We start from the raw sequence: 103,073 nt of genomic DNA, 5'->3' as shown, positions 1-103,073 counted from the left end.
ATCGTTCAGGCAGAACAGAGAACATAGGCGATGCAAATGCTCTAGGGTATATCAGGAAATTCAAAAAGGAAACAGGCATGCATTCTATTTAGGCAATTTAGAAATTGTCAACAGTGATTCAACAGCAGGGTAAACAAATTTTTATGTAAATACAATCCACCACAGCAATGTTTACAAATCGGCTCCACGCAGTTCACACAAATGGACGATCAAGTGTTGCAAGCACCTAGGGAACCTTTATCACTAACTTAATCTCACAACTCTGGGGGGGGGGGGGGGCAGGGAGGACAGAGAGTTTGGACAATCCCAAGGGGCCCTGACTGAAAGGGGCCCTTCAAAAATTGTGGTATAATCATGCAGAGATGGGGTGATGTGGCCCAGTGTGAGATATTTTCATGAGGCCCCCAAAAAGAATATAATAGCAATAATATATTAATAATGTTTAATTGTTTTATTTACCAGCAAAGTACGGAATCCCATCAGACACCTATAAAACAGGTTACTAGCCTCCTTATAGGTGTTTGCTAGCTGTACACAAGCGAGGAGATCTGACGTAACCTGAGTAAAACACAACATTGCCTGTATTAAAACCCCACAAAATTCCGTAGCAGCGTCTGAGTCAATGCATGCTTCTTTTCCTGCATTGCACACACAGGCGCACCGGCGGTCGTCGGATGATCCACTCTGGCTCAGTCAGTACCGCAAGTCCGGGATGTCACAACTGCTGTTTATGGTCGGCAGTGTAGTCCTACGCTTTCCCGCTGGAGCGGCTGGACGGACTACATTCCAGCGAAATAATCTCGCGGGATTCTTCCACGGAAATATCGCGCGGTTTCCTGCTGTTTTGTATATGTGTGGCAGTCAGAGTTAAGGCAAGTCTGGGAAGGTGGAGACTTCGGGATAACTTCCACAGTTATTTTCATATTTAAAAAGAAATAGTTGTACCTCGCGTACGCCTGTGAGGCTCAACGTAAGGTGACGACGAATGGGTCCACGTTGCGATTAACAAGTTTGTAACGGAAATAACTCCTTTAGAAATCACACAGGAGCGCACAAGTAGCTAGCTAGCTTGGAAGCTATATTGGACATAGCTAGCTAGCTGGCTAGCTAACAGGCATCAGAAAGCAAGAAGGTCCTGCAGTGAAGGACAGTATGGGTAAGTAACAGCTGTGCCCTTGTTGTTTCCTACGTTACTAGCACACTGGAAAGATATACTACACAAAACGAATGGAACGGCAAGTTGGGAGGCAATATCTAGCGAGCATCTCACAAACTATCAAGTAATTAGTGCTGTTGCCAAACGTTGGAAGACAACATTGCTACAGTAACATTAGCTTGCGTTCGTTGGTTAACTTGCCAGGAGTACCCGGATTTTGTGTTGGGGAATTGCTCGGACTGGATGAATCAAACCATATCGCTGACTAGCTGACCAACTCCCAGTTTTACTGGGTGGTATAAGGCTCGGTCAATTGAAGTACTTTTATAAATGGGTGGTTAGTTGGTTAGATAGTCAGCTAGCTAAATTGGGAGCGGTTGCTCGCTTTTTATAGTTAAGTTAGCAATCTGTAGCAACGTTAATGTCATTTTCCATGTTATGGATGTCCAACTTGCCCCGCGAGGCACGCCACCTGAACGCACCGTAGTCGCGAGTTTTCTTCTTTTTTCGCTCGTTGCTTACAAAGCTACGTCTAGCCCAATTTGACGTTATTGACGATGCAGGATTTTGAAGTATCTACGTTGATGTTAGGTAGCAACCAGATTGCTAACTCTTATGCAACACGCCTCGGAAGTAATGGCATACCTTACCTTCACTGCATCATTGTATTTCCAGACAAATGTGATTTCTAACTGTCACTCTTGCATGACATGTATTGTTTGGGTATTCTTTTGAAACAGAAGCTATTTCTCCTAAATGTTTTTAATTCAGTTTAGTCGGTGTTGACATGAATACTATTGTCAGATATGAGATGTTGCCATTTTCATAATTAGTCTAATTGACATTTTCATGATTAAGATACCTTACTGTACCTTGAATCTTAGTCCTGATGAGAGTGAAGTATGACAAATTTCAGAAATGTGTTTGTTTTGAATCTTGATCGGTGTGGCATTGTACTTCAGAGCACATTTATGGCTGATGTTTTGATTTTTGGTCTGGAACGAACCATTCGTTTTGGTTGTTGATTTTCTTTGGTTTATGCATGGTTTCGAAACATTTAGCCATGCTAACAGATTTGAAATATTTCATGTTTAAGTGTTCATGTTTATTTACGGATATTCCCTGCTTTTAGTGGTGTTTTTTCAACACGGCAGCCCATGAAACTGCCGCGGGTGAGGACTGTTCTTGAATGACCTGCAACTACATTTGTTGTAGAAGAAACTGAATTTCCATGGTAGCCTGTCAGTAACCGCACAGTACGCACAGCTGCAGTATGGTTTCAGTTCTTGCACTTGAATACCAAGTGGAATGTTTAGTGAAGCAAATATGTTTCACTTCTGCTGACTTCTAGCTCTTATCGTGTTGCATCCACGCGTTATCCTCGAGAGTGCTCAGAGTCGGTCGGTCTATTAACTTCAGTTGAGCAAATTTCACCTGACAAGTACAAGCACATCTAGGTTTGGAATAACCTTTATTTCTTTTTCAAAACGTTTTCGGACCACAACAGGCACAGCCTGTATTTTAGAGAAATACGGTTGGAATATTAAACGGACTGTACTTGAGTGCAGTGCATTGCATGTCTGCTATTGGACGCTATAGCTTGTACGGTAGTGAGAAACGGGTTCGCGCGCGCTGGGGAGCTCTGCTCTGCAGATTGCGCATTGGCGGCGGCAGGCAGACGGCCGCTGCTGGAACAGGCAGCTGGCAGCCAGCTTGCCTGCGTGGCCCTGACGGCTTCCCCTTCTCAGCGGTATTGCACCGCCGTTGCCTCTCCCGTCACATAACGATTAGACCCAAAGCCCAGCCCACCAGTAAGCCTGGGGAGGGACTCCTTAAAATGAGAACAACCCTCGTTGCCCTTTTCTATGCCACCCCCTTCCCCCCTCCAAAATCCCAGGCTGAGGTTTGACAGTGTCTCTATTGCCCATTACCTCATTTGTCCAGTACTTTTCGTAAGGGTGGGGTGGGGTGGGGTGGGGGGGGGGGGGGGGGGCAGGGGTTATGCACAATCCCTTTGTGCTGTCAGGAAGCAGCAGTGAAGTCAGTCTCCCAAAAGGAAGGTGAGAACAGCGGCGGTGACACAATCCGGCAGGAAGCGAGGCCGGTCCGGGCAATGGTCGCGGGCGTTTGGTCACGGGTCCGCCCGTCGCAGCTGCTGACGCGGTTCGGTAAACCTGTTGATTCTTAAAGCCCCGTGTGCACACTGTGCCTGTTCCCACCCCCCACCCCCCCCGGTCCCTTTCCCTGACACTGGCAGGCAGGGGTTTTCTGTGTCTGCGGTCTCCTTACGACCTAAAACACGCTCCCTTCACTAGGCTGCATATTGTTCCAGCTCCGATTCTCACCTTTCTCACTAACGGTGTTCTCAGGCAGGACCGTGCGTCTGTACAGGGCGTACTGACGTGACATCATTGTTGACTATGAAATGACCACCCTTCTTGCAGGTTTGAACTAATGGGCAGAAAATCTCCCTGGCAACAGGCCCTCTGTTTTTATGCTTTTCCAAAATCTCCTGGCGGGGCTGTCTGCGTTCAGTTGACCGTTAATGTGTGCGTTTTTCTTACCAACTCTCGATGCGTCACCCCGTGTGCAGAATCTCGTAACGTGGAGACTTTCGCCCAGCCATGTAAAAGAGAAGCTGCCTGGGCGCTCGGACTGCAGAACGCAGCCCGTTTCCTGTCACGGTTAAATAGCCTACCCTCAGTTCATATGAGAGGTTTTTTCCCCCCTGTGCTTGCAAAGGTACTGCAGTTTTTAAATGTCAGCCCAAGAAGGGGGGGGGGGGGGGGTTTCCAGCTGCCATTGCTGCTGTTTTTTTTTGTTGGTGAAATCAGACTTAGTTTTTTGCCGCTGCCACTGGGGAATGACAGCGAGGTTTGTTTGTTTTTTAGCCGTTTTTGTTTGGTTGTGATGACGCTCCCTGACAGTGTTCCGAAGCCGGAATTCCGCAGCTCTGCGTCTCTGGCATTTCACAGGAATGCTTCACACTGAGGCTGAGGCTTCTCATTTGGGATTGAGGAATGGGTCGGAATTGGATTTGGCCTGGAGGTAAATGAGGTTACTGGCAGCCCGTTAGGGAGTGCATTGCTTTCTGTCTCATCTGTTTGCTCATAGCCCACAGGAATTGCTAGGCTTGGTCCTTAATCTGTCCTCATCCTCCTTGAATTGTTCTGTTTGACTGGTGAGATTAACCTTTGCTCATTAATGACACCAATCTATACTTTTGTCTATGAGAGTTGATCAATTGTAGGAAACTCCATGCCTGCTTGTTTGTTACTGCATGTCATTGCAGAGTAACACTGTATGAATTAAAACTGATTGTTATTTGAACGTTAAAATGGCAATCAGATGTGTTTTTGACAAGTAAATGGGTCACTACATGAGAGCATACAAAAATGGTGGTTTAAAATGACAGATGTAATATTGCATTTGTAGCTGTAATTTGTAGACGCTTGCCTGTGTAATATTCATAGATTCACATTTCATTTACATATAGTGGAGCGGTTTTTAAACTCATTGGGCCTATATTTTATGCTGCATTACTGTCACAGCCAATGTCGTGATCAATAACGTTTGTTGAAACGGTGTGTTATTGTAACGGTAATTTGAGGCGCTTGTCTCCCGTGTCATGTTACAGAAGTTACACACTTTTGGTTTCGGCTCGTCTGTCAGTTAGTACAGTTAGGTTTGAAAGCTGTTTGGAAAGTGAGGAATGCGCTTTTTGTTTTGAGAAGCCTCGTTATTCGTCTGTAATAAGACCCGTTTCGCTCGGTTTGAGTGATCGTTGCCCCGCTGTTGTGACCACCTCAGGCGTGTCGTTGTTTTGAAGACGGGCACGTGGGGGAATAGGCCCAAACGGCAGGCCCAACGACTCCCCCGGCGCGAAGGCCCCTTTGCGAAACGCGGCGGAGTCCCTGGGGGTTTGAGCGTCTTTCTTTCCCGTAAGTATGCGAGGAATTCGCACGCTGCCTCGCCCCAGAGGTGCAGGGCCACCGGCGCGGCGACTCCTGCGCTAATGCGCTAACGCCGAAGCCCTGCGTTCTTCCTGCTTCTCCAGCCCGAACCGCCTGGCACTGCCCCTGGCCGCTCGTTGCCGAGCGCCCAATCGCCCGACCTGGCTATTAATAGCTTTTGAGTTGACTTGGAATGCTCTGGGCCTATGTGAGTTTTGGACTTCCTGTCTCCGGCGAGGAAAACAAAGACTGGTGCTATGGGAAGTGCTATGGTCACGCTGAGGAGTCGCCTGCAAACACGCCCTCCCGCACCTCTTTCACTAGTTCCATTTTGAGAAAGAGTTCTACTCAGAATTTCCTTTTGCAAATCTCTGATTACATCTTCACTCACTGTCCACGTCACTGATGTAGACCTATACCCATAAAACCAGGGCTAAATGTAGGGTAAGGCACTGTTTGGATATGCAGTGCAACCTGCTTGTAAGCTTATCAGATGCAGGAAGAAACTGGCACTGGGGATGAGACCATCCTTGTCGCTAATGATCGCCTGGTGGCTGATGAAATTTCAGATGCAGAGGCAGAATCACATTGTGCTTCATAGACTAGAAGTTGGTATTCATTAAAAAAGAACTGTTAAAGGCTTGGTTTTGCTCACTGAGGTTGTTAGTAAAATGTGCCTGTAATTTACAGACGGTGCCTTCTCACAAATGTGCTCTTTCCATTCATTTGAAGGTGCTGTACCACTCATAAAATACTGCTCATAAGAATATAATCATTCAGGATGGAAGCTGCGCTTGCTAGCGGGTTGCGGGGTTGCCGTTTCTGCTTGTCTTCTTTATTAAGCGGTTACTGCTGGGTGTTCAGTGTCCCCTGAACATGCACTGGCAACGAATAAGATTGTTGTCGTAGGGAAGTTCAGTCCGTCTCTCCAGGGTTCACTAGCGGGCAGACCCATCCTTAATTCATGGTTGGATTTGGTGCTCTTGTGGCACCTCCCCTTCCCTCAGAAGCGAGTGCATTATGGGTATATGCTTTTTGGAAAGTTTGGGAAAGCTCCACAGAAAACACCCTGCAGGACTTCGACTACGGTCAAACAAGAGGACTCCCCCCCCCCACACTTCCAAGTGGATCCCCAGTGACAAATCCCAGCTAATTGCATACTTGTGCGGGCAGCCTTAATGCTTTATGACAGAGTAGGAAATGTGATTTTCTGGCACGGATTGGCGGGCCCCATTAGTTAAGTTAGCTGCGCGCTTAGCTGACATCCTTATTCAGGGTGACGTGCAAGTCGTCATTTTTCCCCACATAATCTGTCCATGCAGTTGGACCGTTAACAAAAGCAATTGGGGTTGAGCGCTTTGCCCCAGGGTACAGCTTTACTGTTCCACATGCAACAATTCAACCTTTCTTACCGTGAGCTGGTTTTCTAACGGGTAAGTCGAGCTTTTCAGATTGGTGCGTAGACAGCGCTGATGTTTAGTCTTGATTTTCAGACAGAAAGTTTCAGATAAAGAGCTTTTGACGGTCGTCACCGGCAGTGCCTAACGTGTCTGGACATTGCCCGGCGCGTGCGGTTACCCGTAACCGGAGAGATTTTAGACGGCCTGCTTCGGTGCCCTGAAACACCAGTGTGTCATGGGAGACGGGCGCCAGGTTTACCCAAAACAGGATGTGTTAATGCAAGGACTTTAAAAGACTGTAAAAGGGACATACTCACCCACTAACAGACTCTCTCACTCACTAACAGACTCACCACTGACTGAGCGACTGTTACTGACGGTCTCACCCACAGTAACCAAAGTCTACCACTCAGCCAGCCCAGCACTGGACACCTCTTATTAGCCACCGCCCATCTGCGACGGTCTCGTCCAGTTCTTGGTGTCTTGGAGAAGGGTGAATGAAAAGCCATTGTTGCATGGCGCTTGTCCACAGGGCATGTTTTTGCAGTGTCGGAAGGGCCCACCCCAGCTAACCGAGAATGTTCTCGCACCATTACTGGAGTGTCTTGTCACTGTTATAACATTGCAGCAACATTGTGAGGGTGATTTTTTGGTAGGTGGGCAGCTAACACAGCGTTCTTGATATGTTAGGGGAATGTTTTGGCAATATTCTAACATTGCTACTACATTGCAGCAACGTTAAGAGAATGTTTTTTGTGTTAGGTAGGGCAGCTAACATGCAACGTTGCTGGAATGTTTTGTCACGGTTATAACATTGCCACTGCATTACAGCAGCATTGCGAGAACGTTTTGTGTTGGCTGGGCAGCTCCAGTTTTTGTCCCTGTGCAGCAGTGCAGCACAGCAGCCAAACTGTCACGGGGCTCTATGCTAGCATTTTTCCCAAGGAGCCCGTGTTCCTTAGTTGAAAAATTTAAGAGCGCGCTGATGCTTCCCAATCGGTCGACGTGCTCCTAAAATATTTTTTCCAGTCGGCACACGTCAGATTTCGGGAGCAAGCCGTCCTAAAAAGGGAGCCTCCGTAGAGCCCTGAGTGCGGCTCATGCAAGAGGACAGCCAGTGCCGGGGGCCTGTGCAGTATTGATCACTGCTTCATTTTAACAGCCCCTCTGTGGCACTGCAGTCGACCTGTTTAAGCACAAAAATCGCCGCTGCCGCCACAGACGGGCGGCTCGCTGGTACCAGGGGTGTAGCACAAAATTCTGGGCCCTATACACAAGCGGTCTCTGTGGGCCCCCTTCCTCTCTTGATCCATGTCTCTCACGCATCATTCCAGGCTTTTCTAGGGCCCTCCCCCCCCCCATTCGGGCCCTGGGCAGTCAGTCCCACTTCCCCCCCCCCCCCTACTGCGACGCCCCTGGCTGGTACTCCCAAACACAGAGGGCACGCGCTCTTCGTTTTTTGCCGCCCGTGACCGGTGTCCGCGGTCGGATCCGGGCCTGCGTTCCGTACGTGAAACGCTCACCGCTGCGGCGAAGAGCGATCGGGGAGAACCGCGGAGACTTGGCATTCTGTTACGGTTTGCGCGGTGTCAGCCCAGGTGATGTGTTAAGGGTCTAATGTGTGGTCGTCTCGACTTTCTGTAACGGAAAACCGCAGGGAACAGAAACGGGAAGTTTCACTTATCAGCGGCAAAGCTACCTCAGCTGGCACGGCCTTCAAGTGGCCTGTATGCAAAATGCGGTTTTGGGGTTTGTCTCCAAAAACAGGCGGACTGCTTTCGTTTCAGGAACTGTTGTGAAGATTGTTGAATAATGACGTGTTTGGTTGTGTACGCAGGACTTTCTCTTATCGCCGTGTTGCCATCTAAAAGCCACAGGAAACAAAACATTTATCAAAAAAAGGAACTGCATCAGGGTTTTGGTCCTTTTGTTTTATGTTAAGTTTTTATTGTCACCCAAAACATTTAGACTTTTTTTTTGGCTGCTTTCTTTTGAAGAATATCTACTGGCAATAACATTCTCTTTCATGTAGGCCTTGTTTTTTGTGACGTAGAGACTGTATGTATTTGTTATGGTATGGCAAGCTTCATCCATCCATCCTTTATCTATACCTGCTTCTTCCTGGTCAGGGTAGCAGGGGGTGCTGGAGCCTATCCCAGCATGCATTGGGCAAGAGGCAGGAATACATCATGGACACATACCGCTTATGGCAAGGTCAAATGCAGTGAAATTATATATTTATTTTTTTTATTTTTAGGCTGACTTAGTGGGCCTTGTTTGACTGACTTAGTGAAATATTCTCAATCCAGACAAGAAAAATAAAACCTGCAACCAGACTATGGAGTTCTATGGGAAACTGAGTTCTCATCGCTTACAGTTCAAGTGCTGAGACAAGAATCAAGAGAATGCAAAAGAAGCCTTCGCTAGTTGTACCTTTTCATTTGGATGTATGGCGTTGTTTTTAAGTTTCGAAAGGATGGTGGGGTTTTTTTTAGCTTAGTATGAAACAAACCCATCAAGAAAGGCCTGTCATTGGACCCTGCACATATAGCCTATAGTTTACAAATAAGCCGTTTGTTTGCATTCAATATGACTCCGACCTAGAGGTGTTAACCTCTTAAGGCACAAGCCAAATTTTGCCAATCCTTGCCAATTTAGGGGGTACCCTATTTAAAGCTTTATAACTCCAGACGTGAACACCACAGAGACTTGAAAAATGGCTTAAATGAAGCAAGACATTTGTACAATTTACAATACTAACAGATTAGTTTATATTCATAATTTTGGAAGAAATAAAGTGCCACAAATGCAATTGTTTTGACAAAAAATCCAAAATAAATTTGCACTTTTTAAGTTCGCAATGAAATACTGCGAGATTGAATATATGCAGGAGGTTAAACTATACATGTGCTAGGTCAAAAACTTCTTGACCACAAGTTCATAAAATCTAAGGGTGGATATGTAGAACTACTATAGATGTATGAAGCAAAAACTAAGCAGTGTACCCAGCATCTCCAAATCTATCCAAAATGTCTAAATTATGCATTGCTGTAAATCATAACATATCCATGTATTTCACTACAAATCAACTGTTTTGACTCAAGAAAATCACTGTTGCATAATTTTCAAATGGGAATTACAAGCTTTCAGTCAGTGCAGTGGTCTAAAATAGCTAGGTGTCCAGAAACATATCCAAAATCTCTCCAAAATTGAATAAAATGTTTTTTGTCCATTATAAAGCATATAAATGAGCCCCTTATGAGGGTTTAAGATGAAACATTGCTATCAGATTAAAAAAATAATGCAAAAACATTGTCACACAATGCGGTACAGTACCTAAATGTGTAATAATTAACTCGTGTGTATTTCTATACTCTGTACTCTCGTATGTTTTATTGTATGGGGATGAGACAACATGAAAACAATTTTCACCCGTCCACCACGTTTTGGCAATGTTCCAGCTCTGACGTCATCACTGTTGCATGCTTCACAAAAACTATTACACTTCCGTCTAACGCTTACATTACAGTGTGGAATATTTACATTATATAACACCACTAACCTATTTAAAAATACTCAATTTCAAAAAGAACGTATATAACCGAAATATTTTGAACGATAATACTTACATAGCAATGGTGAAATCTCCTCTATGTTCAGTAGATAGAGACAGAGAGACAGTATCAATTATATTGTTCTATTCGCTTCTGTTTTGCTCCAGAAAACGATGTCAGCTAGGTCTATCAGCAAACATATGGCTTAGCTATGTTCAGAAGTCCTCAATAATAATAGTATTTTCCAAGAAATTACGAAATATCCTTGAACATGTTTCGTTAGGTGCATCGTATTTGTCTGCTAACAGAGTGTGATTGCGTAAGTGAATGCTATGCTAAGAATATTTTCTGTTACGCTGACCTATAAAACGCTATTCCGAAAGCAGAATTAGACATGTTATACATCGTTAGAAAGCTTATACTCTCGCCTACCGAATAAATGAATTATAAATCTAGTCAGACTGTACTAAAAAGGGCGACGACGCCGTAAACAACAGGTGTGGTGTTACGCACAGCTATTTTGGAAGATACCCAGGCGTCACAGATGCGCCTATATTTCCCAAACGGATTGTCCAAGACAATATATGACCACGCAGTCTCAAAAGGGACATCTCTACACGTAAAACCAACAGTAAGGTTTTATATTTATTCAATATTTAGTCCCAGATATTGACTGTAGAATGACATGGTATCATTTTTAAAAACTTTTTCTCGTTTATTTCGTTATTCAGTGAGCAGCGTTTTCACTGCTGTATAGGCATATCTTAGGGCTATTGTCGGGTTTATCTTGTTGCTATGACGGAATACGATTTTTTAGTGGTGAAAGAATATTTTTATGAATGCCAAGATAGACAACATTGTCCATTATGTCAAGGGTGGGGGGTGTTTTTTAGATGAGACTGCAGGGAGGGGGTGTGTGTTAAATGAACGACGGGAGCGACAATGGTGGGGCTGCGAAACTCCGTTTTCGGCATAGTTGTCATGTATCGTCTACTAATGAAACGGAAACAACGCGTTTCTGTTTTCATCTCACACTTTGGTTGCAGTAGCACCGAATGTTTGAGTTTAGTAATTTAGTCACGCGGGCGTGCCCACCACTAGGGGCTGTGCGCTAAGAGGTTAAGGAGCAAAATTGCATGCCTTGGATTGTTGGGATGCATTTGATTGTGTCATGAATGAGTCAGTGCAGTGATATATGGTTTCTAGACCAAGATGCATGAATAGAAGTCAACTCAGAGCCCAGCCCTTGTAGCTGTACCTGGATCTAGATTGTTCTGCTCTGTGTTTGCTCAAATCCACTGCAAGTCACACAGAGCTGATAGCCACTTAATGCCACCGCTACACAGAGGACAAAGTTCAGAAGTGTTTGGGCGTTGGTATTCTTTGCCATTGCTGTTATTCTTGCAGACTATTAGATGTTTTTGCCGTTATGCGCTCCTTGATATTAAAATGTTAGAAAGCTTCCCCACCTTTATATACATAAAGGAACAGAGCTTAAGTCTTTTTCAACTCAATTTTGTAATTGTGTATTTTCAGCCTTAATTTCTTTTTTGTGGAGAGCTGTACGCTGTCTATGGAATGGTTCATAGGCAAGGAGTGACAGTTGGTCCAAGAGGGTCCCTACTGATGTTTGGATGAATGAGAGCAGAGGGGTTGTTTTTACAGCTTTAGATAGCCTACTTTTGTTAAAAGTACGATCTTCTTGAGTGCTTGGAAGGGTATGTCTCATTCACCAGGGAAGCCATAGTAAACAGACCTTTTACTGAGATTACAGTAAGGAGCAAATTGTTTCCTTATCTGTGTTCCTTTATTCAGTGGGAAAATTGGGGAGTGAATTTGGTGGGGACAGACTCAGAGTGTGATTGGCTGATGCCGTGATTGTATCAGCGTGCTTGATAGTTAAACGCTGACCGAGGTGTTTGATACCATTGAGGTCTGATCAAAGGCAGGCGTGTGTGTGTGTGTAGAGAGAGGGGGAGAGGCGGAGGGAGAGAGTGAGAGAGAGAACGAGAGAGTTTGTCTACCTGTGAGCATCAGGTCCACTGTTCTTTTTAACATGGGGATATTGTTGGATATATATTTTCATATGGTATGTACGATGGTTCAAGCTGCCCAGTTGTATGGCAGACAACCGTTGCTTGGTGTATTTGCACCTTGTTGTTAAAGTGCTGCCAGGTACCTTTTCATCCAGTTAACACCAAGTGCCGCCCTGCGTTTTTAGTGTTTGTAATTGCCTTATGTTTTAAATGTTTCTGTAATGTGGGCGGTAACATATGCAGTGCTTGCATGTAGACCCGTGAAAGGTATTGAAACCTTGTTGAGCGTGGATACATCTCTAGCTCTGTCTGTATTTCGGATTGGGCTCATTTTCTTCCCATTTCTCTTCGCTTCCCATGCCAAGACCCCCCCCCCCCCCCCCCCCCCCAAGTGCAGATATAAATCTGTGTGAATCTGCTCAGCCCTTCAGAAGAGCTGCAGAAAGGCAGAGCTGCTGTTATAAACAACTTTTGAAAACAAGTTTGGGATGGGGTAGGATTTTGCTCTTGTGAAATCTATTTGTGGGAGATTCGCGCTCACTGTTGTGTCCCTCACACTAAGAACAAAAAAAGTCAATAGAATTGATTTTTTCCCCACTTTTTTTGTTACATTGTCTAATCACTCCCAAATGTTAATTTGTTCAATATTGTTGTTACATTGTCTAATCACTCCCAAATCTTAATTTGCTAAATGAGAATTCTCCCATCAATGTGCTTTGTGTAACATGTGGCTTCACATCATTTGAGAAGAACCAAACTGGACTTTGAACATTGCCAGCTGCAATGTTATTTTGGTCTTGGAGTTCACTGTCTCACAGCTCATCATGATGTCGCCACCATAATAAAAATTGTTCATTACATGGCCATTTACATTTGGCTTTCATATTTTATTATGTTTCCGTATGAAATAACTAACAAAATGTAAATAAACGGGGAGTGTAAAAACTGAGCCATAAAGAAGCTAAGATTTGTTTTGAACACTTAGGGTTGTATGTCACCAAATCAGAGTATTAAATAGTAGAAAATAATATTTGCACACGCGTAAATCCTGCCAATAAAATATTTATTTAGGCACCAGAGCGACCTTGTGTGGCCTCTGGCTTTCATTCTTTTACTATGTCTAAACGGTTATGTCATCTGCCAAATGTCTCTTGAATTGAGCTCTGCCCTCCTCGGAAAAAATGGCTGCGTTGGAATGTTTGTACATTTTGTCTGAGGAGCAGGTACCGATTAGCACGAGCCGGCGCGAGCGTTTTGCTTTGCCTGCATCGGGCGTGCACGTATAGTGGTTCACCTGTGCACACTGTAATCAGAAGCGGGCGAGCCTGCTCGACGTGACAACGACTCGCACGCGGCAGGGAGAGTAGCAGTCTGCACCGAAGCCAGTAATTAACGCCCCGCCATTGCAGGAAACCGAGGAGTAAATCAATGCCGGTGACAGAATAAGGTCAAGTTGAGTAAAAAGCGAAGCTATGAAGACGCTGCGAAGTATCCGTGATTTACGTATTTCTGCCCAAGACGAGACAGTTTTTGTCTACCTCCTTCGCTGCAACGCTATAGCGCAGGTATGGAGCAGTTTATAAACCGTTATAAACCTCCACGTGATCACGTTTGGATAAAACTAGTGAGGCGTTCCAACGCCCCTGGAATGGGTAGCTTTTAGAGGTTGAATAGCCGCTTCGCCTTCGTTTTCTCCGAGATCACTAAGTAAATGGCATAACCGCGCAGCCGTGATTGCGCGTCTTGGCGTCTGAATGCTGAGATGAAATAATAACCGGAGTGGTCCAGCGCATGCCAGCGGTCTTAAATAGTTAGCAGCGATGAAAGCAGGGGGACGCAAAACGCACTTTGGGTATTGTTTTTTTCCGGTTGATTTTCACGCGATTTGAAGGAGTGAGTTTGTAAAGCATTACTGTTCTGGTCACAGCCAGAGATTCAACTCAAGGATATCAAATATAAAATACCATTTGTGTCAGTTTGGTGGTTTTTGAACATTGATCGGAAATAGCCTGTGTTATGAATTGCCTTCAGTGGCCTAATTTGATGCCAAGTCACATTTCCTGTAAATTAGATTTTTCTTCCAGATGTCTAAAATCAAACTCTTTTTCAGCAGCGTTTAAGCTGTAAAACATATCTTCAGGGTTGCGAGTTCTCTGCCCTGTGGGTAGGTGATAAATGCTCTAACAGCCCACAATTTGGTAGATGGTACAGTTGTGGTAGAAGTTTTCTTGTGTGCTCTTTTGGATATAAAGATTCCCTCCAGAGAAACTGAGATATCTATGCCCCATGACATCTGTGTTTTTGTGTTATTATTAGTATTGAATTCAGCGCATTCTATCACCAACATAAGTGTTATTGAAGTCCAGATAATATGAATTTTCATAATAAGGTGTGCCAGGCCAATGAGAGCACACTATGCGGACACACACACACACACACACACACACACAGACCTGTTTTTCTGTTTGCTGCCCAGAATTCTGAAAGTGGTGACCCAATTCATTAAAAAAAAGAAAAAAATCAGGGACACATCAATATGAACTGATGAGAGAACAAAAGCTCATAGCTCACTGTTCCACCAACCAAAAGAACACTGGTGTGGGCCACGCCCGAGTCTCGGCGTCATGCGCGACCGAAGAGCCCGTCCCGTCAGGCTGGGGCACAGGGCGTTCGCTTCCTGCCTCAAAGGCTGTTCTTATTACCGCTTGAGAGAGAGCGCGAGAGCTGCAGCCCGTCTGCTCTGTGCGTGTGCCGATGCTGCAGACCGAATCTGGTGTAAAACAAGCTGCAGCATGTGACTAGCGATGTTCTCCCTCTCTGCTGTAGCACCTCAGCGCTGTAGAGGCATGTGATGTTCTCCCCCTCTGCTACTTTGGCAGGTTGTTAAATGCTTGAGTTTAGCATTTAGCATTTTTTTTTTTTCTTACAAGCGTGAAAAAGAACATTCTTAGTTGGTGTCGTGAGAGTGCTTTAGGTTTATTTGTTCAGCCATTTTGTTTCCATGGGAACGCTTGCCGCTGCTTTGTCAGCTCGTGTGAAGACCCCCCCCCACTCTCTCTCTCCCTCCTGCAGTGGAAGTCGTTGTGGAGTATGAATACGACGCGCTCCACGAAGACGAGCTCACCCTGCGGCTCGGAGATGTGATCAGGAACGTCAGGCGGATCGAGGAGGAGGGATGGATGGAGGGAGACCTCAACGGCAAGAGAGGCCTTTTCCCCGACAACTTCGTAAAGGTGAGCCTGACTGTACATCCCAAACTTTACGACAACCTCCAATTACTACAGGGCGGCTTTGTAAAGGTGAGCTCGACTGTCTGTACATCCCAAACTTTACTACAACCTCCAGTTACTACAGGGCGGCTTTGTAAAGGTGAGCTCGACTGTCTGTACATCCCAAACTTTACTACAACCTCCAATTACTAGAGGGCTGCTTTGCAAAGGTAAGCCAACTATCTACATCTCAAATGTTAATAATGGTAAATGGACTGCATTTATATAGCGCTTTTATCCAAAGTGCTTTACAATTGATGCCTCTCATTCACCAGAGCAGTTAGGGGTTAGGGGTTAGGTGTCTTGCTCAAGGACACTTCGACATGCCCAGGGCGGGGTTTGAACCGGCAACCCTCCGACTGCCAGACAATCAGTCTTACCTCCTGAGCTATGTCGCCCAGCGTTAATATGAACTACAACTACAGGGCTGCTTTATAATGGTGAGCCACCTGTCTGCACGTCTCAAACTTTACTACACCCTGCGACTGCAGGGCTGTTTTGTAAAGGTGAGCCGACCTTTGACCTCTCAAACGTCACTACAGTGTGTGCTGTGCTGCACGGGGCAGCTTTCTAAAGGCGGAGCTCTTCATGCAAATCCGTCGCCGTTGCGTTTTTTCTGCACCGCATTGCCCAGGAAGGCCTTCGTCAAGTGGGAACGGCCTCATGTAAATGTGACGGCATTGGCGTTGCCACCGCTCGCGGGCAAGCGGAGAGCGCGTTTCGCGCTCCCCAGCCCTGACGGTTATCAGGTTGCACAAAAAGGCGGTCGTAAGGGGCAGCGCAGTGTTGCGCTTCGGAGCGAGCACGTTTACAGTGCTTTGTGGAGCTGAGCCGTGCAGTTTCCTCACACGCCACTGTAATCTGGGAAACTGGCGATCCCTGAGGAGCCTGAGGCCTGCCAGGATATTGCTCTGGACTTTGATCTCAGGCACTACGTCTGGCCTTTTTTTTTTTTTTTTTTTTTTTAAATCCTCCTGCCCCGTCGTGCCGTTCCCAGAACACCATGTCTGAGGAGCTGGTAAGTGATCCGGAACGCGCTGCGCGCGGAGGGGCTCGGAGAGGTGCGGTTTTTTGTGTGGAAATGTCAGCGGGGTGTCATGTGACCCGCGTGGGGGGTTCGAATGCGTCGCGGTGCCTGCGCCTGTGGCGTCTTCGCCCCCCCCCCCTCTCCCCCCGGCAGTCGGCGCGGCTGTGCGAGGCTGTGCGCGGAGGCGATGGCTGCGGCCAGCGCTGGGGAGAAGACGGCGAAGGATCCGCGAAACGAAACGACCGGCAGCGCTGGCCCGCTCTGACTTTGCTTATCACGGGCTGATCACCTGATCTCTAACATCCTGTGTGATTCAGAGTGAAATAGCCTGTTATGCTGTTCTTCCCGTATCTACTAAATTTGATTTCTGACCTTACTAGCTCGGTTCATAATAGCACCGTGTAAGTTATTTTTGTGAAACGTTGTGGATTAAAATTCATTGGGAGGTGCAATTCTTGCAAGGTTTTTGGGAATGTAACATTTAATAAAAAAGGCTAAAACTTTAGGAGCTATTTACCGTTTAAGGAGAAAAGTTGTGTTTTGCAGTCCTGTATAATGTGTATAGCCCTCCATTAGGATCAGTAATAGATAGCTTGTGCGACAGCTTGTTTTTCCTCAGATGTGTCTGGTTTACAGTAAACATGTAAGATTTGGATAGTGTTGAATGTGTGCACCTGCAGCCGTTTTAATGCTGAGCTGTTTAAAGGGCTCGTAGTGCAGTGCAGGAAGGCACGTGGATCTGTGTTGTGGGGAGGGAGCTGGGGGTGTTTGACGGGGCTGGGGGGGGGGGGGTCAACGGTCCTTCCTAAGGTTTAGGGCCGGCCTGTAAGTGCCCAGTCAGCAGGCGAAGCAGGAAAGGGGCGTTTCCCGTGACTCCCCGTTCATCAGTAGGCTCCAGGTTTTATTGGCGCACTTCGCCGTCACCGCAGAAACAGAGATAAAGGCCCCGCCCTAGGGCCCCGCCTGCGTTCGGGCCGGGTCTGTGCGGTTCGTTCATTCGGGTTGCAGCTGAAGACTGATGCAAGCGCGAGTCGACCCCCCCCCCCCCAACCCCCCGCCCCAGGAGCAAGCGGTCGCCGTTCAGCGGTGCTCTGAGCGCGTGCAGACGCTGCGGATGCGGCTAAGCGGCGGCGCTTTGTTTGTTCAGAGCGGTGCCGCGCTACATTCCAGGCTGCGCCGGAGCATTCTTGAGAGATTCCCATCATGTGAAGCAGGTCCTGGCAGCTCTTACCGTCCTAATGCATCAGAGAGAGAGAGAGAGAGTGAGGGGCGGGAGGGAGGGAGAGAGAGAGAGAGGTAGAGGGTGGGAGGGAGGGAGTGGGGGGGGGGGTGGGAGGGAGGGAGTGGGGGGGGGGGGGAGAGGGAGGGAGTGGTGGGAGGGGAGAGAGAGTGGAGAGAGTGGAGGGAGGGAGAGGGAGAGGGAGAGTGGGGGGGACGGATGGAGAGGGGGAGCGAGAAAGCGGGAGAGAGAGGGGGGGGTGGCACAGGGCGAGGAGAGCGAGAGAGGGAGAGAGGGACAGAATGAGAGAGAGAGAGAGAGAAGGCGAGGGAGGGAGGGAGGGAGAGGGGAAGGGGAGGAGAGAGAAGGAGGAAGGAAAGGGTCAGAACGGGTTACTGCATGACACAGCAGAGCCCGTATTCTCTCTCTCTCTCTCTCTCTCTCTCTCTCTCTCTCTCTCTCTCTCTCTCTCTCTCTCTCTCTCTCTCTCTCTCTCTCTCTCTCTCTCTCTCTCTCTCTCTCTCTCTCTCTCTCTCTCTCTCTCTCTCTCTCTCTCTCTCTCTCTCTCTCTCTCTCTCTCTCTCTCTCTCTCTCTCTCTCTCTCTAGTGCACGTGGCCTCGGGGCAGGCAGTGTGCGCTCGGCTCTTAAAGCACCGCAGTGGCTCTGTGCGGGTTTATGAGCAGAGCGGGAGTTTCTCCTGGACTTGCTCCTGCACAGTCAGCCCCGTGGGGCCAGGTCACTGTGCTGACGAGCCAGAGGAAGGAGTCAGGAAGCGTGTGTGTGTACATGTCTGTGTGTGTGTGTGTGTGCGTGCGTGCGTGCATGTGTGTGTGTGTGTGTGCATGTCTGTGTGTGTCTGTGTGTGTCTGTCTGTCTATGAGGTGCCTATGCAGTGTACCATTAACCTTTTCATAAATCATTTCTATTATTAAAAACCTCTCCGCACTGCGGGGCTATGCCGTCCCTGTACAGTTTTTTCTCTGCTGTTAATTTCACATGGCTTGTGAAAGGCTGAAAATAGTTCTGGCTTTTGATGTGTGATCCTGTGTGAAGGCGGCAGGTGAAGGTGCTGCAGCCTGGTGCCTGCTTTCTCGCTCTGAGAGAGGAAAGGTAATTGAAAGAGCGGAGGATGTGGAGTTTGAGGGCGAAACCGAGCAGTAATGGAAAGAGGAAGTGGCCTATCTCTCCGCAGCCCACGTGGATAAACTACTGTACTGTGCCACTGCCCCTCATGCATACCCACCTTGTTGATCATTTTCGGCCGTTCCTGCTCCTGTGAGTGAGTGTGTGTGTGTGAGTGTTTGTGCGTGTGTCTGTTTGTGTCTGTTTGTGTGCGTGTGTGTGCGTGTGTGTGTTTGTGCGTGTGTGTGCGTGTGTCGGTGTGTGTGTGGGTACATGCTTTCTCTTAGACATTCATGCATGCAGATTCACATATGCCACACACAGACACACATAGACACACACACACACACACACACACACACACAAAAACACCAGGCACGTGTATATATCATGTATATATCTTACGTGTACATATATGCGTATATGTATGTGCGTGTATGTTACACATTTTATAAAATAACGCTCTTTGTCGTGTTTCTGCTCCTCTCTGTGCTGCTCAGGAGGTAAAGAAGGAGTCCAAAGAGGAGGTGAAGGACGAGGTGCAGCCGGTGCGGAGGGAGAGGACCGGGGGGAACGTGGCCAGCCTGGTCCAGCGCATGAGCAACTACGGCTTTCCCGCAGGGGGCTTTCAGCCCCCGTCGCACCCCAGGACTTTCAAAAAGAGTGAGCACCCCCTGCCTACTTCCACAAGGACAGCGTGTTAGCGCCAGCACGTTAGCACAAGCACGTTAGCGCCAGCGTGTTAGCACTAGGCTGTTAGTGCCAGTGTGTTAGCAGCAGTGTGTTAGCGATGTGTCCCCAGAGTGGTATCAGCTAGGCTAGCAGCAGTCAGTATGTGTGTGAGCAGTAATTTGTACAGAAGAGTGTGAGCAACACTGAGTGTGCAAGCAGCAGTGTATGAGCATGCGATGGCAGCGTACAGTGTTTGAGTGTGTGAGAGGCAGTATGTGAACGTGCCATCTCATAAATGCATTTTACTCGGGCCTCGTGTCCCACAATGCAATTCTGCGGCCTTGCCCCTGGCTTGGCCTCGCTCTGTAGCGTAGCGCTTGGCTGCCGCGATTGTTTTGGTTCTTCGGTTGCCATGGTAATTACATTAACGGTGGTCTGAAAGGAGCCCGTTGTTGGACTTCCCCCAGCGAGGCCAGGCCTCCGCAGGCGCAGTGTACACAGAAACAGACGCTGACAATTCCCTTTCACCGCCGTGGGAAATGTCCCTTGTGATGGCACTTAGCGTAGGAATGGATAAGACCTCAGTTAGAAATTTGGTGTATTTGTGTTCAGTTCGCAGTGAAGCACCCCTGAATCACTGTGAAATCAGTTCCTGGTATTGAAGGCAAAAGCAGGCTCTGGTGAAGGGCCCTCCGATGTCAAGTTCTCGAGCGCTGAGGAGAGCAGTGAACACTGGAGTGATTGTGTCCTGCCGGTTGATTTCTTATTTTTCGGTTCCTGTTCTGAGGTTGTTTTGGTTTAGAGGGAGGCTTTTTTTTTTTTAACAAAGATGAAGTGAACAGCAAATCGTTTGCGATGTCGGTCGAAAAAAAAACAGCAAGGCAGAACGGGAAATGCCCCCAGGAGGAACCCCAGGCTGCAAGCTCTGATGGATCTCCCCCCACCCCATCCCATCCCACCCCACCCCCTGTATTCCACACGGACAGCGGCGTCAGCACCGTCACGGACGCCGTCGCCATTATGGGTCTGCGGTCCGGCTCAGGCCCGTCACAGTTTCCAGCTGCGCCAGCCTTTTCCGTGCCGGGGCGGAGAAACAGGATGAACCAGCCCTTGGGCGGGCCTGGCTGGGCTGGCTCCTGGCTGTTGCACAGGGGACTAGCAGGCTAATCCGGGAGCCTGGAGGGGTGGATACACGGCCGGTGGATTTGCTTCTGCCCTGTGCCGTCAGGGTCATGTGGCACAGCTGGCTTTCCACTTCCTGTTTTTCTATATATATAAGAGATCTTTTCAGGATTTAAAATTTTATTATTTCTTATTCTTATTCTTATTATTTCTGTCATTAATGTAAACTTTTATTCAACTGAGAACTCGATTCTCTTTTGCACAACGTGTCTGTGTTTGTGCGTGCGTGTGTGTGTGGGCATATGTGTGTGTGTGTGTGTGTCATTGCTTTTAGGTGGAGATGTGATGGTGGGTATGCTGTAGTTTGGCAGTAAACATTTATAGGTGCTGTTACCTGGCTTTGAAGGCCAGGCTGTTCAAAGGTGTTGACTGGCTGGAGTTGGGCTGGTGATGTTGCTGTGAATTCAAAGTTCATATCACAGGCACGTTGCAGCTCTAAAGCATGAATGTTACACAGACTGTTCTCTCAATGGGATATTGCTGGCCAATACAATCTAAGCTCTGATCCTCTTGTGTATTCATCTTTAAATGCACAGTTAATGTTATGCCTCCTAGCCTGTACCACGTAGCACATTTTTTTGAAAATCCCTATGGAACAAAATGAGGAATTCACATTTTAAATTATGCATTATACTGTGTCTATTTTGAGCTTCCTTGGGAGTGTAACATTTTTACCGTGTCCGTTGAGACCGAATGCTTCCCAACCGCCTGAAAAACGAGGGCGTTTTGCCAGCCTCTTCAGCGTGTTCAGTCACGCCCGGACTAGCTCTGATTGTGCACCCCTTGCACTGACTGATCTGAGGCATCGTATCTGTTATGGCGATATCAGCGGCCTATCGCTAATGCTAATTAAATACCGCTTTGAAACCCATATAAATGTGTACCGATTGGGGCTTCTGCGAGCCCTAACTCTCTCTGGTATATGACAGCTTTGTGATACACTGTTGATGTGCGAAGTTTCATAAGCTGTTGACTGAAAGAGCAGCGAAGCCCACCAGGACCCTGTGAAAGTGTAATTTCGGAAACGGCGTTTTTATTTGCTGAATATCTCTGAAATGGGGGAAAAAAAAATGTGTTGAACGCAGTGAGGAGGTGCTTTGAGTGCTTTGTGCGTGAGAGGAGCGACGAGCTGTGGAGAGCAGTGCATTGTGGGCCTTTTCACGCGTGGCCCTGTGCAGCTGTGCTTGTTTAGCGAGGCGTGTCCCCAGTGCAGCCTGGGTACGGGTTGCCGCGGTGGCGTCCTCCGGGTCCCCGTCTGTGGGTGTTGGCGCTGCGCCCCCGGCCTCCAGCAGTGGGGGTCCCCAATCTCTCCGGGCCGCCCCAACACCTCTCCCTCTCTCTCTGTCTCTACGCTGCAGAGGTGAAGAAGCGGCAGTGCAGGGTGCTCTTCGAGTACCTCCCGCAGAACGAGGACGAGCTGGAGCTGAAAGCGGGGGACGTCATCGACATCAACGAGGAGGTGAGTGGCGCCCCGAATCGGGCCCGTCCGCACGCCCCTGGTCTCAACGGCGGGACGGGGCTTCTCGTCAGCGGATTGGCTCTGGCTCCGCGCGTCACTTCTGTGGAACCCTGTCACAGGATTCGCTGTTTGTGTGTACGTTTCCATACGCGGTACGATTTTGGCAAATATTTACCCGCAAAAGGGGTGGGGCTGGGGGTTTCCCCTGTGCCAAGTCTGAGGCAAATGTAACCGGAACTGCAACCAACCCTGAGCCTAGGAGGTTGTAAAGCAGGGCCGCCCAACCCTGTTTCTGAAAACATACCGTCCTGTAGGTTTTCTCTTCAACCCTAACTTGGTGCACCTGATTTACCGATTGGCAGCTCATCGAGATCTCTGGCTGTTGAAAGCGGCGTGCTTTGTTAGGGTTGTAGAGGGAACCTGCAGGACGGTGGAGCTCGTGGAACAGGGCTGGGTGGCCGTGCTGCAGACTGCGAGCTGAACCCGGGAGCCGTAGCGTAGCGTAGCATAGCGTAACGCGAAGCTCACGGAACCGGTTTTTCCCCTGGCAGGTGGAGGAGGGCTGGTGGAGCGGCACCATGAACGGCAAGTCCGGGCTCTTCCCGTCCAACTTCGTCAAGGAGCTGGACGCCAGCGGGGATGACGAGGCCGCCGAAGAAGAAGAAGAAGGTAAGAGGAAGCGTCTGAGGGGGGGGGGGCGGCGTAAGACGGCGCTCTCGGCCGGTGCTCGAGCGCGTTTAGCCCTCCAGCGTTCCGCATCGCTCACTGTAACCCCCTCCGCATTCCTGGCTCCGCGTTAATCAGAAATGGGACAAGTCTGCACACGAAGGCTTGCGAAAGAATAGAGTCTCCGGAGCTGTGAGGCTTTACCCTGCAGTTTGGGGCTGAGGGGGGCACCTCTCGCAGCACAACCGGCTGGATCCGCCTCGGCACCCCCACCCGCCCCCCCCCCGCGATAGGTCGGTGGCGACTGCTGTGGCGGTCGCCGTGGTGACCCCCTTCTTTTTCGCGTCTCCCCTTCTGCAGAGGGCGGCGGCAAAGACGGCGCCCCCACCTCCCCGGGCGCCGGCAACGGAGTCATAGCGCAGCCCAAAAAGGTCCGTGGCGTGGGCTTCGGTGACATCTTCAGAGAAGGGTCCGTCAAGCTAAAGGTCCGGCTGTCCAGCACCGAGGGGGAGGAGAAGAAACCCGACAAAGTGAGTGAACCGGATACGCACCCTCAGTGTGTGCGGAGATGTGCAGGGGCTTGCTTTAGTCTGCCGCTAAGGTCTGGGTTGTTTTCAGTGTACTTTTTGTTTGTTTTTGTTTTCAGTCATGAAGTAGAATGTGGTAGAGCGCGCACAAGTTTTTGTTGTATCAGGTTTCACACTTCACGATAGAGTGCTTTTGGAAGCAGGGCAATGCTGCTCATTGGACGGCTTGTGAAGGTGTACCATTGTGAACGTGTACGTAATAGCGTTTCAAAAGGTCAAGTTTGTGACTGTGTGGGTTTTGGAGGAACTAATTCTCTGTAAAATTGAAGAGGCAGGAGTCCAGGTGAGGATCCTCACTGACGTGTGTTGAATTATTCTCAAAGACGAGGGCGCCAGCCTTCGCCCTGATGTTTGTGTTAATTGCGAATCGCTCGCATGCCTTTAAAAGGTTTGCGTTTTTGGCCTTCGCACCGTCATCGGCTTATCTCGCGTTACGCAATACCACCCGTGTGGCAACCCTTCAGGGCGGCGTCGGGCAGCGGCGCGTGGCGAAATAATTACAGCCCGCAACTGGTCTTTAGAACAGCCGCGCGGCGTTAGCTTCTAGAGCTGGTCTTTAGAACAGCCGCGCGGCGTTAGCTTCTAGAGCTGGTCTTCAGAAAGGCCGCGCGGCGTTAGCTTCTAGAGCTGGTCTTTAGAAAGGCCGCGCGGCGTTAGCTTCTAGAGCTGGTCTTCAGAAAAGCTGCGCGGCGTTAGCTTCTAGAGCTGGTCTTTAAACCAGCCGCGCGGCGTTAGCTTCTAGAGCTGGTCTTCAGAAAGGCTGCGCGGCGTTAGCTTCTAGAGCTGGTCTTTAGAACAGCCGCGCGGCGTTCGCTTCTAGAGCTGGTCTTTAAACCAGCCGCGCGGCGTTAGCTTCTAGAGCTGGTCTTCAGAAAGGCTGCGCGGCGTTAGCTTCTAGAGCTGGTCTTTAGATAGGCCGCGCGCCGTTAGCTTCTAGAGCTGGTCTTTAGAAAGGCTGCACGGCGTTAGCTTCTAGAGCTGGTCTTTAGAAAGGCCGCGCGGCGTTAGCTTCTAGAGCTGGTCTTCAGAAAAGCTGCGCGGCGTTAGCTTCTAGAGCTGGTCTTTAGAACAGCCGCGTGGCGTTAGCTTCTAGAGCTGGTATTTAGAAAGGCCGCGCGGCGTTAGCTTCTAGAGCTGGTCTTTAGAACAGCCGCGCGGCGTTAGCTTCTAGAGCTGGTCTTTAGAAAGGCTGCGCGGCGTTAGCTTCTAGAGCTGGTCTTTAGAAAGGCCGCGCGGCGTTAGCTTCTAGAGCTGGTCTTTAGAACAGCCGCGTGGCGTTAGCTTCTAGAGCTGGTCTTTAGAACAGCCGCGCGGCGTTAGCTTCTAGAGCTGGTCTTTAGAAAGGCTGCGCGGCGTTAGCTTCTAGAGCTGGTCTTTAGAACAGCCGCGCGGCGTTAGCTTCTAGAGCTGGTCTTCAGAAAGGCCGCGCGGCGTTAGCTTCTAGAGCTGGTCTTTAGAAAAGCTGCGCGGCGTTAGCGTTTAGCCTTTACGGCCCGTCGGAGCGCTAGCGGGAAGCGCTGTGAATGCAGCCGGCTGAGACGGCAGCTTTATTTTTGGAAAGCGATTGTTTGCGCGGCCTTTCCTCAGGACGTCTCGGCTTGCCCTGGTTTCCTCGCCCAAATTCTTTGGCCCCGGGACGACGCGCGTGTTTGCGTTTGGAGTAAACGCTCATTAGAGCTCCCCCCACAGGGCCCTTCTGTTTGTTATGGGTATACACACGCTTATTTCATCTGGTGTATTGACAGCTTGCCGCCAAACACCAGGTTTCTTAAATGTCCTCAGATGTTATTGTGGGTCCTCGTAAAGCTGGTGTGTTACTCAGTCCAGTGTGTAACACACTGCTTTTTTTATTTGCGATGACGGCGACGCCCATGCTTTCCAGAACGCAATGGCTTGTTTAAATTGCACCATTGGCCTGCGTAACTAAAAAAACAAGGTGAGCTAATTTTAACTCGGAAAATGTTTCAGAGCGTAAGCTGTAAGTTTGCGACATGCGTGTGCGTTAGGACCAGCTTGTTCGAGTGTTTCTGTTGGTAACTGCTGACAGGGACTGCATGTTTTGTGATCCATTCATCACATCAGGATGTTCATGTGAAACTAACCAAATGCAAAGAACTGTCCACTTATCCTTCACTTTACATTGTCATTTTTCCCAGTGCTGTTTTTCTTCATTGTCAATGTCTGGTTTATCGCTTGGCTTTTTCCTTCCCTGTTCATGGTCACTGTCTCCTAACAATCATCTGTAATGCCCGTGCTATGTACGTTATGGTTTTTCAGAAAATCCACGAGTCTCTGGCAGATTTTCACTCCCTTACGGCTGTGTTTTTTGGCGATTATGATTGAAGGCTGCTATGAAGGCCTGAGCTGTGCTACGACAGTCTGCTAACGACGCCTGCCGCCCTCGTCTGGCCTCAGAATGAGCATTAGCATTAGCTTAGAGAGAAAGCCTGGCTCTTGTGAGTCTCCCAGTCCTCCGCTGTGGCTGTTCGAAGCGATCGATTGGCTGCGTCTGTGCCCGCTGGTAATTTAGCCGTTCGCTGTGTGTGGGCCCACACCCCCCCCGATCCCGGGCACCAGGCACGACTAATAGCCGTCAGTCTCGGTCACGGCCCGAGTAATGGCGGTCCTTCGCCTCCCGCGGTAGCCTTTTTGACAGCGTTCTGTGTGTCGCCGTCCAATCGCATGCCGGTAAATCCATCTGTGGTTTGCTTCATTTTAGCCAATTCCATCACTGCCATCCTCTGCAAAGCCCGCCCATTCCACCATGACAGACTCAGATAAGGTAGAGGGAGAAAGCAAAGCTAAAGGTAAGTACACAGGGTCCCACAGCGTGAGTTTGACCTGTTTTACTCCCCAGTGTCTGTCCACTCTGTGCTTATTTACAAAGCACACTTCACTATGCATTTCAGTCTCTTTCCCTGCTACCCTGCAAGAGTACAAGTACTCAGGCTTTAGTGGTGAACAGGTACGGCAGTGTCAGACCCTAACGAACACGGTATCCATTTTGTGAAATGGTCAAAACCCTACCTACACTCAAATCTAGCTGTCCCACTTCTGTAAATATAATCAATATTGTAGTAATACAAGTATTATAAACCTTTGGCTTTGATAAGGCAAGGTCGCTGTAATGTTTTGAGCAACAATTGAGACACTCCTTAAGTTTAATCAAAGCTGACTCATTAGTGACCTCTTGTGGACTGTTAGTGTTTATGAAAAAGAGTGTCCTGACTACAGCGTTTTATTATGACGTGACCTAAAGGGATGGCTGACACTGCCTCCTGATCAATTCAATTTTAATTCGAGTTCAATTTACTGGAACTACCAGGAAAGTCTATGATCGTGCCTTTCCTTTCAGACGGTGGAATCATATATGTTAATTTAATACAGTTAATGCCTGTTTACAACAACAAATCGATACAAATGTATGGTATCTAAAGCCCTAGATCCACTGCTTTACTAAAGTTGGAAGCATTTGAATTTCACTTTAAATATCAGGATATGTGTCATTGGCTGAAGTCTTGATGGCTAGGGCAAATCTGTAATAGTCTTACATGCAGATATAGTTGTGCTACGGTGGCTGTCTTGGATTAGAAATAGCAGGCAGATTAGATGATTTTTTGGTCTTAAATTTAATTTCTGCAGATTTGTGCAGAATTTTTTTCCCTGACGCCTCAATTTTTGTATTTCTGCTGTCAGTAAGTGTGGAGTTTCTTGGGAAAATTAAACCATGCTCTGTGTAGTGTTTTTTATCTATACTGCATATAAGGGGACTATTAGCCTTGGGTTGCCAGGCAAAGCTGATATCAGTAGATTGATAGAAGAGAATCCATTAGTGGTATAAATTAATTACTTTGCTGAATTTGTGATGTATTTCTTTCTTCTTTTTACAAAGTGAAAGAATACTGCAAGGCCATCTACCCCTTCGATGCATCGAATGAAGATGAATTGAGCCTGAAAGAGGGGGACATTATCTGCGTATTGAATAAGGTAACGTCTTCTCACTTGTGGTCCACTTTTCAGTAAGGTAGCATTGTCTCACCTGTGACCCCCTGTTCAGTAAGGTAACATTGTCTCACCCGTGGCCCCCTGTTCAGTAAGGTAACATTGTTTCACCTGTGTCCCCCTGTTCAGTAAGGTAACATTGTCTCACTTGTGGTTCCATTTTTCATGCAACTACATGAATTTGACCCTTTTTACACATTCAGAATGTGTGAGTCTAGATCCCCTGTCTCGCACACAGGTTGTGAGAGAGCCATTTTTAGAATGCTTAAATGTATTATGAGAGAAAACGCAGGGAGCGGAGTCGAGGGAGGTGAGGGAGTCTTCCGGAACGTGGTGGGCCTGTAATCAGCTGTACTAGGAAAGTCCTCTCTGTCGAAGGGTGGAGCACGGTCTGAAGAACAATGAGCGAGACCAACCAGGAAGTGAAAATGTGCACTTCTTAGCATTGGCTTAAGATCTCCACTCGCTGCTGTTTCTCACGCTGAATTTTTTTTTTTTTTTTTCTGTATCAAATGCTTCTGTGATAACGTGCTGACACCTTCGTAAGAAGTGCAGTGCGCTCTGTAGGAAGCAGCCAGAAGCGCACACCTGTCTTAGCAGTAGGGAAGCCGTAGCAGAAATGGGACACAGGTGTTTGCACAGTGAAATGATGACCTGTGAAGTATGTCCCCCGCCCCCCCCCCCCAAGCTCAGATAATGGAGCTGGAAATGGGTATGTTTGCTCAGTGGCCAAAAAGTAACTCAATGTTTCTTCAATGTTCCCTCAATGTTTGCTCAATGTTTACTCAGTGTTTACACTTGACGCTTGCACGCGAGAGCCTGTGCTGTCGTTTTCCTCTGCGCGCTGTGATGGCTCACGTAATCGGCGTCAGTCGTAGCGGTTGTTATTGGCTTGGCGTCTCTCCAAAACTGGAATGACGAAGCATAAGAACCGGTGTTTGCGCTCCTCGCGAGCCAGCGAGCCAGCGAGTGCGTCAGTTCGGCGAGCGACCTCGCCCACTTCTCCTGGAACCCGTGTGACGTGTGGGCGGGGAGTAGAAAAACAGCGCTCGGGCAGTGGGCGGGGCTTATTCGGTTTTAGGGCAATCAAGTTCACATCATTGCTGCAGATCTATCAAAGGGAAACAGTGCATCTCCTGTGCTGGCTAAACGTGATACTGATTCTAGACCTATTTGGAGATGTTATGCACTTTTTGCACTGAATTTCTGTGACATTAGCCGCAGTGTTTTTACGTTACCACCAGGTGTTACTGATGAATAGTCTTTTGAGCATTTATGGTCTACGTATACATATGTGTTTTTTTTCCCTGACATATAGTCCCAGTGACAGGAGAATGCAGTCTTGCCACGTCGCTGAAGCTAAACTGGTCTTCAGGAAGCCCCGCATTATACATTTTGTGGGCAATAGCGGCTTCTATTCTGGGCTGTTCCGAGCGGTCCTGGAATTACCGTTAGCCGTTTGCGCGTTAGCCTCGCCGGCCGTGAGCCGCTAACAGGCTCTCGAAGCGCACCGATGCAAAACACAACGGGCCGGTTTAATGTAAACACGTCTGCGTGCCAAACCGCCCGGGGGTCCCTGGGAGCCCCCGGCCTCTGGGCCTCCCTGCTCAGCGGGGGGGGTGTAGACAGACCGGGACGCTAGCGCGCTCTTAATCTCAGCTTGTTGACGTCCCGCTCCAGATACAGTAAGTGCTCTGAGCGGGAAGCATTATTACCGTGTGCCAAGGACCAGAGACCACAGACACCCGGTGGAATTCGGCTGTGTGTGCGCACGGTGCCAGGGACTGTGATGACTACAGCTGTCCAATCCTAAACACTTTAAACGGTCATTACTGCCACTCTGCTGGTTTAAGTACTTTATAATGTTTTTTTTACTTTGTGAATGGATGCAGATATCATGCTTGTGTGACAGTGTAATGTGGAATATGTGCATTCTATTTTTTATGAAAATTAGGAACAGTGCAGCAGCTTTTTTAATTGTATTTTTCATGATTGTTTTAAATTAATCCAGTTTTTGTTTTGAATTTATATTTATACAATTTGTTTTATAATCAACGGTGGTGCTCACTTTTCTGTAAATAATTATGTATGTGCTTAAAGACCTTATTTGTATCCAGATTTAAGGTGGCATATTCCTTCCTGAAGAAATAAATCTTTAATTGTCTGCAATGTATCCCAATAAAAACAAGTTGAAAAGTCAGTCAGCCAACATGGATTAACCTGTAGTTTTCATTTCTTGAACTGTAGTTCTCCTGTTTGAGTGATGAGTTTACCAAAGTTTACCGGTTTACCTAGAAATGGCAAAAACAGAGATGGTCCAGATTTACTTAACTAAGAATTGTCTTCTTACTCCATGTGGTAAATAATGGAAACTCAGACCATTGAGTCAGTGTTGAGTGTTTGGCTCCATCTTGTGTCCATGTAGAAGAACTGCTGTCACGTTATGACTGAGAGAATGAAGACTTTCTGATGCTGCGGGGATTCCCGCAGAATATTTTTAATCTTCCAGAATTTTTTTTGAATCAGAAATCACTGTATTCTGAAAAGTAAATGCATTATATCATAAGAACCACAGGGTTAGGGTTGCGTCTCAAACATGGCTTGTGTGTGTGTGTGTGTCTGTGTGTGTGTGTTACAGGAAACAGGAGAGCCTGGTTGGTGGAGAGGAGAGGTCAATGGAAAAGAAGGGGTCTTTCCTGACAACTTTGTGACTGCGATTTCCGAGACAGACAAAGAGGTGAGTCGACAGGAGGAAGCTCTTTTCCAGAAATTCTCTCAAACACACAGCCGTCCTTCCAGAAAGGCCTGCATTCAAGACTGCAGACCCTTTGCTGGCTGTGAAGCGTGAAGTTTGTCTGATTGCGTATATAAATTCAGTGATCACTTTGCTTGATTTAAATCTTCATTTGTATGGCTTCTTCAATGCTTGCTTCTGTTGTTTCATGTTACAGGCAGTAACATCAAGAGGCTCATTTAAATCATCTTCAAAGCTGGACTCTGAAGAGGTAATGTAATGTAATTAAATGATTGTGCATTTTTATCTAGTGTGTTCATTCAGCTTAAAGCAAAGGAGCTTGAGGACGAACAGTTGCATAGCTTCACTCAAAGGTGGATTATTTGTCAGTGGGATTCCCTGTATGTCGTGTGGTAATAAATTTATGTTGTGTTTCTGCCTCGTGGTTTCCTTTAATTATAAAAGAAGGCCCGACTGAGTCATGGTGTGGCTTTGAATTAAAACACTGGCTCAGGCATGGCCTTGGTGTCCTCCCATTGGTTCAGCCGGTTTGTGTCTGTGCTCTCATTGGTCCAGACTGCTTGTGTCTGAACCATATTTCCTTTATCATTGCCATGTCCTTCGATTTCGGTTTTTGATTGGTTGTCAAGGACTTCTGTATGGAAATATAAAGTTTTCCTTATAAAAGGTTGCTAAAATAGTATGTAAATCGCATATCGCTCGCAGTATAAAAGTCGTAAATGTGTAATGGTTCATTAAATTAGCTTTGATGTGATTAAGCAAATTTCTTACTCTTGACCCTTCATGGAACGTGATTGGGCACCCCTGGTTCAGGTGATCAAAGCTTCAATTCCCACTGTGCTCAGTAGAGGGCAGCACTGGCCAGTTGTAGACCTTAGAGAACAGGCGCGTACCACCTCTGAAGTGCCTTGTTTGTCTTACTGTGCATGCAACATGAGATCTTCTTTCTCATGTCTGTTTTTGTGCTCAGGGCTAATGTTTCTCAGTGGTCAGAACTGATTCATTTTCATATGCTGCATGTTATAGAACGTCACAACAACAGGCTCCTTCTCCTTATCTGAAATCAACCAAGTGCATTTTTCAATACTTTGAGTTTTGTCAGACCCTACCATCTACCATTAAATGCTCAGACACGCTCACCTATCTTGGCTTATAAACTTTCAACAATCTCTTGTTTTTTCTGAGGCATAACCGTGATAATGTTCTATAAAGATAGAACTCGGCTCTTCCTTCACGGCAGAATTTCTGAGATTAAAATGCCGGCGTTGCCTTTCTGTTTTGCAGCTGTTTTTCTGTTTGCCATGTTAACCACTTCCCCTCTCTCACAAATGCAGAGTAGAGTAGAGTAGAGTAAAGCTTTAATGTCCCCGAGGTGCAATTTGGCTTGCAAACAGCAGTCAATAATAAGCAAAAATGGAAACCATACAATATATACATACAATATAAACGTACATACGCACATGAACACAAGTGCACAGTTAGCACCAACGTCACTGTTGTCATTGTCACTTGTCACCAGAACCATCAGAAGAAGCAGCAAGAAAGAACCGTATTACCATAGTGGTAATGTAGTGTTCATATTAATTCTTTATGCCCCATGTTATTTTGAATGGAAAATACATTAGGATTGATACAGTGCCACTACAACACAACTCCCTAAGTTGTTTTTGTATTATTTAAAAAATTATATGAATATTTATTTTATTTTACTTTATTTTATTTTTTTAAAGTGTGCGGGGGTCCAATAAAATTTAGTGTGGTCCAGTATGTACCAATAGGTATTTTTAGTTGTGGGTGAAATTGCTTGTTACTGTGCCCTGTTCTAATTGACTTTGCTCTGCTAGGTAGACGCTAGAACCTACGCACATTTTTTGCGGCATCTCTTCAGTTTAGCCGAATGACCTTTTTGCCAGGCTGAAACGGATGAGAATTTTCTTCGGATGATGATTGGAGTGCTGATTTTTTCGGCAGGTTGCTGAGTTTCCCCCTGAGGATTTATTGAATTGCTGCCATAAATTCCACCGACTAACGTTAGACAGAGAGCAGTGTGTGTGCTAGCCTCAGAAGGTGGCATGCTCACGTAATTATAGTTAGCGTTTTTAAGCTTTTGTTGGTGTTGCTGTGAAACTACCCCCACTGCCTACACGCACGCTGACACGCACGCACGCACGCACGCACGCACACACACACACCCACACACACACACACACACACACACACACACACACACACAGACACACACACACACACACACACACACACTCTTAGCCGTGGTGTTAAATTCCAGCGATGATGGAAACTACACTCTGCCTCTTGCTCAGATACAGTGGAACAAGCAACACCGTTTAATGGAAACAGACCGAAATCACTAATAGCATTCTGCAAAGGCAGATTTATCTGTCTGCCCAGAAGGGTTGTGCTTGACAACACCACCAACTCACCCGCTTGCTTTTATTATTTATGCGCTTCCTAGCCCGCAGTCTTTAACTGGGGATGTAGAGGCAGTACGTGCAGAATTTAATGGGCTAAAATCACGCTGCCATAATGGCTGCTTTATTATAATGTTTCTTGACCAATCACAACCTGTTAGTTGCTGCAGCCCTTCGGGTTCTTTCAGTTGATGATCACCGGCGTCCTCGGTGGAAATTATGGAGACCCCCCGTGGCAGAGTAGCACCGTTGCGCACCCTGCTCCTCCGTGCGCCCAGCTGCTAATACTACACCGTGGAGACGGGCTTGCGCGTTTCTCTTTTATGAGTGCCGCTGCTTACCGCTGCTTACCGTAGTGGGAGGGGCCCGCGCAGGCCGGCGGGGGAACGCTGATCAAACCGCGGCGTCCCCCCCCCCCACCGGCGCCCCCCGCACTTCTGGCTCCCCCGCTTTTTCCGTCTCCGTGGACGACCACGCTTGGGTCGCTTTGGGAGCTGTGAAGTTCCAGGCAGTTGGCTCGGGGGCGGAGGTTCAGTGGTAACGCCTTCGTTCCGAACGGTCGGTTCTGCTCGTCTGAGGAGCCGCGCCGTCGCGTCGGGTCACTGATGATGTCACTGTGACTGATGGCGGCTAACTGACTCCAGAAGAGCAGGCGTTCGTCGTAGAAGCTCATTTTCAGCTCGTGTGTTTTCCTGGTGCTCAGGACCGCCGACACTGTTTTGCACAGCAGAGGCCACGCAGTCCTGAAGCAGGGCTTGTGGAAAAGCCATGGCCCTGGGTCTTACCTGTGTCTTACCTGGGCCTTACCTGGGTCTTATCTGGGTCCTACCTGTGTCTTACCTGAGTCCTACTTGGGTCTTACCTGTGTCTTACTGTAGCTCTTACCGGAATCTTACCTGGGTTTTACCTGGGTCTTATTGTAGCCCTTACCTGGGTCTTACCTGCGTCTCACTGTAGCCCTTACCTGGCTCTTACTGTATCCCTTACATGGGTCTTACCTGGGTCATACTGCGTCCCTTACCTGAGTCTTACCTGTCACTTACTGCTCGAGTTTTCCCTCCCTGTTGATCCCTTCCCCGAGTGAGACACGCTGTTCCTTTTAGAATGTTTCCCTGTTCAGAACTCTCACTTCTGTTTTCCGCTGCTCTCTGCAACACTCGATGCAGGCAATCAATGACTGCTGCAATCTTCCACAAAACCAACGGCTCCGTACGTTGAGTGGCTCTGCCTGTGACTTTGCTGGAGGCCTTGACAAGGACGCGGGTTGTTTTTGCAAACCCCGTCCCAAAAAACCGCTACATTTAGGCTTTGTTTCTGTCTCTTTGATCATGCCGTTTTAGTTTGATGCGTTCTTGCGGTCCGTGACCCTTTCACTCACGCCACGGGCGTCGGAGTCCGGTCGTGGAGGGGGGGGCAGTGTCTGCTGCTTTTCAGTGTGTTTCAAAACCACCGATTCATTTCGGCTGTCGACTGGCTGAATCCACACCTTGCTCTCAAGGCCTTAAATGGCTGCTGATTCAAAGGAAGCCTCATATACCTGTGGCCCTCCACAGACTTTAACTCTCTTGGCCTTACATACTGCTACTGCTGTATGTCGTTGCCCTATTCAAGTGGATGACTGGCAGAGGGAGGCGCTGGTCTATGTATCAGGAAGAGCACAAAGCCATGTAGCCATTTCAGTTCGGTAAGGTCAGCTGCCCTGTGCTTTGGGGGTGTGTGTGAGTTGTGTATCCTGCATTTAGTGTGCAGCCAAGCCGGTACGGTAATGTGAAGGACGACAGACCCCGAAGCAACCGGGCTGTGAACCCCGACCGATTCTATATTAGTAGAGAAAAGTATCCCAATCGGGCATTGTGTGGCGCTTCAGGGCCTCTGTTAATGTAGTCATCCTACGCGCTGTACGCAGCATTAGCTGTGGCTGGAATTATGGGCAGGCTTTACTAATTGGGTAAAAAAAAAAAAGCAGCAGTAAGTGTAAGAAGCCTTGTAGAGCCGGCTTTAAATGAAGGCACTGTACCTAGGAGACCTGTGAGATTCAGCAAGCGGATATTGATGGTCTGTATTGAGTGGACATGGCCAGGGGGGAAAGGTGTGAAAGTTAATCACGCGCAGAATTAGGGAAGGCTATTGGGAGTCTAGGAAAGATCACACGGCACTCGTAATTAAGAAAGAAATCCTACCGGGTAGACTGTTCCACGCAAGCAGCACAGACGGGGTTTGGCATTACACGTGCGGGGGGGAGGGGGGGGGCAGCTGTGTGTATCGGTCCCTGTGGGTGGAGCAGGCCATGGTTGTGGATCGCATGGGGAAACTCCCCACACACCTCGTTATTAAAGGTTATAAAACCTTTAATCGTGCTTTTTTAGTCAACAGGGAAAGTAAAAGTGAAGTGAAAAAGTAAATGGAAAGTAAAGGTGCTGTCGAAATTGTCCTGTTTTTCTGATTAGCTGATCATGACTTTGACTTGGGGTAATAATAGGAGCCACAGCCGACGACATAGTTCTACTCTGCTTTAGCTCTGCATAGGCCACCGACTGTGCTCTGCGCTAGCCACCGAGGTCGTCTGCAGTCCTCAGTCGTTTGTGAATTTGCCAGAATGCTAAATAAACCCCCTTACAGCTTTAGCACGCACAAACTTTCTGGAGGTTGTTTTGTCCTCATTCGTGCGGATAGTGTGTATCAACAGCAGACAGAGCCTGGGGCTCTTACTCAAATAAACTTCGTCCTTAACTTTGTCCTTAAGTAAAAAAAAGCCAAAAATGTTGATTGAATCCCTGCTTGTGTCTCAATCAGTAGAAAATGTGAGGCCCATGATGTTTTTTCTTCTTGATGGCTGTGCTCCTGTCTGTGTTAAATGCTCTGATTGAGTGGGAGTGGGTGTCTCTGTGAAAGCTGTCTGATGCCTTTGCTAATGTTCCCTCTTTCTCTTTGTCTTCTCGTTTCAGAAGCCCAAGAAGCCTCCGCCGCCTACGAAAAGCTTAGGTACGGTATTACAGCGACAGTAAGTCTGAACGCTTTGTTGCATGCAGGAGCCGCTCGTTGGTTTCCACGGCACGTCGGTGTCTGCAAAGGGAGACTTTCAGAAGTCCCCCCCCCCCCCCCCCCCCCCCCCGAGCTCGGCGCACGGCGACCGCAGGGAGCGTCCGAAATGCAGAACATCTGAAATGTAGAGCGTCTGAAACATAGAGCGTCTGAAATGTAGAGCGTCTGAAACATAGAACGTCTGAAATGTAGAGCGTCTGAAATGTAGAGCGTCTGAAACATAGAGCGTCTGAAATGTAGACCATCTGAAATGTAGAGCGTCTGAAATGTAGAGCGTCTGAAACGTAGAGCGTCTGAAACGTAGAGCGTCTGAAATGTAGAGCCTGAAACGTAGAGCGTCTGAAATGTAGAGTGTCTGAAACGTGGAGCGTCTGAAACGTAGAGCGTCTGAAACGTAGAGCGTCTGAAACGTAGAGCGTCTGAAACGTAGAGCGTCTGAAACGTGGAGTGTCTGAAACGTAGAGCGTCTAAAATGTAGAGTCGGAAACGTAGAGCCTCTGAAATGTAGAGCTTCTGAAACGCAGTTTTTGGCCCTGGCGCGTGATTGGCCGTCGGGCCTTCGAAGGCGGGGCGGAGCCAGACGGCGCTCCCGTGTCAGGCAGGGCGGCTATCGATCCAATCCGCCGGTTTCCCCCGCATCTGCGGGGGTAGGCTGCCACAAGGCGTCGCAGTTAACGCACGTAATCAGCGTGTGCGCCGCACACGTAGCGCGTGTAATTAACGTGTGCAGCGCGTGTAATTAACATGTGCACTGCATCAAGGCCGCGGCTCCCCGGGTCCATCTCTGCTGGAACTCCCTGTCAGATTGTTGTTTTTCCCCACCTGCGGCGATCATTAAAAACTCGATTCTCGCTCGCTCTGTGTCGGTCGCTTCAGGAACGCGAGCAATTTGAATCTCATTGAACCCGAGGCCGCATACATCAGAACGCCGCGCGTCCCGGACCGACTCCGTTTGAAACGGGATGTAATCACGCGCGTGCTGATGTCTGAAATCATCTCCTGCCCGCAAGGCATCTTCAAGGGTCGCAACTGTAGACGACCCCGGAATAACATACTTCAATAAAATGGCTGATAATTCGCAATCACTAATGAACTTCACCCTCCCCATGAAACGCTTTATACTTTATTTACTCGTCCGCTTCTCTCTCCTGTAGTGTTGACGGAGCGCTGAGTGTTTTTTCTTGCGCGTACGTGTAGCGCATCTTGGCCCGGGATCGTGTGCACCGTCGCATCTTGAGGACCGCAGTGGTTTCGGCTTGCTCGCCGCGCACACAGGAAGTGTGAGAACGCGCGAGCTCTGCCCACTGACGGCTCACAGATTGATGTAAATATGCTCCTGCGGAGGAGTCTGTCGCCACACTGGAGCCCGCGGGTGATAAACGCCACGGGTTTGACTCTGAGGGGAACATGTTTCGCTTTTCAGGGCCCAAGCCGGAGGTCCCCAGCGCTGACAAGAAGCCCACCTACCCCCGGCCGGAGGACAGAGGTAAGGACCAGCTACCCCCCGCCCCCCCCCTCGCCCATCGGAGCAGGCTGGGGGAGTCCAGGCCCCTGTCCCGCTTTCGGGAAAAAGCGGTCCTGCCTGCGTTTTTCCCCCAGATCTGCGATGGTAAAGAGTCGTGCAGCCCGGCTGTCAGATAGCGGATCGATAGCGAACAGAGCAGTGTTACTCTCCCCCCCCCCATGTGCTGGGCAAAAGAACTGCCGGGAGTGGCTATTTGTTGGGATCGAACACACACACAGCATGCTCCTAATGTGATTGTTGCCATGCCGACACTTCAAAAATCACTTCAGCCGCCCTGACGTTGTTCCTGTCGGGCGTAAGCACCGACACGCTTTCAGTCTGCCTGTAACTCTTAATAAAACGGTTATAATTTCACCGTCACAATTCGGCCTCGCCTCCGGCGGGCAGCGTCCGTGCCGGCTAGGGAGATTTCGTGTTTGGCAGATTTTCGGCGCAAATGATGCCCAGGTTGGCACGTAATCGCTGTTTTTAGTGCCCTGGCTTGCTGCTGTTTTTTTACGTGATGCGGTTGAGTTATATTTTTACACTTCCTCTTTACCCAGCTGCCTGGCTGCTATATCGAGGCAGTTTCACAGGCTCTGTTTTTTTTTTCTTTGTTTTGTTTTTTTTGAAAGTGCAGCCCCGTCCTATTTGTCTTTACTCCAGTGGGGGCATTCGTGTACAGCGAGCCCCCTCGGCTTCTGGGGGGTTCTGTTTGGGGGCGGTGCTCATGAGAATGAGAGCAGGTGGGGGCCGGTTCTCGGCAAACGCCAGGTTCGCCTGCGTGAGTTTCAGAAGCAGCCCAGGTTCGCCTGCGTGAGTTTCAGAAGCAGCCCAGGTTCGCCTGCGTGAGTCACGCACAGGAAAAAGCCGTTTGCCTCCGGGCGTTCTGTGCAAAAAGCACGCTGCAGGTTCAGCCGCTGACCTACTTTTCCCTGCCGCGTCTGAAGACGTCTCCGCCGCGGTCTCCGCCCTCCTCTCTGCGGAGAGAGAGAGCGCGCGATTCACACTTGACGTGAGCACGCTGCAGAAACAGCGTTTCTCAGCCCTCCTCTGTCTGCGCTGCGCTGCACTTCACAGATTTACACTCTGCAGCATTCCGCTCTCCAAAGCCAGGGACATACCGGCGTTGCCCTGACGTGTCAGCAGTAGGCCTAAGTGTTCTTTCGGGGGTTTTATTTTATTAAGAGGTTTTAATGACATTTATTTTGGCTTTTGTGAACGGGGTTTGCTCGTTTAAGTTTTTTAAATTCATTTGAACTTTAGCTTTCTTTTTTTTTTTTTTTAAAAAGGATTTTTCATACGGCACACCAGAGTGCCGCACTTGGCTGTGGCCCTGGCTTTACCCCGGTGGGGGGGCGGGGGTTGGGAGGACTGTTGTAATTGAGCTACAGTATCTGGGGGTGGGGGGGGGACCTGCTTTCACCCCGGCCTGTTAGGAAGGGGATTGCCCATGTTTTTCCAAATTAGATAAAGAAAAGTCCCTTTTGTTTGCTGTCTATGGAAAAAGGACAAATCGGCATGTTTTGTCAATAGAACCTTTTTTCCTTGCATATTGCACGTTTTACCCTATGTCGCTTAACATTGATCTTTACTTGCATTCCGTCATTTTAAATTTATTTATATACGAGTAAACACAGTTGTACTCTCTGTCTTACTTGTAGAAGAACGTGGCTGGCTTTGTGCGGTTTCAGGCTCTTGTGTGGTTATTTAGCCTTTCGGCTGCAAGATGTCTGCCATCTTCAGCTGAAGTCATTTAAGTCAAGCGGCAAACACAATTTCCTGGCGGCCCTGGGCTTGCTGGACTTCTGTCTTTTCTGACCTTTTTCGTGTGTGCACCCATGCATTTGCCTCAGAGTGACGGGATGTTCTGAGACGCGTCTCTCTCTCTGTGTGAGAACCGAAGGGGCTTCTGCCTCGGCCTCGATACTATAAAACGCCTGTTTTTGAGTTTCTTCGTTCGCTCGGTCATCGTCTGATGCATCTCCCCGTGTGACTGGCCTGTGCTGGGGTGTCCAGTCTTAATCTGACACCTTAATCTGGCCGGTGTGGGTGCAGGTTTTTTGTTTTTTCCTAGTGCTGAGACACCTGAGTCTACTTAACGAGGTCTTAATTGAAGACCGTGGTGAGTTAATTAGATGAATCAGGTGTCTTAGTGCTGGACTAAAACACATCGACCCTTTTTTGGATAAGGTTGGTGTGCTAGTGTTTATTTATGGTGTGACTTTGCCCACTGCTCTTAAATAACTAGGATGTGGCAAATGCAGAGGACAGATTACCCCACTGGGTTTAATGAAGTATATATTATATTTATTTATTTATTTATTTTCATACTTTAATCTGTACATTATTTTCTTTGGTACTCAAATTCATCTTCTTTCCCTTTTTTTCTTTGTTGCTTCGTTCCTTACCCATGCAGTTGACAAGCCAGCGGTGGATCTCAAACACAACAAGCCCGCCCCCATCGTCCCGCCCAAGAAGCCTGTTCCTCTCCCAGGCAAGGGTGGCCTGCTCCGGCCCGGGATCGTCCCCCCGAAAAGGCCAGACAAGCCGTCCTCAGGAGCCAAGTGAGCGAGCCTATGCGCGAACGCACCGCCTAGCCACCTCCTCAGCCCACTTCAGCTGCATTTATCAGTCGTTAGCTTGTAAAGTTCCCCAGTGTCCTTTAGCTAGTAAATTTCCCAATGTCCTCTAGCTAGTAAAGTTCCTCAATGTGCTTTAGCTAGTACATTTTCCAATGTCCTCTAGCTAGTAAATTTCCCAATGTCCTTTAGCTAGTAAATTTCCCAATTTCCTTTAGCTACTAAAGTTCCCCAATGTCCTTTAGCTAGTAAAGTTCCCCAATGTCCTTTAGCTAGTAAAGTTCCCCAGTCTCCTTTAGCTAGTAAAGTTATCAGAGAGTTCTTCCTTGCCACTGTTGCCTTAGGCCTTAGATTAGGCCAAGGTTGTCTGTGAAGCCTCTTGTGACAATTGTTTGCGAAATGCGCTATATAAATACGTTTTCATTTGATTTGTTAACTTTACCATGTATGAAAATACACACTTAGGGTAGGAATGAGCTTTTTGTTATATACACTTTCGGTTCTCACTGAAGGCAGGGCTCTACGCTGACATGTGCTACTGAGTTGAAAGATTTAGGAGCACACCAGTGCATCCCAATCAGTAGAGTTGCTCCTGAAGTATTTCTCCAGTTGGAGGGGGGGGGGGGGGGGGGGGGGGGGGGGGGGGGGGGGGGGAGGTGGTGGAATCAAAGGGGGGAGGGCTGCGTGCTCAGAACACGGTGATTTGGTGGTGAGTCAGCTTTCCTTTGAGTGGAGAAGTGAGTTATTGATTTGGGAGGACGCGCTGCTCGATGATGGTGATTGCTGTGAACGCGGGGTCCGCGTGGCCCCGTTGCGTGCGAGCGAGCGGGTCCGGCTCACATGTTCGCTTTCCCTCTTTCTCGGCAGGACCAATGGAGAGGTGCCCTTCGCTCGACCAAAGTCGGACTTCGAACCGACGTTACCCAGCAAACCAAAAACGCTGTCCGGTGACTGGGGGGAGAGAGCCAGTGACCTAGGTACGGTCCCGTGTGTAGTGAACCCTAAAAAAAAAAGAAAACGCTTCATGCACCTACCCTCCGATGCCACTGAACATGCGCCCAGCCACCTGCATTTGTGACTGTGGGGGGGTTACGTTCCATAGCCCTTAATTTTCTGTGTGGCGGGTACCTTTGCGGTGCGGGTGGTTTTTCCATTAGAGGCCGTCCCCACCCTTCAGGCCCTCTTCAGGTCTCTTTCACTCATTACCGTTCAGAGCGATGCACGTCACGTTGTTTCCTTCCCCCCTGGAGGTCCCCCCTGCCAAGCTGTGAATTGTGCCGACGTCGCCGCCGCGGCCGCCGCAGGAAGTTCAGAATCACGTAGCGGCAAAGCATCAAAACAGGAAGCTGCCAAAACCGCGTGTATGTGTGGGAAAAATAGATGGTAGGAAAGAAAGAAAGAAAGAAAGGAAGAAGCGTGGGAGGACTAGTGTACACAAGGCACTCAGCGTATTTTCAAGTCCTGCTCTGTCTGCTTAGGCTGAGCTTGACCCTGAGGGCACGACTGTTTTTATTGAATGTGAAAACTCAGCTCCCACACACTGTCAGTTCTTAGCTACTGTCAGTTTTCCGTGGAATATCTGGAGTTAAATAATGAATTTTAAAGTAGTTTGCAATTGATGCACGATTGTTTCGGTATTTTCATGGGTTTGCAGGTACTCTGTCAGACGATATCTAATTTAGAACATTTTGATCGATTTTTGTTGAAAAAGGATTTTTTTTTTAAAGAAGAAGGATAAATTTATACATTTTTTACTTATGGGAAAATAAATGGAAACTTAGTGAGTTTGAATGTGAGTGAATTACGTGGGCTAAAGCAGTAGATTCTCTGTTACGCAGTGTAATTCATTAGAGTTACTGCATGTTTAGGAAGCCTAAATAATCTCTTTCAGAGAGTTTGTGTGTTTGTTTGTTGGTTTTAAAACTGTCCTTAGTAGATAGTTTAACTCTCTAAGCCTTTGGTGGAGAGTTTCTTTTCGTGTTTCTGGAAGAGCAGGAGAAGTAGTTTATCGCTTTTTTTTTTGGTGTTCTGATCTAGGTCAGACAAAGTGTAGAAAATGGAGTTGTGTACTGTGACAAGATGTGTCTGAAACCGCAGTCTACCTCTTCTTTTTTTTTTAAGCTTTTTTTTTTTGTTTTTTGAGAATTAGTGGGTTTCTCTGTTGTTTCCGCTTGGGAGACGCGTTGGCGAGAGACTGCTAAAAGCGATAAAAATCAGGCGCTAAAAAGCTTGGCGTCGCCCAAATGTCAGTGACACGTTACCGCATGGAGAACCCCCTCTGACACGCTACTGGCATTTACCGCCGCGCGGACGGGAGAGGCTCACGGCCCGAAAGCCGCGATTCCAGCGCGAACGTCCGTTTTTATCCCCGCCTCGCCTGGTCTCTAGATCCAGCGCCTGGTTGCTTTACCGCGTCAAATGCCCGCTCTGTGAGAGACAGCTGGGCTAGTTAAAAGCATGTGCAGAATGGCTGCGTAGTTTCATTACATTACATTACATTACATTACATTACATTACAGGCATTTGGCAGACGCTCTTATCCAGAGCGACGTGCGACAAAGTGTATAACCATAACCAGGAACAAGTGTGTCGAAAACCCTGGAGAGAAGTACCGTTCCAAGTGCAGGGAACGACCGCGTAGTTCAACTTGGACCCTATAGGTTAAACTGATTAACACCAACACGAACAAGAACAGCAACAACGCGGTCTATGCAAAAATACAAGCAGTAGTTAAGACACGAGTGCATTAACCAAGTTTCAAAAAGAGGAATTTTTCTCTCTCTGTATAAATCACCCTTTGTTTGCCAGGGCGTGGATGCTCTGAATGCACACGTCCGTCCGTCCGCCCGCCCGCCCGCCCGCCCGAGAACTCTGACGAGCAGGATCCAATCTAATCTAATTAATTGCAGAGTAACAACAAACACCAGCAAGGCTTGTGGCTCTCCAGGGCCAGGGTTGCAGACCCCTGTACTGGGATTTATGACACACAGTCGATAGTTTTTAACGGTTTGGCTGTGGGGTATGCCGGAGTCACTATGGAAACGGGGCCCATGCTTTTGATCCCCTTTAATGGGTTCTTAATAGTAATGCGTTTATTTGTCGTTTTATGTTTTCTTGTGTCAGACGCCGAGGGGACGTCCGAGCAGTGTTACTGATGGAGCGATGCGGTGTTATTACTGAAATGTCACCTTTCCCCGCAGATCTCATGAGCTTCGACGAGCTCTCCTCTACCTCAGAAAAGCTGTCCCACCCGACCACCAGCAGACCAAAGATGCCGGGGAGGAGGCTGCCTGCTCAGTTTGCCACAGGCCAGTCTGTGAGTACCCCTCCCGTAGAGCCAGAGCGAGAGAGCATGTGTGCATAACATACACCTGCACACACGCGCGCACACACACACACACACACATATGCACATACACGCACACACACACACACACACACACACACACACACATGCATACACACACCCACATACATACGCTCACACCCACACACATACACGTGCACACACACACACATACACACAAACATAGATATACGTGCGCACACATGCACATAGGCATACGCCCACACAGGGACACATACACATACAGAAAGGCAAATGTGCACGCACTTACACACACACACAAATACGCATACACACACATGCACATAGGCATACGCCCACACACGGACACACACGTACAGACAGGCGAATGTGCACACACATACACACACACATACACACACACACAAATACACACACGCACACATGTACGCTAGTCTCAGCACGGTTCAGAGGATCATGTGCCCTGCATGGCTCGTGGAGTTATCCTGGCTGGAGAAGCCATCCATTCACCCACCATAGAAAGCAGAAAACCGCAAACGGGAGCGGCCGGGAGGGGGGGGGGGGCGGTGAGGAGGCCCGGACCCCCTCGAGAGCGGACGCGCCTTTAGCGAGAGAGAACGCCCGGGCCAGACCCCGCCCTGACGCGCTCGAGGTCAGCCGTGTGGTCGCAGCGCTTTGAAGTGCGAAACCTGGAAATGTCTGTGTGTGCACATGTGCACGCGGGGGGGGGGGGGGGGGGCGGGGGTGAAACGCAATAAGCACATACATTTCAGCAACAGCCGTCTTCTCCTCTGCGGCTGAACGTGCCACAAATTCTCCACTATTGTATATTTTTCTGTGGAACCCGCAGTCGGTTTCTAGGGAATAATTTGGAGCTGAGTACGTGTCATTCGCCATTGATTACTCAGTGCTGTTGATGATGGAGAAAGCTGCGATGTCCGTGGGACACGCACAGTAGCACTGCTGTCTGGTTTCACACGGGCAGAAGGGCCCGCGGACACGGCTCGCTGTAATTAAATGATAATCGGTCCGGAAAATAACTCGTACCCAGGAGGGGTGAGCGAGGAGGAGGGGCCGCTCGGGCGACCTCGACCATACAGACGACTCGTTTGTTCTCGCCGCTCGCGTCGTCCGTGCGCCGCCTTTAATGGGCCCACGGCTGAGCGGCGCATCGACCGCGCGGGCGGAAGAGCTCGCTCCGCAGCCAATCGGAGCGCGGCCTCCCATTTATAGGCCCGTTTTACATTCACGTGTGACGCATGTTTAACAAAAAGGGTTTTTTTTTTTTTTTTCTTTTTTACCCCCCCCCCCCACCCCCACCCTCACCCCCACCCCCCATTTCAGCCCGTTAAGGAGACCGATGTTGAAAAAAACCAGAGGCCGGAGGAGGAGGACGTTCCCAAGCCAAAGCCGTCAGACGTGAAAAAGGTACGCCCCGGATTAAAAGCTTACCCCGCTCCGTGAACCCTCTTCGCACCGACACCCCTGCCTGTGCCGTCGTCGGGGCGGGTGTGAATCGAGCTGTTTAGGTGAAATAACCTCTTCTCCGTCCTTTACCGGACTCACCTAGGGTCCGGACTGAGGGAAGGGTTTTTAAAGCTTGAGGGCTTCCTCATGTAAGTTTAGTCAGGGCATTAGTCATTGTTTCAGTGGTCAGTTAATTGGTCAGTTGGTTTGGTGACTTGCATGCTGAGTTTTGTGATGAAGTAGTGTATCTGAAAGTTCATGACCTCGCTTAAAAACAAAAAAAAAAAGCGTCCTCACGTTAAGGGTGGAAGGTTTCGTGTTTATCAGTCCATCTTATAACCATATTGAGTTCAGCGTGCTATTTTTGTTTTTTTAATATATTCAAGACTTGCGTTGAGCTTGGCAAAGTCATACCATGGACATAGTCTAGCTCCAGATAAGACAGGTGTTTCTGGTTAACCGGGAGTGGAAGGTAGTATCAGAGTGTAGGGGGGAGTCAGCGCGGATCCCACTTCAGCTTGTGTGCGGCCCTGAGAGGATTTTGGTAATTCCCACTGACTGATAAAGGCTGCCGGCTTTTGGCTGCTGAAATGAAATGGCCCTTACTGCAACCTCCGTGCCTCGAACAGCAGGGCAGTCCCAGAGGTTACTCGTCTTTGCGCGCTGGTTCCAGACCGTGTTCCTGAAGATGTACCGTTCCCGTAGGTTTTCCCTATAGCCCTGACAAAGCCCACCTCATTCCGACAGCTAGAGATCTCCTTGAGCTGCTGATCAGTAGAATCGGGGTGTGCCAAATTAGGGTTGAAATGAACACCTGCAGGACGGTAGATCTCCAGGAACAGGGTGTGCCTGGGAACCTCTGTCTGTATGTATTCCACGTAAACAGCTTCTGAGTTCTGATTTTGGGTCTGGGAGAGAGGGCTCGTGTCTTGGCCTCCTAGCCTGGTGGCAAGGCAGGGGGTAATGGCCGATATTTCTGAGGCTCTGCGGTTTCGCCCCCCTCAGAGGGTGCAGGAAGGACCCGTTTAACTCTTTTGGGGGGGGGGGGGGGGGGGGGTTATTAGCATTTCTGATTTGTTTTGGTCTGCTGTGGTCTTCCCCATTGCTGAGCTCTGTGTCAGTGGTCCCTCCTGTAACGTCCCTGCCATTTGGGGCTTTGGCCCCCTCCGTGAATGGAACCCGAGGGAAGACCTTCTCGGCTCCTTATACGCTCAGTCCTTAGACGCCGTTTCCTGGCGATGGAGCGGAGGGAACGAGATGACCTGGGTGACCTCTGCACGTGTCGCTTTTAGAATGGGGAGGGCTCCGTCACCCCTCTTTTCTGTGTGATCAGGACCACAGCACACAGTTTGAGGTTAGGAGGGTCTGTGGATGTGTCCAGGTGGTTTTAAAATAGACATTTCAGCTTCTTGCGAGTGAACGTAAACATTATATAGAGATGTTGTTTGCAAATATTCCATCGCATATTTTGCAATGTTGCAAAGTAGCAATGGGCTGTATGTTCGCCTGTGTATTGTGAAGGGTCACGATAGCTTGACAGTGTGTTGCAGTATGTCGCAGCTTGTTCTGTATCCACAAGTGAACGCACCGTTGACGCAGACTCCCTGTCTTCCGCCAGCCATCCCTGACCGTCATCTCCTCGACCCCCTTGACCAAACCGAGCGCGGTCAGCGCCCCCGCGGTCGAGCTCAAGCCCAAAGCCAGCGGAGACGAGGACAAGGCGTCTGAGCTGGAGGAACTCAGGACTCAGATGAGGGAGCTGCTGCATACTGTAGAGTTAATGAAGACGCAACAAATGTAAGTCCCCACACAGCGGTGGCTATAATGGCCAGAGATGGCGACCATTGATTCCATATATCGCATTTAACCCCTTTAAGGTGTGACATCACAAATATGTGATCGGAAGGTTCTTAACTGAACATTCTAATGCTGATGTCACAATCACCTCTGATAATTGACAGCAGTGGAGTTCACTAGAACACTGACTTAAAATTTTGAAAAAAAATTCTAAAAATTTTTTAAATTTTTAAAGGGTTAAATTTAAGGGGGAGTGATGCTGTGGTGATATGATCGGATTGTCTATTTGCATAATCGCCTTGCTGTTTCCCGTCTCGGTCTTTGTGAGTCGGAGTGAGTCACTCAGTAGCGTATTTTCTGCACCGCAGGGGACCCTAATGAAGTTATTTGGGTCGCCAGTCTTTTCATTCACGGCGGTGAAGGTTTGCTTTGCAGGATGTCAATCGCTCGCTTCATCTTGCGGTAAAAAACTCCCTCTTTCTCCTTCTCTTGCCTTTTAAGGAGAGAAATCAGTGACCTGAGGCAGGAGTTGGATGAAGAGAGGTTGAAAAGAGTTTCCTTACAGGTAAAATCGATGCGACCGAGTGCCAGACGGAATTGGCTTGACACTTGTGGTGTTGTTTCAGCAGGAGAGGTGGGGATGGTGTAGGGTGTGGAACTACGGGGTGTTGGTCTGTCCTGGTCCTCGTACCCTCGACCCCGCACCACTCTCGCCGGGAGGGGGCAGGAACAGGGCCCTGACCTCAGCCCTGGGGAGAGTCTGGGAATGATCTCGGCTCTACAGACCCTGACCCCCGAGCTGCTGGGCCTCGCAGAGCGCATCCGCGGCGGGATGGCGCCCTCGATGGTCGATGGAACCGCGGCCTCTGCGTTCCTCGCCCGTTAATCCATGCCTCCCCGGCTCCCTTTCCTTCCAGAAGCTTCCGGGCCTTTTAATTCAGCTGAGGCTGCTTTTTTAAGCTTTGGACTTTCACGGATGTTGGAGTCCCGATCTTTCGGTAGGAATGACATGGAGATGAAGTTGGAATACTCGCATAATGCAGGTTCTAGATAAGTTCATAAGTCTGCTTGTTAAACGTGCGCTTTTTTCAACGTGCACGTTTAGTAGCACCTAATCTAGGTGAGATGTTAACAACACGTCAACAAAACAAAGATAATGTAACATGAAAGGAACTCCCAGTGTGAAGATGCTTAACGCAACAACTAAAGACATAGCAGTATGTGGGGATGTTTAACATAGCTTCAGGGTTTGTTTTTCTCATCAAATACATTTGAATCCCTGACAGGTGATTGGCTCGAGGGGGGAATAATCAGAACCAACAGTTAAATTACTCCAGCTAAAAACCCTGACTAATAACCGAAATCCAGCCACATACTCTCTGCAATGCTCAGACCCCCTCTGGCCTCTGCTTAAAACTCTCTGCAATGCTCAGACCCCATCTGGCCTCTGCTTAAAACTCTCTGCTATGTTCAGACCCCCTCTGGCCTCTGCTTAAAACTCTCTGCCATGTTCAGACCCCCTCTGGTCAGCACCTGTGCTGAATCCTTTAAATCCTGCTTGGGCATATTAGTAAAAGACCAAATAAGCCATGCATGGAGTAACAGGGTCTCTAATGTAACTGCGGTCATAGCAACAGGCTGACTAGTCAAACGCAAAAACGACGCAGGTTTTACGCGAGTATTTAACATGTAGAGCAATGTGACCCCGGGTGGGTATAACGGGCACACCATGGCTGTGAGGTACAGCCGGGTTTCTCTACCAGGCCAGAGATTCGCTCGTAACGGGCGCTATGGCAACCCCGGGAGCGTGCGAGGAAGCTCCACGCGGCTGACAGCATGATGTAGAGAACTCAAATTACTATTGATCCCGCCCCCCATCCCCCTCCCCCTCCCCACCCCCCAAGAAGTGTGCGGATGCATCTTTGCTTTTATTTTCCCGCCTTTTTCTTGGCTCTGAAATTTCAGCCCGTCTCTCTCTCTCTCCCGCTCACATACAGAGCAGGGTAAAGGAGTATTGACGGACAGCTCTGTAATTGGAACAGGCAGATCGATAAAGGCGTGGGGGGGGGGGGGGGGGGGGGGGGGGAAGCATCGCGTGCAGGCCGAGCCAGTAAGAATTTGTCTTTGTCTTTGTCTTTTACTTTTTTTCTTTTTCTTTTTCTTTTTCTTTTTCTTTGTTCCCTTTTCAGGTGGAGATAGAGAAACTAAAGAAGGCTGTCCAGGCCACATGAGAGAGTCTGACTTCAAGGACAGCCATGGAAAAACGTCCACCATCGTCCTGCCCCCCCCCCCCCCCCCCCCCAAACCCCCTCCTCGAGCTTTGCAGGAAAAACCGGATGAAAATCTCACTCGTGTAATTCTTTTAGTAATAATCGATCTGTTCCACATTTTGTTAGATTTCGGTTCTTTTGCACATAAGGTTTTCTAGCTATAGAAAGGTGTAATTAAATACAGATGTACATGTTCTTTTTGTTTTCTTTTTCTTTTTTATTGGAATTATAATGTTTTTTTTTTTGCCAATATAAGTCATTTTGAGGCCTTATGTACTACTGTACTGGACCTGCAGTCTCCATTCATTGAAGAATGCTTGAGGACTGCATACAATACTACTGAATCGGTATAAAGGGATTGGGGAATCTTTCTTTTTATGACATGCAGGTAGTTTTATTTTTAAAAATTGCATTTATGGTATAACTGCAGTTAGAACTGTCCATATTAGCCTCTTCAAACCATATTGATAAGATAACCCACCCTTTGCTGTAGCGGTGATATACTCTATTGCTATATCAAAAGGGAGAGATGCTTTTGTTTTCTAACATTCCTATCCAGGGTAACACTATTGTGCCTGTTTAAGTTTGAGAAATGTTAATATTGGGAGATTGTATATCAAAAAAAAAAAAAACTTAGTTACAGCATGGTATATTTTTTACGGTCTACTGTTGTGCTTATTAGTAGGAAAACAATCTTTTGTTTCTGTTTTGTTTTTATTACAGTCATATGAAATGGATCTTTCAGAAAACAGATTTGAATATTGGTATCAGTGTATATTATCTAGGGCGTATATTCAGTTGTAATACAAATATAGCGAGGCAGCCCTACTTGAAATCAATGGTTTATGAAATAAGCCTGTATGTTTATGGTCCACGGGAGAAAAAAGCATAGCTTCTTTGAGGAGTGGGTTTCAGCCTGCACGGTTCCGGCTCATTGGCTGCCGAACGTTCCGGAAGGTAACGCGACGTGACCTCAGCCGCCGTCGCAAAAGGTCACCTTTCCACGAGGTTCTGAGAAACATCGCACCCAGCTGTGTGCTATGGGGGCGGTGCCTGGCAACGGTTGAATAAATCTCAGTCAGGAAACGGTCTTAATATTTGGGTGGGAAAAAATAAGTGCAACTTATTACTATGTAACTAGGAAAATATATTATTTCGCCTTGCGTTAGCATCAGATAGAGCCTCGGGCTTGCTGTCAATTCCATTTCGATTTAGTCGGTTCAGGGGATTCATTGAAACTCTGTTCATGTAGTGGAAAAAAAATGCCCATGGTGTTTTTTTAAAAAAATAAATGAATTGAATTTCAGTTAATTAACTGAATTGGAACGGAAATGACCCAGCCCTGCGGAGCATAGGAGGAAGGATGATGTGCAAGGGAATGACGATGGACGATTTTAGCGATGAGAACTACACAAAAAAACTAAAATAACGTACTGTAAATTATGAACAACCATTATGTCTGTTGAGATACTGTAACCATGTGAGACGTGCGAGGCGATGTGTGAGGGTGAGGAGTGAGTTCTGGGAAATGCCATCTGATGCGTCGGCCTTAGAACATACTTGATTGACAGATGGCTATTTTTTTATAGTTGGTCTAGAGAGAATATATTGCCCATATTCAGTCTCTGCAGAAGATCAGTACTTATGGCCCATATTCAAATATGGCGGTAGATCTGAACATGTGACCCAATGTCACGATCTGGGCGCTTTTTGAAGTTCTCCCACTATTCTGCCATTTCAATAAAAAAAACAAATTTGTTATGTAATTGATGGTATAATAATTCAGGACAGAGCATCATATTGGCTAGGTTGAATCTGAGCCTGCATCTCATGATCAAATTAGCCGCCCCCCCCCCCCCAACACACACACACACACACACACACAAACACACCCAGCCAGTCTGTGATGTAAAAGATGAATTTATGGTTCTGTTTTTTTTTGTTTGGGAGAATTGTGCTTCAAAATCTTTTTTGCATTTCCTACCACCCACTCCAAGCATCTCATACATTTATTGCTTTGACTCATTTATATTTGTAAAATATATGTTCATTTTCCACAAATGTCTTACGCACTTCCAGGAAGTTGAATATTGTTCAGATAGGTACACTAGGAAGTGTACTTTGATCAGGAGCTTTATCTAATCCACGAGAGAATAAATATGTGAGACATTCCTGAGGGACCAATGCGTGTGTTGGTGGAGGGATGAAAAGATTTCGTGAGTGCGTCTTTACTCTTCTGGGGAAAAAAAAATGTTGAGCCCCAAAGCAATAAACAAATTTACCGTTTCTCTTTGGATGGTATATTACCCTGTCCACATAATTAGCCAGTTTTCTGCAGTGTTCACAGTGGTTTTGTATGGATGTATATTAAAAATTCAGCATGACGTCTATGGGGGGGGGGGGGGGGCATTGCAGGTGGGTGGGATCGTTTCTGGAGTTTCTTGGTTTTTGGCTGTGTTTTGGGGGGCCTTCGGTTGAACACATTCCATTTTATAAAACCAAGTTAGGAAATCTACAGTACGCATATTTAACATCTCTTCCCAATGATCTTGTTTACATGTGCTGTAAAATTGCATGAACTGAGGTTTTTTTTTTTTTTTTTCAAAAATGAATAAATATCTGCTTTATTTACACTTTGATCTTTTATTTATATTATTATTATTATTTTTTGTCTTGTGTAATTTCTCCATTTCCGCTGAAGCGCATGAATTCCTCTGGTGCACTCATGCGAGTCAATCAGGGCCTGCAGAAAAGCCTACAGGCCACACGGTACTACAGGAGAGAATGCACTACTGTAGCAGAAGCGTTTCTCACTGATGAGAACTGTTGGGCAGTGGGTGCCGTCTGGTGTGTTAATGTAGCGGGAACCTAGGCGGACGAGGCCAGTTGACTTCCAGCACTGCAAACTTCCTGCCATAGTCGGCTAGTGACACTGTTGAGCAGCGTTGTCAGGTTGGGCTACTGTCATAGAATTGGGCTTCTTTCCCAGAGAATTGGGCTGTCCTCCCGCAGAATTGGGCTGTCCTCTCAGAGAGTTGGGCTGTCCTCTCAGAGAATTGGGCTGTCCTCCCACAGAACTGGGCCGTCCTCCCATAAAATTGGGCGATTTTCCCACAGAATTGGGCTGCTCTCCCCCTGAATTTTGGACTATTTTCAGCTTTCGGGGTTGGGTGTTTCGAGTGCAGTTTTGCGTGAATTGCTCCTGGGCACATCAAAGGTGGCCCGGTTCTGCAGGGGAACGCCGCTGACCTGGCAGCGGTGCTCCCTGAGGCCCAAACCCGCAGCTGGCTACCGGACCCACCCTGCCCTGGTGGTCACATGACCTGTGTGAACCCCGCGGGAGCCTCGGGTCGAGTTTCTCGTTTCCCGCCGTGAGCGCCGAGGTGTGTGCGGGCCGAGCGCCACGCCGTCCGGTCCCCGCCCGGCCTGCTTAATCACCCAGCGACCTTTAAAAGGCCAGCGCGGGGGCTATCGCGCCTGTTTGGCCTCCCCCTCTCACCGTCTCACCGTCTCATCTAAGCGCTCTCCCCCGCAGATGCGTTTCCTTCTTCGCTGTGGAAACCAAAGAAGCTCGATAATGACGACCGCGACCCCCTGCCAAGAGGATGCTGGTCAAGCATGTTATTCATTTTTTATGAATTTGTTATTTATAAAAGAATCATGATTTTTTTCCTCCCCCCTTTCTCAGTCTGTAGGTCTGGAGAAGCATTGAACATGTGAGAGTGGTGATGATGTTCTGATATAAAGGGATAGTTTGTTTGTGGAGTCTGTTTTTTAGTTGACTTTCTCTATTGCCCCAGAGGTGCTGCGTGCGATGAGAGATATATTAGATATGCATTTACATAGGCCTATCTAAAATATCTCTTCCTCACGCAGCGTGTCGGGGCCAATAGGCACGTACATTAAAACTGAAAACCAGAGAAAGTAAACTATTGTTCCAAGGCGAAGGACAGTCTTTTCACTGCAAGGCGTTTTTGAAGTGCTGGTGGTTGGGGCCCCTCGAGCTGATCCTTCTTCCACTCCACAGGGCTTCTTCTCTGTTTGCGAGGTAAATATCCAGCTTTGGTTTGAGATGAGCATCATTTTCCACTCAGTTTACCGATCCACAAATATATGCCTACAAACCCGAAAGCTGTGATTCTTGTACCGCCATGCAAGACGGTGAAAAAGAGGGATGGTTTCTGTCTAGTTCTCAGGTGGGGGAGGAAAAAAAAATTTTGGCAGAGGCTACTCGGAGAAGACGGGTAGGAAATGCAGATGGGTGAGACTGCACCAGAGAGAGCGAGACATCAGTATGAATTTGCTCTCCGCAGGGACGGCAGATGGAGGCTAAAGCAGGGGGGTTAGCGCTGCTTAAACTTGCGATCGAAACCACGAAGAACCGCACGCGCATTCGCAAGGATAATGAAAACATTTGCGGGGGCTATCTGTCGTAATCCATGCTAAGTGATGGCAGAAGGGGGGCTTTGAACGGCCGCCATCAACACCGAGGTCAGGCAGCCTCCTGATAGCAGCCGTTTTCCGTTGCCGGAAGAGATCCTTAGAGCAACACGCATGTTCGTGCATAACATCGCTGATTTGTTTCATAGGCCCCCAAGCTCTGTCACGTAAAATTAGATTTTTGGCTGTTGCATTATTTATTTAGCTGCTCATGATGGTCAAGAGCAAAATTATATGGTAGCCTATCTGGTGGTCAGACACATGGTTCAGTCACAGCGAATGAATCCGACGTGGAACATTATTTTATTTGTGAATAGACAGCTGAAAGAGTGACAATTTACATTCAGGACTCAGGATTCGCGTATTGCGCCTCTTGGACGTCGAGTCGGAATACGCGAACGTTGTTTTGATTCGACTGCGCCCCGGTAGCTCGCTCTTTTGGGGCAACGTGCAGTAGGTGAGTGTGCCCCCCACGGTGCAGGAGGGTTCGGTCGGCTTGGGGGTCCGCATTTCATCATTCTATCGCGATGACCCCCGCTGGGCCGTCGAGCGGCCCGTGGACCGCGTGTTAAAGCTGAGAGCCGGAGGACGTCTGCAATCTCTCGGCAGGGGGGGGGGATCGCACGTACATATTTCCTCTGATTGCGCATTCCAAACACGTTGGACGGCAAAGTTATAAATAAATCAATAAAGTAGTTTAATCTATGGCATCGTTTACTCGCATTACTACTTTTTAAGTTAACGAATAGTTGGCCTAGTTGGGTTTAGGACGCAGCATAGTAACCTGTCTTTAGCTGAGAACTGCTAGTAAATAGTGCCACCAGCCTTGCGTTCTATAATAATAATAATAATACTAATAATAATAAATAGCTGTAAACGGAACTTAATATCGTGAAGAATGTAGCCGGTGTGCAGAGTAAATCTGTGGACATGAAGACGCCTTCACAACGCCTGAATTCCCCGGTTTGCTCTGAACCTTGTCTTCATCGGCCCTTCATTAGGAAGAGGCTTTAGAGCTTTACAATTTCAGCTTTAGAATGTCAGAAAAATATCGGCTTTTCGGCATGTGGTAATCTGCGAGGGAACCCGACGGTCAATCAAAGGGTTATTCCGTTCCGTTGATGCGGAAAGCCAGCGACGGGGCCTTTGCGTTTATCAAACTGAAAAATGAACAGACTGTGTGACTCCTGACCGTGACACAGGGGTAGGGGTGAGGTTGCGCACGTGAGCTGAAAAGTGCACGTGCCACACCAGCACCGCCTAATAATTTACAATTCCGCACTGTTCTCCACGGGAGCAGAGCCCTGCGGAGCGCTCGCCTGCAACGGGCACAGGCAGCGTGGGGTTTTCATAATCGACCTCTCGAGCAGAGAGGCGAGGAAACCGGACCGGTGAAGTTCAGGTGCCAACCTGTCGAGAGTACAAAGCTGCTAATAAGTCAAGTTATCTGATGTTTTGTGGCAGCTGGTGTTAGTTTCACACTTCTTTGCGTGTGTCCGGGGCCTTCCAATTTAAAAGAAGCATTTAAAAACCAAGCTCCAATCACTGTGACTTGCGCAAGAGCAACTCCCCTGAATGACTGGACGTCTGCAAGCCTGCCTGCGTGCACCACCAATATGAGCATTGCGGTGTTATGGCACAGTGGGGCGACGATAAGTGTATTTTAAGTCGTCCAAAAAAAATAAATAGCTTAAACTTTGCGTGAACGACATCGCAGGCTTTGCTTCGTGTTAGCACTGCATGCTAACATCCGTTCACACTCTCGTAAGCCCAAACCCCTGGATTCCTGGGCGTGGCCCAAGCGTTAGCGTCCGTCACAGACCTATAAGCCAAACCCCTGGATTCTTGGGCACAGCTGGAGTGTTGCGCGTGACCAGGGGTACTGCCTTAAGCCATGTGAAAGCTGAAGGCCTTGGCCCAGGTCTTGTGACTCACTGTTCATTTCCTGTGCCAAATGAACTGGGAGAGATAATCTGATGACTACTCCCTGGAGCTGCTGCATCTTTCCGCGGAGTAATTTTCTCTTTCTTCCGGAGTGTTCCGGGGCCCTTCGCTACAAATTTTCACGTGTTCTTCCCATGACACATCTTAATGGTAGCTGTCACAAGACATAAAATGACTGGTTGGTTCAGATGGTCTCACCCCTGTGCTCTGTAGTCATTCTGCTTTTGCAAATAAAGTATACAATGTGAATGCAATGTTACAAAACTACACAGCTTGCCTTTGCTTTTCGAAATATAGATTCTAGAAATGTGTTGAAAATCACCCCTAATGTCGGCAAGTTTCTCAATAATTTATCTAACAGCACTCGACTTTCCATTCTTCCTCTTTCCCCCGTTTTTACATTTATTTATGGTCCCTGGGTTGGCTGGTGAACAATCTCATCCCTTGGACTCTCAGCCAAAGCTGAATTCCATTGAGAGTTGTTTGGAGCTCAGTTAGTTTTGGTGGAAAATTGTTATGGCTGAATGTAATGACCCTTAGGCAAAAAACCTTTAATGATCTCCAGAAATCACATATGTAGCTATGTTAATTAATGACCAATGACTTTCATCCATTATTCTGTATCTCAATTAATTGAGGAGGACAGAGCTTCCACCATGTGTACATGAATTACTAATCCCTGTGGATCTGAAGAGCTAAACATATTCTATAATATATGCATTAAGGCTCATTTACCAAAATCATTTATATTAAATGCATCACTGTGCAACTCATGTCATACAAAATGTAAAAATAACTATGAGTTGAAAATTATAATAATCATAGATATTGGTCATACAGATCATGTTCATAGTTTATACACTTGTGCATTGTGGTACACTGGAATAATAAGTGATCTTGTGAGTAGAATAAGCAGGAAGTCGGTCGCATTAAATCAATCATGATAACAGCAATGGACTGAGCTATAGATTATATTCATGTTATGTTGGAGCTGACGGTGGTGTGCGTGTAAGCGAACTGCATCCAAAAGGCTGTTTAGCTACGTAGCCTTGCCTGTAGTCCATGATGCAAGAGAGGTCTGTCTGAATGGGTGGGAGGGGGAGGGGGGGGACGCGCTCTGTTTGGCTCCAGTGGCACCCAACACGCGTGTCAACTTTTGTTTCGAGACCCTAAAGGGCCACAGAAACCGATTCCACACATAGCTTCCAAGGGGGGCCCACATTGGATGCACAAATGGGATGTGCTGGGAGTGTCCTTGTCTCCTGGCAACCAATGGTCTTGTTCCCGCGACGACTCCTTTTTGGCTAGCTGGTGCTTATACTGTTAACCTCGACAGTAGCGTAGCATATGCGCGGCCAGCTCAAAGGTTCGACTTAAAAGCAGAGACGCGTTGCTTAATCACTGACTCCAGTGTGTTTAATGTGCCACAAAGGGTTAAAATTTAATGCAAACACGTGTACCTTCTGCTATATGCTGAGTGATTGTAAATCAAATTGTGGGTTGGAACCCACGGGTAGAGTGTGAGAGGGTTTGAGATTGAAGGCAATATATTTCACGTGACACCATTTACTGGGTAGAGATTTATCTTTGACATTTGTATGTTAAAAGCATTTTACTTGTGTATAAATAAAATAAAAAAACGTTGGGCCTATGTTTCAATATGGGGTGGAGTCACAGAAAATGTATTTTTTCATTAAATTGATTGTGTACTCTGAAAGTTTTTTTTTTCCGAATAAGAAAAGAGACCAAAACAGGTCTCCACAGAGAACGAAGCTGAATTAAAAGACTAGCTCATTCTGTACTGTAGAATATTGTAGTAATTCCATATTTCCCCCACAAAATGATCATTGATTAAAGACAACAGAATTGTGACTTCACTATGAAGATTTCATATGCCTGAACAAGGCACACTTAAACTGTCAATGTAAATGGCATTGTTTTCACTGACCTTGCCATCAAAGTACCATAAAGCTTGAAGCACAGTAGAGCAACACAACTGACTTGAGTGGTGCTAGTCTTCCAAGCCTGAGGACGTCAAACAGATCTGGATGAACAGATTCACACAGCAATGAGCTTCCGATAGGATGGTAATGGATGAAAAGTCTTACTCTGTGAATGATGCAATTGCAAATAAATGCAACTGTGTGGTCTAAAAGAGAAATACCCCATCCCTTTTTTATAATCAGAACGTAGAATCGGATGATCTGCAGCCGTGTAAAGATTCAAAGGGACTCACAACGTGATGCTAATGGACTTGCATTTAGATGTGATGTACTGGTTTAATTCTCATTTACGCTATAAAACAATCAAATATGTATAAATTATTCATATCTTGGAATGCAAGAACAGCCATTACTTTAAGCTGTGGCAGCAGCTTGTATACTTGAATAATGTTTTTTTATTGTTTGTTTGTGGTTACTAAGCTACCATGACCATGCATTTCTCTCCCTGAATGCTTGTTCAACAGAATGGTAAATGGTAAATGGACTGCATTTATATAGCGCTTTTATCCAAAGCGCTTTACAATTGATGCCTCTCATTCGCCAGAGCAGTTAGGGGTTAGGTGTCTTGCTCAAGGACACTTCCGACATGCCCAGGGCATCCCTCCGACTGGCAGACAATCGGTCTTACCTCCTGAGCTATGTCGCCCCAACAGTTTAGCTAACTTCATATAGTTCCGGTTTGATTTCTCCATACCACACAGTGCTGAATTACAATAACATGTAACGCATATGCACTAAAAACTGAATATTTGTCACATTTCTTAAAGAAAAAAATTGGGGATAGATAGATAACTGCTTGAAATTATCAGCTTTTGTCCAAAATTACCAACACACTGCATGTCTGTTCAACAGTCAACACAAATAGTTATAAGGCTCAGCTCCAGCCAGATGGTAATGTTACCGGTAATACCATCATGACCTCACAATGAGTTTATAATGATTATTAAAGTGTTAAAATGCAAGGCCATTTTACATGAAGAAAACTGATTCATTGCTAATTCTAGACCAGAAACATCCCTTATTTCAGCATTGTTTCAGGTGTAGTAGGATTTGGTTCATCGTTCTACCCACTTTGGAATTGGCAGTTTGTGCTTCTCTAGCCACTGCTGTGAATGCTTCTACTGAGTTGGCTTTGTTTTAATGTACTGAAGACACACACGGCTTTACTGGAGAAGGACCAAGATAAACCTTTTATATCCTTTGGGGGGGGGGGGGGGGGGGGGCTGGTGGTTGGGGGTGGGGCGGTGACACTGCTAATGTTATTTTGTGATTTAGAAGAAAATACATTAGAAAAGCTTTTCACAAACACCCATTAGAAGTGTCGAAGCACAAAGCAACACCTTTGTCACTTTATTCTATTTACGTCTTTGGGGAATAAAGTTTTGTCTCAAACAACATAAATGCCCTCGCTAATGGCCTGCAGTGCCATCAGAATGGACTGCGGCACATCTGCCAAGGTAAGTCTGGCTTTGCAGGCCTCTACGGTGCTGACATATAATCAAGAAAAAACATTATAAATGAAGCTAAACAGCCGAGTTATTTACATTGCAACCACCCCATATGTGCAAGCAGTTCACATATTATCTGAATTTTTAAAAATACTTCTTAAGTCTGAAGTCCTTGGGGCATAGGCACCCTTAACAATGCACAACATTAACTTGCTCAGTGTCACAAAATAATTGAGTAATATAAACACGCGCACACACAATTAGTCCATTAATACAAACCATGGACATTGATCAAAACGTGAAATGCACTGAGAATTGCTAAAAATAATAATAGTCTTTAATGTGTGTGAGTGTGTGTGTGGGGGGGGGGGGGGGGGGGGGGGGGATAAAGTGAGAGCGAGAGAGTTTTGTCACAATATATTAACTTTCCAGAGGCGCCAGAGGAACACAGATTTTCCGTCTGCTTTAAGATCTTAATTTATCTTTGAACTTTCACAACAATTCAGAATAACTTACAACATCTGGCAGGAACACACATTCTGTTCCACTGCATTTTACAGTAGCATCTAGCGGTGACTTCTCCGGTCTGTTAGATAGAAGATGAAAAATGCCCATTACTAGCATCTGCAGAAAGAAAAATCTAATTTAGTTTCTGTTAATACGCACGATTCTTTTCAAGTGTTATGTTTCCACTTCTCAGATACAGGCCAGTTGAAGCCGTTAGGAGTATATAGTGACTTTTTTTCACTTCCTCACCTGGTACATTGAGTTAAAAAAACTAAGTTAAGTTATGCTTGACTGTGTTTTATGATTTAATTTAATCTCCATGCAACCAACTGCTCAGTGTGTTTTGGGGAGTTCACACAAATCAGAAGATCAAAGCAGGGGCCACATTTCTCGGGTTCAATTGCAAGGGGAAAAAATGACGTCAAATTCTGAAACATGCTCAGCATTCGCTAGTCTTAAAATGTGGTTAGCCAGGGCTGCTGCTATTGCTCCAACGAATCAACTGAATGCACTCGATTCCTCGACATTGTAAGTCGCTTTGGGTAAGCGTGTCCACTAAATGTAATGTAATGTAATGTTGTAATGTCCCCTTTCCGTGCTCTGCAGGAGCCGGCTCCATGTCCGACCGCGCACAGTATGCTCGCATCCTCATGGTTCAAATCACGCGTGAGCCATGGGAATGAGAGCTGAACTCTATCCTCTGATGGAAACAACAATAAACCTAAGTCATGCAGCTAACTGCATTAAATCCATATGGGGAGAAGTAATCCTTCAGAGATGTTTTCCCCCCCTGCGCGCAGCGGGGAAGAGTCCACAGATACGCACGGCTTTGACAGCGCACACAAACAGACGCTGCCGTTTGGCTGCTAATCCGAAAGATTGCCCCCGGAGGTTGCGTTAATCCGTTCAGCCCATTTGATGACCTGCAATTTGGTTAAAACTCAAAATAAAAACTTAAACCACCTCCCCTCTTGTTCAGTTTTTCTTTATAAACATTTGGCTGTTGTCGTTTTATATTTAAGGACCATTAGTGTTGCATTAGTGAGATGGAGCTACTTTGAGTGCCTCTTCCACAAAGGAGTCAAGTCTAATTTCCGGGGTGTACGTAGTAACAACTTGAAAATGGCTCAAGAACCGAATGTCATGCACCTTTGTCAAACATTCCATAGGTAGTAATGACGCCTTTATTGGAACAAGGAGAGCCATTCGAACGTGGAGCTCGCTGGTGTGATTACCAGCTGCGCCCCCGTACTGAACACGTTGCGATAACCTTCACAAGTCAGCGAATACCCAGCTGCGTACATAGATAATGCGTAAGCTCCGAGAGTCACCCGGAATGAGTGTTTGGCATGCAAATAAATAAAGCACGGGGTTCATTTCAAAGGCATAACTACATCCGCCTCGCTCTTCAGATTTGCGCTTTGCTCATATTTAACTCACAGTGTGTTTAGTGCTGCATATGAGCGTTGGATTGAGATCACAGAGAAACCTGCGGAGCGTCAGGGATAAAAAGGAAACTCCGGCGTCGAAAGCTGGACCCCTCAATCAGCGCTGCCAGCATCTACAGGGAGAACTCTCCTCAGATGTACTTTCTATTCAGTGGCTGAAGTAGCTGTGTAATTACATTGCAACTACAGAGCGGTCGCCAAAGTGTGACTACCGTGTAATCACAGTGACCCTCAGGTTTCCTGCCAATCACAGAAACTCAACTGAAGTTTTTTCTTGAGGAAGAGCACAGAACAAGCATATATTTTGAAGTCAGTTGTCAGCACAGTTTTCTATAACCATAAGACCAGTTGCAGTATCCATCTCACTTTCTGTCAGTCTCTGACTTCTTACTAAAACTGTTAATATGTACCTCTTAACATGTACTTCTCTTGAGTTTCAAAAGAATATTATGGAAGAAAAGGCATGGGGTATTTAAATATTTTGCATAAAATTTGTTTTTAGAGCCGAGAAGGATTTGAAAAACTTTCAGTAATATACTACATTCGTAATGTAGGCTGTGCATTGTGATACATGTAGGCTCAAGGGCTCACTTGGGCCTCACTCACAAAACTGTTCTTAAATTATTCCAATGAAAACCCCATGTTGGATTAATGACATGTGTGCCGACCTTTGTTTTTGTGCATAACCCAGGTGTATGAGATGATGAATGTTGACTGCTGTTAATTTTACATGCAATCCTGTTCATGTGATTAGCATAAAGAAAGATTAGCATAAAGAAACAGCCACGAACAAATACAGATAAGGAAAAAAAAATATGAATGCCTAAACATTCTTGGAAACGTTCTTACGCACAGTTTATGATCACGTGATTGTATGCATGTTTCGTGAATGAGGCCCAGTGTGACTACTCTGGTTAAATAAAGCTTAAAGAAATGTGATGTAGCGATTCATTAAATAGTTAACAGAGAGCTCCTGCATTTGACCGGGATGAGAGAACATATGGTGGGCAACATCGGGACTAAAATGCCACTCGAAGCCTATTCTTGGAAATGTATGTTCGTTACAGTGTTTTTGTGAATGTGATTCATTTGCACTTGCTTGTTTACCTGGCACGTTAAACCATCTGAGAAATGTACCAGTGATGGCAAATTAAAGCCATTTAGGTGTGCCTCTCCGCCTGTACTGATTCCCATTCTACTGGCCCAGTATGGCAGTGCGTACAGGCCCGTTTTCCTTAAGAGGCTCCTCCACACATTCACGGCGTAGCTGAAATTTTGTGCAACTTGCACATGTAAATTATTCAGTCTCCTTCACAGGCGTTCACATTTGGCCTCCCGAAGACACTGAAGCCTAATGAATTCCCTGGGCTTTAAAGATAAGTTCAAATGAAAACCACAAACTTTGCACCGATACACATTTTTTTCAGCTACTGACAGCCATGGCAGTATCCCAAGGCAGTATCAGCAACTCCATATGATTCCTGATAACAACACCTACAACAACACACACTTTGCCAGGCCTTGTCGCACCAAGTTTGCCGGTTTATTCCCTTGAGAAAGTTGCCTGATTCTTTTTTTTTTTTTAATTAATGTGACCTGTTCCGGATAAGACTATCTGCTTAATGACTTAAAACGTAATGTAATTAGTTTCCACCATCTCGCCCTGTATTGTTTTCGGGCAAGGAAAACGCTCTGTTACAGGCCATGCGGTACAATTTGTGTTTCCCAGTTATCCACATTTGCCACCTTCTTATGTTTACAGTTGGTGAGCCGTGTTCATTTATTTCTAAAGCAGTGATGTCACATTTTTTTTATGTTACTGGAACCTCAGGCCTTAAAAGCCTTAAAGCCCAGCCCTTCTGAATGAATGAGTCATTCCCAGGGAGCCAAGGACTCTAGGATCCATGAGGGTTTGGAGGTTTTCAGGCCCTCAGGGGAAAGTTGCCATGGGCAACTCACATCCGGTAATATGGTGGTGGAAGAGAGTAAGCACTGCAAGTTGGTCAGTGCCTCTTGCCTACAGCCTGATTAATTGAAATCACATGTTTGTAAAGCAGGAGACACTGAGGCTAAAAATCTGAACTGGATCGAAGAACTCTGTCCTTCATGAGTATCAAGGCAAACAAAAAGAGGTACTGTTTGGTTCACTTAAACATTTTATGCCCCTTGGGGATAAATAAAGTTTATTGAATTGAGTACCCAAAAATTCAATAACTTTGTTGATATGTCATATATCGAGAAGTTATTGGGGGTAATGATATGCTATATATATGAAGAAGTTATTGGGGGTGTTGATATATTGTATATCAAGAAGTTATTGGGGGTGTTGATATGTTATATGTATCAAGAAGTTATTGGGGGCGGCTCCAAACCGTGGAGGACCACAGTAACACTTGCAAAGGAGAAGGACATTGGTGCCTGTGCTAGCCGTTATTGGCAAGTGTACAAGGATCCCCGGGGGCTTTAAGAAAACCACATACGCTACATCTATGGGCCTGTATAAATTTATAGGCATGCCATTCAGCTTCTCAAGCTCCCGACAAAGCCTGATTTGGGCTGCCTTACAAGTGAATCCCTGCGGATTCCTGTGGATGGTCATTATCCATTACCAGAGTCCAGGCCTGGTATTCCAAAGGTTTTCTTCACTGAATGAGCAACATGGTCTATGCCGTGGGGGATTCAACAGGGGGTCCTTGAAGGTACTGCAGGAGGCCCCAGGCCAGAGTTGATATGCATTTGATTTATTTATGATTGAGTATGAAACATTTGATATAAATTTTTTTAATAAAAAAAAAATATATATATATATATATATATGTATCCCTTTGGGGGTCCTCTGGATGCCTTTGAGCCTGTGTGGAGGCCCCTGGATCAGAAAAGATTAAAAACCGCTGGTCCACGCCATTAGAACTAAGTGTGGGCTGAGTAAGGTCAACTCCCCAGAAAGCTAAAATATGACTTGAATATCAATGTATTTTCAATGAATTAAGGGCCCAAGTCTTTGGACTTCTACATTGATCTATAGGGACTTGAACAGCTAAGTTTGCACAACAGAGCTTCAGTTTGGGTGCTTGTATAATGCCATCCTCTTTAAACAAGATTTACCATGGAAATTAAAAGTCACTGAATGGAAATGATTCAAATTGAACTTTCCAAAAGAATCTGGGACAACTGGAATTATTCTGTGAAAGAATCTTTATCATGCTTCAGAGATTGTCCAGATAGTTTTTGCAGGGGGGAGGTCAGGCCTAACAATCCTCCATTCTGCGGAAACTGCATAGTTTGATGTGAACCAGACCTGTGATATCACATATACTGTATGATATAGTATAGTGTAATATCAGTAGGAATTACGGGAGTTACTTCACAGTAGCAATTGTAATTGTAATTGGATGCAGAATACAAACTTTTGCTCAAATCCCTGTGGAGAAAACAGCAAGGATTCGTTTTGGAACTTCTGATTTTCTTGTTCACATAATTTATTCTGGGGGATGTTGGACTCACACAGTTGTACTTTAAATGTAACATGGTGTGGCTCTGACATAAAACAGTACATGGCATATGATATGACACATGGAATTAATGAAATACAGTGCATCACTGAGACAGAGGAATTATATAGACCGAGGGTAGATTCTAATCCTGGTGCGACACAGGCATTGTCCCCTCTAGCAATGTAGTTCATATGAATTTATTCACTACAGTATTCACATATGCAAAATATATAACATAAGTTCAGAGGTTCTCACGCTAGCTAGGGATGGATGCGAAACAATTATCTCATTAATAATACAATGAATATTATACTAAATCAATGCAAGCTTTTGCTTGATACATCGCTGTGGAATAGCAAGATGATGTAACTGGCTGATAATTAAATATTTTAAATTTTTGTAAAATTTTGAAAAGATTGTATTGTACAAAACAACAGAGCTTCTCGGCGGCAAATTTGATAAGGAACCGAACAGATTTCATATCACAAATCGGGCCTGGAAAAAGAAGCGCATACTTAACCACGAGAATGCTATTTAATTCTACTGACATATATTGCTTTTTTCCACTCAAAGAAAAGTGCTCTGGGAGAGAATTGGTTTGTTCATGTAATAGACATAAATATAATTACTGAAAATAAATAATGATGCCATTAATAATAATCTACAAAACGTTTGCAATTATTCAGCCGAGAACATGTCACTGGCTTGTAATTAGTCACAAGTATTTACAGTACGTGAAGTATTTCTCTCCATATGTTACTCTTTATGCTGTTCAAATTAATATGCATGGAAGGTATAAATACAAACGTATTGCGCATATAACCATTGGTGAAGTATATCTCAGACTTTATTCTATTAATGCTACCTTAATTCAGCCGTTTAGTTTTCTGATATGTATGTTGCGATGATGTTATAATGTCGTTCGCCGAGCTTAATTGCTGTATTTACGTACACACCTCTGGGCGTCGTAGCGTCGTTTTCTGTGTGCCCAATCAACCAACTCGTTGGGCTATGTTAAGTTCCACAATCGAGAAAGAGACTGAACGTTGGTATTACGAGTCGAAATACGCAGTGTCCGAAAACTCTCCCTCCCCGTGAACAGCTGGTGTGATTATGACGGGGCAGCGCCAGCGACATCTCAGCGCGTTAAGGTACCAATAATACCCACTAGGGAGCTGAAGAAAAACGGCTGTTGCGCAGAGAGTGACTATGAAAACTCGTGCTCAAGAGCTTGGAGCAGAGAAACATCGAGCCCTTTCAAATGGATCAATAGAAGGACTTGATAACTTGGAATCTGGATCCCTTGGAGGAGTGAGCGCACTGAAGAAAACTCCGCGAAGCTCCCGGGATGTTTCCAGACGCATAGAAAGGTAGGCTACGCACCTGCCCATATGGCAGCACACGATTTAGGCGATTGTTTCAAAACGTTTATAGTGCATCGTACGAAGATTTATTTGCGCCTGTACGGTTTGCGTCTGTCACTTCAACATCATGCAAGACGCTGTGCCGCAGCTTTTCCTGTTTCTTTTATCGTACAATGTGTAGTTGTAATGTGTGCCGTTTGTCATAGATTTTACAGTATTTTTGGGTGATATTTACAGCAGTATATAGTATACAGTATTATCTATCTATCTATTTATCTACACACACCCACACACATATATCAAGCTTGTATATATATATATATATATATATATATATATATATAAGCTTGACAGACCTTGGCAGAGGAAAAATACAATTACCACTGCCAAGGTCTATGTCGATATCTTGTCACACTGATGAAAAACAAATCAATTTGTACAGCTACTGCTCACTGCACCTGAGAGACAGAGAGATACAGGTTGACAGCCAGATAGTGCTTAGAATTAGTATGTTGGGATTTGAAATCTTTGGCATTTTATCATGCCGACAAAATGTAGCCTACGTTCTCACCAACCTGATCCTTCAAAGAAGGACTACTGTTGCTCACTGAATTGCTGATTTGCTTGTTTCATAGACCACTATAGGCAAACAAACAGCCAGTATTCTGTTAATAATCCCCCCCCCCCCCCCCCCCCATCCCCCAACCTTCTTTTGAAGTCCAATCACATTGCTACAGTGTGAAACAGATAATAAACAAACCTTATGTTGTGATTATGGAAATTGCAAATTGGCCAGCATCTTTTTCTTTTTTTTCCTCATATATATGACTGCATCCTTATTCATGTGTAAATCAAAGGCTGGAAATTACTGTTATTAACCCTGATTTCCATGACAAAAAAAATATTAATAATCATGTGGCAGAAGTGTTGGTCTAGAGCTGAGACTCTTCTCCATGTTTCCATGTGTTCCCTAACAGGCCTGATGTTTTGTTGTGACAAGTTTATTGCACAGGCTTACACGTGTCCGTAACTTCCATTTTTTTTAAGCTAATTCTATCCTTCCAGTTTTATTTTTCTTGCCATTTGGAATGCCAAGTTGTGTTCCTGTGCTTGTACAGCACATTTCTCTGTGAATTTTGGGAAAGCAGAGGCTATTTTCTGAAGTGTGTTGCGCCCTCTTCTGTGGCCCAGCCCTTACTCCTTTTTGTCATTGCGTGAGAGGTGTGCCCTTCATCTAAAGCTGGCTAAAACAGACTACCTGACCCACCAGAGAGACAGACTACCTAATGTACTACAGAGACAGACTACCGGACCCGCCAGAGAGATAGTGTTCCTAATCTACCACAGAGACAAACTACCTGACCCACAGGAGAGTCAGACTACCTGATCCACCAGAGAGAAAGACTACCTAATCCACCACAGTCAGACTACCTGATTCATCGGAGAGAAAGACTACCAAATCCATCAGAGACAGACTACCTAATCCACCAGAGAGACAGACTGCCTGATCCATCGGACATAGACTACCTGATCCATCAGAGACACGGACTAATTAATCCAACAGAGACAGACTACCTAATCCACCAGAGAGAAAGACTACCTAATCCAACAGAGACAGACTACCTAATCCACCAGAGACACAGACTACCTGATTCATCAGAAACGCAGATTAATTAATCCAACAGAGATAGACTACCTAATCCACCAGAGACACAGACTAATTAATCCAACAGATGCAGACGACCTGATCCATCAGAAAAGGCACGCTTGGACATCAAGATGGCAGTGAGCCTATCTCCATGGGCAAACCTTGGCTTGTGGGGCTGCCGGCTACAGTTGGTATTGGCACGGTCAGAACGCATTATGAGAGAGTAGGGTGCATCTCTGCACCGAAACCCCGTTCTTTAGCAGGTCATGCTACGCGGTGGCCTTATTAGTTCTTCGGTACACTCTCAAAAAAAACAAAACGGTTTGTTGGCTTGTCTCCAGGGGAACCCTTTTTAGTTCTTTATGGAAGCCTCTTCGGTAGGTGTGAAAAGTGTGAAAGCTCGGAGACTGAGCCGTTTTTATTCCTGACAAGGGACAAGGGACAAGGGAAACTTGATACGGCTCCTCTATGGAAACAGTGCGCAGAACTTCTGAGAGTGCATCTTCAACTATCAGCTGGAGGATGTGATCGTCAGATGGAGCAACGGTATTTAATCCACGTTTGTTGACCTCACTGTCTGCTATGATGTCTTTGCGGTCGCAGCATTCATGCCAGTTACACGGAAAGAAAACAAAGATATGTTTGATCCCAGTTGGCTAGAGGGTGCACCACTCAGTTCCCTGGGCCACGTGTTTGTTTTTTTCAGAGGGATCTATTCATTTTTCATTTCTAAATGTGTGTGGGGAACAGTTCTTGTTAAGCCACCCATGCGTAAAAATGAGAGAACAGCACGAAATCAAACCCATTTTAAACACAAAAAAGAAAAAAAACGAAATCGTGAAACGCGACTTTACGGTCCTGAAGCCTAAAGGCTTTGCCGAATTAGCCTTGGCTGGCCGCAGTGCTGGCGTGTTTACATGTCCTGCTCACTGAAGCTGATGTCAGCCATCGATACCCTTACACAACCAGGGCAGGCCCGTCACGCAGGGCAGGGGAATTGGTGCTGTGATCGGCCTCCTTTTTGCACAAACATGTCTATCAGTACGCTACTCATTATTCCCCCGCCAACCTGATTGGTTGACATTCACACTGAGATCAAACACTCCTGGCAGTTACAGTCAGGGTTCGAATTACGGGCAGAATTGGGGGGGTCTGACCCCCATAATTAAGACTTGGACCCCCCCCCCCCCCCCCAAAAAAAAGAGGTAAAAACAACAGGTCGGGTGTGTCGAAACATTTATATATCCTTCTTACCTGTAATCGTAAATATTACAATATATTTCCCATCAGTGGCGTCACTAGGTGTAATTCGAACCCTGGTTACAGCAAGCTGTGGGCAACATCACAGTGCTAATCGCTTAGCCGCTAATTTTCTATCCCTGGGGTTACTCGGTTATCAATCGCTTGGTTACCGCTCATGGGCAGGCCAGCCCCTTGTTGTCCATTTTGTTCATTTTATTTATTTTTGGACACATTTAACAAGTGGCTTGTGTCACACATTTCACATTTAACAAGTGGCTTGTGGTGGATAATTGAAAAGAACATATGGAACACACAGTACACACATGCGGGGAAGAAAGGCACTGTCCGTCTTGATGCTGAACACGTATTAGAGGTTTGTTGAGACAGACACTTCATTTTGGTTGCACAAAATTAAGTGTTAGTTAAATTATTTTGTGTGCAATCAAGACCGCCACCTTTGGCTTAAAGCGTATTGGGGGGGGGGGAAATGCAGTGCTGCGTTAGGTAGCTGCACGAGATCTGGAACAAGCGATCATCGCCGTGTCGATGCCTGGCGAAATGCAACAGGAAGTGGTTAGAATCTGGAGGAAGGTTTTACCATAGACATTACATTTATATTGTGTGGACAGATGGTGACCTGTGTTTGTCTCAATACAACCTCTGTCTGATTAAAGAAAACAGCAGGCATCTCTTATGAGGTATTTAAAAGTATTTAGTTGTGTTTATTATTTTGTAAAATTGTGAAATTAACATATAAGGGAAAATTTTAAATCACTTTTAAGTGGTATTTGCTTATTAATAGTGTTGTTTGTAACTAGCTGTATAAACTATGTGCTAACCAATTTAAAAACAACAATTTGCTGTTCAGTGTTACAGGGTTTTGGTTTTCTCTCAGTTTCGAGATCGATTTCGGTTAGGTGTGGCGTTCCCTGATTGGAGTCCTCTCGTTAGCGAAAATGTGTTTCACCTGTGCTGCCTCAGGTGGTATTTAAGACCTGCGAGAGGCGTGCCTCAGTTTGGGATGAAGTTCTTTGAGAGCCACAACTTATGCTAGAGAGAGAGATTTGAAACAATTAGTTTCTAAATGATTTTCTGAAGTTTTTCTTTAGTTTGGTTGTGATGTTTTGTTTGTTTTGGTTTTTCATTTGGTTTGTCTCTTCTGGGGTAATTTTTTAAAACCGTTTGAAACCCCTTTTGTTTTTAATCGATTGTTTAAAGCTTTTTCTCTTCTCTTTCCTCCCTGTTCAGTCGAGTGGCCACATCTACCTTTGATTTTAGGGAGCATGAGCCTGGCTACTGAGAGTGAAGTTAACTCTAAATTGGCAGCAAATGCGTTTAGAGATAGAAGGTGAAAGATTATGTGAAGTTAATGGGTCCTGCTGGTGGGGGGGGAAAAAAACCAGCACAGAACTAGCAGTATAGATCCGGAGCATTGCTAAACTAAAGGCTCTACAGGCCCCCAGTACTGTCATCCCTGATACTGTCATCCCAGTGGGGCGACATAGCTCAGGCGGTAAGACCGATTGTCTGGCAGTCGGAGGGTTGCCGGTTCAAACCCCGCCCTGGGTGTGTCGAAGTGTCCTTGAGCAAGACACCTAACCCCTAACCTCTAACTGCTCTGGCGAATGAGAGGCATCAATTGTAAAGCGCTTTGGATAAAAGCGCTATATAAATGCAGTCCATTTACCATTACAATCACTTTCCTGCCCTGATACTGTAAAGCTGCCTTGTGTTCACTCGCACCCTTACACTGACAAGCACCTGCGGTTGACAGCTACCCAGTCCCCCCCCCCCCGCCCCCCACCCCCCTTAGTTGTCAAACTGCTTACTTGACGGTGATAATGGCCACTAGATTCATGATCATTTTACAACAGCACAGAGAAAATATTTTACTGGGGAACATGCCCCAGCAATTGTATTTCTGGCAACATCGCTGGTATAGAGGAAGTGTACTGGCAACTTTGTGTTTTGAACAAATTCAAATGGGCTTTACTACCCCCCTACATTTATTAAATTGTCATTTATGTCACGTTCCATTGCTGGAATGGTTTGCATCACGCCCCCACAATCATTGTTTGACTTCCTGTAATTGCATCTCTTGTAGTTCAGTGCATTTTGCATGCAAGAGAGAGGCCTGTTCATTAGTGCTACGATGCGCTAAATTCACATTCTGATGAACCGGGCGTGCTTTGTTGATGTTTGGACGCAGCAGGAAACGTTGTGTTTACCTGTTCCCCGCAATCACTTGCAGAAAAATAAATTAAAAAATCTTTTGTGAATGTGAAACTAGAGATGAGCTGAAATCCTTTGGGTGGCCGGTGCAGATGTGATTTCCTCATTGCACTGAGCTGACAATCCTTCGGCTGTTTTCGAAGATTGTGAAATTCACAATCGTGGAAAATTGTTTTGACACCGATCTTCGCGCTAGCTGTTATTCACCACATTCTCCATCTGCATCATTCCTGTAACCGTTCATCCTTCTCGCTACTGGAAGAATACAAGACGTTACAAACCAATTCAGGACCTACAACTGTACAGTACCTGTGAACTCCAAGCAATGTTTTGGAGTAAATCCATCACTTAGTGGTTTGCAGGAGTGTTTTGTCTATTATTAAACTAGTGTGTTTTGGTTTATGAGTGTCATGCAGAATGTTTTGGAAATCATGGTACCTCGCTGCACCAGAACTATGCACTACTATACCGGGCTTTGCTATGGTCTGGCAGTGTAGCGCAGTGCTATGTTAAAAGCTGTGTAAGTCTTTCTGGTTAAGAGCATGGGTTAAATGCCTGTAATATGCCAGAATTCCCAGTAATTCATCATTTGAAGTCAGTTAGGTTGCATTTTGATTTTAATATGGCAAATGACAATGTTATCATTTAAGGTCTAGATTTGTAGAGATGGTAATGGGTCGATCCTGGGTTTTTAAATTTTATTTATTTATTTATTTATTTTTAATAAACCTTTGGTATCTCCACCTGTTTTATGCATTGATAATTGGCCTCAGTGTGGTTAAAACATTGCAGTTTCACCAAGCTCCAGAGATGGCTTGCATTTCACTTTCTGCTAGGACTGATACAAATTGATGATTTTTCATGAATTGATTAATTCTAAAACTGCTCTGAGTATCTCAGCTAAGTGCCTCATTGTGACTGCTTCATTCTTTATTCCCGAATGGGTAGGACTGTGTGTTTGATTGGAAGTGTTCTCTTGGCTGTAATTTCATGCTGCAGATACTGAAATCAGCTTAACAGGAAGTGTTGTCGTTACATTTTTAGGTGCAAAGCACCTAATGGACCTGGCTTGTAACTCACTCACTTAGTCACTCACACACTCACTCTCACTGACTCGCACTTTCGCACGCACACACACTCACTCCCTCATACTCTCTCACACGCTCGGTCGCTCGCTCATTTACGTTTTGCAGGCTGAAGATTCTCCACAAGAGGGAGCTGTTGGCACTCACGGTGCTTCACAGTAATGACACTGTGTGTGTGTGTCCTCTCTGAGGCATATATGGACCGTAGAAGTAATTTCATTTTTCTCCACAGGTCCCTCATCACACCTAAGTATGGTCCTGACTGAGAATGGAACCTCTGGCTCCGGTTACGTCCCTCACTACCTCCTCCAGGGCGACCCTTTCGCCTCCAAACTGTCGAAAGAGGCAGACATTGTAGCCGCTGTTTACATCTGCATTATAGGTAAGCAGCGTGTAGGTTATCAAATGAGTTAAGGGACTCAAAGATGCCCCCCTCCCCCCACAACTATGCCTGATAGAACAGGAGAGTTTACAGTGGTGGTGTACACCACGGGTGAATTCTATGGTATTTGACAAGTAGAATGCAAAGCAATGTTTCCACGCAATAGGCTTTCATTAAAATTGCAAATGGCCTGCAGACGTAAGTCATTTTCAATGAGAAATTCATATGTTGGTCTGCTGTATTCTGAAGCGTTCACTGCAGCTACTGTGTATTTATGGAGTCTTTAGGCACAGTCAATTTACTGAACGTTCGTTTGATGGCTTATAAGACTGGTAAAATACTGCTTGGCCTTTCTCTGACTTATGGGGTTTATAAAGTGCAAGTGTTAGCATTTTTCTTCGGAACACAGTTTAGCCAATTCATTTTGTTGATTGATTAACTCACCGAATTGTGTTCAGAACAGTAACACTATCTTTAAGTCAATTTCCTGGATTCAGTCAGCATTTGCCCTTAAATTTTGACTCAGTAATGAAATTCAGGTGTTACTTATTTTCTTCACAAGCCCAAGTTGGTGATCGCCAAACTCTCCAAACTGTGTTTGAAGTCAATAACGAGCCAAAGTCGAGGGCAGAAATCGACGAACAACGGAATGGAAATGGCCGACGAGAGACCTGGGGCTGTGCTGGCTTAATGAGTGACTCGCATTTGATCGCAACGTGTCCACAAATGTTTTGCCAGACAGGGTTTCATCAACATCAATGAGACATTCTTTAAATAACTAACACTGATGTGCCTTTGAAGCTGGTCGGTGGAGGATGGACAGCTTTCTGGTTGAGCAGTGGGCGGTGGGCCATTTTCCTACATACAATACCGCACACCATAAGAAGCGACAGGCTGCAGGTTTTTTTTTTTTTGTACGTGGAATTCTCTGATTATGGAAATGATTGCCAGCCATTTTCTCGCTTCTGAAGGTTTCCCATTCTGAAAATTGTGGCCCACCGTGGTTTCAAACCTTCTCATCTCCCAGGCTCGCAGTATGGGGGTTTGGATCAAGGAATGAGAACGGCTTTTGTGGCGTTTGGCTTTGTCAGTTAGCCAATATCCTAATCAACAAAGGAGCAGATGGAATCAATATAGCAAAATGTCATCTGTGTCGGCTCTGCGCCGTTCCTCGAGCAAAGCGATTAATCCCACCTGCACACGTCTTAATTTCACGTCTCACGTGCACTCCTTTTCCCCGCCCTGTGGTGCCTACGCTGGTCATGAATATGAATGTGAAACTTCCCCCTTTCTGTCCCTAAAGTGGAGGGGGGGGGGGGGGTCCAGCCGGTTATGGGACTACCACCCGGCTCAAAGGCTTCCGGGGGACCCCCATTATTAAGTTAAGAGGGGTTTATATTTTACAACCGGGATGAACCAGGATGAAAGCGGGGATTGTTATTGAGAACCAGGGGTTGGGGATTAGTGTAATTGCTGACCCCCTACAGTGCCATTGAGCACCCCCACAGGGGTCAACAGACCCCTGGTTTAAATCCAAGGCCCTAAAGCACCACTTCATACAACATGAAATCCCACAGCCTCCTCAGAATTGGTTCTATTTCCTGCCTTCTTGATGCATAAATTAAATTTTCATCTTGCGAATACATTTCATGTGATTCTGATTTTGTGGAACACACTTGTTGCAGTATATATCCAAAAATGTAGGCCTGATATTACTTGATATACAAGTAATTCAAATTGTTATTGTAAATGAGAAACTCATTCGCAATTTATCTCCCTGGGTAAGTACATGATCTGTATGTTATAATACAATACATATTACTATATTTCATAGTTCAGTCCCCTATATTGCTATATCCATTTCATATGGGATCTCCTTTAGAAATGACATTGTTCACATTGTTTTTGTATGCACCATGCATTTCAAATCAGTAAAGCAATGTGATTTAATAATCTTCTTTTCCATATCTTGAAGTAATATAAAAACAGACCTACACTGTCTGCATAAAACATGCATCTTCCAATTGTGCTGTGGGTCACACACTTCAAAGGCAGTTTTTCATCAGAAAAATCTGAATTATAGTCACAACGTTGACCTGTGGTCGGTGCAGGTTTATTCAAATCTCATTTTTTCTTCTGCTAATGCTTTTCAAAATCTCTTATATTGTGTGTTCTCACTATATTGTATGTTTTTGCTGTCATGCTTTTGGATTGCTTTTAATTTACATAAAGCTGTCAATTTGGAATCTCTTCCTATATTTTCACACTGCTCTGGTGTTGCATAAAGTGTGCTCTTTTTGCTTTGCACGACAAATACTGTGCTCGCCCTTAGACCAGCCATTCTTCTGAAGCCAGCAGGTCAGCAGGGACTTCTGTAAATACGTGAAATATCCTTCACCACTGACAAAAACTGGGCCAATAAAAAAAAAGTGCTCCAAAACTGAAATTATCCGTAAAATCCAGAAAGTAAACAATGGCGTTCGACTCCGGAAGACTTGCAATACAACCAAAAATAAGCTCCCACTCTGAAGCCCCAAAAGCCCTGAAGTGCAATATGGGGAAACTATTTTGAGTGTAATCCGTACAGGTTTATTATTATCAAAGAAAATATGTGGAAAAAAAACAGGATAAGTGTATGTAATTATTTTGAAAACCTTAAATGCATGCTTTTTTAACAAAATTGGCAAGGAGGGAGGAAGCACTGTTGTAGATAGACCAGTGCTTTTAAAAAAAAAAATACTGTAAAACGTCCAATAATGGCATTGATCATTTTTAGTCAAGAGTCAACAAATTGTATACGAGTTGTGCCGTCTGTGGATTTGGGTTATTCAGCTGAAATTGTCAAATGGCTCTTAAAGACATGGCTCTTTGCGCAATTTTCTTTTCGGTATCCTTGTGTTAGGCGTCTTTGCGATGGTGTCCAGAATCGAAGTATAATGCTGCAAATTGTCGGCAGCAAAAAGTCGATGGACGTCAAGCACAAACGTCCACAAACCCTTCCAGAACGGTGTGGAGAAACAAGGACTGTACTGTGACAGAAGTACTTTTGAGCTATAGTTGATGATATTGTATATATATGTTGTTCCATGCCTTTGAAACACAAGTGCGCAAGTCCTTGTGCATCAGTCTGTGCAGCCATTATGCATTTACAAGACCATATCAACGGGAGAAGGGGAAGGGCATTCAAAGCGAATGAGTAGATGGCTTTTAACGTACGGTAAAGATGACATGTCTTTAAGAGCTACTTTTGCACATAGGTGTGAGTGTGAAGAGGATGTATGAAGAATTGTTTTAAAACATTAAAAAAAAACTTTGGAATTAATATGTAATAGTCCACCTCCGCAGAATCAATTATTAGATTATGGTATAATTTGATTTGTTTCTTTTCCATTTGCCTATCTGTTTTCCATTTGCCTATCTGTTCTTTGCTCATTGTATTGTACCTGCAAATCATCAGAAAGAAATAAACATTATTATTAGTTAAATTAGTTTTGACTAATTTAATTAGTTTTGTGACTAATTTAATTAGTTTTGTGACTAATTAAATTAGTCACAGATGCTAAATTAAAACTCCAGATATGGGTAAAGCAGCAGATGACAGTACAGAATTGAATCCATTTATATTTAACACAGTTTAGCATACATTTGTTTAATGTAGATGATTGGCACCTCTATTTGCCTGCCCTGCGATAAGTATTCAGCAAGCATGGACAATTAATACTTCCTATGAAATTTCAAGTTGGAAAGCCAGCTGCACTTCAGAATGAAATGCCTTTGGCGTAAAGAGGTCGCTCCTTTCAATTCCTTTATAATGCAACAGAAAGATTGCAATCAGTTTGCAAAAATGCACACCACTTAGAATGCAGCGTTGCTGGTAAGACGCTTCGCCTCTGATAATTAAATAAAACAAAAAATAAAAAATCCCTTTTGGTAAAATAGACTGGTTTTGAATTTAAAGTGGTTCTTTGGACAAATTGTGATGAATTTTTTGAATAATTTTAAAGTCTTAAAGAAGATTGCAGTTCCACTCAAACAAGTCATGAATAACATTCACATCGCCGGAGTATATCCAAAAGATGTGCTGCGAGAGAACCTTAAATTGTAGGCACTCCGCTTCAGGTGAAATTACCATTTTAATGTTTCTTGTTTGCTGAAAAGATTGAATCCAGAGAGGACTGAATCCACTGAAACTTATTTTCTCTCCATTCCAAAGGAATTTGTTTCTGATCAGTTGATGATAAATACACAGGCCACATTTGCTCTGCTGATGGTATACACGTGCACCAATGCATCTTCGACTCGGGTGTGAAAAGGCGCTCATGTTTCCTGCAAAAAGTCCTCTGGACTCGTAGAAACCGAGTGGGCCAAAAATAGTAATTTTTTTTGTCCCTCTATAATATGTGAATGTAGGCTAGTACATGCCGAACGTTACTCGTGCCCAGCGGGAAGAGAGGATGTGGTACATCGACGACATAGTCACGGCTAGACGGTGCTGTTAGTCACGAGGCGTGTGTGTGTGTGTGTGGGGGGGGGGGGGGCTGGGTGCTGGGGGAGCGTACATTTGTGAACATTTATTTGGTGTCGCGTCAGAAAAAAAGCTTGCGAACCCCTGGTCTGACCCCTTCGGCTGCGGTTTCAGGAAGTGACCTGCACTGACGGAACCCTTCCTTACGGCATTTTTTTATTCATCTCAAGATACGTGGATGAGGTCAAATATCCCCTCCTCAACTTAAACACCCCAAAGGTGCCATGTCGTGCTACAATAGTGATGTCAAACCAAAGATTCACTCGTTGACTGGATTCAGGGATTTTTTTTTATTTTTTTAATTGTATTTATTTATTTATTTATTTTGCTTATTGCTGTTGTGTGTGCATGGGCATGTGGTTAAATATGAAAGCACTGTAAAAACTCTGACGGCATTCAGTCTGCCTCTCCGTGCTGAAACGGTGCTTTGCTGTACGTCCCTCAGCGCTTTACTTGCCTTGTGTCTCGTAGGGGTCATGTCAGCCACTGGGAATGGATATGTCCTCTACATGTCCGTCAGACGGAAGACAAAGTTGAAGCCCCCAGAACTCATGACTGTGAATTTAGCGCTCTTTGACTTTGGCATCACAGGTAAGGCCCTTCTCTAATCTCTCGTTAACCCTTATCTGCTTCTTCACAGTATCATAAAGCGTTTTTTGTCAGTGGGATAAAAGTGTATGCTTGTCAATTGCCCAGAGACTTAAAGTTTCCTGTCTGAAATGGGAACGCAGTTGTGTTTGCAGTGAGTCGTTGTTTACACAGTGAATGCAGGTATCTTTGCAGTTGGTCATTATTACTGCACTGACTGCATTTTGCTTCTCTTTCTTTAAATCTGACTCGGTATTCCTAAAGCATCTTGAAGTAGGAGTGCTGATCTAGGATTATCCTTTCCTTTTAGCCCACAATGGATAAGGTTAGGTTATGGACAGAGGAAACCCAATTCTAGGTCAGCCTTCCTACGCTGACATGCTTCACAAGACTCTGCTCTGAGTCACTTTACAAAACACGGGCCCTTGGTGTAATCTTATCAGCCCGGCTGAGCTCAAAATCTCCAGCCTGCGCTCTGCTGCCATCTAGTGGATGGTTGAGTTCCACACATGCAGAGCTATGGGGATTAGGTGGACCTTGACTTCAGAGGGTGTTGGTAATTTCAGATTGCTCATTCACTTAAACAAGTGTCTTTTTACTTTACACGTTATACTTTTCTCTCTTTCTCTCTCCATGGTTGTATATTGTTTGGAGTTTGCATGTTCTCCTCGTGTACGCGTGGGTTTCCTCCGGGTACTCTGGTTTCCTCCCCCACTGAAAAACATGCATGTCAGGTTAGGCATACTCCTGCCATTACCCTTGACCAAGGCACTGGCCTCAGAAATGGAGTTGGTCCCCAGGTGCTGCCCACTGCTCCTAACTAAAATGGGTCAACTGCAGAGGACAAATTACCCCATGGGATTCAATAAAGTATATCTTCTCTTATATGAGGTCTGGAAACCCAACAAGTCTGAAGTGAAACTCAGCCACTCTTCTGAAATACTGGATCAGAGAGAGGGTGCTAGTTTAAGGTTGAAAACCTCCATGGTTTCAGAAGGTCAGAGTCTCATTTACAATTTTTTTTGTTTTGCTTCATGAATGACCTTTTGTGACCTTACCAGCTCATTATCAGTTCTCTGGCATTAAGGTCATTTTTTTCCCCATGCTGAGGTCTAACAGTGTGGAAACACATTTTCTTGTAATTGCAGAAACAGAATATTCTTTCAGGATCTAATCATCAGGAGATGTAGCAATTAAGCGGAAGTCCTACTGGGCCATTGCTGTTTGTGCAGTTTTTATTTATTTATTTATTTATTTATTTATTTTTATAATGCTAACACATAAAATTTATCATCAGCATGTTTTAGTCTGTTCCAAATTTGTCCCTGGGCATGAATCAGCCCTTTTTTTTTGCAGTATGGTGGAAACCGTTATCTTTCATCAATGCTTTGGTAAAATGGCCACGAGTCAAGAATCCTCTGAGGCTCTGAAATTTCTTCTGATGGTATCACACAAACGTTTTCAAGTGCGCTTTTTAAAAAAAAAATCAGAGTTACACTCGGTCAAAGTTATTTTACTTGTTCTCTCGTTTGGAGCGCTGCTTTGTGTTCTTACGCATAATTGGCTGTTCATTCTATTTTAAAGGGCACAACAAGTACTGCAAATCGGGTACATTGGTCGTGTACATGTAAACTGGCAATGCCAGTCAATCAGCCATCCAGTTTTTTTTGCACGTACCATTGAGTAGACCACCCTTTCACATACTGAATTAGGGGAATCCCTTTTAGCTGTGAATAAGTAATTTCCCCCCCTCCTTATTTCCTCTATTTTTGCATATTTGTCACACTGAATGGTTTCAGACTTTTAGACAAAATGTGAAATTAGATAAAGGGAACCTGAGCAAGTGCAAAACAAATTTTTAATTACTTTTTCCACATGGGTAAATTAGTTTGTCACACATGCGTGATATCGGAGTTTGATAGCTTTTTTCATTAAATAAATGAAATAATAATAATAATAATAATAATAATAAAATCTGTTCTGTGTTTCCTAGGTTTCCCGTTGTCCAATATTGCATTTTTGTCTAAAGCTCTGAAACCGTTCAGTGTGACAAATATGCAATAATAGAGGAAACGGGGAAGGGGAAAATACTTTATCACGACACTGTAATGTCTTCAATGCCATGAGACAAAATTCTCATATTGAAATGCTGTGGGTGCTCGGGGAGTTCTCACGAATGTTCTCATGAACTCGAAAGCATCAGGACGATAATACTTTTACCGCACGTGCAACATTTAAGCACAATTTGAACAGCTTCCCTTCACAAATATATCAGAGTTATTTCTATGTCCCATAAGCTTCAACATGGGTTGTATTTAGAAATGACTGTTGGTTCAGTGAGATGTGTATGTAGCCCAGCCCGGGCGTTCCCAAACTGCTGGTCGTGAGTTGATGAGCGGATGACCACGATGGCGATGCGGCCTTTGCGTCACACGTCGTGTCCTCCTTTTCCGTCCAGTCACAGGGAAGCCCTTCTTCGTGGTGTCCAGCTTCTCCCACCGGTGGATCTTTGGCTGGGAGGGCTGCCGCTACTACGGCTGGGCGGGGTTCTTCTTCGGCTGCGGCAGCCTCATCACCATGACTCTGGTGAGCCTCGACCGCTACCTGAAGATCTGCCATCTTAGATACGGTGAGCTCCCGCTGTTCCCGTGCCAAGCCTTAGCGGGTAACACTGTGTAATAAGGTCACATGAATTTGGCATTAACTAATGTTGGTTGTTAACATGAATTAATGATGTGCAGATGCATTAATTTAAGCATGAAATTAAATTTTCATGAGTTGGTAGTTAACAAATGCATTCACTAATGTGTTGGTTACATGATTATTCATTTGAAAAACATAGGATAGACGTTTAATTAGTTAACAAAATACGTTAATTGTTTTTTCATTCCGATGCATTTTTTACTCCAATATGATTTGGCATTAAATAATGTAGTTAATATTAATTAATAATTAACAAAGCTGTTTGTACTATTAGTTTGTAGTCAGTAGTTTGTAGTCAAGAACTGCATTAGTTAATGCCAATTCATGTGGCCTTATTGTAAAGTGTTCCCACTTAGATTGTACTTTCAGACATCAGACGATGCTCTATGGTGACATCTGAAACAACCCCAAAGTGGGAATTGAATATAAGCACCGGAGAACTAGCAATTGTGACAATTCACAATGTGAAAGCTTCTTTGTGACCATTCTTTGTAAAAAGCACTATACAAAAAAATTTAATTGAATTGAAATTGAATTCATTAAGCAAAATGATGTGGCTGAATCATTTCTGATTACAATGAATAGGTTGTGAGATGTACAATATGTTGATGTAAATGAAAATGAGTGCAAAATGCATAGTCCTGTGGAGAATTTCAAATCTGTGTTTACTCATGATCCAAGTTATCTTTCTGAGTGGCTCCCCTGAAGTAATGGCAGTACCTTTATTTGGCCACTAGATGCTAAGTGATTACTGATAGGATTTCTGTCGGCAAGCGATGTCCTTGAAAAGTTTACTTCAGTTTGAAATCGTGAAATGCTGAAAACTGGCACGTAAATTTCCCGCTTCTTGGAATGTTTATTGCAGGGACTTGGCTGAAGAGGCATCACGCTTTCCTCGCCATGGTGTTCACCTGGCTGTACGCCTCGTTTTGGGCGACCATGCCGCTGGTGGGGTGGGGCAACTACGCCCCGGAGCCTTTCGGCACTTCCTGCACTCTGGACTGGTGGCTGGCTCAGGCGTCCGTGTCCGGACAGTCCTTCGTCATGTGCATACTCTTCTTCTGCCTCATCTTCCCCACCGTCATCATCGTCTTCTCTTACGCCAAGATCATCTGCAAGGTCAAGGCGTCCGCCAAGGAGGTCTCCCACTATGACACTAGGAACAAAAGCAGCCATATTCTGGAAATGAAATTAACGAAGGTGTGTATAACATAACATATAAACATTTTTTTTTAAATGTATACGTGTATACATATATATATATGTATATATGTATTTGCATGTGTGCCTGTGTGCATGTGTATGTGTGAGCCAACAGGCTTTAAGCTTGAAATAAAGCAGTCAAGCCTTGCCCTTAAACTGAACATTGCCCTCAGACCGTTTCTGTTTACTACCTGATTAACAAGCATGCTAATTAGCTGGGTAATTACTCACTGACAGGTAATTCCCTTCCTCTAAATTATACTTCGTGTGGCAGCAGTTTTTTCCCCCCTTCAAGCCGACTTGGAGAACTGCAGAAGAGTCAGTTTAATTTTCAAATCAATTTAGTCATTATTCAGTTTTTTTTAATAGAATAAATAAAATATTCAGAAATTCACTGGTAGGTAAATCCATAACTGCACATCACCATGCTTTGAGTGTGCTGCAAAACAAGCCAAACAGATCCTTTTTTTAAGTTTTTTTTTTTAAAGATGTTTTAAAGAACATTTAGGCAGTTTCATTTCTCTTTGCCTGATCAATATGTCCTGGTGGGTATGAAAGATAAATCAAAAAAATAAATTAATAAATTCCAAGAATTACTGGCAATAGTCTGTTGAAGATTGTTCAGATTATTATATGCTTGTTTTTAATCATTTTAAGTTCAGTCTATGGTTATTATAATTTCTAAAAAATAAAGTTTGGAATGACATTGTTCAGTATTTTGCACAGTAATACAATGTGATACGAAGGGTCTGAGATGTCATTATATGAATTACTGCGTATGGGGTCCGCAAGGGTGTAATTCTCACTTTTTCCTACAGGTGGCAATGTTGATATGCGCTGGTTTTTTAATAGCCTGGATCCCATATGCTGTGGTGTCGGTGTGGTCTGCATTTGGGGCACACGACTCAATCCCTATTCCAGTGTCTGTAATACCTACCCTGCTAGCCAAGTCGTCAGCCATGTACAACCCCATCATCTACCAGGTCATCGACTGCAAAAACGCCTGTATCAAAGGGTCCTGTTTCAAAGCTTTGAAGAAACGGAAGCACTGCAACAGTTCAAGGTACCGCATTCGGCCTCAAGCTCAGTATCTGTGGAGCTATTTCCCAAAGTGATAAACTCTCTCAAGGGCTAAATTAAAAGCTAAGGCAAATTATGTTTGAATCACATCCATGCCATTGTGTGTAACTAGCGATACACAAGCCGCAGGTAGCCTAAATCTATCCATTTTGTTCGTATACTGGTTCAAGCATTTACAGTATTCCTTATTTACTTATTATTTTAAAGTTATATTCTTACAGATGCGTATATACGACCGCTTTGAACACTGATGTCAGAAACAAGAACTATTCAATTATAATGCATGTTTACGATAGCGGTTTTAAGGCAAAAAAAGGTTTGGAATACTGCATTTACATATGACTGGTTCTGAATTGAAAATTCTGTTCACGCAGGCATTTCAAAACAATTTCTCTCTGTACTAACTGGACAACATTCCAGCTAATTTAAACCACATTTTGTCCATTGTTCTTACAATATACTTTGACAAGGGCAAAAGATCAAGATCCTGTGGAAAGTCTTAATTGCTGTTCCAAGGTGATATTAATAGATCTAGACCAGGAGGAATCTCATTACAGTAGTTACTGTGAATGACAAAAAATATGAAAATATAATAACATTCTAGTAGTAGTAATGCTCCCTTGATATCTGAACAATGCGCAAATGAGGGTTTATGTATTTGAGTATATTTTAGGCATTTACCAGATGCTCTTATCAATAGCTATTTAAATTCTTTAACAGGGAATCCACTTTATATAGCTGGACATTTATAAGCCTAGTTTACTAGCCTCAACCCTACACTGCCCATGTATAACTTTATAATCCTACAGAGAGCTCAGCAGGCATTGAAACTAATGTGAAACATCACAATAACTGGAAAAACATACTGAAACATATTATTCAACATTACCATACCAACTTTACATATAGATTGAATTCTGCCCCGCATGTAAATGTATTTGAATCTTAATAATGTTACTATGGTAAGTGTTATTGTTGATGTGTTCATAATTTTGTGTAAAACAATGGTCAGCAATGTTTGGATAGAAAAAAGTATGTGTTAATGTATTTATTCTTTTTTTTTTACATGGCTTCTTTAGCAGCACATATACATTTTGGTGTATGTTTTTTTTTTTTTCCCTGCATGCGCAGTCTCTGTTTTAATTTGAAGAAGGCAAACACTAAAAAGCACATTTACGCTGTTCTCATTTACATAGCTGAAAAGCGAATTCACACGCCATTTGTGTTCTGTCCTTACTTTCCATAGCTCCACGCCAGGACGAGCTGTGTACTTTTGGCATTTGTCATTGTGCTGCATCGTATATTAATGGCGGCGTGTTTGTTCGTTCTCTGCAGGTTTCACTCCATTTCGGGTTCGATTAAAGACTTGCCTCCGGACGGGGGTCGTGTTGAAATGCAGAAAGGAGCCGGGTTGTGCTCATCCTAACTGAGACTTGGGGGCCTGTTTCCGAAAACACCTGACTCCACCCCTTTCGCTGCTTGTCCAATCACAATTCAGGGTTAAGCTACACACCTATCCTGTTCCCTTTTGCTGTAAAGTGTTTATTTTAGAAAATGGTTTTATATATTCTCATTGTGTACATAAAATATAATGGTATTTCTTGTTAATGGATTTGCACCTGTAACTAATACCAGTGGTTTAACAAGAACAGTATCTTATTTTGTATAGATGGTCTTATCTAACTTTCACAATTTGTATATTTTTGTATGTACATATATCTATATCTGCAAACGGTTAGCATACAGTGTATCTGCAAATGTGCATTTTCAGTGCAGGCTGTAGCCTACACTGCACACACGAAGTGACTGGTACTGTGACTTAGGCAGGCTATTGAACCTGTATAGCAGGTTCAGAAACATAAACTTGTATAGTAGGGGAGTCACTTTTCCACCACGGTCCAAGTACTCAGCAAAGAAGTTTAATCCTTCACCTGACTTTTGCACCTGGGCAAGATCATACATCTCCTGAAAATCATGAGGCACTGATGCTTTAAGATTATAAGATGGCTTCGTTGAATGTGCAGGTATCATTTTCATGGGGATCGATGACCAAGGGGCTTTTAATATCTGGGGTCTACTTGTAAGCCCAGATTTGATAGAATTAATGGCCCTTCTTTACCAGACAATAAAGTCCAAGTCTCCACAGCACCCCAGAAAGAAAGAAAGAAAGAAAGAAAGAAAAAGAAAAAATTATGAAAGCATTAAAACATTTTTACCTTTTTTAAAAGGAGAGATTGAGAGGGTTCTTAAATCTTAAATCTGTTTACCTTATTGTCTAGTGTTAGCTATCACACATGGGTAAGTAATGTGAAAATAAAACAGAAAAAAAACACTTCTCTATTTGTAGCACATCTATTTCATTCTTTCATTAAGTACACATCTTAGTGCACATAGCTACAGTCTGCTATATCTAAAGCTGCTTTTATTCAGAGAATTTGTGTTCAATTGTTTGACTAAGCTACAATGAACTTCTGCTTTGGATTTAAAGTATCAGGCTGCATATCTTCCCATTGCCTGCATATGGGGCTGTTTAACAAGTCAGTTAGCAACTAAGCAGCTTATTGGGAAAGGGTTTGACTCCTCCAAATAGTGGTTAGCTGGCTTCATTGGGAAGGCCTTGAAGGCAAATGTGTGACAGTCAAAATGAGTCAATATCTGTGCCTATTGGGCCCCCAAGATGGAGTAGCATCCCAGCTGTAATAATGCATTTAGCCTACAGGTGACTTCTTGCAGTATTAAGGAACGTGTTCCCTTGTACAGTCAGCTGAAGTCAGCTTTCATATCATTGTGGGAGGAATCTGTCATATGAGTCATGCTGAAGCAAGCCATACACTTTGGTTATGAGTGATTAGACAATATACATGAATGTCATTGCATTGTATATTTCAAATTGTATGGGTTCATCTCCTGTGAAGGCTTTATACTTGGGTCACAGTCACCTGCTCAGCCAAAAATATCCTACCAAATATTTACCTGCAGGTTTTGAATCTACAAATGTTGAACAAAATACAGCATGTGTTGTCAGATTACCTGAGGTAATACTGGATCAAATAAAAATCCTTCCTACCTCAAAGTTTTAGCATGAAGTTGAGATGGCTCTTGGAACAAATTGTTTTCACTGGCACATAATTTATCGAGTGATTCCAAGCTAACAACAGATGTGAATTTCATTAAGAATTTATTCTGAATCTCAGAAAGAGGCAGTGACGATATATAATTGCAATAATATGGCCATTAAGTATGATGACCCCCCCCCCCCCCCCCCCCCCGCCCCAACAGATATATTTACAGGATAAGTTTGCATATATGCTGATATACAGCTGTTTGTAATGCATATGCGAGTAACAATTTTTAACATTGGTGTAAATACCAACATACGTTTAGATGTTATACAAGTAAGCCTAAATAATTAAATGGACAGATATCACAGATCTTGAACTGATCTAGCAATCAATCATATTTTGACAAGCATTGCTTTGGAGATCATAATAACCCTAACCCAACCCTGTTCCTGGAGATCTACCATCCTGTAGGTTTTCCTTTCAGCCGTAACTTGGTACACCTGATTCTAAGTAATTAGCAGCTCTAGCTGTTGATTGAGCTGCGCTTTGTTAGGGTTGGAGTGAAAACCCTACAGGACGGTAGATCTCCAGGAACAGGCTTGGGCAGCCCTGCCCTAAACCATTAGTGCCACAGCTGTTTTTTTTTTCACTGCTTATTTTTACCTGTAATTAACATAAATGATGTGGACATTAGGCAAAGAACAATCATGGGCATGTCGTAAACAATGAGAGAGGCCTTCTCCTTTCACATCACGTCAAGAAGATACACGTTTTTGCCACCATTATTGGTGTGTGTGTGCGTGTTTGTGTGTGTGTGTGTGTGTGTGTGTGTGTCCTATATCCTCTATGTACAGAACATATGTGGCTGTGTGAGAGCACTTTATTGTTGCATGAAGATAAGAAAAGAAACGAGCGGTGCCCTGCTAGGGCCAAGGTTTCTGCCTCAATGGTCAAGCATTGGAGATGCTTTTGCTGGTACTATTTTGACCTGTATTGTGTCTGTTTAAACCTTTTCAAGTTCCACTGTGTGTCATCTGTTTTTTGTCAATATGCACTTTCTCAGATTAAAATCGCAGCAACCTAATCTCAGAGGATGTCAGAGATATTTACGGTTTAAATGTAGCATCCTTGTTGGGTTCTGTATGTACACAATATCCCTTTTTCGCAGTGTTGACTTTGTATTTTGAGAATGTTGCATTTCATAATTTTGTCTTCTCTGTGATAGTCCTCACTTTCTGTTGAAGAATTTCTAGAGGTATATGAAATGTGCTTATGATGACTGTTTGCCATGTAGTGTACACGTGTCATTCCACTCGACATTAGAAAATAGTGTCCATGTCGAAATCACTAAAACTGTTACCAGTCATATCCTGCTTTCACAGGTGCAGTACAGGCATCCACATCCATGTCACAGCAGATGACCTTCAACTGACCCAACTAAGCTGTCAAAATAAACACAAAATAAACCCTGAAACTTGCCTTTATGTGATGTATAAGCACATATTGAAAGGTATTGAAATATAATGTAGTTGATAGGTGGCAGATTGTGTACGTTGTTGTCTTTGAATCATGTAAAGATCAATAAAGATCTGAAGATATGCACTAGTACAGATGATCTCAGCTTACAGAAGAAGCTAGGAGTTTTTTTTTCCTGATTCCTGCCTTGTTTTTGCATTAACCAGTAGGCCTATTCCCGCAAATTGAGATCCCAGCACAATTCAGTCTTTTGAGCGCTAGGCCCATTATGGTGCCACAGCAAAGGCCAGACGCTACACTTAAGGTCAAGATGAAAAAGGTAGCTTCGCTATGGTGTGCCGTCAGTCATTGCTGTGATTGGATAGACAATAACACCAGTCTATGTAGGTCATGTAGTGGTTCATCGGTTCAGTGGTTGAAACTTTGAATTAAGGCCAGACGATATCAGTGCAGGAAAAACACAGATGAGCAAACCCACGAATAGGATGGCCTTTCAGACCTGCTCCAGTCACGCTGCCTACAGGAGATCCCTCTTAGCTAACGAACGTTTCTTTCTTTTCTGTATTCCCTCCCCCCCCCCCACCTTCATATTTACGCAGCGTGTGGAAGATAGAAGCTTCCCTTAGCGCCGCGGCGTCGGCTCCTGAAATAAACTGAGCGAACTCCAGGGGGTGCGGCATGCAGGCGATGAAATCCAGGTCTCCCATTAATATTTTATTCCGCGAGAGATTCCAGAATAGGCTGGGAGCGCCGAGATTCTGCCTCGACGCCGCAGAAACGCGGGGGGACGATGCGGAAAGAAATCGCTCCACCGTAGTTTTGCTCCCCGTTCATGGGCGGAGTTGAAATGGACTATTTTCGTAATCTGATGGGATCAGTAATTAGCACAGATGAGATTCTCTGTAATGTAATTACTTTTGAATCAGACATGAACTTTTCATTATCCACTGCATGAGATGTGATGTGTGAGCAAGATTAGATTTCTGCAGTTTATTACACACACACACACACACGCGCACGCACATGCGTTAGTTTGGTCTCTTGATCAGGCATGTTTTGACTCATGACGTTTTATTGTTCATATGTTCGGACCTTGAAAATGATTAATAATACTAGTTCTGTTATTTCCCCAACATTCAGTGACAGAGGAAGACAGATCTCTCTATCTTTTTTTGTTACTTTCCTCTGATAAATTATTTAAAGAAGTAGACCCAAAGCATGCTGCTCACCACTGTGCATTGGTACACAGCAAGTGATGCACTGATCTAATTTGGATAAGGCTTGGTTCTAAGGAAAATGCAGGTTTGTAATTTCTGAAGACGCACAACTGGTTATCCTCTGGTCCTGCTCTGAAAACAGAAATGCACTGCTGGCACACAGAGGTCAGCGGTCAGTTACATGCTGGCTGCTATTTTCAGTGTTTGAAATAAAAAATAAAAAATATTTTTGTGCAAAATTAGCAATGGGCAGGAAGATTATTGCAGATATTTTTGTCAAATACTCAAAGACCAAAGACATTTTATAATGTATATCTCATGTACAGCCTATAAATAATATTCTCTGAGTTGACAATAATATTCTTATTGGGCTCCTAATTGCAGACAAAATGTTACATTAATTTATTGATGTAACAGTCTATTTTCACTGTTTGTGTAATGCTTCCCTTTACTCATAAAAATGGTTTAATGTCATCATAATTCCTTGCTTAGGCAACACTTGTGCACACAGTACTAGTGAAACTTCAGCAATCCCTGAAGAACCGCTCCTGAGCCTTTATCCAGTGAAAACATTAACCCCCCTGGACGTTCTTCACTTTAATCTCAACCATCCAAGCGTTTATCATCCTTTCCATGCCTGCTCCTCCCATTTAGCTGCTCTTATTTTGGGGTGGGGACAGGCTTCAGAGAAGTAAGGTCATGTGCCAACTCTTTCATGTGATCAGATCAAGAGAGTGCACTCACCAGGAAGGGTCTCAGTACCTTCAGAGATACTCAGAACAAACACAGGCATTGCTGTCACTACACATCTTGCACCCTTTGTGTCCTTATGCGCAAGGTGGATTTGAAGGCCCAGGGTTTTCATCCTGGTTATTAACCCATTTAAGGGGTAAGATGATCACAAAAATATGTGATTAGAATGTTCTTAACTGAACAGTCTGATGCTGATGTAACAATCACTCCTGGTAACTGAAAGCAGTGGAGTTCTAGAACATTGACTTTGAATTTAGGAGAAAAAAAAAAACATTCCAAAAAAACCTGCTCTTTAAAGGGCTAATTGGGTGGGTGCACTTCAGTTCCCTGTACTTCTGTACTGATGGCACACTCCCCAGCACAGGTAGTGAACTGGCACAGGGTCGAGTCTTCCTGCATTGGCTGCTGCTTGGAAAGGAAAGGTCGTTCTGTAGAGGTCATGGTGCCTTCTCGTATTTTCCGTTTTTCTGGAATACAGCTGAGATCGCTCTGAGACATTGAGACTCCGTGGACTGTTTCCATAGCGGCAGACAACACAGGAGGCTGTCTGTGTAAATAATGTTCGGAAATATTCTGCTGCACATTCCCAATGGGAATCATGTCCTTGTACGTTGTGCAGTAAGTACAGTAACTCCCTTTGTTCACAAAACACTGCAGTATCCTAATGTCGAACATGTACAGAGAGTGTTTCCACTATGGGACTAATGCTGCAGTTATAAATATATATATATATAAGGCAATCAGGCAGCCATTCCTCAATATGCTTTCAACCTCACCTTTACATGGCCTGTTGTGATGGCAACCTGAGGACTTCAATATGTATGGTGATGCATAGTGGCTCTGACAAGACTAGAATCAAGTCAGGCAGAGCGGAGCAAATTTTAATGGCGTTTTGGGGCACGTTCACATTACCATTAATTAATTTTAAATGTCACTCCAATCGGCTTTGGGAACGAGGGCTCAGGCCTTTGATGGCGCTTAGATTAAATTCCCTCCAACACCTCTGTGTGCAAGCCGACGGAACAGAAACTGGAAAACAAATAATACTAAAACTAAAAGTGTTCGTGTTTTATTTTCTTTTTAAACAGATTTAGCGGTTTGTAGCAGTTGCAGAGCTCTGGGGGTGGCTAGGGTTACCTTCAGGAAAAAAAAAAAAAGATTACATGTCAAGCAGCGAAGCGGTTGTGGAACTGGGCTTGGAGCCAGGTGGTTGCCAGATCAAATCCCAGGTGGGAAACTGTCGCTTCGGTAAATATCCAGCTCGAGCTAACGGCCGATGCATGCGCTGACATCGTTAAGGCCATCCGCCAAAGGAAAGACCCGATTGGTCCGTACGTGTCTGTTGGAAATTTGTAGTGTATACTGACTGTATATAACTGTCAACAACAGGAAATAAAGACAAGGCCACAACTGACCTTGAGCGCTGATAATATGATCAAATGTCTTGTGGGGCTGTGTTTATGTATCATTACCTGCCCACTTTGAGCAGGTATAATAATTCATAATAATGCATAATACGTTGCCTATGCAAAGCAGTATATTGGATACAATGGGTACAATCCATTGAATGATTATCATGCATGTTTTAATTGTCTATTGTACCTCATAAATGCATTAAATAAAAATAAAGGACAGTGCTTTGTCCTCCTCATAATCTCATCTTGGAAAGTTCAGCAATCGCCAAACAATTGCATACCGTGATTGTGAAGAGAACTGACTCTTGCATTTATTTATCACAGTTGAGGACAAATGATGATTGAATCCAAACCTTACAGTACATCTCCAGATGTCTGTCTGTGCCATTGAGATATAGAATATGGAAGAAAGATACACTTCAGTCAAAAAAATTAAACACAAACATTATTTCATAGACAAAAGTTTTTAATGAAAATTGTATTTTTCTCATATAAAAATCACTTAGGCATTATATTTATAGCTTCAACATAGCAGGCTGTAGAAAATAGTTTACATTGAAAATATTTAAAGCATTCAAAAGCATACTTCTAATAAATTTCAGACTTGAACATTCCTTAAAGTTTTCAATTCACTAGGATTTGTTTTTGGCATGTCTGTATAATTTACTGTCCTTCACTACAACATTAAATGCTTTGATGTTCCAGGACTTAATATACTTTTACTTTAGCAAAATATGTGCATACTGTACCTATATATTTACTGATGTGTGTTAACTGAATCAGTATTCTCCTTGAGCTTTGTCTGCTGTTTATGATATTGTAATTGTATAAATGGAAGACGGTTTTTCAGTGGTGCTTCTGTACTTTTTAAAGTGTCGATCCAGCAAGATTTTAATACACCCCCATACAGTATGTCCCCCAAGGATTGGACTCTGATATAAAAATTATTTTTGGATGCAGTTTTGTTAAATATTTTGGAAGGCTCTCATTATTTTACACTGTGATGTGCACTGGGGAACAGGCTAATTTATAAATTAAACTGCATTCACAAGACTACTTCTACTTTCAGTGGAAAACCAATTATTTACATACCTAAATTTCTGAATTTTTTATGGAAATATTAATTACAGATTCCCATATATTTAAATTCAATGTGATGTTTTGGTTCTAGAATTGACAGATAAAATATAACATTTTAGTTTCTCTGTACTATTGCTTTTTGTAAACAGTAGCCAAAAACCACCACTCAGCTTGGCTCTTGCATCTAAATCAAAAACTAGCTAGTGATCCAGTTTCAAACTGAAATAGAACTGTTTAGAAACTGTCGAACAGTCAGCAATGGCAAATGATTTGTGGTCAAGTGCAGCCAGCTAAATTTAACAAGTTTACTAGGGAATATAATGAAGAGGGATTGTGGCAGACAGTGATGTTCAACCGCTGATTTACTAATTGCTAATCAGCCTGTTTATAGTTTGTAAAGCAATCACACCATGTGTCAATGATTCAAGAGGGTGTGTTACTTAGTATAGTAATACTACAGCCTAGCATCACCTCACACCTCTGAAAACACACATTAACCTAAAATCAGTCACAAGGGAGTAGTCAGAGGTACTGTATTAAGCTAATCTGCCCACACAGTAATATGTTCAGTGTTAATTCAACTCTAACAAGGGCTAATATACAGCGAACAAGGATCATGTATACTCTATCAGAGTAAAAATCCAGGCCTAATCTATCAGAGTTGATTTAACACTGAACATTTTACAGTGTGTTGAGGCACTGAAACAGAAATGTTGGTGGACAATGTTAGCAAATGATGATTAAACATTATTACTATTTAGCTATTAGCTAGCTACAGATTTAGTATTTTAAGGTGCACGTGCAAAGGATGCATTTCAATTTTTTGCTAAATTGAAATCCACACATTGTTAAAAAATTAATATAATTCTGGCAAAGTCAAAAGATTAACAGATGAACAGATAAGGTAGAGATTTTCCCCGAAGGTATAACTTAATACATTGATATGTGAGCCAATAAGAAATGAAAACATTCGGCATCGTGACACAGTACTGTTGTCAGCAAACCTGGTAGACTTGAATACATACAGATGAAAAACATCAATCTTTATCATGAATGTAAATTCTTCCAAGCTAACCTTTCAAATTCATGGCTGGACAGGTGCTGTAAGTAGTCCACAGTTCAGTTATGCCTTTACAATCAATATACTAGCTTATATTAGGAAAAATTATATATTAAGGGGGAAAAAGATCAGTTCCCTCATATATATTATATGGCAAGACAATTGCTCTTAGTAAATCCAGCATTCCAAACAACAAGATAAAATGTTGTTAACATAAAATGATTTCCTTAATTATTTTATCTCCAAAATGTTTAACTATTGCACCCATTCAGGTGGTACTGTATGTGAAATTTGTCATTTAGAAAATTTGTAAAAATGCTGGACAGACACTTTAAATATTTCAAATAATTTAAAGCTCACGCGATGATCTACAATTTTTTAAACACTGCCTTGAGTAATGTTTTGTGTTTTGTTTTTTCATAATTTGAGAACCTCATCTATGTTTATTAATTCAGTTATTTATTCCACTACCCACAAACCAGTGTGGCTGCAAACAAACAAACAAACAATCGCACAAACGAGCAAACACGTTAGCTGTACAAGCAAAAATGTTAAAGAAGAATGTCGGATTCCTGGTGATTGCTATGCAGTGAATGGTGTATCAACATCCAGCCTATACCGTACTATTATTAGATCATACTCCATGGATATGGAAATATGAAAAAAGTAAGGAATATCTGCATGTTTAAAAAATAGGTTGAAATTTCTTTTTAAACCTTGTTTGTAATTATTTCTTTTTCGGGAAGGGAAGTGCTCGGGGCCTGACGGCAATCTTGAACAAAGACTGAAGCAGACAGGGAAAGTCACTGCAGATAAGTTATGTAACCTGGTAGGAGCACCCCCCTGCCCCCCCCCCCCTCCCCCCCTTATCAGAATGGGTGCAGTTCACTGAATTAACCACCGGGAGCGGCTGGGGTCGAGCTGACGTACCCGTGACGAGAGGAGGATAAAAATAAAGAGACAGAGCACAAACAGACCGTGAACGACTCAAGGCAGATTATGACAAGGTGGAGACAGAGTACCGTCCTTGCGCACAGGTGAACTGAATGAGGAAACACACACTGCAGGTCTAATAGGCCTAACGTGCCTTCCTTCAGCCAAATTCGCCCCTCACGGGCATTCACTTTGATTTGGGGAAAATTAAAATAATACTACACTACTAATTACACTACTAATTTTTACTACACTGTACACAATGCGGTAAATCTGTTGTTTTAGGGGTTAAACACGGAGCTGATGGCGTGGATAATTCATGAGCGTTTACCGGGTGAGCAGAACAGTTTTGGTCTTAGAGCGATCGCACTCTTTTGATATTCAAACTTAAGGGCTTACCTCCGGTGTCTGAAACGTTTTAAATTCTCTGCTGGATTGGATTGAGGAAGGGGGATTACCATGGGGCCGACTGTTACCGATCACTCTCTCTTCACTCATATTAAATATAATTCCCTCTTCTCTTGCTCTCTTGCTCTTTCTCTTTTCTTTCTCTCTCTCTCTCTCTCTTTTACACTCACACACACACAAACACACACTTTATTTATCATAACGTTTTATGGCACATGTGGATTTTCTTCGGGGAGAATGAGGGAGTCGACCACACTGTTGTCACAGTGACGCAAAAGTCTCTGTCATAATGCAATTGGCTGCCACTGTCTTTGTCAAGAGTCATGTCATGGAAGATGGGAGGCCAAAAATGAAGCAATTAAGCACATTCTCAACTTCATAATTAATCATATTGTGGATGATCACAGAGCTGTAGCCCCATTTGAGCATTTCTGGTAATTAACGGGTTATTATGGCGGACTGAAAAAATAAAACAAATATTAATAAATGAACGTCAGTAAGAAAGGTATATCTTGCATAAATTTGTAAGTCAAGTTTAAGGGCAAATCACAAACCAAGGGAAATGAATGGAGCCTTATTAAAGGTTTGACACAGTAATATATTCTTCTACTACTGCCAATTTTTTTTTTTTATATAAAGGCGGAAAAGATTCTTTCAAGTTCCCTCTATTCTAAAAATAGTTTACTAAGAAAATGTGCCCTCTTTGTAGGCTATTTTGAGAGGAATGAAAGTCTTTTGGCCCAACACTTTTTCTATATAACTTTCAGACCTATTTGCATAAATAAAAAATGCTGAAATACCAGCAGAACTGGACAGTGTGAATATAATAAATAAATTGTTCCTTCAATCAATTACCCATTCCGTAACAGTACAAATCCATTTTAATTTGTAGCATAGCTATTATACTATTAAAATGCTCATATGTCATACTTGCTACTGCTGAACCATAACCGACTCACTGAAAAAAAAAGATAATTGACATTCTAAGGTATACTACAAAACAAAGAGACTCTCGATTTTGCAATGCATAACTTCATCGCACTGCAGTGAACAACTGCTGGTGAATTATCTGGTGATGCTAACCTTAACTAACCAAGAGAAACAGTCTTGCCCCTCGATTCCAGTATTTCCAAGGTTAGCAACTAAGCATGCTGTGCTAAAATTATCTTTGAGACAAACCCAGAAAAAAAAAAAAAATTAAATGGCAATGTCATACTTAAGAATGACGAAAGAGCAGAGGACTGGTGAAACCCTAAAATGTATTCAATTCACTACAACAAGAGTTAAAAAAAACATGACAGAAACAGGTTTCATCTTCCCCGTAATGAGACCTCTTGTAGACTACGGTCTCGGCAGCTGGCTCTGTAAGGTAGGGTAACTTCGGGCAAAGGTAGACACGAGGATAACGGGTCAGAGCCAATGCTCACATTCAGCTGTCAGGCGGCCCGTCCAGGGGGGGGATGCTGTGGCTTTTTCCGAACCTAGTCTAATTGGCCGAGGCTACAGAACACCTTCAAAGAAAGTCAAACATCAGCAACCTCACACATTTCACACATACTGAAACCGTAACATCCTCAACTTCCAAGCCACACGTTTTCTTGATTATATTTTTGTTCCCATTTGAGAGAAACATTTACTGTTAATTGGGGGAAAACACACAATGGTTGCTTAATTTGGTTTTTGTTCTTTTGGGTCAATGTTAAGGTTAAAAGTAAAATGGCTGTTTTAGTGAATTGCCATTGTGCCAGTGCAGCAGAATGAATGTACATGTTCAGTGTAAATTCTACATTGTATCACTCAAGCACTCTAGCATAATTGGCTGTCTTATTGTATGAATTTTTAAATACGTTTTACTCAACATTCTAATTTTCAGGTTATTGTATATAATATCTAATTATATCATTTAGAAAATCAATCCATATTGCTGAATGGAAACTATCACTACAGTGGCTGCTGTCTGAGAGCACACCGCACTGTACACACATACACACAATGGGGCAACAATGTAGGCTTCCAGCTGAGTGGAATTTTCATTTGAATTTTACGCTGGCCACGGAAACGGAGCTGTACAGCAATGCAAATGAGCGCATCGTAAAAGCACCCCATAATAATTAAGTCCTTATATTCACTTAAAAGCCGGTGACTACTCAACAATTATGCGAGTGGCGATATAAACACAGTGTCGAAGAGGGCCGCGGAAGCAATTTTTAAAAACTAAGACAACTGGGTTTTTAACCATAAAGGCGAGCGATTTGTGACAATGCTCTAGGAATGATTATACATGCCGTATATGCACACTTTATACAGCATTACTGAAAAGGTGTCTCAAGCACTCATCTCTATTTGTTTATTGTTCTTGCTGTTGTTATGGCAATAACACAGGACCCCACAGTCAACTTAGAACGTAGGAAAACCTCAGAGCTATGAACACTCAGGGACTTAGAGAAAGGGGGAACATTTTCAGAGCTGGAAAAGTCTAAATCGCCCATTTTAATTAGAATAATTTACTGGAACTAATAAACGAATTACTCTATCAATGTCATATTGTAGCTGTATATTTTTTTGTAAGTTAATGTCCAATAATAAATCCATCAATCAAATAATCCAATAGAAAGTTGGATCTCATTAGAACACTCATTTTTTTCCGTTGGATTTCCGAAAAGTTGCAGTGTAAGATGCAAGAATGTATGCGTGCCAATTACAAAGAAATGGAAGCGCATGGTAGATACCAGGGACCCAGCTGTGAGTTTAAAGCAAGCGAGGGCTGATTCTACGTGTATCAGAAAAGACACACAGCATCAGCATAGGAACACTGAAAGGGGAAACAGCAATCCTTCCGTGAACAGGCAGCTACTTAAGTACCCAGCGCAACTTAATGGGCTTCCAGCTCCGTAAAAATTACAAATGCAATCGTCAAGGTGACGAGCAACACATTAGAACGTGTGCAATGTTGTTTCATTATGCCGTTCCCTTGGAAACGTGCTCCCGACTCTCCGATTTCAGATGGCCCCAACAGACAGCGGTGCATTTCTAATTTCGTTTTTCTCAATGGGGAAAGTATGACTCATTTCCATTTAATGCTTGTTCCCCCCCCCCCCCCCCTCCCCCATTATTGATAATAACAAAAATAACCGGCGCAATGTACTAAAAGGAGCTCGAAAAAACCGAAGTGCTCGTACTATTTTCCGGTTTCACACACACATCTGTTTGGCCAACCGGACAGTGCTTATAACTCTGAGGTTCCCGCCAAAAACGTGAGCTGGCCGCGTGCTACCTTTTTGGAGCCGTGCCAAGCTGGCGCCATCCACATCGTAGCCCGTGGCAGGGCGTAACAGATTCGAGATGACAAGCAGCGCAAAAGCTCTTGAAGACTCCGGCGGCGCGTATGCGAAATTAAACTTCTGCGTGAGGTCACAGATGTGACAGAGATGCCACTGCAAGCTGACCGATCTGGAATGTGCCGTCTAACATCAATTCACCGACTACAACCTGAAAAGTTCTTAACGAGCTAAAATATTTAAAATAAACACAGTATCACACGTGTTCTTGATTTTTGGATATTATAAACAGTGGCAAATATAGACAATTTATATCCATAGCATAGCCTTCAATTTACAAAGGTATTTAGTGGATTTATTTCACGTATAATTTGGTTAGCTTTATTGTTTATTACATATTTGTGTGTCTATGCAACCTACATTGGTAATAAAAATATTATCACCAGGGCAAGTGAAAGTGCAGTTAAGTTGAAAGAGGCATTTTTTCCCGGTAATGTTGCAGTACAACTAAAATAAGCAAACAAACAACTGAACTAAAATCATCCACCATCTTCCATACTAATTACTTACAATTTGAAATGTACCAAACGGTATACTGTGGTGGTGCGCAATTAATTTATCTGTTTATAATTTTTTTTTAAAAATTGAATATGAATGAAAATCCCTCAAGTTATTACTGGCCTACTGCGTTTGACTTTTGAACTTTTTCTTTATTGCTTTTTTAAGTAAGAATTTAAGCTTAAAAAAATCTTTTCATTGATTCTTTTTTCTTTTTTTTTATAAAATTAGAAAATCATGTACAAGTATTTTACATAATAATGCTATTTTCTGGCTTTTTTCTGTTTGTTTACACCAGGGGTGTCCAATCTCATCCAAAAAGTGCTGGTGTGGGTGCAGGTTTTCGTTCTAGCCCAGCACTAAGACACCTGATTATCCTTATCAAGTTCCTGACAGAAGACCACGACTAGTTACTTAGCTCAATCAGGCGATGCAGTGCTGGGCTAAAACAAAAACCTGCTCCCAAGCTGGCCTTTTTCAGACAGCGATTGGATGCCCACGGTTTACACATACGGTAAATGTCACAAAATATGATCTTTAGAATATGCATCGAAACAAGAAATGTACGTTCCTACAGCCTAACAAAACAATAATAAACAGGGGGTTACAGACACTTATTAGGTACATGCATACACATACATACAATATAGCGCCATGCTTTCACAGTCAATTTGGGAAGTTTATGAATTCAATTTGCATTTTTTTCCCCATTATAGTAGGTTGATTCTCATGCCTCCTTGTTATACACAAATGATTTATGGCATTTATAAGAACACAATGATGCCCCTGGTGGTCAGAAAACAGAAAATTCACCTGTTCCCCCCCAAAAGTTCAGATACACAAACACCTGGTAATAATAACGAGGTGGGTGATTATTATGGTTTTTCTTATGGGGGTAACCTGTAATTGTAATCAACATTCAAAATTCACTCTCCAATTAATTTTTGTTCGAATCCCCCAAAGGTAGACAAAACCCCTCTGTATGAAACGCTAAAATTCACAGCGGCGGGGGAAATCAACTCTTTTCCAAAACGACGTAATCTGCCATTTTGTATCGATTCATTAGCAGCTCTTGTCATACACTGACAAATATCGCATCCTGTTTCTAGTGCTGGCGTACTGTGCGGCTTTTCCTTCAGCTTTTTGAGTTGACCTTGGGACATAAAAAAAAAACACGTCTACGAAGACCAATATCTGGACAGCTTGATGGTGAAACTGAAACACTGCTAGACAAAATGTCTTTTCAGGCTCATTTCCTTGGCTTCCCAAGTTCATCATATGGGTGACAGTTTCGGTCTATGCATTCACTTCCTGTAAGACCCGGGCTAGACAGGTACATAATGACAATGCCCCCTGTTAATGACAATAACCACACTGTTATCGCATTCTCAGAACCTCTTGTTCTGGCTAGATAAGATGTCCCTAGACAGGACCTGTGCTTCCACAGTACACTCATGCTGCTGGATATAAAGTATGAATTATTGTGGAAAAGACTTTTTAAATGAATCTTCCTTGAAGCATTTCTTAAAAGAGAAAGGTTCTGCAATGTACTGTACGTTGGCGATTACTGTTTTTGTCTTTGTTTGTCTCCAAAATTCTTTTTTTTTTTGTATGTATACCTGCCTGCTATTATCTAATCACATGCATAATGTTATTAAAATGTGAATTGCAGTTCCATTCCTAATCTTAGACATAGGCAGACATGAGAGAGAACTTTTTAAAACGAAAAAAATAAAATATACAAACACAAAATTCTGCCTTCACACAGTAATGTGCAAGATTCGATAAAATAGACAATTTGTCATCTGCTCTGTTTGTTTCGGTCTGTATTTTTAGGTCTGTGTAGGGCATACACATGCATAACTATCCTTTTTTCATTAGCTGATTTGTGAATTTGAAAATGTATATGATGCCCTAAAAACTTTTCAGGATCCCTAGAAACTTTCTATCTAGCAGCTTTGCATGGCATGTATAGGGAACTAGTGTTCGTCCCGCCTGCTCTCTCTTTAAAATTAGATCTAAAAAGACCACAAAGAGACATTCAACGGGTCCACAAGTTCAGGTGATGCTGTAGACATTCTGGGTAACGTCAAAAATGCTGGATTCTATTCGTTGGGAAATTCTCACTGGAAGGCCAATTATAATACATAAAGTTTAAACAGCATTATTGAGCCTTTATGTAACCAGGGCAGTGAATTAAATGTATTTTGACAGAGAGTGGCACTCAGGAACTCGGGGTTGAGGGGGCAGTGTAAGCAAAGGATCTTTCTATCAAATGCCAAATTAAGTTAATTATGTGTTGGCATAATGCGGGATCACGCAGAATGCATTCAGACATTTTCTTTAGAACAGAAAATCCTTTTTTCTTATTTTTACTGCCAGGCTCTCATCATGGTCTCTACTGGAATAATTCACGAAGGTGGACCTTTTACTGCAGTTGATTTAAAACATTATTTTAGGACATAATAGATATGAATATAAATAAATATGAATATAATATGAATATGAATATAAAAATATGATTTATGACACATGCTACATAAACCATTGTTATGGCTTGAGCTTCTTGCTAGGATCTTGTTTGCTACTTAAAAATAACTATACAAATGCAACTGCAACAATTTGTTTTGACCTTAGCCCAAAATGGTCACAGCAACACGTGAATTAATGTCTAAAACGAAAACAAGAGGAAACAAAGATATTGTATAGTGGGAAAAGTGCACTATGGAAAAGTTCTTCACCCTGATGGTGAGACTGGCTGGCTTTTGTTGGGATTTCGAGTACCTGTCCTTGGGTATGAGCTATCTGTGGCTTGGTCAGCTCTGTCACCCCTCGACCAGAGAGGCACTGCCTGTTGCTGCCACCTGTTTGTTTTTCTTCTTTGAGGATACGCTCCACACACTTTTACACACTTTTACACACAGCCCTTTCAGACATTGGTCACATGATCAGGGTTGTCCCTGACTTCGATGCACTCTATCTCCTCCCGCTCCCTCTCGCGCTCCCTCTCCTTCTCTCGTTCCCGCTCCCTTTCCCGCTCTTTCCGTTTCGCCCGTTTCTTTTTCTTGTGCCTCTTTTTGGAAGGGGGGAAGAAGGTGAGAAACACGGGCAAGATGACGAAGCAGTGCAGCACGGTGCAGCCAGCGGTGAGGAGGGAGCACTTGAACAGTGAGTAGGTCAAGTTGGAAGGCACAAACACCAAGGGCATCATCCCGATCACAAAGCAGGACGTGTTCTGTAAAATGGCCGCCCCGTGCTCCTCCAGCGAGATCTTTATGCACTGGGTCCTGGTGTGCTCGGTGGCGAGTACAAAAGTGTAAAGGTGTGGGGCACAGTGATCCATCGCAAAGTTCAGGGTATAAATAAGGCACAGGATAGATATGCTGTCCATGTCGACATTCCACAGCGTCATTAGGCCCAGGACCCCCAGCTCCACCGAGGTGACCGTCAGTATCAGCCAGAAGTTTCCCAGGGGGTTGATGACCAGGAAGAAGGTCAGGATCAGGACGATCAGGACGCTGAAGCCCGAGGTGAGGATGGGGGAGATGACCGACGAGCTATACCGATCCATGAAGACGAAGGTGGGGTTGAAGACGATGAATTTGATGCTGTTGATGAGAGAGAGCGGTCTCAGTCTCTCCAGGAGCTCCACCACCTCCTCTCGCGTCTTCTCCGTGGTCCGGGCCACCAGGTACATCCGGGACGCGATGATCTCCGTCTCGTCCCTCATTTTGTAAAATATGATGTCGTCCTTGAAGTGCTGGTACTCTGGGCTCCTTAAGAAAGAAGTTTGGAGGATGGTTATGAATTCGCTTTTGGTCGACGCGCTCACGTTCACCACCTTCAGATACTGAAAGAAGTTGTCAATCCACGAGATCTTATTGAACCCGTGGCCCAGCGTCTTCAGGTGCTCTTGAACCGTGGCGTTCCAGTACTCGATGGGTTCGTAGATGTAGAACCCGATGACCGGACTGTAGTTGCTGAAGTACTTCTGCTGGGTCAGAGCGTAGGAGACGCTCGGGGAGTTGCTGGCCAGGAGGTTGACTATGTTCGACCCGTCGCTGATTTGTAAACATCCCATGAATGAAAACGAAGCGTAGATCAGGTAGAGGATGACCACGAAGGGCTTGACGTAGGTGTTGGTAATCCACTCGGTGTAGTGTTCCCGCAGGAAGTGCTGGATGAAGTGGTTCTGGTAGGGGATGCTGTCGTGGTGGGTGGAGAGGTCGTGACCGTCGCTCATCATGGTCTTGAACCACGTGGGCTGCCGGTCCAGGTACTCCACCGACGGTATCTTGCAGCAGAAGACGCTGTGGTACCGGTTCTGCTCCAGCTGCCCGGCGAACACCAGGCAGGAGCCGTAGAAGGAGAAGACGTAGAAATAGTTCACCAGGATGGCCACGCACATGCTCTGGCAGAAGATCTTCACCGACTCTATGTTGGTGAAAGGGCTGGCGCCCATGCCGAAGGTGATGATGTAGAGGGAGCTGGTCATGGTGTAGCACACCATCACGTCGGCAAAGGCGTCGGCCACCCTCTCTTTGAACGGCAGGTTTTCTCTGGTTCTTCTCCACCCCGCCAGAAGCTCAAAGACTCCTTTTGTTCCATGTCCTAAAATAGCAACAAAGAAAAAATATTTAATTAGAAATCTGTAGGTGTAGAGTATGAAGGGTCGGTGGAAGTTACTGAAACACACGCGCATGCACACACACACACACACACACACACACACAGACTCACACACACAGCTGATAAACTGTCACAGATTTTGTGTGTGCATACACACACACACACACAGCTGATAAACTGTCATAGATTTGGTTAATTTTACCAAACTGCCAGGGAAATGATTTTCACAAGATTTGCCCACAAATATCTGAAATGTCTCCCTTCTTGCTTTTCCTTCTTCATTCAATAGCTCTGTAAGTTTCCAATCATCATCCACAGAAAAAAAAGTAATTGATTTTGTATGATTGCTCCAATAAAGTGAGTGAGGTGAATTGGATAATTGACTATGATTGATTTCACTTTTATTAGATTGCAGTGCAATTCAATTGCTATAGTGTCAATTAATTTGGCAGGTGTGGAAAAAAATATCCATAAATTTGGTTTATTTATGCAAATGTGATGCAATTTACCCATATACCCATATGAGGTAAAACTGGCATAATTCCAAGTGATATGTACTAGACCTTGTGGCTTTGTACAGAAATAATCTTAAAATCACTGGAATAAAAAAACACATAATTAAAAATATGGAGCATGTTTTCCTCATTATGTTGAAAGGTGGCAGCTTATTAAAGGCAGAACATATGACTTTGGCTAAACATAGCCACACCAGATTAATTAAATTAATTAATTAATTAAATCCTTTTCAGCCAGTCAGGAAATACAAATTTGCTTGCTGGTAGTGAAGTCATGCTAGCTTTAATTTAATATGCCCAAAATCAGTTTCCAACATCTCCTTCAATCAATCACTGCCCCCCCCCCCCCCCCCCCAACCACCCCCACGTCTGGGCATCCCCGTGCGGGGAAAGTCCTTTCATCCATTCATAGATTCTCTCTCTCACAACACACCATTCAGCCGACGGGAAAAGGCGGGGAGTGAAGGCACTGACCTCCTTACTCCAAAAAAAAAAGATGCTGACCTCCTTACTCCAGAACACCACCTCCATATGCCAATATCCTCCTACTCTCAGTGCAGCCGGGTCAATCCATAGCACTGTTTCGCCTAAAAACCTCTCTGGGACTGACTGTGAGACACACTGGCTTTTATAAAGGCAGCCAGGAGTCTCAGGAGACTTCACAGGCCATCTCTTGTCTTTCACACTCACACTGTAGACATATGGATACATAAAACGGTCAGTTTAAAAGTTAATACGGGGAGTTAATACGCAAATTGACAAACTCGTTCTTCGTTTCGTCTCCAGAGTATCCGCGGCGTGATAATGAGGTTCTTTTAGTTTTTGAGCGGCAGCCTTACCGAACGAAACAGGGCTTTAAAAAAAAAAGTTCCTC

At 44.6% G+C, this 103,073-nt stretch overlaps 3 protein-coding genes across 5 annotated transcripts in view; 2 read left to right on the top strand and 1 right to left on the bottom strand.

Annotated features, from left to right (window-relative positions):
- Nucleotides 1-768: 768 nt before the first annotated feature.
- cd2ap (CD2-associated protein) lies at nucleotides 769-51,112 on the top strand. 2 transcript variants are annotated; one of them, XM_035423150.1, is made up of 19 exons: nucleotides 769-1,156; nucleotides 15,172-15,332; nucleotides 19,238-19,400; nucleotides 21,950-22,050; nucleotides 22,602-22,719; nucleotides 23,077-23,246; nucleotides 26,023-26,110; nucleotides 27,196-27,290; nucleotides 29,944-30,042; nucleotides 30,257-30,310; nucleotides 35,435-35,471; nucleotides 36,955-37,017; nucleotides 39,455-39,602; nucleotides 40,485-40,594; nucleotides 42,818-42,933; nucleotides 44,290-44,373; nucleotides 46,031-46,209; nucleotides 46,711-46,774; nucleotides 48,399-51,112. In XM_035423150.1, the coding sequence occupies exons 1-19, from the start codon at nucleotides 1,153-1,155 to the stop codon at nucleotides 48,438-48,440; spliced, it is 1,896 nt and encodes a 631-aa protein (XP_035279041.1). In that variant the 5' UTR covers nucleotides 769-1,152; the 3' UTR covers nucleotides 48,441-51,112. The 2 variants fall into 2 exon arrangements, with proteins under 2 accessions (XP_035279041.1, XP_035279042.1); XM_035423151.1 differs by lacking the exons at nucleotides 769-1,156; nucleotides 15,172-15,332 and adding an exon at nucleotides 16,357-16,386.
- A 13,741-nt stretch (nucleotides 51,113-64,853) lies between these two features.
- Nucleotides 64,854-84,052, top strand: opn5 (opsin 5). 2 transcript variants are annotated; one of them, XM_035421351.1, is made up of 7 exons: nucleotides 64,854-65,133; nucleotides 71,567-71,716; nucleotides 76,713-76,832; nucleotides 79,288-79,458; nucleotides 80,398-80,732; nucleotides 81,554-81,798; nucleotides 83,151-84,052. In XM_035421351.1, the coding sequence occupies exons 2-7, from the start codon at nucleotides 71,587-71,589 to the stop codon at nucleotides 83,239-83,241; spliced, it is 1,092 nt and encodes a 363-aa protein (XP_035277242.1). In that variant the 5' UTR covers nucleotides 64,854-65,133; nucleotides 71,567-71,586; the 3' UTR covers nucleotides 83,242-84,052. The 2 variants fall into 2 exon arrangements, with proteins under 2 accessions (XP_035277242.1, XP_035277243.1); XM_035421352.1 differs by lacking the exon at nucleotides 64,854-65,133 and adding an exon at nucleotides 69,250-69,264.
- Nucleotides 84,053-99,417: 15,365 nt separating this feature from the next.
- The window catches only part of ptchd4 (patched domain containing 4), a 26,135-nt gene continuing 22,479 nt past the window's right edge, over nucleotides 99,418-103,073 (bottom strand). The window contains exon 3 of the mRNA XM_035421042.1: nucleotides 99,418-101,666. Within this exon, the coding sequence (XP_035276933.1) occupies nucleotides 99,985-101,666 (1,682 nt within the window). The 3' untranslated portion in view covers nucleotides 99,418-99,984. The remainder of the gene's footprint in view (nucleotides 101,667-103,073) is intronic.

The sequence above is a fragment of the Anguilla anguilla genome, chromosome 6, assembly GCF_013347855.1.
Source record: "Anguilla anguilla isolate fAngAng1 chromosome 6, fAngAng1.pri, whole genome shotgun sequence".
In the NCBI taxonomy this organism is placed as follows: Eukaryota; Metazoa; Chordata; class Actinopteri; order Anguilliformes; family Anguillidae; genus Anguilla; species Anguilla anguilla.
Note: the sequence above shows the minus strand (reverse complement) of the source record. Positions and strands in the feature narration are given on the sequence as shown.

Coding starts and splice junctions, on each gene's coding strand:
- cd2ap (XM_035423150.1), top strand. Junction 30,043..30,256: donor TTTCCGAGACAGACAAAGAG/GTGAGTCGACAG, acceptor TTCATGTTACAG/GCAGTAACATCAAGAGGCTC. Junction 40,595..42,817: donor GGAGAGAGCCAGTGACCTAG/GTACGGTCCCGT, acceptor CTTTCCCCGCAG/ATCTCATGAGCTTCGACGAG.
- opn5 (XM_035421351.1), top strand. CDS start 71,587: ATGGTCCTGACTGAGAATGGAACCTCTGGCTCCGGTTACGTCCCTCAC. Junction 76,833..79,287: donor CTTTGACTTTGGCATCACAG/GTAAGGCCCTTC, acceptor TTTTCCGTCCAG/TCACAGGGAAGCCCTTCTTC. Junction 80,733..81,553: donor TGGAAATGAAATTAACGAAG/GTGTGTATAACA, acceptor TTTTTCCTACAG/GTGGCAATGTTGATATGCGC.